At 47.4% G+C, this 103,607-nt stretch overlaps 1 protein-coding gene across 3 annotated transcripts; it reads right to left on the bottom strand.

Annotated features, from left to right (window-relative positions):
- Window positions 1–36,871: 36,871 nt before the first annotated feature.
- Window positions 36,872–91,377, bottom strand: Btbd16 (BTB domain containing 16). 3 transcript variants are annotated; one of them, XM_006976976.4, is made up of 16 exons: window positions 91,056–91,377; window positions 87,655–87,713; window positions 84,934–85,082; window positions 79,311–79,384; window positions 77,608–77,751; window positions 73,984–74,073; window positions 72,401–72,515; window positions 65,417–65,486; window positions 63,314–63,444; window positions 53,319–53,438; window positions 46,126–46,217; window positions 42,391–42,473; window positions 41,003–41,080; window positions 39,933–40,031; window positions 38,161–38,349; window positions 36,872–37,023 (listed from the first exon to the last, which is right to left on the bottom strand). In XM_006976976.4, exons 2-16 carry the CDS (start codon window positions 87,670–87,672, stop codon window positions 36,955–36,957), a joined length of 1,521 nt encoding a protein of 506 aa, XP_006977038.1. In that variant the 5' UTR covers window positions 87,673–87,713; window positions 91,056–91,377; the 3' UTR covers window positions 36,872–36,954. The 3 variants fall into 3 exon arrangements, with proteins under 3 accessions (XP_006977038.1, XP_015851320.1, XP_076409924.1); XM_015995834.3 differs by having other exon boundaries at window positions 84,934–85,085; window positions 91,056–91,291; XM_076553809.1 differs by lacking the exon at window positions 53,319–53,438 and having other exon boundaries at window positions 84,934–85,085; window positions 91,056–91,265.
- Between the last annotated feature and the right edge of the window lie 12,230 nt (window positions 91,378–103,607).

Here is a 103,607-nt window from a genome sequence, read left to right as displayed (position 1 = left end):
TCTGTGTTTCGTAAGGGGAGCTAGCCCTTTAAAAAGTACAATCCTTATAGATATTAATACGCGGGAGAGAAGAGTGGGGTGCAGAGACAGGGGAGTCAGGCTTCCTCAGAGCCTGACTCTCCAGCAAAGTTCTCTGAGGAAGAGGTATTTGAGCTGAAACCTGAAGAAGGAGAAATATTCAAACACGCAAAGATCTGGGAGAGAATTTGATGCGCCACCTTTCACAGTGAGTGGCACAGTCCAGAGACTCTGAAACGTTTGAGGGTTTTGTGTTCTTCGTATCCTCTCTCTACAGCTGTGCATCATGCCCTCTGCCTAGAAAATCTTTATCAACACTTCTCATGACACCCTTCCTCTGCCGTGTACATGAAACAACCCGTAGGTTATGCTCGTCCCAGAACTGTATGAGAGGGTGGAGGTGAAAACTCACTGGCAAACTGCCCTGTGCTGACTCTCTGGCTCCTCCTCGCCAGCTGCTTTACATCCAAGATGATCAGCATGTTGCCTTCTGAGAAGTCTCAGCTGCACAGCCTTGCTGAGGACCATCTGTCTTTTCTTAGGATCGGAGCAGCAGACTCATTTCATCTACATAACGGCTGGGAGAGTCTACAGCCAGAGCAGACACTTTTATTTGGTCCATGCACTCACTGGGCTTTTGTCGATGTAACTGAATATGTAGATGGCCTCTTAAAGAAGTTTTCACATAGAAATCCAGATGTCACCTGTATGATTTTTCCAGGTTTTGGAGCCCACCTCCCTCGCTTCTTGAAGATCTGAAAGAAATCTCTGGCTTTTCAGCCCTTGGAGCCCTAGAAGATTCCACTGGAAGTAATTAGGACATATTAAACAGAGTGCTTGTTTACATTTCTGTAACAAAACACCCCAGAAAAACAACTAAGTTAGGAAGGGCTTATTTGGGTTCCCAGCTTGAGGGTATGGTCCATCATGGCGGGGAAGGCATGGCAGTAGATGAATAAGATGGTTCATCACACTGCATCGGCAATCAGGAAGCTCAAAGAGATGAACGCTAGAGCTCAGCTCACTTTCTACTTTGTGTTCATTCTGGGACCTCAGTCCATGGACTGGTGTGGCCCATATCCAGGGTAGGTCTTCTCTCCTTAGTTACACTTCACTGGAAATTCCCTCACAGATATGCCCTAAGGTGCATTCTCTCTCTCTCTCTCTCTCTCTCTTCCATCAGGTTAGCAATTAAGATCAACCAACCCAATCTGAAAGTCAAATACAAGTTCAGTGTCTTGTTGTGAAAAACCAGACCACCGAAGCAGTGAACCTCTGACTCCCTCTGCCCCTCTGGTGTCCACCAGAGAGCCATTCCTCTCCTGATTGTCATTACCATTTGACTAAGTAGTGTGCAATTGCATAATGAACCCTAAAGCTCATTGGCTTTGAGAGCTAAATATATATACAATGACAGAAACCAGAAAAGTGACTCAATTTGCCCAATGACACACAGCAAAGTAATCCCAGGGCTACTTCAAGGTTGGGATCCAGCCAAAACTTGATAGCTCTTGATCTGCCTTTAAGTGCAGAGACTGAAGGCGGGTAGGTGTAGATAATAGAAGGTTCTCTGCTCTTCCACTGCCCCTCCTTTTTTTCAGTTCATTACATAACAGTACTTTCAGTGTTATTTAAAGAGAAAAAAAGGCATAAGCATGTGAAATATTCCTCTGCTGAGGTTAGAATCTGACAGCACACCAAATGGAAGTAGACCCAGTGAAAGAACCGAGGCGTGCTGAGGTACCTCCTGGAGCCAGTCTCGATCCAAGGCTCTGTGACTTACCTCTGAAGCATCTCCGTCCCATCCTCACCATGCTGCGAGTGGAGACCGTACTTGACTGGTTTACTCCAAACACTCCTTGGTTTCTTCCCATACACTTAGAGCATGACATTGGCCCCTCTGATAAAGCCAAGGAGATTGGAGTCGAGAAGTCAGGAGCCTGGTCCAAACGCAGATGGTGTTACTGGATGTCATTCTCCTCTCTGATAACCTTTGACTTCCTTTCCCCAGGAGCACTTCATCCCTCCCTTCTCTGCTTTTTACGTTCTCTCCTTCGCAGTGCTCATATATTATTGATACAAACCCGAGGAGACCATCACATACGCATCTCACTAATCTGATTTGCTTCCTTTCCCACTAGAATAGAAACCCTACCCTGACCATGTTTGATCTAATGTTTAATTCACTGCTGTTCTCTCAGTGTCTTGAACAGAAACGTGTGCTAAACAGTGTCACAAGCCTCCTTTCCTGCTGGAGCCAGTCAGAAGTCAAACCGCAGGAACAATTCCTGAAGTAAATCCCTGTCTAGCCAGAAGTCAGGGCCAAGGTGGGGCAAGGATTAAACATGAACAGAACACTCTCTGGGCCCAGCTCTGTTCTGTGTTTCCTCTGAAAGCTCGGAATCAGAGAGTTAAAAAAACAAAAACTGAAAATACAGCTCTTCCCTAATGTTTGCTGTAAATGTAGGAGAGCCAGGGGAGACTCGGGGCTTTGCCTCTGCAGCTGCAGAGTGGAGAAGCTGGCTCCTGGCTCGCTGCCACACCCACACACCTGGCAAGGAGCTGTGATAGGGAGGATGGTCCCAGGTAATTACCTGGGGCTGGTCGGGTTAAGGGACTTGCCTGGACTGCAAATGAGGTGGCTGGAGCCTCCTTCAGGAGGCACATCTTGCTCAGCACAACCCTGCTCCAGGAATGAATGTGAAGGACTGTCCTGGGTTGGTGTCTGCCCAGGTGCAAGACCAGTGAGATTTCCAAGTGGGTCAGCAACCAGCCAGAATCCCAGGCCCACAAAGAACAACGAAAGAGAGAGGGGGTGGGGGTGGGAGAGAGAGACAGAAAGACAGAGACTGAGAGCAGGAGACTAGCTCTAACACCTGGAGAAAGCAAAATTAAGTCTCCTGATTTCTGATCATCAAGCAACCAGGAAAGAGCATAGCCCTCCACATCTGGGTCAATGTGATAGAAAATCACCTAGTGCCACTAGAGTGCCCAAAGTCCCTGGCCACTCTGGGGTCTAGGAGCTTCTAGCCACATGAGACATCTGGTTATATCATAGTCTAATTCTTCTGACCACACATCTACGGTTCCAGATAAGCCCTAAAATTGAGCCGCTGAGATTGTTACATATTATCCAAGCATATGGCCTCCTGCTCCATTCAGCCTTGAAAAGCAAGGTTTTCTAAGTTCAAGCTCACCATACAGCTATGATTAGGTTGCTCATAAGGTAATGAACATTCTCGAAGGTGAAGGCTCTTTTCAGAGAAAACTGAGAGAGACTCTGGGCACTGGGAACAGCTGCATCTTGGCATCACACATCTTCAGCCTGTAGGAAATCCCTCTCAGATCACTACCACATGCCTGTCCCATTTCAGCCAGACTCCAGTTGCAGTCAAAGCGCATCGGCTTTTCCCATCCATCTCACCGTTTACCAGAAGTGATCATTAGCATCCAACAACAGGAATAAAGCCTGGAGGATCCCAGAGGGTTAAATGCAAGCCATGATCTGCTTCCCAATAAAGAGAACGTGGAAACTACAGCTTTTATCACGATCCCATGGCTGCCTTGTCCCATCCCAGAAAAGGACCACGAGGAACCTGGGTTCTACAGTCCATCTGCTTTTACCAGCTGGGTGACCTTGGCCATTACCTGTTAATATTGCTTCTTTGTAAATGGAGGGGATAATAGTTCTTCTTTTATGGTTTCCTAGGGAGTCTTAAATGAAATAACACATGTAAAGTCTGGCCCACAGACTGGCCCATCCCTGTGAGCCATTAAGTAGTTTACCCCCAGCTTCTTGGGCTGCTATAGACTCTACACTTACCAAGGAGACCGGCATGGGATTGGCAAGTTGGGCCTTGGGGAGTTGAGCATGTCTGGGGAGCAGGGCCAGGTAGATCCCGTGCTAGAGGAAGTGGAAGGATGCCAGAAACAAGTCTCATGTGGGGATTCTGGTTTGTCTTCTCACATGCACCCTGCTATCATGGCCACAAAAATAAGCACATATACCTAAGAGTGACTAAGGCTTGACTTTGATAGTTTCACTGTTATCATCCCCTGTGACTCCCTGAGAAACATTTTTAAACTTAAAAGACCCCCAAGTTGCCCCTCCTTGACAACTGGCCCGCCCCCAGCCAACAGCAAAGGCAACTCTAAATCCAGCATTCCTTTACAGACTCCCCCGCCCCGCCCCCCCCCTCCCCCGCCGCCACATGTAAACACATCTTTGTTCCCAGCTGGCATTTAATAACTGTACTTTATAGTGAAACAAAAGCTGCAATCAGCGTCCAACAATGGAAGCTGCAGTCAGTACTGAACAATACCTCCAATTCCCTTGGTGATCTCTCCCATCCGCAGCTGTGAGAACCAGAAGTTCAAGCGTGAATTCCATTCACCATTATTCACCCAGCCCCACTGGGGCTTGTTTGAATCACGGCTTTCCTGCCTCCTCAGCGGGGCTTTCGAGGGTCTGAAATGGCATGCCAAGCCTGGGCCAGGGCCAAGAGCAGGTGTGCCCGCAGGAGCTGGCTCTGAGAAGTCTACAGTGATCACAGGACAAAGCCAGAGGGCCCCAGCTGGAGTGGCCATCCCTGCGCCAGCACTTCATGCTAGACTTACTCCGGACGAAAGAGGATGATTTCCTGAGGACGCTATAGTCTCACATTCCAGAACATGTCCAGCGGCTGGCTGCTGTACCCAGGTCCAGCAACATTGGAGAAGAGAGGTCACTGAGACTGCTCCAGCCAGTGCCAAGGTCTCTGCCGCACCATAGAGTCACTGGGGCCCATTAACACAATTTGGTCTGAATCCCTGACCACTTTTTTGTTTGGTGTAGGTGAGGTTTCATGTAGCTGAGGCTGACTTCAATGTCCCGATGTAGCCAAGGATGATCCTGACTTTCTGATCCTCCTGTTTCTACTTCCTAGGTGCTGGGAGACAGGCCTGTGCCACCACACATGGCTTACATAGTGATGGAGATTGAACCCAGGACTTCACGCATGCTGGGCAAGCTGAGCAACATCTCGTATCTTTCCATCTTTCCTTGTAATTTGTTTGAGATAGAACTTAAAGCCTTGAATTATTAAATATAAAACTCAATAAACTGTATATACCACCCAAGATATACTTCCAATATTCTTCAAGACTTCTACAACAGCTGGAGACAGCCATTTTTCTGGCTTCTGTCACCTTAGAGTGTTTGGTTTTGCCTGTTCTTGAACCTCACAGAATGGTATTAGCACTTTATATTATGTAGTCTTTGGTGGTCTGAAATCTTTTGCTCAGCATTGTTTCTATGACACAAGGATGTCATTGTGTATTATAACATTGCTGTGTTATATTGCGCTTTGTGAACAGCGAACAATTGGTTCTTCTACTGTGGACATTTGAGGTTCCAGTTGGAGACGACGGTGAATAAAGCTGCCTCAAACCTTCTTACGCACCTCTTTTGTGCACATTTGTGCTCTTAGCCCCTGGGGGTTAAGTGGCTTTGGTAAGTCATCCAGTAATAGTACCTTTATCATCTTGAGAAATGTAAGAATCTGGTGTTAGAATCTAGCCCCTGCTTGCATCCGCTCTGCCCATCTCACAGATACCAGCAGGTACCTCTAGGGCTATTTTCTGTGACCCAGATCAGACTTGCCTGCCGGATACTACTGTTTCAACCTGGGAAGTGAGTCTATACCACAGGGGGCCACATTCTGTCTCGCAGCCCCTTCCCAGCTCCTGCCTGGGAATCTGAGAGCCTGGCTGCAGCCTCCTGCTGTGAACACTCTCCCCCACCCCCATCCTCAATCGGGATGAGGCTTACCCTCTGCCTGTGGGCTCTGAGTCTCTTGAGAGGCCTTGCCACACTGTTTCAAGCCAGGTGCTGGGTGCTAGGCCCTCCGAGCCCCAGTCATGCTTGCCCCTCTATGTGTCCATGGAGCTGATTAATAACTCTTCTATTGAGTTCTTTAGTTCTCCCAGTACTCTGTCTTAGTGTCCTCTTGAAGTCACTTCCAAAACCCAACAAGAAACAGCAATGCCGCTTGCTGAGAGCTTCCCCAGCTTCATTCCCACCAGCAATGCAGGGGCTGGAGAGTTGCTGTTGCGCCACAACCTCGCCAGCGCTTGCTGTTATCACTGACCTTTCTCTCTTAGCGCTTCTAGTGGGGACATCACAGACTCTTATCATGGCTTCATCCATTTAAAAATATCTCCACATGACCATATACAGCCTGGGCTCAAGGATCTTACCAGTCGTAGTTTGTAGATTAAAACAAACAACAACAAAAACAAAAACAAAAAAAACTGAAGATAAGAAAAAGAGCGAGCCCAAGACCAGCACGGGGCTCCCTGCTCCTGAGCATAGGTTTCTCCCTGTGACGTGTGTCAGCTTTCTGGTCAGGTCTGGCTGAGCAAAGCTGATATGATTTTGATGTGTCAGCGTCACAGGGGAAGGGGTGGGGGGAGCAGGAGGAAGTGGTGAAGTTCCTGGGCTGGCTCTGGGGGCTCCCACAGGGGTGTTTGTGAGTACCACAGCCAGAGGGCAGAGAGAGCTCTCAGGTGTTAGTACTCGGAGAAGCCAGGAAGGCAGCTGCTGGCACCGAGCGCTCTGCCCAGCAAAGCCAATCTCTTCATGCGTTCTCATTACTGTCCCAACATCCTTCGGTCAACAAACAGAAGTCTGGTCACCTCCTTTGGTTCCTACCCCTCCTGGCCATAGTCAGCTAGTACGGAGTATTGTCAGGGATGGCTTTTTTTTTTTTTTTAAGAATTTTACTTTTTTTTTTTTTTAATGTGTATGTGTTTGTCTGTGTGTGTGTGTGTACGTGTGCCATGTACGTGCCTGGTGCTCATGAAGGACAGAAGACAGTGTCAGGTCCCTGGAACTGCAGTTACGGGTGTTGTGAGCCACCACGTGGGTGCTGGGAATGGATCCCGGGTCCTTCCCGAAAGCAGCAAGTGTTCCTAGCCACTCAGCCATCTCTCCCAACTGGCTCTTAGCCATCAGGTAAATCTACCCACCCCCTCCATCTCACTGTTCCTCACCTGAGCTGGGCCCTGCCATCTGTGCCGGAACTCCATATCAGCCTCCTTCTAGAGCCAACTTTCTTGTACAAACTCTACAGATCTGTCCTACTTAAAAGTGTTCCGTGACTCCCAGGAGAAGCTCTAAGCCAGTGGTTCTCAGCATGTGGGCCGTGACCCCTTTGGAGGTCTCCTAAAACCATCAGAAAGCACAGATATTTACACTATGACTCATAACGGTAGCAAAATTACAGTTGTAAAGGAGCGATAAGAATACTGCAGTGGCGGGGGTCCCCGCACGTGGGGAGCTGTGTGGAGGGGCCGCAGCATCAGGAAGGCACTGCAAGCTCAGCACAACTGTCTTTTGCTGTCTGAGTCAGCATAGGCTCTGCTACAGTCTGACAGATGGTCCCCAGGCTTAGTAACTGCACAAGGCCCCTGTGTCGGAAGTCAGCTCTACCGAGGAGAGTCGATGCGCAGCAAACCACACACCTATAAAGACCAAATACAGCACAGTTCGTTCTAAAACCACACCTTTGGGGACATCACCACAACCGAAAGAGTGAGCACACTGACACCCCAAAGTGTAAAACTGCTCTTCTTCTACCCCTTTACCATTTCTCCTCCTGCTCCCCATCAGCTGCCACTGCCAGTACTGATGCCTTTTAAGTTTCTAGACCCGTCTATAGTGGAATCACACAGTAGGTAATCTTTTGTGTGTGGGTTCTTCTGCTCACCTATTTGAGATGTAACTGTATAACCTGCGTCAGTAGGTTTTTATTGCTGAATAGTATCTCAGGGTATGGATGTGCCACAGTCCGTTTATCCACTGCTGACAGACACTTGGGTTGTTTGCCCTCCTGAATCTATTTTTTATGTTGCTTCCTCTACCTAGAATGGCTTTTCCCTTCAGCCCTAACCTGGCCTACCACCTAACCTCAGACAAATAAAATCTCTTTGCCCTGAGGGGCGACTATTAAGATCTCTGTGAAAGTTCCACTCCTCAGAGGAGTCCTCCTGAGCTCTCTGGGGAAATGGCCGTCTCCCCTCTGCGTGCACCCCTCACCCCACATCCACTTTATACAGTAGTACTGACTTCAGCCTGTAGCCAGGAGACTGGTTTCCTCACTAGCAGGGCCTTTGTCTCAAGTGTCTTGCTAAGACTCTGCCCAAGAAAGCCAGGCATGGTGGCCCACACCTTTCATCCCAGCACTCAGGAGGCAGAGGTAGGCATCTCTGAGTTCAAGGCCAGCCTGGTCTACAGAGTGAGTTTCAGGACAGCCAGGGCTATACAGAGAAACACTGTCTCAGTGTGGGGGCGGAAGGGGGTAAAACTCTGCCCAAGTGCAGTGTCCCAGGTATTGGGAGGACAGAGGGCTGGCAGCTTGTTTCTGGGAGGCAGGTCTGCTACTAGGGTGTGTGTGGGCAAGTCTCGGGGCAGATCTGGCTTTGGAAGATGTGACTGGCAGTTGGAGACAAGCTCTAGGCCCAGAAGGGACTGGAGAACATAAAAGACAACATGACAAGACATTCATGGGACACACTGGAAGAAGCATTGGGCACTACTCAGGGTTCCCTTCTGGCAGCAGACCCAGGTGACTTCCAAACCTTCACCCCCAGCTTCAGACACTGAGCTCCATAGCCGCTGTGGATCCTGGGAGAACGGATCCTCTGGATGGATCAGGGAGCCCAGAAACAAAGGACCGCAGTCCTGTGTCCTGAACTCCATCTTGGGTAGTACCATGTGGTCCTCATCCTTCAATTACCACGGGTTCCCAGCAGAGCTTTGGACCTGTCCAAAAGACTCATCAGAGGATTCCATTTCAAATTTCATTGCAGAATTTCTTTTATTTCTCTCTTGTTCTTCATATGAGTCCATTAAGGCTGTCGTCGATACAGTTGTAAATCCAGAATAGCAACTCAGCAGCTAACTGAGAAAGCCTCATACCCAGGATCTCCCTCTAGTTAGGCTTTTTGTCCTACAGAGGAAATAAGTAGGGGCTGGGAAGGTGGCTCCATTGTTAAAAAGGCTGCCATGCAGGAAAATGACTTCAGTTCAGACCTCTAGCACCATGTAAAAGAAGCCAGGCATGGTCTCCTGTATCTGTAACCCAAGCGCAAGCTAGTGGACACAGAGCTCAGTGTCTAGCCAGTTTAGCCAACCAGTGAGCACCATATTCAGTGAGAGGCACTACCTCAAAAAATAAAGTGGAGAGCAGTAAAGGAAGACATGCAATGTCAACCTCTGAACTACACACACACACACACACACACACACACACACACACACACACACACACACACACTCTGGATAGTAAGTATTATTTAGGAAAACTGCTTTAACATTATGACAGTGACTGGCCTTTTACAAAAACCTAAATGAGCCAGGCAGTAGTGATGCACACCTTTAATCCCAGCACTCGGGAGGCAGAAGCAGGTGGATCTCTGTGAGTTCAAGACCAGCCTGGTCTATGGAGCAAGTTCCAGGACAGCCAAGGATACACAGAGCAACCCTGTCTCAAAAACAAAAAACAGAAAACGAAACAAAACCCTAGATGATTATATGTCTGTGATCTAAGTTTTTGACCCATGACACCAGGTTCAAGCCCACGGCTTGCTGGCTCTGTGGCTTTGAGCCAATCACTGAAATTTGGTTCTGGGATCAGTTTGTTTTCATGTTGAAAAGCCGATCTCTGCTACAGAAAGGCTGTGAAGATGGCGCTTGGCACACAGTAAGCGCTTTTATGATGATGTCCACTAGGCCACAGCAGGAGCCACGTGGACCTGTACGCAGCCTGCTTCCCGGCTTCATCATCTGCTTCCCAACAACAGTTGAGTCTGTTCCTCTGGAAGTTCTCCTGCTTATCCTGAGATGCCCTCTTGCACTCCATTCCACTGCCCACACGCTGCCCGCCAGACTGTTTGTTTTGGATGCAGGAGGCCAGCCAGGGAGTGGCAGGCCTGCCCATACGGTTCCTTGAAACAAAAGTTGATCCCTGAGTCATAGCTGAGAGAAACCAGCTCATCTAAGCACCCACAGACATGTCAGAGGCAGAAAGCCCCGGGGGCAGAGTGACAGAGTGTCAGGCAAGCCTGATAATGGGGGGAGATTTACCCTAGGGAAATGTAGAGGAATACACAATAAATAAATGTAGAGGAGTACGTCCTACGGGCTCTGAGAAGGCACTTGGGGAGCAAATGCTCCACCCCACCCCAGTCTAGCCTCCTCATCGCTTGTCTCTTGTTTCAGTTCCGGCTTTGAAGCGGACTTTGCACTCCGGCCTCATCTGCCAGGCTCTCTGCTGGCAGCAGCCCCCACTGTCCTTCAGGTCTAGCTTGCTGTACCCACTCCAGGAACCCTCTCCATCCCCCAGCACATGACTCTCACCCTTCACTATCAGAACCCATGGCTTTTTCCCACACACACACACACACCCAGTGGAGAGCACCACTTAAAAGTGCTGCCCTAGGCGAGGAATCCTCGGAGCACACAGTGCTGTCTGAAGAACACAGCCTTTGTAGTCAGAAGACCTGAGTTCAAGTCCGGAGTCTGCGTAGCACCTTCACGGTCTTCAGCATCTCCACAGCTTCTCCTCTCGGCCATACTTTTCTCCTTTGCCCGTAGGCCAACACAGGCGTCTGCAGGGGTTATGGTATCAAGGGAATGTTAAAGTCCTTGGTAAACACCCAGATTAAATAAAAGCTGGAGACGACATGGCTGAAGTGCCAGGGAGGCCTGGTGTGAAACCTTGGCTCACCCTCCTGCTCGTGACTCTCTTTAGACATGTCAGCCAATCTCTCTGGGATCACTTTCCTCCTTGGTGGGTGGAACGTTTAATAGCTGCCCTTGGAACTAAAGTGACAGTCTAGTGTGTTCAGAGGTCAGCACCATACCTGGCATATGGTAACCTGGCAACGGATGTTAGCGCCTCTCCTTCCTCACTGCTAAAGGAGCTTTGGACTTTGGAGTTTATATGTATCTGCTGGTTGCCTGGATGGTTCCGTTACTGGCTGACCAAATGAAATGATAGTTGAAAGGTGAGTAAGCAGGGTGACGGATGAGTGGAGAGGGGATGAATGGATCAGGGGATGGAAAGAGGGGAGGAGGGAGGGCGGAAGGGCTGGAGGGATAGGTATTGGATGAGTAAGTGTATCTGTGAACAAAAGACTATCTAACTGGATGAATAATAAATCAGCAATTGGATAACCAAACTGATAGCTCAATGAAATCCAGGAGAAAATGAAGCACCTAGATAAATGGCCAGTGAATAGAAAGAGCAAAGCCCTAGAGGAATGGCAGGGAGATTGGACAAGAAATGGCTGTCCCCTGTGACCCAGAGGCTCTCCTTCTGTCTGTCCTTTGCAGTACGAGTAGCATGCTTTTTACTACACAGGCCCTTCCTATGGATAGACAGATCTCACTGATGTGTACCCAAGGCACTAAAGTTCCTGAAGAAGCAAGGCATGATGACACATGCCAGTAATCCCAGAACTCACAAGATTGAGGCAGGAGAATTGTAAATTTAAAGCCTGCCTAGGATATTTAGTGATACCTTGTCTAGAAGCAAAAACAGTTTTGGAAAATAGAGTCTTTGAAGATGCCTCCCAGACTGTATTGACACAGAGGTCAGCCTTCTGGGACCATGTAAACAGAGCAAGAGCCCACTCTGAGCAGCCGTGGAGAGGGTCTACCTACTGCCCCAGGTACCCTCTACAGCCTATGAAAGAGGAGGCCTCGTTTACCTCTTTGAAGAAGATGTGCACATCAAGTTATAATCCCAGGAGGGGGGAATCTGGAGATGGGCGTGGGTCACAACTGTGAGGTCATAGGTCAGGAAATGGCTGTCAATCATTGTGTCACTCCCATGGCAATGAGCAAAGACCTATGTGTAAAGACCTCCTGACTGAGAAAGGGCTCACAAACACTGGTCTCTCTCAAAAGTCACCCTGGGAAGCAGCCAGACAGTGCCAACCCCCCTCCTACCCCTAAACAGACCCTTTGCCATAGTAAGGATGTCCTTTCCAAGACTCATATCAAAACTTAACACCCCAGTGCAGAGATTGTTGGTATTTGGAGGCTGGGTCTTTGGGAAGTAATTGGGGTTAGGCTGAGGTATCATGCTGGGGTCTCCACGGTGGGATCGGTGGTCTTACAAGAAGCAAAGAGGAAGCCAGGCATGGTGGTGCATGCCTTTAATCCCAGCAGTCAGGAGGCAGAGGCAGGTGGATCTCTGTGAGTTTGAAGCCAGCCTGGTCTACAGAGAGAGTTCCAGGACAGCCTGGTCTACACAGAGAAACCCTGTCTCAGAAAAACAAAACAATGACAACAACAACAACAACAAGCGCAGGGGAGACCTGAGCAGAGGCCCATCCAACCACATGTCACCCTCTGCATGCTGTGCTGCAGCAGGAAGGCCCTCCAGATGCTGGGCATCACGCTCTCAGACTCCTCAGACACCTCAGCTGAGAGTCAAATAAACTCCTATTCTGTTTAAGTTGCTGGTTTTGAGCATTTTACCATAGTAACACAAAACAAAGATAATCCCATATGGGGAAAGATTCTCCGCAGGCTTGAGATTGGTAGCAGAGCAAAAGCAAAACCCTCGGTTTGGGGCTGGGGAGATGGCTCAGTTGATGAAGTGTTTGCTGTCTAAGTACGAGGACCCGGGTTTGGATCTCAAGTACCCATCTGAAAGCCAGGCACAGCAGCCATGTCTGTAACCACAGTGGGGAAAGGGTGGGGTCAGCCAGCCTAGCCAACTGGCTGAGCTCTGGGTTCCATTCTCAAAAAATAAGGTGGAAAGGGACCAAAAATGATATGTAATGTTGACCTCTGACCTCCACATGCACAAACATGCATGTGAACCCACACACACATGCACATACATGCATGTGCACCCCCCCCCCACACACACACATAATACACCTATCTTAGGGTTTCTTTGTTTTTTGTTTTTCTTAGAACAGGGTTTTTCTGTGTATCCCTGGCTGTCCTGGAACTTGGTCTGTGACCAGACCAGGCTGGCCTTGAACTCAAGAGATCCTCCTGCCTCTGCCTCCCAAGTGCTGGCATCAAAGGCATGTGCCACCACCGCCCAACTTAGTTAGGCTTTCTATTGCTGTGACAAAATGCCCATGACCAAAAGCAACCTGGGGAGGAAAGGGTTTATTTCACCTTACGGTTTATAAGTCCATTTCTGAGGGTGCCAAAGCAGGAACTCAGGGCAGGAACCTGAAGGCAGGAACTGAAGCAGAGGTCATGGAAGAGTGCTGCTTACTGGCTTGCTTGCTCATGACTTACGTAGCTTGCTCTGTTACAGCACCCAGGACCACCTGCACAGGAGTGGAACCACCCATTATGGCTGGGTCCTCTCACATAAGTCACTAATTAAGAAAATGTACTGCAGACTTGCCTACAGGTCAATCACATGGAAGCATTTCCTCAATTTAAAGTCCCTCTTCCAAGATGACAATAGAGTGTGTCAAGTTGACATAAAAATAGTCAACACAACACCATACACCATAGAGAGAGAGAGAGAGAGAGAGAGAGAGAGAGAGAGAGAGAGAGAGAGAGACAGAGACAGAGACAGAGACAGAGACACAGAGAAAGACAGAGAGATGAAGAACCCAGTTCACTTTAATGTGATAATCCTACATGTACACAATCCCAACTAAAAAATAAAAATCAACCTTCACTCACCAAAACCAAGCATAACACAACTGAACTGGCGTGTTTTCATCTGTTTGCTGAAAAGGATGCTTCTAGGAAGCACTGGGTTGTGCTGTCACTGCTTAGCACATCGGGGCTCAAACAATTATGACTGATTGCTACTGCTGTTACTAATTAAGACAATTAATATCCACCAGCTCAAAAAAAATTCGAGAGGATCTCAGTTGTGAGTTCTCTATTTGGTCTTTAACTGAAATTTAAAGATGCTGGCCGAGTGAGGATGTGAAATGGACTGAGTCCCGAGGCACTCGCCCGGGCACACACACGGTGAAGAGGTGGAGGATAAGGTAGCGCTATCTGCTTCTGAACAAGGATCAGGAAAGCAACTGGTGCTACTGGACTCCCGCAGAGGCCGTAACCATTAGGAAAGAGTAAATATCCCTACCAGGGACAACCCCTCAGGTGTCAGGTCCACACAACCAGCCATAGTCCACACCACTCTTGCACGAAAGCTCAAGACAAATAGTGATCTTCTTTCCATACCCTTCCTTTTCCCAGCATGCATCAGGGATCTTAGCCATTTTAGATTTTAAGTTGAAAATAACCCAGACAGTACATAGAATATGAAGACAGTGAAAAGCATCCTCACATGCCAGCTCAAATCTGGCAAATATCTTTCCAGATACCTCTCTACGCAGACCCATTTAGCTAAAGATACGTGATTTCACAAAATATGATATTCTACATCATATTCTTCAAAAAAATGGTAACTCTGAAGTAACTAAACATGCAGGAAATTACAAAGAGGGTACAAAGAAGCACCCAGTATTCTTCACAATTTCCCCCAATAGTTAACAAGTATACAGTTACAGTATAATATCAAAACCAAGAAACTGGCATTGCTACAATTTGTGCAGATAGATAGCTTTATTCCATTTGTTACACTGTTTGTAACTGTGACAGTCAACATACAGATCCGCCCGTCACCACAAATATCTCTTGTGTTTGAGGTTGACTTTGGGGTCCATCCAAATCTTTGAGTTAACAGCTCATTCATTTTTTATTGATAATTTGTATTTCCATGATTTAAATATATTGCAGTGTGTTTGGTTCATTCACTTATTGGGAGATTTAAGAACTATATTTTGGTTACTTCTAATCTGGGGCTATTATAAGTAAATAGTAATTAGTTATAAGTAAATAAGTAAATAGTCATATGTATTGCCTTCATTTTTATGTGGTAAGTTTCCAAAAGTGAAGATTCTGGGTCATGTAAGTGTAGGTTTAGATTTTTTTTTTTTAACTAAAAATCACTATAAAGGGTTTTCCCTAGATTTTGTTCTGAGCAATACTCCATTGTGTCAGAATGACCATTCTGTCTGTATAGAGTTCACTGAGATGCAGGGTGTGGGATGGGCAGCTGCTTGAGTGCTTTTGGCAATCTAGCTGTATGATGTTATTTGTGAGTTCATTAAAATAAAGCAATTTCAATTCATTAAAAAATAGCTGGACCATTTCACTTGTATCAGCAATGTGTGGTGGACCCATGCTTCCCATTCTTGTCAGATTTGGTCTTACCACTTTTATATCAGCTATCCTAATAGGTAGCTTTAATCATTCTTTGTGTTTGGAGAACTACCTTCTGCTATTTCTTAGAGTCTGTCTCTAGGCAACAAGTGATCCTAGCTTCCCTTCAACTGAGAATTCTTGCTTGTTCTTCAATCTAGATATTTTCACTGGATATGGAATTATGAGTCAACAGTGGTTTTTTTTTTAAGAATATAAAAAAAAGTGCCTCTTCCTTTTGACCTCCAAATTTTCTAATGGAAAAATCTGATGCAACTCCAAATGTCTTATCGGTGTTATGTTTTTTTTATATTCAAAATATGTATTTGGTGATTCCAGGATGTTTTACTTGTTTTCAGCTTTTCGAAATTGTCTATAATGATTCTGAGCATGGATTACTCTGGTTTTTTCACAGTTATGATCCAACTGCTGTCTTGACTATGCAGCCTCACATCTTTACCAACCTAGAGACACTCATAGCCACTGTTTCCTTTTTCAACGCTTTTTGGCCCCGCCCTCTTTTCCTATCCTTCTGGAGGCTCTTGTGGTATAATTCTCTCTTATAGTTCCATGTATCCCTCGGGTGCTATTCATTTTATTCAGTTTATTTTCTCTCTTTTGTCTGGATTTGGTAGTTCCTGCCTTCAAAATTCTGCTTCTTTCCTTTCTTTTCATTCCATTATTACATCCACAAGGGGTGGCTCTTCTGTTGGCTTCTGCTTTGTGTTTTTGTTGTTGTGAATGTGTACAGTTAGTCTTCATCATCTGCTTGAGTAGATTTAGAGTCACCTGGGACACTGGAGAAGGCATTTCTAGAGAGATTAAACAATGAGGAAAACTCACATTGAATACAGCCAGCACCACCCCATGGGCTGGGAGCCTGGATGGAATAAAGGAGGGAAAGGAAAAATCCAGCAGAATGCCTCCTGCCCAACACCAGGTAGTAAATTTCCTGTGCCACATATGGGGCATGTCATGCCCACCGGGTTAGAATCATGGGCTGACTCTCAGAAGCCATGAGCTGGAATAAACCTGTCCTCCCTTATGTCTATGTCGGCTGTTTTGGTCACAGAAACTAAAAGTAATATTGTGCTTTCTCAGCTCCACAGTTTCTGTGGCTCTTCTTTGAACAGTCTATTTATTTACTGAAATTTCTATTTCTGTATTGACCATTTCACACACGAGTGTGTATGTGTATGTGCACATGTGTGAGAGTGTGCATACCTGTATGCATGAGGGAGCTGAACAATGAAGCCAGGTGACCTGCTCTGTCACCCTCTGCCTTCGTCATTGAGACAGAGTCTCCCACCGAGTCTTGAGCGAGGCTGGCAGCTAGCAAGCCCCAGCAATCCTCCTGTCTCTGTTCCCCACAATGTCGGGGCCACACATACCTGTGAGGCCACCCCTGGCTTCTTAGGTGGGTGCTGGGATCTGAACTCAGATCTTCATGCTTGCATAGCTCGTGCTCTTACCTACTGAGCCATTCATCTCTCCAGCCCTGGGCCAAGAATTTCTAGACTTGCTCCCTCATGGCACTTTTGCTGTTGATTTATTGGGGTATAGAACTGCTACTAAGTCTTTGTCAGGCAACTCCAGTCTGCGTCATTTCATGTCAGATTCTTTTTCCTTCTTCTCCTTCCTCATTCAAGTAAAGATCTTAAAACAATGAGTAAAATATTGTTTTGTTGAAATTTAGACATTTGGGCGCATACTCTGAGGCTCTCGATATTATTATCTCTGTGCTCCAGGCCTTCTGTAGTCTTCTGAAAAATCACACTGGCAGGGAGCTTAATACCCTGAGCTGGGCTAGGTAGTGATGGACTTCGAAGTTCTCTACTTGTCCTCCACTGCCACAGGAGGTGGGTAGGAGGTGTGGGGGAACGCCTCATTATTTCTGGGAAAATACAGATCTTCCCACTAGAGTCCAGCTGATACCACCTTGGCTTTGAAGGGCAGGGGTACTCATTTTGCACCCTAAGTAGCCTCCAATGGCATTGAGGTCTAGGGGTCATCTTGTTACTAATGATCAGTGGTGAAAAGTCCCAAGTTTCCATTAGCCCTTGTCTGACCACCCTAGCTAGGAAGGAGAGGGAAAAAACGTCTGGGCATCAGCAGTTCAGGCTTCCTGGACTATCTCCACTCCGACACTGTGTGGCTGAGAGGGCAGGGAACCTGTTGTGGCAAAGTTCCCGCTTGGCCTGCTCTCACAATAACACTGCAGTGTGTGGGGTGGGTGCTTGAGTGAGAACTGGATCACAGCTACATCACAGCGCAGGCCTATCCTGCACGCACAGCTTTATTGGCTTGAGTGTAGGTGGGGTCACTAAAGTCATGTTGAGGCTTGGTTCCCGATGCACTGGTGTCAGGGCATTTGTACTTGTGAGGGAATCTGCCCTCCTGAGTCTATTCCTTCTGCTCTTGAGGAAATGGAGTCGTTGTTGCCAGAGCTCGTGATTAGGAGGCTGTGTCAGCTCCTCTGTCCCCTCCCCTCTCTCCTGTAGGTGCCTACTTCCCATTCTGCTTTTTCACTGTGGATGGGCAGCATGGAGCCTCGCCGGAAGTCCAGAAGACGACAGTGGCTTCTCAGCCTCTAGGCCACGAACAGAAATGAACTTTTTAAAAAATGCCTTCACTGGTCTCAGACATTCTGTTATAATTAAGACTGGACTAAGAAAAAAAAATATGCAAAGTGTACTTTAAAATGTATAATTGCCTGTACCTCCAGAGAACGAAGTTTGTTATAGATAGCTATTTAAACATTCTTCCTTTGGTATGCTGTCCAGTGTTTATCAGCATTATCTGATGGAAAGACTTGATAAAGAGTTTGTTCCTCTCTTTGACTCAAAAGTGCTCTCCCTGCTCTTTAAACTCAGCAAAACCTTCTGGGGCTCCACTAGAAATGGTCGATTCTCAAAAGGGAAAAATCACAGGCTGAAGACAACCACTGTTGACAGGTACAGCCCACCTGTACCTGAAGCTCCTCCTTCTTTCTCCTTGAATGACAGATTTCAGATTCCAAACATTTGATTTCCTTTGCAAGACTCGGGGTCTTTTAACCAGAGCACAGCCCTGTGGGTATCCAATAACCCAGAGGGGCCTAGGGAAAATGAACCTGCCACATGACCCAGGAAGACCCTGCTGGATGGCCTCCGGTGTGATTTTTGATCTCACAGCAAAGCTACTCGGACCCTTTGAGTTCTGGTCCATCCTCCAGTCTTGTTTCAGGACCCCATCACCCCCTTCCCCTCTCATCACAACTCAGGAGCTGTCACCATGCATTAAGGAAGGGTGTCCACTTTCCCGCCTCAGTCACTCACTAGAAAAATGTCTGCCCTCGCTTTGGATCGAAGAGTTCAAATGTCTATGTGTGCGGGCTCTGAGGGCTCCTCCTCACTGCTCACCCACGCTGTGTGCCGCCGTGGACTGAGGTGGTAGCTGACAACACTCTCAAGCCATCTCTCCTGAGCCTCCAGCTATCCCGTCTGCAAGGTGACAGACAGCAACCAGAGGTTAGGGCTGCTGGGTGAGACCTCTGCCTGGGTAGCAAGGGAAGACTGAGGCCAGGTGCTCAGAAGAGAGTCAGCTAAAGGTAGAGGGTGGTGGCCTGTTCCTGCCTCCTCCTCCACACAAGCGTTTACCCTCCAGCCATCCCAGAAACATGGCTTTTAAATCGGACCTGATGTTTTGCCTGGATCACTCCTCAGCTGTGAACCCAGCGTCACTCTGTGCACAGTTCTCATCTTGATTGTGGCTTTGGGGTCCATTTCTTATCTCAGCCACCAGGTTGTGAGTGATAGAGAAGAAAACTCAGATTTCTACACTCTCCTCTCCCTCCCTCTCTCTCTCTCCTCTCTCACATACACGTCTATCACTGAAGTACAGATGCTAGCTAGGAAAAGAGCTTTGGGTGGTCCAAAGATGCACAGTCAAACAAGACAATTCTTGAGCAAGAAGAACTGAAAACTGAAGTTTCCAAAAGCAATAGTCTTTTAATTCAAAAGAATGGATTGCCAATGGTGCAATTGGTGGGATTCGGGCAGTGGAATAGAACAGGCATGGAGGAGACAGAAACTGTGGCCAAAGGCTTTTTTTAAGATCTGAGGGGCAGTTCTGACCTACTCAATCACACACAATTTTGTCGTGGCCATATCATTTTTCATTTTTCTTAGGACAAACACTTACCTTCATTTACTTAGAAGAGCAGAAAAAGAATCCATTAATTTACCATTAATTTAATGTGTGTGTGTGTGTGTGTGTGTGTATGTGTGTCTGTACAAATGTGTGAGTGTATGTCTCTCTGTGTGTGTCTCTGTGTGGGGTGTGTGTGTGTGTGTGTGCACATGAGCGCCGCCCCCCCCCCCCACGTGCACGTGTGAGTGTGCGTACAGGGGTGTGGAATCCAGAGTTGGATGCCAGGTGCTTTTCTCAGCCTCAGCCCCAGCCCTGCTGCCACACAGTTGTGCCATCCAGGGCTCCTCCCTGCTGTCAGGCTCCCTCTCGCGTGTACGATGAAGACACAGACAGAACATCACAAGGTTAAGCATTAAACCCGATGGTGTACATTTAAAGGCTGGCATCACAGGGCCCGCCACAGTAAATTCAAATAACTAATCTTTGAAAAGCCTTGGGCATTATTTCAGGAGTTCCAGAAGCCTGGCTGTCCTTGGTATTTGCCATCTGGCCATCGGGGCCAACTCTAGGTCACAGAAGCACCAGGTTTCATTAAGATGCCGAACTAAGGAATTTCCATCTTGCCTGCAGTTAAAGCTTTGGCAGGTCCAGCTGTAGGGCAATTCATTGCCCTGTATGAAAGTCTTCATGAGTGACACTGTCAGCCTTTTAAGGAGCGAATGAGAGACTGTTTATATTCTTGGCCCTTTATAGTCCCGTGAGAGGCCTGCATAATGAAGAGCAGAGACTGCAGAGTATGACATTGAACTCTTCCACCTGCCCCTCCCATGAGAATGTTGGTCCATCTCTCCGTAATTCCCACCCTGGCCAGCTCTGACCACAGATGGCCAGCATCCAGTGACAGGCACAAAACTGCTGTTTTGGTGTGAGGCAGTGGCTGACAGTTAACTCTTGTCAACCATGCTGGCTGTCCTAGCTCCAGTCCCCTTTGGTAAAGAGGTGACTGATAACACCTCCCATTGACTTGACAGTTACAGCTACCTGACAGTTACCAGTCAAGCTCATACGATCTCCGGTGTTCAATCCACTTTTGACTTCAGGCTCCATGACATGTTCCACGGGGCTCAGAAGGACCAGCTTTCTGAGGCAGACTCCAGTACCTGTAACTTCCCATGAGTTCTGTCCTGGGAGGTTGTGGGGAAAGTGACCTGCTTCAGTCCAAGTCAGTGCACCCTGGCTGACAGAGGCTTCCTGCTCTTTCCCAGTGTCCTCTGGTCTTGTCCCACTCATTGCCCTGTAGTCTATCTGGGATCTTTGTTCCCTCCTGTCCTTCCCTGGGTCACTCTGTTGTGATGAACTCCATCTCAAGTTCTAAGGTGAAGAATTTAATGTGGAGGGTCCCTTTAAAGCCCCACACCCAATGTTGGGTGCTCATACAGTCCTTAGACCTTCCCCATCTTATAGCAAAGCTATAACTAGGCCCCAGGTATACCGCAAAGGAGGCCAGGCTTCTTCCTGGCTCACGGTAAGATAAGGAAAGGTTGCCCACTTTTCTCTAAATCATCCGGGACAGCCAGCTACTCAACGTGTTTACTGAGTGATGGCCATGTTCCCAGGTACTTGGTACTTGGTGAAAAAACAAAACTTGGAGTCCTTCTGCTCCTTAGGTTCTGTCTGTATAGAGTACATAGGACTGGGGTGGGAGGAGCAGGTAAACTGAATAAATTATATGGCACTTTGAAGGTGAAAAAATTTAGTTGAGTAAAGAGGATATGGATGCTGAGGAGGGAAGGGTGTGGTCCAAGTGAGCTTCAAGAAGAAGGTCATGATTGTGCTCAAGATTATGGAAGGTTTTAATGTTTTAACTTTTAGGTGATGTGATGGCTGGCTTTAATTGTTAATTTGACACATTCTAGCATCATCTGGGCAAAGAGTTAATGAGGATTATTTAGGTTAGGTTGGCCTCAGGGCATGTCTGTGGGAAGGTTACCATGATTGTGCTCCTTGAGGCCGAAAGACCTTCCCACTGTGGGAAGCATTCACTATGCAGGGGTTCCTAAATTAGATAGGAATGAGGAAAGTCTTCACACTGCATGCCTGTGTCCCCACCCTCTCTGCTCCTGATGGGGGATGTAATTAGCTGCCACTTTGATCTTTCCCACAGTGATGAACCTAGACCTGTGAGCTAAAATATGCTTTCTCCCCCCCTAGGCTGCTATTTACATAGTATTTTATCACAGAAACAGAAATAAACCTAAGGCAGGTATAGAAAAGCCAAGGATTGTTCCTAGGAGACTTTGAAAACAATGAATACTAGAGAAACAAGTTTGTTTAATTCCAAAGTGAGAAAATGCTAATGCTACAATTAATAAAAATTTAAACCTCCACATATAACATATAATAAGTTCCTTAGCTGTTAACCCGAGGTAGAGTTTTGGGATGCTTAAATGAATAAAACAGATTTCTTTCACTTCACAAAAGTTCCAAGTCTACAGAGTGGTTAAGAAAGCATCATTGATTACACACTAAATATTATTACGGCAGCATAATTTCAAAACAAAGCTGTAAACATTCTTTCAAAACTGAAAACAAATTATCAAATCTAGGTCAGATTAGATGTGGAAGGCACCAGGTTTTCCTTTGTTTCCTGTATAGAGCCCTAAAGTGGGATCAGGTCAAAGATGGTCCTAAGGTAATATTAAATAGTCCCACCCATTGGGTCTCAAGTCTCAGTGTCGCATGAGATACAGAGGGACTTTACAAGCTATGAGAGTCAGCTGCCCAGCAGAACGTGGTGCTGCCCATTATGTGTAAAACTTTTTTCTTCTCAGTGCTCACAAAGGAACTGAAGGCCTCAGTCTGTTTCCTACCACTGAGCTGCATCGCAGCCCTCAGAATTGGCTTCTAATGTCTTTAGAACTGTCTACATGCACCAAGGAAGATCTGGGTTAGTTTCTTTGTTCTCTTGAGTGTTTCCCTGTGGAATCTCATCTTCCTGTGCCTCCCTTTCTTTCCCTGCGTCTCTAGCTGGGCATATCTCACTGCCTAAGGTACGGTGTCCAGGAAAGAAGGAAAATTTTTCCACCCACTAGACAGACCAGATTGCATAAATCCAAGACTCTTCGGATGACTATACAGCAGATGCCTGCCATGTGTCTGATGCTGGACAGGGTGCCTGACCAGAAGAAGAATTCTAGTACATCCTCTCTATTTTTTTCTTCTTTCAGTGCTAGTGTTTGAACCCTGAACTTTCATCATGCTAGGTGAGTTCTCTACCACTGAGCCACGTTCCTAATCGAGCACCTACTCTTGAGCTACTGTAACCCAAAGCTCATGTAACTATGCCGATTTGGAGCCTGGTCTTCTAGAACAAACTGTCAGCAAAAGGGGCCAGTGAGAAATCCCCTGAATGGACAGAAAACACACCATCAAGCTTCCCTCCTGCCCCGTCTGCCTCCCCAGAGAGCAACCCCACACTCAAGATCCCCATACATCCTTTCTACTTTATTCCAGGTTCTCAAAACATGGTCCGGAGACCAGCAGCCATGACCTGCAGTTTTGCTGAACGAAGTCTCCCATCACCCCCAGCTCCACCAAGCAGGAATTGCTGGGGTTGGAAGCTCACGAGTCTGCATTATAACAAGCCCTCTGCTGATTTCAATGTTGCAGCTGCTGCTCAAGCCTGAAAACCGTTGAACCAGATCAGTGGTTCTCAACCCGTGGGTTGCGACCCCCTGTGCTGAATGACTCTTTCACAGAGATTCCCTAAGATTATTGGGAGACACGGATATTTACACTACAACTCACAACAGTAGCAAAATTACAGTATGACGTAGCAATGAAAATAATTTTATGGTTGGAGGTCACCACAACATGAGGGACTGGGTTCAAGAGTCCCAGCCCTAGGAAGGTTGAGGACCACAGCTATAGATGATGTTCTCCATGTGTGTGAGTTCCTGCTCTCATAGTTCGATGCCATGGACTCTGGGAAGTCCTGTACTGTGGAAGCCTTCCTGAAGAGTCATAAAGAGCCCACTTCATGGACAGGGGAGAAGATGTGATGCCATAGATAACTGAATACCGAGGCCAGGGGGTCTGTGGACCTGTGTCGGAACGCACAGCCTCTGAGAGGCTTGATGTTTTTCCTGAGAAGTCCTGGAGTCAGTAAAGGAAACAACCCAAGAAGCAGTCCACCTTACAGCAAGCACTCAGCCTAAGTTCCAATACCATTTTGCAAATTAGAAATGTCACAACTCTGAAATCGTGGTCCAAATATTTGTCCTGGGCCTCAGAGCCCATGGGGCAGTGACAGTTCTTCCCAGCCGGGACAGGTGAAGCACAGGGTTTCGTCCATGTTCTCAGATCAACCCTGTCTCTGGTTTTCCCGTGGCTTCTTTCCTTTTGTGGCAGTCCTCAACAACCCAAGGCCACCTCTGCCCCCTGCCAAAGGTGGTGGCTCTTTTGGTGGCCCTGTAGCCAGATCAGTGGGTAGTGAGCCATACTGACCTCTTTTCTTTTGTCGGCCGAGAAACACTTGGGCTGTGGGTGGATTCAGGCACTGAAGAATACCAAACATTTTCAGAATTCTACTCTTGAACAGCAAGCAGTCTGTCCACCGCTCTATACCGTGCACTCAGAGGCTGCTCTGGGGCCTGGTATCAGGGCCCAGGCATTTCTTATACATTCTCTGTGGGGGATTGGTAGTCAGTGAGTGTTTAGAAACAGTCATAGTGTTTGGATGTCACAGTTTGCAAATGTGTGATCAGTGAGCGCAGACTGGGGAAGCCTTTGTTCTTCCAGCCACTTACATTTCACAGAGTCGTCATCATAAATGATCTCCATCGTTCCCACACAGGCTTCCCCTCTGAAGGCTATGAGAGCTCAGAAACCAAGAAACGTGGAGACTTGGAAGCCTGACTTACATAAACTCAAAAGGGTCCTCTGTCTTTTTCTCTGCCTCCTCTGGTCCCATCCTTCCCTGCCTTTGGTGCTACAACTTTCAAAAATCTAGAATGATCCAGAACATTTTTTTTTTTCCTGAGGAAGGCATCAAAGGAAAACCTATAGCAGTGCCAAGATGCATTTTGGACCTTTACCCAAGCACTGGGCCGCCAGGAGTGACTTTCCAAACATCTTACCTGTGCCTGGAGGAGCCCAGTGAGGAGGGACAAGATGCGGGAAGGGGCCAGCAGGGGAGATGCAGTATGGGATAATGCCTCAAGACCCAGAGGAGGACAGAGGAAAATACCAAAGGAGATCCTTGGTACCCCGAGGGAAGAGGGGACTGCCCTTTGGTGGGAACATCGCATGCACTCTTCCAGAGCTTTCCACTGACCCCCTCAAGCCACCACAGTGGAAAAATCCCTTTATCTCCTTCTGTGCCTCTTCCACTTGGCTGGTTTGGGAGATTTTCCAGCTCAGTGAGCCGTGGACTGAGAGATAGGCTGCATGTGGCTTTCAGATCCCAGACCTCCAGCCTCCGTCCACAGTCATTACGCTGGAGGAGTCAGCTAATTAATTAGGCGACCTTTGTGCGTGGTTGGGCACTGTGCTGGGTTCTGAGTGCAGGCGATCTGTAGGCATGACCCCTCTTCACAGAGCAGCAGTGCACAAGCCAGCGGTGAGCAAGCCAATCAGAGAGCAGCAAGCAAGGGGAAGACGTAAAGCCAGAACTAGCAGCCTGGTGGCAGGCAGCTCCTCACGGCTCTTTAGGCAGATTCATGTGATGTGACAGAAGAGTCTTCAGGACTGAAAGCATCCCTCCCCGAGACTCACACATGAGCGCCTGTGACTAAGCTATGCTTTGAAAGAGGCGTGGTCCTCACCTGTGCAGTGACCCGAGGGCAGCTGATCTGCTAAGAAACAGGTGTCTGCCCTGGAAAGAAAGGCCCACCAGCAGGCCCTGGGGAGGCCAGAGGGTGCCAAAACCTCACCAATGGGTGTATTAGGCCAAGGGCCAGGGTCATGGTTACTTTTCAGCGACGTATCCCATTAGCTCTTGGGGGAGCTTAGGAGAACTCTGTGAATTTGGCTCATGTCTCTTGGTGACTCTGCCTGCCTGCAAGGAAGCATTTCTCTGCAGCCATCTGGACAGGGATCCATGATGGGGTCTGCTAGATATCTTGAGATGTAGTCATCAACATGCCAGAATGCATCAGGTGATGTCTACGGCGCTACGCTGTGTGAAGGAGTGGGTACATGTCCTTTCATGCCCCATCATATTACCAGAGCCCACAAACAGTACAGCTTGTGTCTGAGAGACAGTCAGAGTCCACTGGAAGCACTCAGGGCCACTCCTCCTGAGCCCAGGCTCCAAGCTAGTGGCCACGCAGGGTTAGCTAGTAAATGTAGATCAGCTGCAAGCCACAGCCCTTCCTAGGAGCCTCCTAACCTCCTTTTGAGTGAGTCTGAGCAAACTGGCATGAATAAGCTGATGCTTCAATGGCTCGTGGATACTCACAGCTGTGGCGGCTGTCTATCATTTGCTTCAGCTCCACAGGAGAAGTTCCTTCCATTTCCGTAACTGTATACAGCAGCCTGCATTAGTTACCTGTGGCTGCTGTGACAAATGACCGCAAACTTGGAAGCTTAAACAACATACTCGGGTTGTCCAAATGGCTCAGCACTCTGGAAAGGAGCTTGCCACCAAGCCTGAAGACTTGAGTTAGATTTCTGGGATCCTCTTTGTAGGAGAGAAGCCACTCCTATATGCCTGATCTCTACATACACTGTGACACACGGACTACCAAATAAATAAATATTTTTTAAAAAATATCCTACACATAGCCGGGCGGTGGTGGCACATGCCTTTAATCCCAGCACTTGGGAGATAAAGGCAGGTGGATCTCTGTGAGTTCGAGGCCAGCCTGGTCTACAGAGTGAGTTCCAGGACAGCCAGGACTGTTATACAGAGAAACTCTGTCTCGAAAAAAAACAAAGCAAAACAAACAAACAAACAAAAAACCCTACACATTAATTATCTTGTAATTTTGGAGGTTAGAAGCCCAAAATCAGTTTCACTGAGCCAAAGTCAAGATGTCTGGGCTGGTCCCCTCTGGGCCCCTAGGTAGGAATCCAATCTTGCATCTTGAAATTCCCAGGGGTGGCTCACACTCTGTGGCTTGAGGCCACATTACTGCATCTCTGCCTCTGTTATCTTATCACCCTCTGCCTCTCAGCCCTCCCGCTTTCCTCTTAGAAAGCCCCCTGAATGAGGGCTGGATACATGGCTCAGTGGTTAAGAACATAGTTTCCTTGCAGAGGACCCTAGAGTTCAATTCCCAGCACCCCCATCAGGCAGCTCACAATTACTTATCTTGCCAGCTCCGGTGAATCTGACACCCCAAGATCTCATACACATACGCATATACACATAAATAGTAAAATGATTTTTTTAAAAAAAGCCCCGATGTGGGCCTTGGGAGAAGACTCAGGCCGTGAAGTACTTGCCTTGCTGGCACAAGGGTCTGCGTTTGCTCCTCAGAACCCACATAAAAAAAAGCTGGGCATGATGGTGTGTGCTTCTAATCCCAGCCTTGCAGAGACGGAGACGGGCCGATCCCTGGTGCTTGGTAGCCAGCCAATCCAGCCTCCTGTGTGAGTTACAAGTTCAGTGAAATTCTGTCTCAAACAAGAGAAGGTGCTGGTGCCTGAGGACCAGCATCCGAGGTTGCCCTTTGGCCTTGGAGTTGGGGGAGGGGGCGGAGAGTGAGAGCACTCAAGCTGTTTCTCATATAAGGCAACAGCTGCGGATTGCAGGAGCCGGGACACAGGTGTCTTTGGAGCCATTATTCTTCCTACCACCTCCCCCTGCCCCCATCCATCCTTCACTATCCTCACAGTGGCTCTGTGAGGAGCTGAGAGGTTAGGCAACTTGCCAAAAGTCACCCAGCCAGAAAGTGGTGAGGAAGCGAGGTGGGATGCAGAGTTGCATGGTGATTCTGACTTAACAAGAGTCCAACAGAGCCAGAGGAGGCCAAGGCCCTGGCACTCTGCAAAGACCCTCCCATTCACGCCTCCTCCAGCCCCAGAGCAGCCCCTTTGTTCTCCTAAGGGTTAGGAGCGGAGTATTGTCTGAGCACAAAGAGAACACCTGCAGACTGTCCTAGTTCAAGACGTGACCCACATTAGAAGAATAGAACCAAGCAGGCCACAGCTGGCTCCAATGCCCCCGCCCCGCCCCCCACCTTTATGACACTCCAAAGGTCGCTGGCCCAGTGTCTCACATGTGGCTTGGTCAATGATTTTCTTAATTAGCCCAGAAGTGCATAACCTTCGCATTACCTAGGGAGATGCTCGGTGTTCTGGGGACCCTCAGTCTTGATCCAACAGCAAGAGAAAAACAAACAAACAAACAAAAGAACAAAAAACGGTTTTGTCTCTTTGGCTTGGTGCCAGACCCCTCCCTCAAGGCTATTAAGTCAACATTGACTTGTTTTAAATAAGGCACTGTTAATTCAATATTTAAATGGCATTGGATGGGGCTGACAGGCATTATGCACTTTCTCAAGGACGTGTGGACAAGCAGTCGAACCTGCCAGGAATAAAGCACGCTCAGGCCACACTAAGATATCCAGTGACTCACAGAAGCTTGCTGGGCCAGCAGGCAGGCTGAGCTGTTCAGTAATTCGAGGATTAAAGAAAAGTTAATCACTGGGCAGGAGGCTCCCTCGTGACAAGCCTTGCCCCAGCTGCCATCGCATGCAGCCTCCTGGCCTGGCTTCTTGTGGTAGTTTCCACTTTTCTCCTGCCCAAGTGTGCCCTGGAACGAACCAGACACTATTGGTTGGGTGAGAAATAGGTCAGGGGAAAATGTGGGTCTGGGTGGGAAACCAGGAAATCTGTGAAGAGAAATCAAGCCGGAGGCCACATCTGCTTTACTGAGGGTCAGTTCCGCCAATGGCTGGATCGGCCTCTTTAAAAGCATCAGGTGAGGGGCCGACCCCAGGGGAGCAGGGCTTCCGGAGACAGTGAATCAGGAAGGCTCCTCGCTGCAGGTGGGAAAAGGAATGGTCACACTGGGTTAGAGACTGATTTCACATAGCAGGGTGAAGTGTTGCACACCTATGGACCTATCATCTCATATTAAAAGATTTAAGATATTCGTATTTTGGGAGTCACATTTACACAATTTAAAAGCTGTCCAATTCATAAATTTCAAAGGTTTTACCATGGGAAGGTTTTTTTTGTTTTGTTTTTTTTTTGTTTGTTTGTTTTTTTAGACAGGGTCTTACTGTGCACCCCTTCTTGTCCTTTAACTCACTCTGTAGTCCAGACTGGCCTCAAACTCATAGAAATCCGCCTACCTCTGCCTCCCAAGTGCTGGGGTTAAAGGTGTGTACCACTGTGCCCAGCCATAATAACTTGTGTATGTGTGTGTGTGTGTGTGTGTAAGAGAGAGGTGAGGGGGGGCATTCTCTGTGTAGCCCTGGCTGTCCTAGAACTCACTTTGTAGCCCAGGCTGTCCTCAAACTCACATAGATCTGCCCGTCTCTGCCTCCCGAGTGCTGGGTTTAAAGGCGTGGGCCACTATGCTCAACCCCCATATACATTCTTACGGTGGATTTACTTAATGACAAGAGTGTGTCTCTGCTAACTCTTGCTGGGCATACCTAGTAAAGCACCCTCCCAAACTTAGAGACTTACAACAATGACTTTTTATGACTCTGGGCTGTCAGCCTGAGAGATCCTCCACAGGGTCTCCCCTGGCATCTTCACCAGACTGCATCCCCCGGGACGGTGCCGCCTGGAAGGCTCTAGCAGGCAGGTTTGTGCTGGTGGTTGGGCTGAAGCACGTGCTTTTCCTTCCCATGGCTCTCAAGTGTCCAGAAGGCACTTTATGAACACAGGGTTTCCAGAGGACATGAACAGGGGCTGTGTGGCTCCTAGACTCTCAATTTTTCAATTCCTGTGCTGATGCTTTTGTTACATTCTGCTGGCCAAGTGGATCCCCAGGTGCAGGCCAGACTCAAGAGGGTGTAGAAATGGAATCTCTCCATCGATGGGTGGAGCTAGAGAATCAGGGTGGAGATCCAAGGTTGTATGACTCACTGAGACCATTATCACCATGATCTGTCACAGGACTGGACATCCTAAACCCTTTTCTTCCCTCTTTTTTTTCACCCCTTTTCTTCTCAAACAAGGTCTCATGTAGCCCAGGCTGGCCTCAAACTCACTGTGTAGCCATGGATGACTTTGAATTTCTGACCCTCTTGTCTCTACCTCCCCGGTGCTGGGATTACCGGCATTCATGACGGCGTGGGTTTATTTGACTCTGGAGATGGAATCTAGGGCTTCATGCCTGCTAGGCATGCACTCTACCAACTCAGCTCCAGGCCCTCATCCCTTTTCTGACATGTACATAGGCCCAAAAAAGGCAGTCAGCCACGGTCTTTCCAGAATATTTAACTTTATACGAGCCAGTAAATCACTTCTGGAACAGTCTGCACAATGTGATGGGGGATGATGTGGGGAGTGGTGTCTGTCCCCTGAGTGGCCACAGTGATGTGGCTGTGACCAAAGCAAGCTAAAGGGTTATACAGGGAAGTAGAGGGATCCTCCTCAGCTTTGGATAGAGCAAGTCCTGAGACCCCAGGACGTCATTCCTGCCCAAACTCTCCCCCTTTTCTAGGGTTGCCACAAAAACTCCTTGATGCTACTTGACCTTCACGATCCCTCCAGGACTTTTACTGAATGGCCATCCAGAAAGACAGTTCACTGCCGCAGCACATTAGAAAAGAATACACATGTCATCAGGGTAGACACACACTTAAAAGAGAAATCAAAATTCAATGCAGGTAACTGCCCTCCAGAATCCTTAAAGTCCCAACATCCACATCTCCACCTTCTTCCAGAATCCTTAAAGTTCATCATCCATATCTCTACCATCCTCCAGGATCCTTAAAGTCCCATCATCCATATCTCCACCATTAGGATTATTACAGTCCCATCACCCATCCTGCTGCTGGCTCTGACAGCCCTGGCCACCCAGAAAGAATCTGTGAGTTTGGAAGGTACCAGGCTTCCCTGCATGGGCTGTCATCTGGACTAGACTCTTCTGAGCTCCCAATTTCCTTCTCTTGGTTCTCGCTTCAACTTTATGTTGTAGGATTTGGACATGACGGGACTCACCCACTTGAGTGCAAAGACCAGTGGCGGTCAGCACACTCATAGAGCAGGGCAACTGTCATCACACTCGGTTGCAGAATACTTTCCTTACCTCAAACAGAAACCTGTATCCGTTGACTCTTGTTCCTAATCTCCCTCCCCTCCTCAGCCCTAAAAAAAACTCTAACTGGCTTTCTGTCGAGAGAAGTTCCACCTCTTAACATTTTCTTTTTGTTTGATTGGTTTCTTGTTGGTGGATTTTTGAGATAGGGTCCTACCTAGCTCAAGCTGGCCTCAAACTTGTTATATCGCTAAAGCTGGTCTTGAACTCCCGATCTCCCTGCCTCTCAAGAGCTGGGATTATGGGTGAGTACCACCACCATGCCCAGCTCTGGACATCTTTCTATGAACAAACTCACACAGGATGTGGGTTTGGTGACTGCTTCTTTTGCTCAGTATGCTATTTTCAGAGTTCATCCGTGTACTGGGCACAGGTCTTCCATGCCTTTATTTTTCCTAGGGATTAAGCCAGAGAGAGCCCTGAACATACTACGCACATGCTCTACCACTGAGTTATACCCCTGATCTGAATAACAGTTCATTATATGGCTTGCCCACATTTCATCTTTCTACTCACTTATGGATGGATATGTAGGCTTTCCCACCTTTGGGAACTTACAAACAATATTGCTACGAACACTCATGTGCAAGCTTCTCTGTGGACATGTGTTTTAGTTTCTCATGGGTGTGTACCTAGGTCCTTCTAGGAGGAACCATCACTTTGCATTTTATATCATATTTCTGCTTTATATATTTCCACTGGCAGTGCACAAGGATTTGAGTTCCCTACATCCTCCCATAAGCTTATTCTACTTCTCATTCCTATTTCTGACCTTGGGTTAAGCACCCCCTTCCTGGGGAAGGCCCTCCTTTGGACCCCCGCCCCCAGGGTCTAGGCCTGCTTTATAGTTTCAAAGGGCTGCCCTGTCATTGGTACACACAGCCATATCCTCAGTGCCATCACAACCTTCCCAACTGCTCTTTCCAGACACTGGCCTCCATAACGGCAGCAACTGTGGGGTGTTTTTGTTTGCCTTTTTTTTTTTTTTGAGACAGGGTTTCTCTGTGTAGTTTGGTGCCTGTCTTGCTCTGTAGACCAGGCTGGCCTTGAACTCACAGAGATCCACCTGGCTCTGACTCCGGAGTGCTGAGATTAAAGATGTGTGCTGCCACCACCATCAAGACCACCACCACCGCCACCTGGCTGAGGCTGTGTCTTTTGCTCACTTTTGCAAGCCTAACTCTTGGCCTGGCTGCAAGCTCATATATCTGGAGTCAAGGATCAGGAGCACAAAGGTTATGTGAGTCAGAATCATGAGAAGCATCAATGTTGCCTTCTCTCCTGTTCCTGCCCTGCCCCCAACTCGGCAGCCATTAGCGATGTGTGACTGGTTACTGAACATGACTGCTAAGCAACATCCCATCCTGTTTTATTTTGATGAATTTAAAATATACATACATGCAAATAGAAAGAGCAAGGTACCAGAGATATTGCAATCCAGATAGAGCTCTACTTCCCTGGCCTGGAGTATGGCTTCTCCTGGTTCCTGAGAGATGGCCTTCACCACACCACATAGTTCGGCTGAGGTTTTTGAGGGGGCCCAAACTGAGCCTGAGACATGGCTGGTTCCACTTGTACAGGGAAGCAGAGGGTCTTGAGCCCTGAAGAGTGTGGCATGAGGCACGCTGGTCCATGTTCCAGAGTGAGCACAGTGCTGTCGTTTCATTGACTTCCACCAATGGCTGACTAAACTTACAGCAGTAAGATGGCAGAAAAGTCAAAACCCAGTCTCTTTGTTGCACTAGCCATGCTCCAAGCACTCAGCGGCTGTGCGTAACTTGTGGCTACCGCATTGGGCAGGACAGACATACGGTATTTTCGTCCGCATAGGAAGCTCTGTTGGCTAGCCCTGCTTTGGGGCTTCCTTGGGGGCTGGGGGGTGGGGTGTTGTTGTTGTTGTTCTCTTTCCCTAGAAGCTCCTCCACTGTCAGCTGGCAGGACTCAGGTCCAAGCACCAAAATCTCACATCCTATATCCATTCTGCAGGAGAAGCGGGGCCAGTCCTGCCCTCCACAGTCCACTCGTCCTCTGAGAGCTCACATGCCTGGCACTTCCCGCCCCAACCTAGGTTTACAAGGGCTTCCTCTCTCCTCCTGGTACTGCAAGACACAGGGTCTGCAGGACACAAAACCTCTGAAAAGAGGAGAGAGAGTTAGGTGTGGCGGCGTAATCCTGTGGTACCTGTAATCCTGAGGCAAGAGGGTTGTGAGTTCCAGGCTAGCCTGGGCTACATAGTAAGATGCTCTCTCAAAGAGGAGGTAGGCAAGCCTGAGTGGTGGTGCACACCTTTAATTCTAGCCTAGCACTCAGGAGGCAGAGGCAGGTGGAGCTAAGTTTGAGGCCTGCCGGAGAAATCCTGCTTCTGTCTCCTTCTCTTCCTCCTCCTCCTTCTCCCCCCCCCCCCATGCATGTGTGTTCTCTACATTTATTTCTATTTGTTTGTTTGTTTGTTTGTTTAAGCATTTAGACAAGGTCTCAATATATATAGCTCTAGAATTCACTATGTAGACCAGGATGACCTCGATTTGAACTTGCAGAGATCTGAGATCTGCCTATTTCTACCTCCCAAGTTCTGGGATTAAAGGTATGTACCTCCCAGTTCTACGTTATTTTTCTGAGACAGCATCTTTCACTGATTGGCCAGTAAGCTTCAGGATGTCTTGCCTTGGCCTCCCCAGCAGTGATGGGGAGGCCACCACCACATTTGGCTTTGTATGTGGTTCTGAGGATTCAAACTCAAGTCCCATTCTTGTGTGGCAAGCGCCTTATCCACGGAGACATCTTCCTAACCCACAGTTCATTCTTGTTCTGACAAGTCCATGGTAAAGTAAGCCAGTGTACACTTCCCCATCTCCACCACTCCTGCTTCAACCCCTCCTCTGCTCTCTAAAATCACCATCTGTGACTGCCCCCTGGAAGATCCGAGGGAGCCACTGGTCCAACCATCTCCTTCTGCATCAGGCCCCAAGAAGGATGCACCCAAGCCTACACGGCATCCGGCTCAACCTTCAACAAGCACAAAATGACTGCAAGCAGCATGTGAGCCACAGGAATCAAGTTTATCAAGTGTTCACGACGTGTTTAGGGGCTTGATAAAGTCACTACGGTTGGTTTGTACCACCAGCGCCAGCATCAGATTCGATTCTGAGGCTGACAGTTTAGCTGACTTGCCTAAGGCCACACAGCTAGTTAGAGGCGGAGCTGGGACCCAAATCTAGGTCAGCTGGAACCTGAAAGTCGCTATGCGTCAAGTGAGTCTGAAACCAACTTCCGAGGATCAGTCTTTCCCTCTGTAGGGCCTGGGATGAGGTGAGTGATGAGAGAAGCGAGCAGAGAGTTGATTTCAAGAGCAGCACGTAGGATGCAACACTGCTCAGTGCCCATGCCCACTGTTTTGGGCATTGTAAGTAACCATGGGTCATAAAATCAGTGTCTATGAAGTTTCCCCTCGTAAGATGAGCTTGTGAGGGTCTCTTGAGGATTTTCTTGTCTCAAGACTTATACTTTCCAAGTTCAGAGACTGTATGGTTGGACCCCTTGCCTCTCACTCCAGATGCGCTAGTTTTCATTTCTAACCATGAAGCAAGGAGGACCCAGGGCTGCACGGTGCGGACTGTAGTTTAATTCTGCTGCTACCACCCAACGCAATCGTGCAGAGGAAAGGATGTGTTTGACTTACACTGCCGGGCACGTCACTGAGAGAAGTCAGGGCAGGAACTCCAGGGAGACCTTGAAACCAAACCTGTAGAGGGATGCTGCCTGCTGGCTCATTCACGAGCTCATGCTTAGCTAACTTCCTAAGACAACCCAGGACTGTCTGCCCAGGGAATGGTACGGCTCACAGTGAGTGGGTGGGCCCCTTCTACATCGACTAACAAGACGCAGCCCCACAGACACGCATGTTGCCCAATCTTATCTGGGCAATCCTCAACTGAGACTCCCTTCTCAGATGACTCTAGATTGTGTCAAGTTGACAGTTAATGTTAACTAGGACAATGAGTTTTTCTAGATTGCCAGTTTCAGCCACTGGAACTCCGGCTCCCAAGTTCGAGGTCAGCTGTGCCCTCTGGTGGACAGGAATGGATTCTCAGAATTAGAGCAAATGGTTCTTCCACGGGGGAATTTATGGAGCTAATTTATGGAGACTGTATTGATTTTGTATTAGATGACGATTTTTTTTCTTCTTTTCACCCAGGATGGTAAAACAGATTCCTACACCTGTTGTTTTGTGGGGCATGGGAGCACTGGGGAGGAAGACCAATGTGTGTGTGTGTGTGTGTGTGTGTGTGTGTGTGTGTGTCACAATGAGGATCCTCACGGAGGAATAGAAGCTTCTAGATTGCAAACCTTTCTAGCATCACCCACAGACCTCATGTGCCATGCATGCATGCACAACCCATTCTGAACGAAAAAAGAGGCAACCTCAAAGAGACCCGAAAACCACGCCAGAGGGTCTTCCTGTCAAGCTCCTCAGTGATGGTGGTCGCCTCCCTTCTGTGCTTTTCTCTCATTATTCTTCAGCAACCTGTTACTAAGCAACCCTGGTTTTCTAAAGAGTGAAACAACCATGCTTGTCTGTGCCTCTAGGCAACTGTGGTCAAATCTCTTAGACGTGCTGTTGGATGAAAGTGTGCGGCCCCAAAGGATGCCTGTGATGGTGACTGTGGGTGGTCACCCTGACAGGATCTGGAATCAACTATGAGACAGGTCTCTGGGTCTCTTCCACAAGTTTCTAGATTAGGTTAACTCAGGTGGAAAGACCCACCCTAACTGTGGGTATCATCATCCATGGGCCAGGGTCCCAGACTGCAGAGGAAGGAGAAAGTGACTGAACACCGGCGTCCGTCTGTTTCCTGACTGCAGAGGTGAGGCTGGCTGCCTCAAGCTCCCGATGTTGTGACTCGCCTGCACGATGGACTGCACCCTTGAACTGTGAGACCACACCGCCCCTTTTCATTGATGCCATTTCCTGTCAGGCATTTGAGTACAACAACAAGAAAAGTAGCTACTACAATGGTCAAGGCATGTTTGTAAACTAGTCAGACTCCGTGGCCAAACTGGTTGGTGGTGTTGGAAGTCTGGGTAGTGTTTGCTGGGGTGAGGGAGCCTAGAAGAGGCTGGCTGGGGCGTGCAAGACCTGACCATTATGGTTTTGTCGTTTTTTTTTTTATTTGTTTATTTATTTATTTATTTGAGGCGGGCTGTCCTAGAACTTGCTTGTAGACCAGGCTGGCCTTAATCGAATTCACAGAGTTGGGATTACAGGTGTGCACCACCACTGCCCTGCTCTATTGTTTTTTGATATGAACACTGGTCATATTCGTGTCAACCTCACAATGGTTCATCCATCTATATCCTAGTGGATTCTTTTTCCATTGGTTTTGAGTTTTCAAAACAGTGCATTAGAATGTCATTTGTCCAGGTTACTGAGCATTTACAGGGCTATGATACCCCATAGTCTTTGTGCCTGAGTGAGTGTCTCGCTGGTCCTCACCTTGATCTGAATTATGAAGGCCATGTTTTCCAGTATTCACCCTGCTGTGCCATACATATTTCCAACTCTATCAGACTCTTGCTGTGTAGCCTGGAGGTAATAGCTACCCCAGTTTCTCTCCTCTCTTGTCTCCCCAGCTCCCATTACTACGTCTCATGGACTGGACCTGAATGGGAACAACAGTGTAGAAGCACGGAAGCGTGGGACACAGGAGGGAGCGACAGACCTGGCAGTAGGCTCTCAAAGTCTGCCTCTTGACCTCTGATTCTTCCCCCAGCTCTACCTTCCACATTCCCACCACCCTTCCAGCCTCCTGAGACTTTCTGTTGGGAAGAAAACTCCCTCAACTGGGTGTCATCCCACAGCAGCCGTCAGAATGAATGTACCCCCTCATTCTTTGCACAATACCCTCAACTCTCCACATTCTCGAAGATGATAGGAAATGCAGAGAGGTGGACACACCTGAAGGTGACTCTTTATACAACTCTCTCTCTCTTAGGAAAGGGTTTAACTTCTAACCCAGAGGGGACAGGATGTCTCCCAGGACATTGTGTGAGACTATTAGTAGCTGCTGAGGCTCTTAGTCGTACAGCTGCAAGAAGATTAGTCTGTCGACAGCCCGAGTGAACTTGGACATGACTTTTCCCCAATCCTATCTTTGGATGAAAAGAGAACAGATTACCACTAACCTATGAGGTGAGAGCTTGAACAGAGGACGCGGTGGAGCTAAGCAGCAGACAGCTGAGCCCTGGGCTCCCCTCATTAATGTCCTTTTATTTCCTCTTATGTAGGCAGGTTGGTCAGGGCAGGGGATCCCACAGATTCCTCTGAAAACTGTCAAGATGCTGGGAAAACGAATGCAAAGCTGGCATAGATTGGGATGCCCACGGTTTGGATCTTCAAGGTCTGAGATAAGAAAGAAAAGAGAACAAATGAGACTTTCAGGACGGGGCTGCAGTGCCAAAGACAGCGGCGTAGGTTCCTGGTTCCCAGCGCTGGCTCCACAGAGAGTGTAAATACACAACGTTTTAGACATCGTTTGGACGCAGGGAGGTGTATAAATCTGTGAGAGTTGTCCCGGGGTCACACCTGTGCTGTCACCTGATCAAAGGGAAGCACGTTGCCAGCCTAGCCTCTCCCCACCCCCACCCCACCCCCCAGAGAGAATGATTGTGCTGACTCCAGCCCTCCCCAGGGTCAGGACTGAGAATGACTCTGGTTTGTGGAACAGCCCCATATCCAATAGAATGCCAGCATGAGCCCCAACCGCAAACCCACAACCCAAAGAACCCCCTTCTGGTTCTCTGGCTATTTGGGGACTGTAGTCACCAAAAGCCAGGTAGGTACTAAGTCTGCTTAGACGTTGGCGCCACCCTAGGGTTGACTGGGCTCTGTGCTCTTGGGTTAGCCTTCGGGAAGATTTCAGAGGAACTGATGAACTGTGGCACCTCACATCTATACGCAAATACCTAATGACATTTACAAGGTGGGTCTACTGTGCCCCTGATTTGATTTGTTAGAGTCAACCGCAACTACTGCTTTTTGTTTTAGAAGGTTTTCCCTTGGTATCATTTGGAACGTGATCATCCTTAGGAAACTTGTTGGAGCCCACTAGGTTTCCTAGTGGTTGTACCCAACAGGACTGCATAAGAGGTTGATTGGACTCCGGGCCTGGGTACCAGGTGTTTGTAAGGGTCTAACTAGCAAAGGGGGAGGTCTTTTGCTCTACCCCTTGGCCTTGTTATAAATAGCCCTTTGGAATAAAGTTCTGGGCCCATTTGGGTAAGGATCCAGGGTCACTTGAGTCTATCCTGTGTTTTCTCTCTTTCTTTATTCTCTATTACTAAGTCTCTTATCCCTCATTCCTCAAGAGTTCCTGGGGTAAATAAGCGTGGGGGCTGGTCTCCCACAGAAACTGAAAACGATCCCCTGATAGGTCGCTGGTGGCCTGAAGATGGGGATGCCCATAAAGGGGTGAGGGAGGGAAGGAGCATAAAGGAAAGAGAAGGGAGAGAGAAAAGCCAGACAAGGGGGGACGCTCACGTGGCTTTTGCAGCCTGGCTTGACGAACCCAAACTTCTGCGTGATCTGGTTTGTCCTGAACTCCTGCCATCTGCCACCCACCATCGTCTGGGCTCTGATCTCATACTTCACCAGGCGCTCGGTCCTCAGGCTGATGGCGCTGTGCTCGCAGATGGGGGAGGGGCACTCCAAGTCGGTATGTCTGATTCTCTGCAGAGAGAGTGGCCCATCCATGTGACCAGGTGACCAGAGCTAGCTAACAGTTCCTGACACCCAGCCTTCCTGTTTCATTCTATACAGATAGGATGAGGCCATTTCTCCAAACGGCCACCGCTGGAACCCTGTGACGTCTGAGACCTCTCCATATGCAAACCGCTTTCAATGGACTAGGGCTTGGCCGTCAAGTCAAGCTTCCTCATTGCTGCGCTGGGACAAAGCTCCAACCATGTATACACAAAGGCCAAGGATGCTGTTACATAATTCATCCCTTCCATTCAGTTAGGAAGATGCCTGAGGGCCTGGTGGCCAAGGTTGGAGGGAGGGCCCAGGCAGAGAAGAGACTTGCTCTCAGGACACATTAGAAGGTGGTGGCCACACTGGGACTAAAACTCAGATTCCATCATTTGGCCATTCATTCATTCATCTATCCTCTTATTCACTCAAAGTTTCTAGGTTGGAGACTGACAGCAAAAAATAGAAAGCCAAGTGAGAGCTTGACATTTAGAGAAGAGCGATTTCTAAGCAAATCCTAAATGGAATACAGCAGTCCTTCACCACGGTACCCATCGTTGTCATTACCCTCTCTGCTGGACTAGGAGCACAGTTCAACTGTACAGCATGTGCTTAGAAGGCACAAGTGTAGTCAAAAGTTTCTTGGGTCCCACGCCTGCCACTGCCCCCTCCCATTCCCCAGCCACTTCTAAAATAATCACTCAGAGGCTTAATACTAATTATCAACTGTGTGGCCTATGGCAGGCTTCTTGCTAGCTAACTCTTATAACTTAACCCATTTCTATTAATCTGTAAGTTGCCATGTAGCTATGGCTTACTAGTACTTCCACATCTTGCTTCTCCTGGCGGTGGCTGGTGTCTCTCTCCAGACTCCACTTTTCTCTTTCCTGTCTCCCTCCTTGGATTTCCCACCTGCCTCAAAGCTGCCTTGCCATAGGCCAAAGCAGCTTATTGGTTAACCAATGGGAACAACATAGATTCACAATGTACAGAAAGACATCCCCCAGTACACAAGGCCTTGAGTTCCATCCCTAACTACCAATCTCAGATAAAACATATACAATGCTTTCTATGCCCAATCTGTTGCAAGCCCTTTGCACAATTAACACATTAATACTTTGAGGTCGGTCCTGTCCTTGTCTTCTTCAGATGCCCTGCTGTGTCACGCTAGACAGACTCATCCCCTCTCCTACTTGTGGGCACTACCTGTCACTTCTTCCAAGTATGACCGTGGGCAAAAAGAAAACATCAGCTATTATGTACAAACTGACAATGATTTGACTCCCAGGACAGACAAGCTGAACCCTGACTTTGTCAAGAGGCCACATGACATGAAAGGGAAGTCAGAGTTGACAGCCTCATCTGCTACCAGTACTGACCTCCCCAGCTGCTTGTGAAAATCACATGGCGTCATATCCATGAGTGTGAACAGTGCTTTTGGACACGGCCTGTGTGAAGGATGAACTAACGATTCCTCAATTCCATTTAATCCCGTATGAACGGGCTGGCCCTGAGTGGCTGCTGCTTCAGAGGTGTGCCTTCCCTGTGCTCCTGCTTCTTACCTGCATAGAAAAACTGTAAGAGGTCGCATCATGTCTGATTCCCTTTATCTCAAAGAAGTATCCATATATAGAAATCCTTTCCGAGTAAGTGGTATATTCCTACATCGGGAAAGAGAAGCGGCAAAGTGAGAGGGGGAAATACCATCCGTATTCCAACGCAAGAGGATGCAGGAAAACCAGAGGGACGCACTCAGAATCTGCCACTGCTCAGAAACAGCTACCAACTTCTTCCAATATTCCTAATCATTACTTTGCATGATTCTTTCGGGGAGAAATAACAAGTTCGGTATGGTCTGAAACGACCCAGGGGGCTGCAGTGACTCTTGTTCCAATGTGATGGGCCTGTGAGACATGCCATACTATTCTGCAAAAAGATCTACTTTGGTGGGTCGCTGCAGCCAGGTACTGAATCCATCTCTCAGATGATAGATTTAGATCCCAAGTCCCTGAAACATGAGTTCTTTTAAGATCTGTGCTAATTACCTTAAATAAGTCATACACCAGCATTAAATATATATGTATTTAATTAAAATATAATAAATATATATAGCAACAAGCCCAAGACAGAGCACAGCCACCCACCCCAGATCCTGTCCTGTGACTGAGCACTGAGATGCCTCACACTGGAGCTCCATGGCCACCCATGGTTTGATTGGAATCCACTGAAACAGCTCCGTGAACGAGGCAGGTCTTGACATTTGGACTGGAGACTTCCTGAGTCTTTGGTAGCTGTCAGCCCTTGTGTTTGTGTGTGTGGTGGTGGGGGGGGGGTTGTGATTAGCCCATGATTTCCCCAGATGTTTCCTGCTTTTAGGAAGAAAACTCTCAACTCCCAGGAAATCTCTTCCATCCTGGGAAAAGCAGGGACCATTGGTCACCCTAGTGGGAAATTTGGGCCACATGCATCAGATTGCTGACTGGTTTGTTCCTGCCCTCTGTTTTATCGATTTCCTAGGACTTTGATGGCTCTACTACCAGAGGTCAGAGTGGTCATGGGTGGCCCCATAGAGCTCCTTCGCTCGGCATAGAAGGGATAGCTCTCCCCCTTGGCTGGGTCAAGTTTTCAGTACCTGCCTAAAGAGCAGCCCAAACCTCAGGGCTTGTGTAGAAAGATCTTTCAGGTGGATCATGTTGCCCCCGTTCTCCAGCTGAAAGGGAAATGCACACAGCTTACCTGATGCATGGTAATGCACCCCTTATCATTTCCCATCCACCCACTCCTGGGTCTCCAGGCCCCACGGTTTTGTCCAGACATTTACTGAAAACCTACTATATCCAAGCACTGTTCCCTGTGTTTCCAGAGCGTGCAGAGGAGAGAGGAAAATGGCTAAGCAGTGTGATCAGGGGAATAAAAGATGCCCATCAATAGCATCATCATGGGAATGATCATGGTCACAAATTCAAGAGTGGGCAGGACCCTTGTGTGACATTCTACAGAGAAGACTGGAGAGTGGGGTATGGATCTCAGGAGCCCGAGCTTACAGCCAAGGGGTAAAAGGAAGGATTGGACTGGGTCAGGGGGTGGGAAGATGGAGCTGGGAACTTTCTCGATGTCAGTCTCTCTGGCCACCTTGAGAGAGGAGTTTGAATTCTATCCTAGAGAAGCAAGAGCTCTCTGTGGAGCGGCCCTCTAACGCACAGGGAGAAGGGCACTTGGAGGGCTGGTTCCAACATCACAATAAGTACTTGTGGAGCTGGCTGAATTTTAACTCGTGACTCATGCATCTTCAGAACTCAAACACTGCCCCGCTTCATCTCTGAAAATGTTCCATTGGAAATGCACAAGAAGCAGGGCAGTTTGTATGGACAATCCACAAAGCAGACACGTGGAAAAATACTCGTGTTTGCCAGTCATAAAAGAAATGCATATTTAAAGATGAAATGCCATTGTTCCCTCCTCAATTAACAAAAGTGGTCTGAAATTTAAATGCCCTATACTGCCAAGTATGGGGACAGCGGGGGTGAGTTCATGTCTTTGGTGGGGGCAGTCATTTGGTCCCAACATTTATTAATATACACCAGGAACAAAACTGTACATATGCTATAGTGCTAGCATTTCTACTGTGGAAAATCTCCTACAAGCAAATAATTCAAAGTACAGAAAAATAAATTATTATGTGAAAATGTGATCCCTATATAAAGGCAGTAAAGACAATGCAATATTGACTGTGGCTGTTGTCTTTGGGTGATGGTCTGAGGGGATTTCTTTTCTCTGTAGTTTGAACAGCTTTAATAATAAGCACATTCATATTTGTGTCTACTAGGGCCTGGGTTTGGAGGGAGGTGTGACCAAAACTCTTCAGCCCTGGCTAAATTTCCAGATCACAGGCCATGTGGGACCTCGCCCTCTTCTCTTCCCCTGGAGGAGGCTCCAGATAGGCCTCAGAGACCCAGAGATTTCAAATGAGGAACATATCTCCAGAAAAGGCAAAGCTGCTTCCTTGAGAAGCCGACTCACTGCGTGATAATGGTTGGCTGTAACCCGGACCAGCCAGGACTCAGGGAAGAAATTAATGTGCCTTAACTCCTCCAGATCCTTGCCTTAGAGAGACACAAGGGGAAGTGGTTACAGGCTTGTTCAGAACACAATTTCAAACGTCTGACTTACAGAAGGAAAAGGAGAGCCATCAGGCAAGCAAAAGGGCTAGTTTCCCTTGAATATTTGTTGATAAATAGGAGGCCAGTACCTAAGAACCACTATGGCTGTATGCGTACTCCAAATTTATCCCTTTTTGAGGGGAGGGGGTTCGAGACAGGGTTTCTCGAGCCAGGTGTAACAGTCCTGGCTGTTCTGGAACTCACTCTGTAGACCAGGCTGGCCTCAAACTCACAGAGATCCGCCTGCCTCTGCCTCCCAAGTGCTGGGATTAAAGGCGTGTGTCACTACCACTTCCCCATCCCAAATTTATTCTTAAAAGAAAAAAAAAAACTTACAGTACCAAGGAGATAGCCCAGTGGGCAGAGTGCTTGCCACGCAGGTGTAAGGATGGGAGTTCTGGGTGGACACCTGCAGACCCAGAGCTGGGGAGGTAGACACGAGAGGCCTGGAGCAGGCTGGCTAGCTAAGCCAGCCCAATTGGTGAGAGACTCTGCCTCAATATATAAGATGGAGAATGATGAGGAAGACACTGGATGTCAAATTCTACATGAACATACAAATGTATACAATTGCATGCTTACACATATATGAACATGGACACACACACACACACACACACACACACACAGACTTATACAAAGACACTTCAAAAGGAATAAAATAATCACTCCAAACTGGAGAGCAATTTCAAATTAATAAGAAATGTCTTGTACTATATACTGTTTATTAAAGTTTCAGTTAGCCAGATGTGGTGGCTCATGCCCTTAAGGCCAGCACTTGGGAAGCAGAGGCAGGAGGATCTCTGTGAGTTTGAGGCTAACCTGGTATACACAGTGAGCTCCAGGCCAGCCAGGGCTACATAGTGAGACCCTGTATCAAACAAACAAACACACAGCCAAATAATTCTAGCATTTAAGTTATATTAGTTTTAAAGAAACAGTCTCAACAACCCTGCCAGAACACACCACTGCCAAATGAGCCTTCATCGGTTCTCAGGAAACTCGTGAACAGAGAAAGTTGACATCAAAGCCCCTGAGTCCGGCCAGGCAGGGCCTTTCCCTTTGAACAGTTTGCCAAGGTTTTCCCACCCTCTTGACATTACTCTCAACAGACATCACAGAGAAGAAGGGAAGCAGCTGCTTAGGCTGTGCACTGGTCCTACTCAAATCTGCTTCTGGCAGGGCTGGAGAGATGGCCCAGTGGTTTAGTGCTCCTGCTGCTCTCGTAGAGGACCTGAGTTCAGTCCCAGCACCTACAACAGGTAGCTCATGACCACTGTAGCTCTAGCTCCAGGGGACTCTTTTGGCTTCTGAAGGCAATTTCACCCTCTATCCCATACAATCAAAAATAATAAATCTTTTTTTTTTTTTTTTAAATCTGCTCTGACCAGACATGGTGGCACACACCTGTAATCCCAGCACTTGTAAGGTGGAAACAAAAGAACCAGAAGTTTGAGGCCAGTCATAACAGGTTCAAAGCCATCCTGGGTGACATGAGACTCTGTCTCAGAAAACAAAAAACAACAGTCAGTGAGATGACTCAGAGGAAAGGGTGCTTGCTGACAAGCCTGATGGCCTGAGTTCAAATCCTCGGGATTCGTAAGATAGAGAGCGTCGACTCCTGTGAGCTGTCCTCTGATCTGTTTCTGTTTTTATTTTCCCCAGAGTCCCTAACATGTCCATAAATTACAGAACGCATCACCCCCCAGTTCAAGCATTCCAGCTTCCTGGCTGCAGTCCCGCCTGGCCGGGGGCTGGGGTTACAATGATGTTATCAGTGTCACAAGGGCATCTAGAAGCAGCTTGCCCTGAGTTCCCTGACTCCATCAGCCACTCCCAAGTTTTCAGCTATTACCACACCCCACAGATCTGGGAATGGCTTTGAACTAGTTCTCAAAAGTTCTTCCAGATGCGGCTATCTCACAGAGTGGCCCTCCTGAGCTGCCCGGAACATATAGACAATATTTTCCTCCTCTTTCCACATCATGTCACCTTTCCTCCACCCAGAGCATGAGGAACAGGCAACAAAAGAAGTCCCAGCTGAGGACGTAGACCTGGCATTTTAGGGTTCATTGGACAATGCCTCTCAAATGTATTCAGATGAAAAAAATGGGCCCCTGGTGCATGCAGTGAAGGAAACATCGAGTTCGTTTGTGGGAAACTGTCCCGGTGTGTGTCATGAGGGGGAATTGAAAGCATTACCCCAAGCCTCTTGTACCACATCAGGTCAGCCAATTAGAAAGGCAATAAACGGCAGTGAACTCTTCTGGTCTCATCTCTGCTCCGTATTCACCGCAGGAGGGGACAGGAAATGAAGCTGAGGTTAATATGCTTAGCCTGAGCATGTTAGGAACCAGAGACGAAGTGGCTCACAGATGGCTGGAGAGGAGAGAGCCAGGCCGGGCTACACTTTGCAACAAAGTTGGAGCAGAAGTGACTGAGGACTTCTAAAGAGCTGCAGTCTAGCTGATGAAGAAGGGGAGCCACACTGCAGACTCGGGGAAGCCCGCCCGCATTTCCTTCCCTAGAGAAGACCACAAAGCATTTCACCTGCTGGGACAAATGGTTCCAGCAGGTGAAATGCTCAAGAGAGAGCCAGATTCTCTCCCAAACTGCCAAACAAGTGAAGTGACCTAGAAGCTGATCCCATGCAGCAGCAGCAGGCGATTCAATTAGATGCTAAGAGAACAGCCTCGGGCTATGGGGATATTATCCAGCTCAGGTGGTAGAGGGGCTTGCCTAGCTTGCGTAACCGGACAGGGTCAGATCCCCAGCACCACATAAATGGAGTGTAGGGAAACATAATCCTAGCACTTGGGAGGTGGACACAGGTGGATCACAAGTTCAAAGTCATCCTCAACGACATACTGAGTTTGAGGCTAGCCTGGGTATATGATACTCTGTCTCAAGAAAAAGGAAAGAGTTGGGGGGGGGGCTTTGGGTGGTGACACAGGCCTGTAATCCCAGAACTCAGGAGGCTAAGGCAGGAATCATCACAAGTGGGAGGCCAGCCTTGGCTGTCAACTTGAGACACTTGGGAAAAGGGACCCTCAGCTGAAGACTTGCCTCCATCAGATCGATATGTGGGTATGTCTGTGGGGGCATTTTCTTGATTGCTAATTGATTTGGTGGGGGCTCGGCCCACTGTGGTTGGTGCCATCCCTAGGCAGGTGGACCTGAGCCGCATCAGAAAGCTAGTAGAACGTGAACCTGGGCGTAAGCAGGTAAGCGACTTTCCCCAATGGTTCCCTTCTCCCCCTCTGCCCTGACTTCTCTCACTGATAGACCTGGAAGCGGAAGCCAAATATACCTTCCCTTCCTAATTTGCTTTTGGTCGTGATGTTTATCACAACAAAAGGCAAACAATGATAGCGCTTTCTGCCCACCATGTTATTCATGGAACTTCCTGTTAGCCCCCATTTTACAGCTGGGGTTCCTGAGGCGGAAGTCATACATCTTGGAAGTGACAACCCCAGGGAGCATTCCTGTTGCAGCATCTGCTGGGGCTTCTGGGGAGTGTCTGAGACAACATCTGCTGGGGGTTCATCCCCAACAGCCTTCCCATGCATGCAGCCACATGGGTGGCGACACTTACCACTGGTGATGCCATGCAGACGCAGACAAAGGAAGAGCGGCGTCCAGCTCTGCCCGGTGTCCTGTTCCAGAAAGCAGCACTTCTTGGGAAAGCTTGGAAGAGAAGAACAGAAAGCCTTCAGAAAACTCCTCTCTGGAATGAGTGAGCTGCTGCAAGCCATGACCTAGAGACCCAGCAGGGCTAGACAAGGCAGAAATACGAATGCAGGGACCACTTAGATAATAAGAAGAGATGAGTGGTTACATTCCCCTCTACCTTTGAGCCACAGGCTCAGAGGCTCGCAGGCTACTTGAGAGGCTGAGGCAGGAGGATGGCAAACCATACATGGACTATACAGTGAATTCAGGTATGTATGCCTAGAACATACATATTAAATGAATGACAGCATCCTATGTCATTCACAGGGGATTTCTCTACATTTCTTCTTTGAGTTTTACAAATCTGTGGAACAGACAGGTTAAGTTCTGTCAGCTCCATCTTACAGAAAGCTTACACTTGGCTAGGCCTTAAACCTCAGAACTGAACATCTGACTCCTTAACAGATGCTGCCCTTGCACTAAAAACCAAAAAGGCTCTGGTAGTAGCCATTGCTGGTAGAATTAGGAAGAACCTGAGAGTCAACTCTGGATCCCTGGTTTCACTACCAGTTCTGTGACGGCCAGTGTCAATGCTAATGCTGATTAACTGCAACACAGGCTGAAGGTCAGAAATGGGTAGAGAAGGTCAGATTCCCAGGGGAAAGATGTTCTCATGGAGGCTCACACCTACCACCCTTGACACAGGGTAATCAGTGAGCTGCCGCTTAAATACAGTCAGATGCAACCACACAGCAGGGAAAGGCCAGGCCTAGGGGAAGCGTGTCTTCCTCAAACTCAGAAGCCATGAGGTTCCCATTTTGCTACACCACTTGGAGTGGGAAGGCTACTGGAGGAGACCCAGGGCCGTGACCCTCCCTTTGGGAAGCACTTGGGCAGAAGGACTATCAGCCAGGCCCTCTCTGGACAACCATCCTGTCTCAGAGAAATGGGGAAGAGCTTTGAGACAAGCACTCGAACTCCATAACCCTGGGAAAGTGGTGAGGACACAGACGGTTAGGGCTAGTCTGAGAGGTTATGGTCAGCTCAACAACCAACCCATCTGGGGGCCCGGAGTCAGGCACACCATAGTCCACTCCTGGCCTGGACACCCATCTGTTATGTGACTGAGCCTGTCTGAGCTTAATTCTCCTCTGTGGAGACAAGAGCCACGTGTGTCTCCTATGGTGGATGGAAGAAGCCGAGATGACAGTGCTTGGGAAGTACCAGGCACAGTTGCTGGAACGCAGTCAAGTCTTCTGTGCCTCCTAAGTCCTCCCAGGGCCCAGGCATGTTGGGAACATGGAGCTGCGCCTGGCGACATTCATCATCATTGTTGTCCAAACTCACAGAGATCCACCTACCTGGTGGCCTCTGATTTTCTAAATTCTCCGAGGGCCTGAGGGGGTGTGACCCACACTCTGGAACCAATCCACCTCACTCTTCTCCTATGGCTTGGTGACATCCTCTGACTATGCCACCACACAGGTCTAGCCCAGCACCTTTCTACCTGTCTTGATGGTGACAGCAAACTTCCATCTGATGTCACACAACAGGAGCAGGTGGGCTGCCTGGCTGGGGACCTCCGGCCTGGCTGTGCTGATGGATTCCAGGGCTTGTCCAACTTGTCTGCCCAGCCACTGTGCTCTGTCTGTGCATGGACCTCATGGATGGCTCCGCACTTTTCAGGAGCAAACTGTATAAAGTTCCTCAACCCTCAAAGATTGGACCCCTCAGGGAAGACAGTTCCTGGAAACTCAAACACAAACTGGTCACCTATAGGTCCTGCTTTCAAGGTGTACTCTCCCCAGACCTCCTGAAAGATGGTGCTGGAGGCAAACCCCCTTCTGAGGTCACAGACTGCGATTTTAAAGACCTTTCCAGCCACACTTTTCTCATTTCCTTCTTCCCACCATCTGCTGGGGGCAGTGTCCCCTTCCTGATGGTAAGTGTGAGGCTCACAGCTCTACTGGCCCTGCATTTCACACCCGAGCCACTGTGCGGTGGAGGAATCTGATGTTATACCTGGGCGGTGGAGGAATCTGATGTTATACCTGGGCGGTGGAGGGATCTGATGTTATACCTGGGCGGTGGAGGAATCTGATGTTATACCTGGGCGTATTGGTTACTTGTTTGTTTGTTGCCTGATTGAAGCATCTGAAGGGAGAAAAGGTGGTTTTTTGATTTATTTTGATTGTTTTTTCCCTCACAGCTTCAGAGGGATTTCGGTCCCTCATAGGAGAGAAGGCATGGTGGAATCTGGTAGAGGTGTCTCACATCCTGGTAGGCCAGGAAGCCAAGAACTCAGGTTGGAACCAGGGTCAGGCAAAAAAACAAGCCAGAGTCACAGGCCTGTAACTCAGGCTACCTGAGGCTGAGGCAGGAGAATGACAAACCATACAAGGACTACAGAGTGAGTTCAGACCAATCTGAGTAACTTAATGAGACATTATCTCCAAATTAAAAGTTAAAAAAAGGACTGGGATTACAGCACAGTGTTCTGGTGCACGCCAAGCACAAGCATACATGTGATACTATGTCCCATGTGCATGTGCATGTACACACACACACACACACACACACACACACACACACACACACACACACACACACGGGCCACACACTGGGGACCAGGTATTAAAAACATAAGCCTGTGAGGGCATTTCAGATCCAAACTATAGCACCACAGACACAAAGAACTACAATTTCTGCTCCTTCAGGAACCAGATCAGTCAAGTCTATAGAGAATGGAGGCGAGGAAGGAGAGGGGTTAGGCTAATGAACATAAAGTTTCAGTTTGCCAAGGCAACAAAGTTCTGAAGATGGTTCATGATGCCACTAAAGTGTAGACAGAAGAAAGTTGAAAACAGCAAATTGTATGGTGAGTACATTTGACCACAATTTAAAAAAGAAAAAGATTTAAGGTTTCAGAATTATTTTGCTTATTTGAGAAATATCTGAAACCCCCATACACATAAATAAATAAATAAATAAATAAATAAATAAATAAATAAATAAATAAATAAATAAATAAATAAAATACATATTTAGGGTTTTTTTTTCTAGACTGGGTTTCTCTGGGTAGCCCTGGCTATCCTGGAACTCACTATGTAGACTAGGCTGCCTCTGCCTCCCAAGTGGTTAGATTAAAGGTGTGAACCACCACCACCACCCAGCAATAAATAATATTTCAAATGGACTTTGAAGTTTCCTGCCTTGTTCATGATCAAGTATACGGGTTTTACCAGCTGTTTGCTTAGTTCTTGTCAACTTGACACAAATTAGACTTGCCAAGGAAGAGAGAACTTCAGTAGAGGAATCGCCTCCATCAGATTGGCCTGTAGGCACATCTGTGGGACATTTTCTTGATTAAGACAGTTGATGTGAGAGCACCCAGGACACTGTGGGCAGTGCCACCCCTGGGTAAGTGGTCCTGGGTGGTGTAAGAAAGCAATCCAGACAAGCCAAGCTAGTAAGCAGAGTTCCATCATGGTCTGTGCAATGGCTTCATTCCCTGACGGCCTATACCTGGAAGCTAACATCAGCCCTTCTCTCTTCCGGTTTCTTTGGGTCTGGGTTTTATCACAGCAACAGGAAAGCAAAGGAAGGTAGCAGCTTTCCTGAATTCTTTAGTAAGTGAGATGGAATGGAGCATTAGCTTTGTTTACATATTCTTTTCTTTTTTTTATTTTATAATTTAATTTAATTTTACATATCAGCCACGGATTTCCTTGTCCTCCCTACATATTCTTTTCTATAAGGAGATGTTAAGATTCATTCTGGACAGCTTGTCTGCTTTTCCAAAATAATTACTTGGAAGAAACAGCCTGTAAGGTGCCAAGGTATGTGTGTCTGTCTGTCTGAGTGCTCATGTAAGGGTGTATAAAATTATGTGTGCACATGTGAATGCAGGTGCGTGTGTTGCATGTGTGTGCATGTGTGTGTTCACAAGTGTGCTCATGTGGGAGCACAGGCTCCCTTCCTACACCGTTGTATGTAGCAATAAAAGCACCTGGCTGAATCGAGAGACCGTCCATCAATGTACCAGGCACACAGTACACATTGAGAAGTATTTGATGAGTGAATGAAACATTTTGTAAAGGTCCACGAGGGGAAGAAAATGGAACAGAAATGGCTCAGACATAAATATCTACATTTGCTTCTAGCCTTTCTTCAGATGGGGCTGGAACAGGTGAGAAGGGAGCTATGTGCCTGTGGTAGTTGGTTATTATTCTTAACCTCCTTCAGGATGCCTAGCCAGCCAGACTGCTCCTGCAGCTATAGCTGGGCCTCCTGGTAGGCTGCACATCCTTGCTCTCTAGTATTCATGCAGCTTGTCTCACTGTGGCCACATTCAGACAATCTCACATAGGAGGTCCCCATAATGTGTAGTCCTCAGTGTCCACTCCATTTCTTCTCAAGAAGAAGGCTTAAGATCACGATCATTCAAATGATTTCACCAATATGTTCACTGTCCCAGTAGAAGATGCTCTATCCTCACTGCTAAGATTGGGCCAGTGAGATGACTTCAATACAGGCGAATAGCAGTCCCAAGGAAAATTGAAGGAGCTAGGGTTTTTTTTTTTTTGGGGGGGGGGCAATGTTGGGTGGCTAGAAGTTTGAGGTTCCTGATCAAATGTGAGTCAGTATGCTGAGAAGTGTCTATGTGCACTACACACTGGGAAGAAGGCCCATGGGCCAGCTCCATGAAGCCCATCCTTGGTGGAGGGGCCCACACTTAAACTCCCTTCTAGCACATTTTCCTCACACCTTAACCACAGCTCCAATGAGTCACCACATGATAGCTCACTCCCTATCTCCCTGTGCAAAGACAAGAGCTGACCTGCAGCCAAGTGGTAATTTTCCCTGGTGGGCATGACTCATTGGAAAGAGTGTCTCTGGGATATTAAAAGAGGGGGGAGGTGGGACTAAAACATTTGGGTTCCAAGCAAATTATATAGAAACAGAGCACAGCACACACAATTTTGCCACGAATAATGCTTTCCCCAAATAACAAGACAAGAAAAGAGCAGGCTTTGCAGTTAGCACGGTGCCCAGATGTTCCAGGAATGGATGAGATGTTTCAGAACAATCCAGATGAAACTTGGCTCAAACAGGTCAATTTGCTCATTAATATGTGAAGACATACTTATCTGCTAAGTTCCCATGTGCAAAGAACATGCCTCATCGTGCCAAGAGGCCCCAATTCCTGTTCCTACAGGAACATGGACCAGAGAAGAAAGCAAGGTTGCCCATGGCTTCCTTTCTGGAACAGACTCTTTACAGCTAGTTGGGATAGTCTTTGGCTACAGGGTCACCACACTCACCCACCATCTTGGATGATATGGATGTGATTTCACATTTAATATAGAAGTGTTATAATTTGCTGTTAAATACACCCCCTGCGCTCATGTGGTAGACTTGGTCACTAGGGATGGAGAAGCCTTCAGGTTTGGGCCTCGTGGGAAGAAATGAGACTTCCTGTGCTGCTCTAGGTGGGATATTACGACCCTAGTCCTTCCTTTCTTTTTGCTTCCTGGTCACCATGAAGTGAGCAGCTTTGCACACCCCATCATGTTCTGTGTCAACACAAGTCCAAAGGTCACAGACCCACTCGACCATGCATTGAAACCCTTGCCCCTGAGCCAGAAGAGACCTTAACTTGGGAAAATGGCTCAGTGGGTAAAGCGCAGGCATGAAGACCTGAGTTTGGATTCTGAGAACCCATGAGAAGCCAGGCAGAATAGCACGTGTGCCTGTAGCCCAGGGCTCCTGTGGTGAGGTAGGAGACAGGGACAGGAGAATCCCCAGAAGTCCGATGGCCAGCTAACCCATTGCAGCTAACAATAAACAAGAGACTGTGTCTCAAACTGGGTGGAAAGTGAAGACCAACACCCAAGGCTGGCCTTGACGTGTGTTCTGTGGCACACACATCTCTGCACTCACACATAAATCTGTGTGCACACACATATCCTCCACACACACCACACCCATGTGTGCTTATGCATGTCTGTACACACACATACCACACATACATATGAGAGAGAGGGAGAGAGAGAGAAAGAGAGAGAGAGAGAGAGAGAGAGAGAGAGAGAGAGAGAGAGAGAGAGAGAGAGAGATTAAAACAAACAAGAGCCCTTCAGTATTGTGCAGATAAACAGGCAATGAATAGAAAGTTTTCTTGGGAGTGCCCAGTAAGACACTCTCAAAGGGCACTCAGTATTATCATTCTAATTATTAGTTTTTACTTGAATGTTGGGATACACTAATTTTTAGATCATTTAAGTTTAGAGACCATAAAAAACTAGATTCATGCTAGGAAACTTCTGCACATTCAAATGCTTTTCATTTTTCCAGAAAACTCAGAATTTTATATGCTATCTTAAAAAATATAAATGAGGCCAGGCGGTGGCACACACCTTTAATCCCAGAACTCGGGAGGCAGAGCCAGGCGGATCTCTGTGAGCTCGAGGCCAGCCTGGTCTACAGAGCTAGTTCCAGGAAAGGCACAAAGCTACACAGAGAAACCCTGTCTCAAAAAACAAATATATATATATATATATATATATATATATATATATATATATATATATATATATATATATATATATATAAATGAAAACATCTGGCCTGATGTTTTAAGGTCAGTGTAGTATGGTCATTTTCCTGAACTATTACCTTCTGCATCATGGTTGTTACTGGGCACACCAGTTCCCCAAGCATGTGGTATCTCATAGCAAAACAACTGTGTGTGATCGTCTCTTCTAAGTGGTTTGAAGCATCCTGTCACCACAGGCTTCACCCTATGCTCTCCAGATGATGATAATGAAAAATATATTACTGATATTTTTTTCCCTCACAATATTTTAAGCAGAATAGATAGCTATAGGGATAGCTCAGTGAGTAAAAGTGCTTGCCACCAAGCCTGACAATAACCTGAGCTTGGGTTCCAGGGATTCACACAGTGGAAGGAGAGAACTGACTTCTACACGTCGTCCTCTGACCTCCCTGTGCATTTGGTGGCATGCACACCCATACCATAAATAAGTAAATTCAATTAATTAAAATGCTTTAAACCAAGATACATACAATTTATTGATCAACGTTAAGGTGCATTACCTGCTAAAAAATGCCAGCATGGTCTCGTGGATTGGAATCATCTGGACCTTGCCGTTCAGCTGCAGGTAAACCCACATGAGTAAGGTTTTCAGGAGATGGAACTCACTAAAGGTGAACAAGCTGGTCAAAATGACAGATGGAGAAGAAATGTTAGGACTAGGAGGAAAAAGCCACTTGTAAGAAAAAGAAAAGGTAAAAATAAGCCTGGGGGTGGGACACAGCCAGCCGGAGTCTGTAAGTGGCCTCAGACAATGAGATGCTGAGTAACTTGTTTGGGGTGACTCAGCTCAGCTGAGGGAGAACTAGGAACCGGAGGCTGGGCCCTGAGCTCTCAGCCACCTGCCATGCCGTTACTGACGTGATGATCTCATTTGGTGAGCTCTCACTAAATGCTGTGTTTTCAAGTCATTATAGGTTCTACTGTAATCCCATAGCACAAGCCTATGAAACTGAGATAGGCGTGCCTGGCTTTGATAGCTGTTGAAGTTGGTCCTAGCCTTGTGTTTATTTAGCATTTCAATTTGTGTTCATTGTAGCTCTCTGCATTTATTTTAATTTTGATACATTGCACACAGATACTTGATAAGTTAGGTTATTCAATCAGCCATTATCCCTTCTTGCCTGCTAGATTTTGCAGCCAAAGTGAGTGTCTCATTGGCCTCACTGGACCTTGGTCTTGCTCGAGGCTGAAATGAATAACTTATCTCAGGTCACACTGTTCTGGGCTCAGACCCAGGCATGGGTCTGGAACCTCTGGGATAGGGCTATGATCCCTCAGCTGTGAAAGGGCAATCCTAGCCACTTCTCAGAATGGCAGTGGTGAAGACCAGAGGAGAGGACTCACTGTGTAAGTGTCCAGCTGTTGCTGTAACTGTCACAGGGCAGCTTAAGAGGACACACATTCATCATGGTTCTCTGGAGGTCAGAAGTACAAAATGGAGCTCACTGGGCTCTGATCACGGTGTGAACAGGATCAGTTAGTCCTTCCTGGAGGCTCTAGGGAGAATCTTTCCCCTGCCTGTCTTGGCACCTGGAAAGCTCTGTCATCCCCTGGCTTTGGCCCCTTCTTTGGCTGAGTCAGCAACGCAGCGTCTTCTGATGGCCTCTGCCTCCGACTCTTCCCTTTCACACATGGTTAAAAGCCTTCCTGTGACACGTTGGGCTGACCCCCAGGGTAGCCTTGATTTTTGAAGTCAGCCAGTTAGCAACCTTCATTCTACCTGCAACCCCAAATCACCTTTGTCGTGGTACTCTAACAGAGTCAGAGGTTCTAGGGATTATGTGGGCATTACTGTGCTGACCACACACAGATAAAGTACTTAGGACAGTGCCCGGCACAGGACAATGTGCTCAGCCATGGCAGGTCTTACTCAAAGTGGCAGCAATGGCTGCTGGCTCCAGAGCCCATGCCATGGCCACAGCAGCAAGAATCCACAATGTCACTTGGTGTGGTGGAGCATCATCTCAGCACTTGAGAGGAAGAGGCAGGTGGATCTCTGTGAGTTTGAGGCCAGCCTGGGTTACACAGCGAGTTCCAGGACAGCCAAGGCTACACAGCGAAAGCCCACTATATCCAAAGCCACTCTGTAAGGCCTCAGGCTTCTGCTGGCTCCACTAGCAAAGGAACTGTTTCAGCACTTCTTAACCCCACTGATATTTCTGGTGTCAGACCCTGGGCACAGCTCCTGGCTGTAAAACATGTCATAGCCTCTTCATTCCTCACCTCAAGGGGTCATCGTAGGTGGAAACCGGGCCAAATCGTGTCTCTAAAGAGCAACGCAAATGCAACCCTCCCACCTCCCACTCTATTTCTGGACACCGTATAATTGCTTCGTTCCTTGTGTTTGTCTCCAGGCCACCTACAGGCGCACTGTCTTGAGTCTGGCCAGACAGAACCAAGTTGGTCACTGTCTGGGCCACAGCAGCAAGACAGGAAAGGGATGTGCTTCTTAGAGGCAGATGCCACGTCCCCATAGAGAATTTAGGCAGCTGGGTCGGGGGGCTGACTGTGTGGCTTCTAGAGGAGATGCTACACATGTGGCCTTCAAGTCTAGAAAGTTTCTTGAGACCTTTCCACGTCAGAAATAACAAGAGGGATGATCTGATTCCATCACTTGGGTCCTGGCTTTTATTACGACATTTGCTGAAGTTGAGGTCTCTGCATTTAGGACAACATCAGTCTCTAAAAGCATTTCTAGGCATATCCAAGCTGCAGCCCTGCATGCCACGTGCACCCCAGGAGAGTGATAGATACATCTTAATATAAAATCATAAATTTATTGAAAGCATTGTGAGATTTTTTTGTCTTTTTTTTTTTTTGTAACTTCATTGCACGTTCCTTGAACATTGTAGATGACAATGCTGTCTCAATGTCAGCTGCATGTGACATGGCAGCATTAACCCCTGCAGGAAGTAACCACAAGGAGAACATTGGCACACACTTTGAACTAATCCAAGAGCTTTGGAGACTTTAGTGCAGATGGAACTCAGTCTTCTGCCCGGCACTATGCATTTTCTCTGGTATTTGCTTGCAGTCACCTCGATGTAACCGATACTTGTTCTTTAGGAGAAAATCGTCATCATGCACAAGACACTATCTTCTTATTCTGTTTTTCAAGGAAATTGCTGTGCATAAACAATAAACCTCCTTTCTGAACACTGACCGTGGAGAAAGCCACGCCCACGTGAACAGGCTATGAACAAGGACATCCATTACTGCTCTGTGTGTCATAGCAAAAAGACTAAATAAAATAAAAGGCCTTTAGAAGAGGAATAAAAAGAGATGGTTGTGGATTTGTTCCATAGAACCCTGCACAGAACTCAGAATTAGAAAATCTGATTGAATACATCAGCATGGGTTGGGAAGGAGCACAGAGCCTGGCCTCAGTGAGTAGGTCATGGTACTGCCCTACCGCCACAAGGATGCTGATTTGCAAGACAATATAATCTGTTTTTCTGGATGTACAAGTATGCAGATAGAGTTCACACACATGACTGGGGGTTCCTACAAGCACCTACCAGCCATTCCCTTGTTTTTAGGAATGGTCTAGCACTGGAGGGAAGAGGTGAATTGCTTTGTTGGTAACATTCTGTTGTTACACTTTGTTTGTTTGTTTGTTTGTTTGTTTGTTTGTTTGTTTGTTTGTTTGAGACAAGGTCTCACTACATAGTTTTGGCTGTCCTGGAGCTTACTATGTAGACAAGACGAGCTTCAAACTCATAGAGATCTGCCTGTCTCTGCTCCTGAGTGCTGGGATTAAAGGTGTATGTGTCACCACTCCTGGCCTGATATTTTCTTGCTTGCTTGCTTTTCTTACTTTTGTTTTTCTGTGTAGCCTTGGCTGTCCTAGAACTCACTCAGTAGACCAGTCTGGCCTTGAATTCAGAGATCCACCTGCCTCTGTCTCCCAAGTGCTGGTATTAAAGGTGTGCACCACCACTGCTCAGCAATTTATTTCTTAATTTATGATAAAATGTTACTATTTATTCATTTAAAGCAGTGAATGTATTGTTTTCTGTATAAAAATTTGTCCAGTAAAATGGGCCAGAGAGATGTCTGAGTAGGTAAAGGTGTGACAAGTCACCAAGCCTGATGACCTAAATTCAATCAATGGGACTCATGGTAAAAGAAGAAAACTGATTCCCACAGGTTGTCCTCTGACTTCCACACATGCATCAGGACATGTGCATGCACACACTCATGCATGAGCGCTGTGAATGTGTTGCTCTGATAGGTTGATAAATAAAATGCTGATTGGCCAGTAGCCAGGCAGGAAGTATAGGTGGGATAAGCAGACAAGGAGAATTCTGGGAAGAGGAAGGCTGAGTCAGGGATCACCAGCCAGACACAGGAAGCAAGATGACAAGGCAGAACTGAGAAAATATACCAAGCCACATGGCTAAATATAGATAAGAATTATGGGTTAATTTAAGTGTAAGAGCTAGTCAGTAATAAGCCTGAGCAAATAGCCAAGCAGTTATAATTAATATACTGTGTTTACTTGGGGGACACAAGTGGGAAAGATTTGTCTCAACCGCCGACTGGCTGGGACACAGGATAACTTCTAGCTACAAAACATAATACAAAAATTTTGTTTGTTTGTTTTGTTTGTTTGTTTTTTGTTTTTCGAGACAGGGTTTCTCTTGTGTAGCTTTGCGCCTTTCCTGGAACTCACTTAGTAGCCCAGGCTGGCCTTGAACTCACAGAGATCCGCCTGCCTCTGCCTCCCGAGTGCTGGGATTAAAGGCGTGCGCCACCACCGCCCGGCCTACAAAACTGGTTTCATAGGTATATTATAGTCTGGGGACAGCCATGGCTCGAAGGGAGTTTTAACCTGGGTTCAAATCCAGCTCACCTGCTGTGTGGGGTGGTGGAGGGGAAACACAGCTTTGACTAATCCTTCATTTCCCATGCTCTCTGTCTCACAGGTGAAAACTGTAGAAGAAAGGACGCAGCACATGGGGTTGCTGTGGGGAGGAGCCTTCTGGACACCCACTCAGAGTGTTCTGTGTTTGGCAAGTACTCAATAATTGGTAGGCATTGTTCTTGTTTGCCAGAGAAGGACCAGCTTCAGAAATCCCATGTGGGACTGCTCAGCATCACGCACCCTGTCAAGAGTGTGGGACGGGTGTGACAAGGATGACAGGTGTCTTTTTTTTTCTTTAAACAATATTGTGTGTGTGTGTGTGTGTGTGTGCATTCCATTGGGTAGGTGAGTATAAGTGCACATGTGTTCTGATCTATGTGAAGCCAGAGAACAGGTGTGGGTGCTCAGCTCTCACCTTCCACCTTGTTGAGGCAATAGCTCCCTTGTTTCTGCTGCAGCCCGTACCCCAGGCTAGCCCTTGAGCTTTTAGGCCTCCGCCACCCATCTCATAGTTGGAGTGCTGGGATTACAGATGTGCACCACCACATCCAGCTTTTTACTTGGGTTCTGGGGATGGAACCCAGGTCATCAGGCTTACACAGCAAACACTTTTTACCTGCTAGGTCACCTCACTGTGTCTTTTGTTTAGGGAATTCCCAGGATTCTGAGCTTCCCTGGGCCACAGATAGGAAGCAGGGCATCTTGGAAGGCGGCTAGGCTCACCACTATACCACCAACAAAGAGGAAACAGAGGAAGCGGGCCTCCTGTTGTAGGGTACCCTTTTGTGTAGATGGGAACTGGAATGTCCTTGGGGCTTCCAGGAACACAGAACTTGGAATGAGGTTTTCATAAATTAGGGTTCGTAGAACAAGGCTCACCTGGTGGTGACCTCTACAAGGAAAATGAACTGAGAACCACATTCTAGGCAAACAAATTAAGCCCAGAGGCCCAGGAGGTCAGGAAAACAGTGTATATTTGTATATAGTTTGCAAAATGGAAAGTAAAACCAAAAAAAGATGAGGTCAAGGGACTTTTAGAGAGGAAATGCTGGACAGTCCAGAGGTAGAGGCTTCTGCTGAGAAAGGCTATTGATTCTTGTGCTTTTCTCACAGGCTGGGGTAAAGTGGCAGTGGGTAGCCAGCAGGTCAGCTGAGTGGGGCCCGGAAATGCTCTACGGGGCCCGGAAATGCTCTACGCCTGTGTGTGTGTGTGTGTGTGTGTGTGTGTGTGTGTGTGTGTGTGTGTGTGCATTCCATGCTTCCTGCTCTGGATTCACACAACCTCTCAGGACACATAGCCCCAGGCCTGGTTTACCTCTTTCTGAGAGGCCTCACTTCCATGATGACTAGGAGAGGGTGTCATGTTGGAGGCAGGATGTGGGCCCAGGCGCCCGCAGAGGCCCTGCCCAGCTCTCCACTAGCTGTCTGCTCTAAGAGGTGGTGACTTCTGTCGTGCCAGGCTGGGGGTGCTGAAAGGGCGAACATGCAGTACAGCACTTGGTGAGGGCTCCGTTACTGGAGGGGGTGTTCCCTCTTGATTAGAGGTGGACAGTGGTGGTGCCAACCCTTCTCAATGAATGCCCCGACAAGAGAGCCTCTGGCCTGGTTACATTCCTTTCTTATTTCCTTTATACGTATATGCATGTGTGTGTAGAGGCCAGAAATTGATATTAACTGTTTTCCTCAATCACTCTCTGCCTCATTTTCTGAGAGGGCCTCTCCCTGACTGAACAAGGCTGGATGACCGCTGGGCTCCTGGGATCTGTCTGACTCTACCTTCCCAGCGAGGGACTGCAGACCGGAGCTGCTGTGAACCCAGTGGCCACTCAAGATCGAGTTCCGCTTAAGAGGAAGTGAGGCGCCTGGGCTGCCTGAGTCTTTGTCCACTGTGTGAGCTGAGGACGTAGGCCCTTAGGCAGGAAACCCTGGCCTAACTGCACAGGTGCCTCCTGCACAGAGCCAGGACAGGACCCAGTTTCCACCTCATGTCTGCCAGGCTGGCGAGTCTAGACATTTGACACGTAATGCTCTGGAACTATTTTCCTGCCTGGTGAGCATGCTGTCAGGCCTGGATCATCACCGATGTTCTGGCTGTGGTCAGATGTTTTTTCCCCCTCTTTTTCAGTGAAATGTTACCACTGTAGGACAGCTCAGCCTTTCCAAGGGAGGGATGGGTGGTGTTATGTAATGTCTAAGGACGCCATGTTTACGTGTTCTTCACTTTCCTGACCTTTGCTCTGTTGGAGGGTGGAGTGGAGGGTGGTGGGTACAAGAGTAAGAAAAACATAGGGAACCAGAGCAGAGTGTCTGGGGCCCACCAGAGCCCTGCGGCTCTGGAACTGGCTTCCGGGATCTTCCTAGATAATGGTGTCCCTCACTACCAGGACTCTGCCTTGCTGACCTCCCTCCTCTGTTCATGTGAGGGCATTGGGTGTCATTTAGTAAATCTAAATTGCAAAACAGGTTAATAATCCAGCATGGAGCAACACACACACACACACACACACACACACACACACACACACACACACACAGGCCAACTGAGGGAATCAGGTGTCCTCTTCTTCTATTGCTGTCTGCCTTATCCCTTTGAGGCAGAGTCTCTCCCTGACCCTGAAGCTCACATTTTTCTTCTAGCCTGGAGGCCAGCAAGCCCTAGCAATCCCCCCATCTCTACCACTCCCCAACACTGGGGTTATGGGCATGTATGGGATCATGCTCAGTTTGTTATGAGGTGCTGGGATCTGAACTCAAGTCCTCATGCTTGTACAAACGGCATTTTTACGCATGGCACCATCTCTGTGGCTCTTTTATACAGAATTTCTAAAAATCAAGATACTTTCTACCACCTGAGCACAACAAGCATTTGTGGTTTTTAATTTTACTACTAATATTTCTTTAAAGTAGAATATGATTCCCACCTTTGAAAGTCACCCAAAGGGAACATGTCTTTAGAAAATGTCCGTGAGTACCAAGATCCATCTAAAAAGAGACTTGTTCTAGGTGCCTTCCTGATGCTGTGATATAACACTGTGACCAAAAACAACTCAGGAAAGGGAAGGGCTTATTTCAGTTGGCACTTCTAGGGCACAGTCCATCCGCAAGGCAAGTGAGGACAGGAACTCAAGCATGAACTGAAGCAGAAACCATGGAGGAACACTGCTTATTCTCTCTCTCATTTTCTCCCTCTCCCTCTCCCTCTCCCTCTCCCTCACTCTGGTTCATGCTCAGCTAGCTTTCTTATACAGCCCAGGTCCATTTGCCTAGGGATGGTACCACAGGGGCTGGGCTCTCTCACATCAATCAAGACATTTGCCACAGACATGGCCATAGGCCAGTCTTTCCTGTGCAGTTCCTCAGTTGAGGGAGGTTCCCTGTTCCCAGGTGACTCTAGGTCATGTCAAGTTGGCAATAAAAATTAACCAGCACACTTTACAACTGAGTATAATATGTGGTCTTAAACTAAACTTTGAATCAGAGGGAGAAGAAATAATGATACCGGGTCAGTGATATCCAAGTATCATGTCAATGGCAAGCTTCCTGAAGATAATTGCCTTGTCATCATATTTTTTTAAAAATTCCCTTTCTTGAGGCTGGGGGGATGGCTCACAGGTTAAGAGCACTGGCTGCTCTTCCAGAGGTCCTGAGTTCAATTCCCAGCAACCACATGGTGGCTCACAACCATCTATAACTGTAGTCCCATGGGTCCGATGCCCTCTTCTGGTGTGCAAATGTACATGCAGACAAAAATACCTCTATTTATAAAATACATAAATAGAGAAATATTTAAAAAAAATCTCTTTCTTAGGAAACCATCTCTGATGGCATTTGGGGTATAGGAGCACTTGTACATAGCTTACTCCAGTTCAGAGGTGTGTGTGTGTGTGTGTGTGTGTGTGTGTGTGTGTGTGTGTGTGTATTTACATATATGCAAATAATGAGGCAAACGGAACAGGGACAGAACACTAAGGTGGGTAACTCAGGGCAAAGGGTGTACCTGGGAGTGACAGTGGTTTGATTGAGTTTTTCTGCTCTATGATAATGTAAAAAACACCCATATTCAGTAGAAAGCAAGGTTCAAATCTTGATCTTTTCCTCAAAGAGTGATAAGTGTGATGTGGTCCTTTCTCACGATGTTGAGTGACCATCCTGGTACGGCAGCCCTATCAGCCAAGAGATCACAACAGTGAACACTGGACACCCTATGGTGGCCATATGGCTGGGCTGTGAGGTCAGGGAAATTAGAGGCATCCCAATGCATCTTCAGCGTGGGTTGTGCTTAGATGAAGATGGCTGTAGTCAGAGGTAAACCATTGCAAACTGAGGAGCCAATGTTCTTTCCACTATTCTTGTTTTTCCTGAAGTTTGAAATTTTCGAATAAAATATGTTTAAAAGAGGAATTATAGCCGGGCGGTGGTGGCGCACGCCTTTAATCCCAGCACTTGGGAGGCAGAGGCAGGCGGATCTCTGTGAGTTTGAGGCCAGCCTGGGCTACCAAGTGAGTCCCAGGAAAGGCGCAAAGCTACACAGAGGAACCCTGTCTCAAAAAAAAAAAAGAGAAATTAAAAACAGTCTTTTCATCTTGGCAATTTCATTTCTAGAGGTATAACATAAGGAGATAATCTGAGATGAAGAAAAATACACACTGAAGGCCAGTTACTAAGATGCAAATGTTGGTAAAACATCAGGAATTGGGTAAACGCCAAGAACTGGCCATGGCTCCATCAACAGCTGGAGAAAGCAGGAGACATAGCTTGACAGGACAGGACAGGGATTTCCAGCAGGAGGAAGCATGCACAGCTTGGCTACCCCTCTGCAGAGAGTCCGAGGAAGGTCCCTGTGTGGCTGTGACAGACCAGGAGATAGTAGAACCAGATTTGCTTTGTAGAGATCAAAGCCAGAGCAAGATCCACATCAGAGGTGTCTCATTAGAGGGCCTTGCCACGGGCCATGATGATGGAGGCCTGGCCTTGGGGTGGCACTGGCATCTTGGAGTGCTCAGTTTGGAAACAGAATTGGCCTCCTGGTCAAGGTGAGGTCGAAGTGGTGTCCAGAGGACTGCCAAGGTTCTACTGTGTTCTGAGGACACTGAGCCTGGAGAGGGGTGTGCAGCAAGAGCTGGGGACTCTGAAAGTTGGGGTATTTGCCTTTGACAGAGAGGCCAAACAGGCAGTGGATATCCAGGTTTAGAAATAGTCAGTAAAGGAGTAAGGACTAGAGATAAAATCTTGTCTGGGGTGAGAGATTTTTCTTCTCTTTTTCTGCCTTTCCTTGTTTTCCGTAATTAATGTAAAAGAATATTGTCAAACTTTCTTTTCTTTTCTTTTAAATAATGACCTAAGCAATAGTTCCTTGCTTTTCTGGCCTCGGCAGGTAAGGAGACAGCTGACAGCAGCACATCTCACCTAGAAGGAGCATAAAGGACCTGACCCCACATGTGATACCCCGAGCTTCAGCTCCCATCCAAGGCCTAATTGTCCAGGAGAGTGGAGAATTGGGAACTACAGTCCACAGCGACCTGTAGGTGTGTCCACCACTGGCATATCTCCTTCCCGCCCCTAAACCCCACCCCCAACAGCCCCTGTTTCTTCCCACACCCTCCCTGGAGGCAGCACACCAGCTCTGACCTGGGGGACTTCAGCACCTTGTGAAGCAGATGCTGAGGGATGTGCCGGAGGTGGATCTGTGTCCCGACTAGAGGTACCAAGTTCATTGCCAGCCACTTCTCGCAGGAGACAATGAGCTGCTCTTCCATGTACTGAGGAGGCAAAAGAGAAAGGGATTGGATAAAGCATGGCTGGTTCCTCAGCCCCCTCTGCTGGCTAGCGGTGACATTGCGTACAGATGTGTCCCATTTTCATACAAACTACACTGGGGTCAGCACAGGGGGCGGGGCGGGGAGTAGGGTCGGGGAAGGTGGGGAGTGTGAAGGGGTGGAGGGGTGGAGGGGTGGAGGGTATTCACAGAGCATTGAACTTCGCTGATTTAAACCACCCCTATGAGATCGGCTCCCAATTATCTCTATGTCACCAGTGGAGAAACTGAGGTTCCACAGTGCCTTCTCTTTCTGTAATCATAGAGTAACTGGCCCAGCTACTATTCAGGCTGCCTGAGCAGAGGCTGGCATGCTGAAGGCCCTGGGCTGCCTTCGATGACCCACTGCAAGTCTGGGGAAGAATAAGCCACGTGGAGCTCAGAGGCTGCTCCAACATACCTTTTAGAAGAAAGAATTAAAAGACAGGACCTGCAGGGGAGGTGGGCACACAGTCCCACCCAGGAAGCTATTGGCCATTGATAGCTGCTGGAGAGAGTGTTTTTAAATCCGTGGCCCCTAGCAAGTCAACCAGGCTCCGAGAGCATAAAGCCAGCACAACAGTACTCAGTAGGTTGTAAGCAAACTCACGGACAGAGGACGCACATTGTGGTGCTTAGGGAAAAGGAAAGGCTGTGGGAGGACATGGGGGAGGGGTTGAATATGATTCAAATACACTCTACAAAATCATCAAAGATCTAATAAAAAACAAGAGGGGGAATGTGAAAAACGACTACTAGAATCAGGGAGATCTCGAAAGGATCTTGGTTGACCTTGTGTGTCCTAAAGGACCTTGCATGTCCTGAGGACATAGGTTGAGAGGGTCTTGGCAGACCTTGCATATCCTGAGGACATGTGTTGAGAGGGTCTTGGTAGACCTTGCATATCCTGAGGACATGGGTTGAGAGGGTCTTGGTAGACCTTGCATGTCCTGAGGACATGGTTGAGAGGGTCTGGGCAGACCTTGCATGTCCTGAGGACATGTGTTGAGAGGGTCTGGGCAGATCTTGCATGTCCTGAGGACATGGGTTGAGAGGGTCTGGGTAGACCTTGCATATCCTGAGGACATGGGTTGAGAGGGTCTTGGTAGACCTTGCATGTCCTGAGGACATGGTTGAGAGGGTCTGGGCAGACCTTGCATGTCCTGAGGACATGGGTTGAGAGGGTCTTGGTAGACCTTGCATGTCCTGAGGACATGGGTTGAGAGGGTCTGGGCAGACCTTGCATGTCCTGAGGACATGAGTTTTTCTGGACTAATGACTTGCTGAGAAATGGTAACCAGAATGCAAGGGTGTCTACTAAGAGCGACACTTTCTAGTCCCATGGAGTGACTCTGGGAACCAGATGGTTCTTTGACAAACACTGAGGGTCTTTCTTAGGTAAGTATCATGACATGCTGGCTATGTGGGAACTCTTGCCCTGAAGAGTGTGCCACTAGTCAGTGAGTGGGAACTTCAGGGCAGGGGTTAGAATTAGGAGGTAAGGCTTGGGAATCAGCACCGGCCTTCAGCAATTAGTACCCTGAGTAGTTTGCATCCCTCCTCATGTCCATTGTCCTCTGATAACAAGAGCTGCATTGTATTACTGTTCCCAACACTGACACACTGATTGGACCCAGGTGGGACGAGAGCTCATGGTCCCGTCTATGTTCCAGAAGGTATTTGCTGCCTTGCTGAGAAAAGTCATGCTAGAAACTGTTCTCAAATCCCAAGATTAAGGTTTTTCAAGCTATTTTTTTCTTGTTCATGCATCTTTAAAAAAATTTTTTTTAACACTTTAAAGTTAAGTATTTCTACTTTTGAGTAGGTGCTTTTGAGTAGACATATTGGAGTTAGGCCCAGTGGATGACATCCGGGAGCTGGGTGCTTTTGAAACCCTGGCACCCCAGGGCCCACATACTCCACCCAGCTGGTCTCACCTTGCAGCCAGCCAGATAGAAGTTCTTGACGGTGCACGGTGTGAGTCTGGACAACATCATGTTGACACACCTGTGGAGAGAGGGCTGCTAATACTGATGACTCCCACATGCCGTCAGAGAAGGTGGGAGCAGAGACTTTTGTTCAGCGCTAGGGCGGCAGCAGAGACCTCTCACTGGGAAGGGAGCCCTTATTTTAGGAATTTGAACAAAACCAGCAGGCCTGTTATAAGAGCTCTGGGCTAAGGGAGAGGGGTGAGGCCGGAAGGAGCTCAGGCTCTTCAGAGGGCAACTGAGGAGCCTCTTCAGCAGAGAGTGGCACCATGGCCTAGAGCCAGAGAAGTTTACCAAGATGGCCTCTGGGTGCCCTCCTGCCCAAGGCATTTTCTTCCTGACACACTGCTAGGTGGCTTCAAATGCTATTCCTTTCTGTCCACTAACGAATTCCAACAGTAACTTTCTGATGAACATCTCAGTTCTTTCTCATAACTAGGTCTGGTTCCCACTTAACAATTCCTCACCAAAATTCTGTTTACTGATCACATACCATGTGCCTGACACAGGCCCAGGACTTTGATGTGCAAGGAACAAAGCTAACGGCCAATGGGAAGACACACACTGCTAAGTACACACTTGAACAGATTACCATGCTGTTACAATTGGTTAGGGGGGTTAGGACAGACACACCCAAACTGCAGCCCAACACATTTGCAGATGACGTCATGTCTCAATGTCAAAAGGTTGGACACCCTTGGGCTAAAAGGCTAGAGCATAAGGTACCATGGGAATGCAGAAAAGAAGGAATCTGATTGTGCTTAAATCTGAAAAGCAATCAGAAACCCAAAGAGTAGAATTTCAGACCTGAAACAGCAGGACAAGGAAGTGGCTGGGGTAGGGATTGAGAGGCCAGTACCCCGAGAGAAGGCCAGCGGCAGGAATGTGTGCAGACGGTGGAGGAAAAACGAGGATGACAGAGATGACATGCAGAGAGACGGAAGGACGACCGCAGTGAGCTGGAGGTCGGGAGCCGTAGAAGGGTGGCGTGCCACATAGAAGGTGGCATCTCAGAAGCATCTGTCACTTAACCTTCTTATCTGATGTTAGGTCATAGGTCACTTTCAGGCATGAGGCATGCTCACCTTACCAAAGAGGGCACAGAAAGCAAGCTGACACAGACCTCTCAGGGCATCATGTGGGCTCATTATCACCCTGTGGTCATGGTAAAATCAGTTGAGATTCACTTCAAGGCTAAGTGGTGACTTATTAATTACATTTATGTGCATGTGTGTATATATGTGCGTGTGTGTGTATATCTGTATGTCTGTGTAGGTGTGTGTATATGTGTGCATGTGTGTGTGTATATCTGTATGTCTGTGTAGGTGTGTGTGTGGGGGGGGCGGGTGTATAGGTATGTGAAGGCCAAGGCATGCATGTAGGATTCAGAGGACAACTTACAGGAATCAGTTCCTGGATCCTTGGGGGTTCCTAGGGATCAAACTCAGGTTCTTGGGTTTGGTGGCATGTGTCTTTCTGCTCCGAGCCATCTCGTTGGCCCCACATATTCTGAACATATCCATCACTGAAGCCAGAGTGGCCAGTGAGCAGGGGGCTCCCCAACCCCCACACCCCTAGAGAACTGCTTTTACTGACTTCTATTTTGCTGTGGCACCTTTGCCAATGTGAAAAAGAACAGAGACTCACTGTCTGTTTCCTCTTTGGCTATCTATCACTGAGGACACTGAAGATACCCACAACTGCTGTGAATCTCCCAAGTGATTTGTTTCTCTACATTTTTTAGGTAATTTTAATTTCCATCTCATGTAACCCATCAAGTTTCCCCTAGTCTTAGCTGCTAAAACATTCAGAACTGAATATGTGGTGTACCTATGTTATGGTAGACAAGTCTTTGTTTTTCTTTCTCCCTAAAAAAAAAAGTAAAAATAAATTAAGGTGTCCAGTTGCTTTTATTTTATGTATTGATTTTAAAGCCTGTGCTAGAATAAGGTAAGAAATAACCAGTGAATGAATAAATAACCTGGCCATGACCAAGTTACCCTCTACCCTTGTGTTCTAGGATGGCCTTGTTGCTGCCAGGAGACTTGCCCCAGCAGGGCTAGGCTTGAGGACAGGAGAACCCTGTGCTGAGCTGATTCTAGGCCTACAGTAATCTTGTTATCAAACTTATGAGTCACAGCCTGAGTCCCAAGCCAGGTGCAGCCACCCAGCCTCAATAAGCCATTTAAAAGAGCCAAATTAAAAGTAGAAAGCAGAAAAAAAAAGGAGATTTATTCTTGCTAATAAGTTCTGCTAATAAATAAATTTGTATTTATTTATGTGGGCACATTGGCAAAGAGAGATGAGATTCAATAGCTGTACCACCTCACCTCTGCCTTTGGGGCTCTGGTGTGAGATTAAAGTTTAACTAGAAGACTCTGCCCACCATGCACCCATCACTGTCTGGCCTTCAGTCTCATCCTGTACGGTTGTTTAACAAGTAGTCAGAACTGTGTGGAATCTTTTTCTGGGCCACAAGTTCTCCCTCTGGCTGGCACCTTTTCCTTTTCTCAGCAAGAGATTCCTGGGGAAATTTTCATTTCTTTGTGGTCCATTGTTTCAGTAGTCTGACAGATCAAGAGAGACAAACGTCTTTTTAGAATATATTCATTTCTGCCAGGGCCTATCAGGATTCCCCACTTTCTGTTTTAACACTGCTGGTTCGTAAGATTGCAAAGCCCATTAGTTCTCATCTTCATGTCTCTTGGGTCTCTTTTCTCCCCGAACCTAGCTCAGATCCTCTCTGCCTCCTAGCTCTTCCTTAGTGCCAGCCTCCCACAGTGCCCAAAGAACTATGCCCACACCACAGAGGGGTTCCTGCTTAACCATTCTTCATGTTTCAGGTCCCCCCCTCTGATGACTGTAAACCAAGTAGAGGAAGTTGCTGATGTGACCTCTGAGGTCCTATCTGACCTGGGTTCATCCTAAACTCCTGATTCACCTTTCGCTTCCTCTTCTGCTCCAGCCAACCTGAGTCATGCTGTCACGGCACTGATCTCATCTGTGATCCCAGCCTCGGTACCAATGCAAACATCAATGAGAGGACCTAGGCAACATCACCAAGTGACACATGTGTGCACAGGTTCCATCTGTGAAAGACCTCCAGGATGTGTGATTCAGACTCAAGTAGCTGTCAGGGTTGATTTCTCATAAACCAGGATCTCAGCTGAGATACTCCTCAGGGTCTCATCTGATGCCTGAAGTTACAGTGTGGTAAGAGTGACCCAGGGGCCCTGTGGTCCTACTATACGAGCATATATGCATGCGCACACACTCATGCACACCACACTCATGACCAGCACATCCCTATCAATTGTACCACCGGCGTCTCAAACACAGGCTCAATTGTGTGGCAGGCCTGCCTGGCCTCTGACCTAGAATACGAAGCCCACTGTTATCATCTGAAGAATCTGGGGCAGGCCCCATGTGCCCAGGGTCATGAGCAGGTCAAGAGGCTTGGCTTGTTATGACCATCGTTCTTCCTGTTCTGGTACTCAAAATAAAACAAGGGAGGAGGCAGGGGAATAGAGACCTGCTCTTCTTGGCTTCCATAGATGAACATGATGCTAAGAGTCATAAAGGGCTTCCAGTATCAGAGGAACGTGATGCTAACAGTCATATAGGGCTTCCAGAATCAGAGGAACGTGATGCTAACAGTCATACAGGGATTCCAGTATTAGAGAAACGTGATGCTAAACAGTCATACAGAGCTTCCAGTATCAGAGGTGGTGGGCGGAGACTGAAGGTGGCTAGAAGCCCACTTCAAGAGGAAAGCCACCCTCTCAATATGTGGGCCCAGGAAAAAGCTGCTCAGAAATGATGTGAGTGGCAAGCTGTCCTTCCGTAGGTATTACGATAACCAGCTGAGCCATCAGTTCTCAACCTGTGGGTCGTGACCCCTCGGCATCACATCTCAGATATCCTGAATATTAGATATTTACATTATGATTCATAACTGTGGCAAAATTACAGTTATGAAGTAGCAATGAGATAATTTTACAGTCAGGGGTCACCACAACATGAGACACTGTATTAAAGGGTCACAGCATTAGGAAGGTTGAGAACCACCGGACTGGGCTGAGCTGAAGTGGGTGTCAGCTACAACATAAGGAAGATGGGAAGTCTCAGGCAAAGTCCGACTCGCCCATCCATCATCGCCTACATAGTCGAGGCCAGCTTCCTTAGACAACCGCAAGACACCACACAAACTGACTCGGACTTCAGCTACTCATCTCCCATCATGAGCAGCTACGCAGCTCTGCAAGTCTGGCCACACGGACATGCTGGAAGTCTTTCTCAGACCCCAGACCCCTCTCAATGTGTCCCCTCAAGACTAGTCTGGACCTCTGCACACCTGAAGAGTCCTTGGCTTGTGGGGTATCTGTATCCCCAATTGGCCTCTGAGAAGCTCCAGGGGGAGTACCTGACCTGACACACCCTCAAGGACCCCAGGGAATGGGCTGATAGCTCAGAAACATGTAGCATTGAATCTGAATGTGTAGCCTCTAAAATTAATGAGTGAGATCCTTCCAGATTCCCCAGGAGAAAGTCATCTCTTCCCTCTCCAGAAGACCTGGCGTCTTCTGTTGGCTTGAGCGGGATATTCATTCACTTATACAAACTGAGGCTTGCCAAGGAGCTGTGGTAGATCCTTGTAATCCAAGCACTCAGGAGGTTGAGTCTGGAGGATTGCTAGTTCAAGGCCAGCCTAGGCTATACAGTATGGCCTTGTCAGCTACAACCCAAACTAAAACCTCCCTGAGGTCCGAGGAGGTTAAATGAGCCAGGCAGACCATCTAAGTCTTTGCACGGAATTGCATCACAATTGCATAGGAAATCAGACCATCACGTAACTTCACTCCATGCCTGTCTTCAGGACCAAACGGATTCAGTGGGTATACATCCCTGCAACTTGGAGAAGGAACAGGAGAGTCTAGAAAGACAAATCCCACAAAGGGATTTCCATGTGGCACACATACCCTTTCAGAAGCGCCAGCACAAAGGCACTTCAAGAGATGCTAAGAGGAGGATTTCAGAGAAGTGTCTTTGCTTATCACAGACACAAATTGTGCTTGAAGTGAATCCTACCCAGCCCGAAGGAAGGCAACCTTCAGGAGTTGTTGACTTCACTCCACCCTGCCTGACTCATTTCCTGTGTTGTGGGGACTTTTGAGCCATAGGCTTGCAAGCCCAGCCGCTTGCCCATCTGTCCCTCTGCATCCCAGAGAAGCCCAAGAAACAGTTCTGGAAGGAGCAGAGGAGTGAATGAGGGCTGAATAAGCAAAACCTCCCCTGACCAGCACCCTAGAAGGGGTTAGGACCTCACAGAAGCAAGTGACAACATGGCTACCTCACCCAAGCCAAATGGGACAGTGTGGTGAATAATTGTAGGTTTGGGGTCCTGGCCGCTCTACTTGGAAGCAAGTTTTGTGTCTCTCAGGCCCCAGCCTCCTCACTAGTAGAGCTGGATCAGGAACACTGCCAGCTCTCAGGGCTGCTTGTGGGGAGGACAGTGGTAGGGAGAAGGAGCTAGGCCCTGCAGAAAGCTGAGAACCATGTCTGACCATGGCCAACATGCCATCTCCAGGCTTTGGGGCCCATGTTCCCTAGGGAAATCCCAGGCAGTGGTTAGGGGATGATGATGAGCCACAGTTTATGACACAAACCACTGTGGCATGTGGTGAATGGGTAACTTACTACAGAACTAAACAGGGCCTTCACCTCTCACTCATACAGTTGCTTTGAAGTCTGAAAAAAAAAAAGCCCTTTTGGTAAGTGGGGGGCTGGTGACCAAGCCCCATTAGTCTACATCACTGAAGGCTGAGATGTATCCTCGGGTTCTCATGATATACAAGCTCCAGGGCCCAGGTGACTTCAGAATGCAGAAGCTTTAACATTGGACTTAATTAATTCTCCTGGTCTTCCTCAAGCTCCATGAGCCCACCTGCTGGGCAGCCAGACCAATCAGCAGCCCAGCCACGAAGGCCACACCCCAAAGCAGACACTGGGATCATGGCCACATCTGATCTTTGCATTTATAAAAACGAATTTTAGATTACATCAATCAACTTTGTGGGTGAGAGAGGAATTCACAGGCCACTGGGCACATGTGGAGGTCAGAGGACATCTTGAGGGAGTTAGTTCTCTACTTCCACCATGTGCGTCGTGGTGATCAAATTCAGGTCACCAGGCTGTGGCAAGTGTCTCTAGCACCTGGGCTGCTCCCTGGCCTGATCTTTGCATTTTTCCCTTTCCAAAAGATTTACCGTGACTATATGCAACATTCTCAACAATTAAAAAAAATTTTCAAAAATAACACAAAGCTTTATCTGAAGTGAGAGGTCGGAGGACAGGCAGAAGTGAGGAAGCCAGCTGAGGTGTGTGTGTGCTTTATGGAGAAGGTTTTTTATTCCCAAATGAACTCAGGTAAAATCGATAGGAGAGCCAGGTCTGAGGGAAGTCACTTTGCATACCTGCATAAACTCTCCCCATGGTAGGGTCCCCCCACTTGTAATTTATTCCTGTGAATCAAGAACTACTTGGCTGATACGCACAAAAATAATGGGGGCTGTCATAAACACTTAGTGCATCAGGGTGAGTTTCATGATGTCCTTTTCTGGGTTCTAAGTCATGCTTGGTACAAAGGGAACTCCGAGGAAGAGGAATGTATCATGAAATGAGCTTCGAAGAATACTCCCAGTTGGGCTGGAGAGATGGCTCAGAGATTAAGATCACTGGCTGTTCTTCCAGGGGTCCTGAGTTCAATTCCCAGCAACCACATGGTGGCTCACAACCATCTATAATGAGATCTGGATACAGGTGCACATGCAGACAGAATACTGTATACATAATAAATAAATACATCATTTAAAAAAATTAAAAAAGACTACTCCAAGTTTGCACAGGCTGGTTTATCCCTCCCGTCATCCTTACTTTTGAAACAGGCGGTTGAACTGGAGGATGTGAGCAGAGGCCAGCACGCCCAGCACATTGTCCACATTCATCTCTACCTCGTCCATGTAGAGGTTCTTCAGGGCCAGGGCGAAGGCTGGGGGAGCGGCAGCAGAGGGGAAGCCATTAGTGTGGGATTTGTGTGCCCACCCAGGGGTCTCACTACTCCTGTAGCCGGGCATGGGTGTAGATGCTTGGAGGAAAGGTGAGCGCTGACTTGGGTGCAGACTACCTGGGCAGATGTCCACCTGGACCCGCAGCTTCCTATGGAAGCTGAGGATGAAGGTGAGGACAGCTGATCTCCACTATAAGGATCCTCCTTTGAGCCTGTCTTTGGAGTCTGTGTGTCAGATAACCACGGGGCCGACATGTCCCCCAGCATATCTCCCCTAACCTGGGGTCCACGCCCCCACCCCCACCCCAGGAATGTGTCTTCTTGAATCTGTGGAGAATGTTACCTACAGGCTGGTGCACTTTTTCTCTAGGTCCATGCCATGGAGCTTAATGATGGGTCTCCCCTGGAATCTGAGAACTTCAGAAGAGGCCAGGCACTTCCGGGAAGAAATCAGGATAATTCAGTGATTTAGAGACCAGACTGTCTGGCTAGAGGTCGGATGGACTTGGCCTCCTGGGAATGCAACATGTGCCAGGACGGTAGGGCTATGCTGTTGCAGTGTACTGTGAGGACCATGAGCTGTCTGTACCAGTGGCCCAGGGCATCATCTGCGGTGCTCCTGACCTACCTCCCTACAGACCTGTGTCATCACAGCATTGTCGTGCAAGCTGTGTTCACACAGATGACTGCCTGGGAAAGCTGAGGAAAGGTTGAAAACTCCGCAGGAACCTGCTACTGCTGCTGGAAGCCAGTCAGTGGGGACCAGTGTGGTGGGGGCCAGGCCAAACACTGTTTGGGAAGAAGGGTAAGCCTGTGGTGTCCCTGTACTCTACGGGTGTGAGCTCAGTAGGGTGGTTTCCCCCAGGTCTGAGAAGCCTGAACATCCTTCCAGTCCTGTATCTTGTCCCCTGACCAGTGGCCACATTGATCCTTAGGAGTGATCTGCTTTCCTATATGTGTCCCAGCCTTCTTGATCCTTCTTTCTGTGGACTGTTCATTTCCCACCCCCACTGTGTGTGTGTGTGTGTGTGTGTGTGTGTGTGTGTGTGTGTGTGTGTGTGTGTGTGTGTGTGTGAAGGCCAGGGGTTGATGTCAGATGTCTTGTCAATCACTCTCCACCCTTTTGTTTGTGAGGCTGGGTCTCTCACTGAACCTAGATCTCATCACTTTGGCTCAGCTGGCTGGCCACTGATTAAGGCCTGCCCATGTCTGCCTCCCTGACCCCATCCAGCACTTTGGTTACAGATGTGCATGCATCTGGCTTTTCCTTATGTGCAAAGATCTGAACGTGGATCCTGGTGCTTACGCAGCAGGCTCGGTACTGACTTAGTAGTTTCGAGGAAGAGCATGTATCTCTTGATTGCTGTCTTTTGCTGTTCAGTTTTGTCTCTGGGAGGACTGACTGACTGTTCAGTGGCCTTCTCAGAATATGAAAGACGGGTTACATTACCGACTCTGGTGACTGCCGGGTCATTGACCTTCAAGGTAATGATGATCTTCTTCACAGGGGACTTTTCTTTGATCTTCTTAGGTGCCTGAGCTAGTGAAGAGAATGCAGTGTGAAGATGGAGAATGAGGCCCACCCACCCTGCACAGAGCCTGGGTCTTGGCCCATGTCATTTGTATTGTTAGTTTGATTGTTGGGTGGATGTATTTTAGCCGCGACAACTTATTTTGAAATAGTTTGAGACTCACGAGAGGCTGCAAAGTGGCACAGGAGTCCCTGGGCCACTCTCTTCCTGCTTCCCCCAGTGATCTTAGCATTGCCAAGATGGTGACTGAAACCTGCATTGCCTTGCTGGACTTGCTTCCTGTGTCCTGCTCTCTGCCCCTCTCTCTGCCCTTCTTCCATTCCCCCCATCCAGGCAGTCTGAGGGCAAAGCAGGCCTCAGCCACTGGTTTTGGTGCCTGGGCTGCCCGGGCAGAGCAAGTAGCAAGTGGGAACACAACCGGCTACCTGCTGCAGGAGGAGCAGATGACTGTGGCATCACATGGTGGCTCTCTTCTTTTTAAAAGCATTATTACGCCGGGCGGTGGTGGCGCACACCTTTAATCTCAGTACTTGGGAGGCAGAGGCAGGCAGCTCTGTGAGTTCAAGGCCAGCCTGGTCTACAGAGTGAGTTCCGGGATAGTCAGGACTGTTTATACAGAGAAACCTTGTCTCAAAAACAAACAAACAAATGTTATTACGTCCATATATCCATGGCACATGTGTAGGTCGGTTCTCTTCTTCCACCATGTGGGTCCCAGAGACCAAAATCAAACTTTTGGACAAAGGCAAGCACCTTTGCCTGCTGAGCTGTCTCACAAGTCCCATACGGTGGCTCTCTGATGCTTTGCCCCATGGGTTTTCAGATTGAGAACCCCTGCCACCGAAGAGTTCTGGGTGAAGGGATGGGGCAGGCCAATTCATTGTTAGCTAGCCCAGGTACTTAGAGTTGTTCTAAACTGAGACTCTCAGAGGGTGTTTCCAAGTTTCCAAGAGCATCCTTTCTCCTTGGCACAGAGGCCAGAGCTTCGCCTATGATCTCAGGAGCTTCCTGGCCTCTAACCTCTCCCTAGGTTCTAAACTTACCAGTCTGGGTTTGCTTCCCTGAATAGTGTGGTACTCTCTCCCTGCCTTTCTCCTTCTCTAAGGGCCTACACATGGGTCCCCTTCTCAGAGAGGCCTTCCCTGGCTCACCCCATATGGAAGACAACACCGTTACCCCAACTACATGGCCTGTTTCTTCTCCAAAGACCAACTTACCACAACCTGCTATTATACCACCGATCTGCTGTTACTGGGCAGGCACATTGATGGTTCACTAGCCACACCATCCCCAGGATGTGCCATGGTCTTTCACACACTGGCTCTAAGTCAATATTAGCTGAACCGACAAAATGAATAGGTTCTAGCATCACAGAGCTCAAGACTGCATGAGATGGTTCCAAAGAGGAAGTCGTGCTTCAGAAAAATGAGCCAACAAAAGTTCCTTTTCCTCAGCATCCCCTTACAACCCTCTGACATTTATCTGTATTCAGACTTAACATTCAGCAGATATTTATGAAGTACCCACTAAATGCCATGCTTGCCTTCCTCTGTACCAAGTGCCAGGTTTTACCAAGCTCTGGATCACTTTGCTCTTGGCCTGATTGCATGGTCTCCTGAATGCATGTTCTTGCCAGTTACTCACCCCATTGCAGAAAGCGAAAGACACTACACACAAATGCCTTGCACACAGTATACACACAGGAGGGGTGGCTAGTATTATAATGGATCATGCTGCTTACCATATTTTATCATTTTTTGAGGTGTTTTAATATCCCCCTAGATACCTAGCACAATGCCTGGTAAAGCAGAACAGCCTATAGTTTTGAAGGAAAAGATAATATGAGCTAGGACGGAGAGACAGACACACAGGCCCAACCTTCCCTCCAGGTTAGGTCACCAATACCCAGACAGATAGGAAGCTAACCATGCTCCTGAGGTCTGTGGAAATCAAGGCAGTCGGAGTGTGCTTAGTAAAAGAGGTCATCTCCTTTGGATATCATCCTAGACAATAAACACTAGCTCCTAGTTCAGTTGCCCATCAATGTTAGGTAGAAAAAGGATGAGCAGCCATGGGAGGCCTCAGGAACATACAGCTCTCCAGCACTTTTCCAGAAGCCTCATCCATGCCAACTCCAGGACAGTGCACAGACATTCCCAGGGAGACCCAAGCAATGATTGTGAGATCAGTGTGCAGCCTTGGGCTGGAGGCTCTGTTTAATTCTAAAGGCACAGAGAAGGTGGTGATGGTTGCATGAGACACCCTGGGAATGTATGCCCTGGCACTTGTCAGTGTGTGTGGTTATGAGGAGGGCAGTGACAGTCATGGACATGGAGTTCTCATTACTATATCTTTTCTGGTATCTGCAGCTAGACTGTCACCAGCAGGGATCTTGGGTTAGAGGGGCAGGACCTAGTCTTTAGGGACACTCTTCTGGACCCATGAAAGATACCATGAGCACTGCCCCCTTTTCCACCACTGGCTCTCTTCCTTTCCAGTGTACTCCCTCTCTAAGTCATCAGAGCCTCCATTGATGACTCAGTAGGTGGTCTAACCTGAGCTCTGGGAAGATGGAGGAGTATAGCCTGTTCTAGAGGACATGAGGCAAATGCTTAGGAACAGAAAAGACATCACAGGAAGGGGCTCAGGTCTCCATGCTCCTGTGGGGAGTCACAAGTGGCTCACCTATCTGACTCCATGCCAGTTCGGATGCTGTTAGGCCAGGTGGATGCTAGCAGGTAGGAGAGTGCACTCCAGGCTCAGGGAGGGGTCCTGACTGGGGACTCTGGCTGCCTGGCTGGCTGTAGAACAACAAAGCATGGCTTCCACGACCTGAAAATACAATCTCACTTTGACCAGCATGCTGGCTAGCTTTGGGGACCATGAATTTTCCATTTCACCTCCTTATGAGTCAATCTTGAGTATACTCAGGCTGTTGCCCAAAGAAATTGGTCTTGTAACTGCTGAAGACATGTGGACTAGGAAAGAGGAGGGCCAAGGTGGTTAGGGTGCAAAGAGGAGGGAATAAAAGAAGTGAGCTAAATTCTTTTTGGAAGGAGATAAGTTGAGAAAAAGAAAATAAAAGTAGAACAGCAGGGAAGAGAACAGAAGGAAAAACACATCTTAACCTCTAACCAGCATGAACAGGGCAAACAAGTCAGATTTCGGAGCTATGCTTTCCTTCCAGAAAGTTCTTCAGGTGATTCAACAGAACTCATCTTGTCTACTCTAAATAGTAGGTAGGCTCTGTGTGTTCAGTGGCTGGATAAGACTTGTTTGTTATAAAGGCAATAATGGGGATTTACTGAGCACTTGCTATTGTTCTAGAATCCCACACCCATTACCTCCTCTAGGCTTCAAAGTCATGCATCAAAAACTACCATCCCACTTCACGACTGAGGAAGCAGGTTCAACTCATGGTGAGCTCACATTGTAGAGCATGATTTATCACTAATGAAGATGACCATATGCCAATCAATGACCATGTTCTTCCAATCCTGAGGGTACCTGCAGCTCTAGTCCCAGGTCCCCTGGGAGATTACCTTTCAGAATCCTGTTCAGCTCCCTTGAGGGGGTTTTTATGTTCTGCATCAGGGCTGTCAAATAAAGCTTGGCCAAGGTCTCAGACTGAAAAATCTGAGGGTGATGGAGTTCCCACTTGAAGCCGAGGCATTCTAGAATCACGTCTGAGGAGAGAAAGTGATGCTGAGTCACACTTGGGAACACTGCTACCTGAAGATAAATAATAGGCTCCTCCCAATGGCCACAGTTACTCAGTAGATAGCAGAGACAAGTGGCTTCCCAGGCCTTTGGGTAGTGTGGGACCAAGCGCTTGCTGGCTTTGAGAGGGACCAAGTGACAATGTTATGGCGATCCGTGCTCTGAGGGTTGCTGACGAAGTTGTAGATTTCCAAGGCATGTAAGCTTCTCTCTAACTCAGGGGCTTGAAAACAGCTCAGAAGGACCTTTAGGGACCCTCTTGAGTGGACTCTCTTAGGGGGCTTCATATTGAAGTAAAATGGCACTATAAAGAAAGCCTTTTACAAACCATGGAATGCTTTATGTGGGGCTGTCTGACCTGTGTCTCTCATAGATGATTTAGAAGAGACCTTAATCAGAGGGCAGGTGAATGATGCCAAGTGAGGCATGATGGGGGTGGGTAAAGCATAAGGTGACTTAACTCTTACTGTTAGTGCAGAGGTGGGGGAGAGGCTGGTGAAAGGGACCATTGTTCTAAACCAGACATGACCTAGAAGGCCACTTGCTGTTTCTTGGCTTTGCCATTATTTTGACTGTGTGACTTGGGGCACCTGTCTCTCCTTCTTGACATTGTCATTCACCAACTTAAGATATTGTTTCATGTTGGAGTTCAGAAACTGAGTTTATGTCTCAAATCTTGGATGACCTCAGGTAGTTTGGTTATGCTGGGTTAGGGGGAAAAAGTCCCATATATGTAGGTTGATTATAGGAAGGAACAGAATTATAGATCCAGCATGCTCCTTCTCTGGTTATCAGTCTCAACTTCTAAGATGGCCACTACACAGCAGATATCACTAATCCGTCCTGGTGCTCTCTCTCCTCACCTGAGAAGGTCTCAGATTGCTTCTCTAGATCCATTAGAGTTGGAGGATGAGAAGGAATTATTAGCTTTCCCTTGGAAAAGAGGCTGCCTCTGACCTCAGACAACTGTTCTGTGAAGTTTAACCCCAAACAGCTCCTTCGAGAGGCTGGCTTTGGAGTAGGGGTGCGGCTCAGGGATAGAGTGCATGCCTGGCACAGATGAGGGCCTAGGTTCAGTCTCCAGCATAACAAAAGACAGAAAAAAAAAACCACTACAGTTATCTTTCTACTTTTCTTACCTGGATCAATGGACCTTTTTCCTATTCTGATTTATGCTCCTATCACAGAAAAGTCCTTTGGGACAAGTGTCAAGCTGGGTGTTAATCATGACTCTTTAAATCCCAAAGGGGCGAAAATCCAGCTGCCTATTCCTGAATGCTATGTGTAGACTCTTCTAAAGGCTACTTATTGTTATCAGCATGTTTGTCTTTATTGTGTCACATGTATACATGCGTGAGGAGCATGGATCCACTCCTCACAATAGAAGAGTGTTTACAGGCACCTGTTTCCTGTTAGACTCTGTGGTGCATGAGAAGTGTGGTTCGTGCTGGTTCTGTTCCACAGGGACCATAGTAGGGCCATGAAGTCAGCATAGTTCTGGTTGAATCCACTGGTGACCACTCACCTGCTTCCCCGCTTTGGGTGCCACTGTTTGCAATATTCTCAGAGAGAAGCTTTTGGAATTTTGAAATGAGTAATCTTGAGAGAAAACACAAACAGAAGATCCAGAGGTTAATAATAAATCAAATTTTTGCTAACTATAACACTTATGAGAGGTGTGGGAGACAGGCTCTATATGTCTTAACTCATAAGAGCCAAGAGTTGGAGAAAGAAGGGCAACATTCCCAAACCTTAAATGTCTGTACCAGATAGGACCCAAAGGGCCATGTAGCTCCATCTAGCTACTTTTGGCTTTGCCATTACCTTGGCTGTGTGACCTGGGTTTCCCGTCTCTTCTTCCTGATATGATTATTGCTATTCAACTTTATGATAATGTTTCATGGCAAGGTTCAGAAACTGGGCCACAACCCATCCTACTGTATACTAAAACATCAGTCCTTATATTGTCCATCTCCATAGCAGCCATCCCTACATCATCTATCCTTACAACATACATCATTCCAGTATCCCTACATTATCTATCCTTACAGCATCCATCCCTACAACATACATCATCCTTGTATCCCTACATCATCTATCTTTACAGAATCTATCCCTAAATCAGCACCTTATCACATGTCTCTCTTTGTGAGTGTTTTCTCAACTCTTGACATGACTGATCCCAAATACTGATCCCTGTTCCTGCTAGTGAGCATGACCTACCAAGAAGATATTCAAGACTACCCTGCCTGTGGAATGACTTCCTTTGGAAAGTCTCTAGAACTTTAAACTCTAAAACGGCATACAGTAGGTACTCAATAAATATCTGATGGAGAGGAGCATAGTTTTCTTTTTCTTTTCTTTTCTTTTCTTTCTTTCTTTCCTTTTTTTTGGGGGGGGGGGTTTTCAAGACAGAGTTTCTCTGTGTAGCTTTACACCTTTCCTGGAACTCACTCTGTAGCCCAGGCTGGCGTCGAACTCAGAGATCCACCTGGCTCTGCCTCCCGAGTGCTGGGATTAAAGGTGTGCACCACCACTGCCAAGCTGAGTATTCTTTTCTATTCTTTTCTAGGACATTAACTGCCAATCTCAGGACAGCTGAAAATTAATATTACAGTCTACCCCAAACCCTACCCTGTTCCTCTACCCTGGTTCCTGTCTCAGGACATGGACCCCCAGGTACCCAAGCCAGCCAACTGGGCATCGTCACCGTATCTGTCTCCATGTGATGAAATGCTCTCTTCTACCTGTTCACGTGCCCTTGCCTTCATCGCTCGACCGTTGCCCAGGCTACTTCTCGTCTGCCCAGTCATTGCCAGTGTCCCGGCCTCTATCAAATCCTTTCTTTTTCTTTCTTTCTTTCTTTCTTTCTTTCTTTCTTTCTTTCTTTCTTTCTTTCTTTCTTTCTTTCTTTCTTTCTTTCTTTCTTTCTCTCTCTCTCCCCCCCCCCTCTCTCTCTCTCTCTTTCTTTCTTTTTTAAAGATTTATTTATTTTTTATGTATACACTGTTCTGTCTGCACGTATCTCTGCAGGCCAGAAGAGGGCACCAGATCTCACTACAGATGATTGTGAGCCACCATGTGGTTGCTGGGAATTGAACTCAGTACCTTTGGAAGAGCAAGCAGTGTTCTTAACCTCTGAGCCACCTCTCCAGCCCGAATCCTTTCTTATCTCACCCCACACAACATACAGAGCTGGTCTTGTCTCTCCTATTTGGGATCCACCCTTGTGTCCCCACAGACCACTGGCAAAGCTACAAGCTCCTGCCTCACTATAACCTTGTGCCTCCCGCTCTGGCCACAGCCTTTTCTGGCTTCCTGAATGCAGCCCCCACACACACTCACAGCCCCTCTTCCTGTGCCGTGGGATTTCTGACTTCTCTCCAGGGGCTCTTACTAATTCTCTAGGAAAATCTTCATTGTTGCTTTCTCTGGGCCAGCACCCCCAGCCCCATAGATCCTCAAGACTGCTCCACTAAAACTTCTGCAATGTCTTCTGGTTGCCTGTCTACTCCTGAGTCCTTTACACAACACCAGGGTGTCTGTTTACTGCTGAGGCCCTGGCGCAAGTGTCCATACCAGTGTTGGGTCAGTGTCCGCTCAGTCTATGAGTATAAATAGCCACAGGGATAATGCTTTTCACAGACACTGTGTACTCTACATGCAGAGTGTGGAAATAAACTAAAACGAGTCACATATTCAGTTAAAAGATGATCGTCCCAAGAAAGCCAATCATCCAAGGGACACTTGTAGACCACATCTGGTCTGTGTATCCCAGAGTCCACTTGGGAATGCTGTTTTCCAGTGATTCAGAAGCCGTCAGAGCCAGGTGCATGGAGGCGGTTTGGGCAGGAGCCTGTTTCCAGAATAATAGTGACAGCATGCCACCCTTTTCAGGACAGAGATGACTGCAAGTGACTCAAGCCCAGGAAGGCATGGGAGCCTGAGCTGTTTACTCAGCGTGAGTGATGGACTGGACCCTCATATCCTCCCTCAGTCACTTAAGTGACATGTCTGAGAAGAGCCGGGCAGGGTTAAGAGTTCAGACCATCACCTTAAATGGGACTGGTGGGTTTTGGAAACTCCAGGGCACTGTCCATGAGCTCAACCTGCCTCACAAACATCCCCATTGCCAGCTGAGCCAGGAGATGCCAGATGACAAAGTGGCTACACTGCCTCTCCTTGGGTGTGACCACTGTTTACTATATAGGCTTTGGAGACCTCAAGAGCAGGCTCATTTGAGGATCACTTGTAGAATCTATGGTATAAACATCTCTTTACTCACCAGGAGGAAAAATGCCCTGTGAAGATGTGCCAGGGGGCAGTGGCAATGTATTCATAGGCTGGCCCTTGTTCTTTTAAGTTGTGGCCCATGATGAGGAAAGAGAAAAGGGAATTCGAGAAGTTTCTCAGACAAGTATAGGTCTCCTGCAACAAGCCACACATGGAATGCTGGCTTGATACTTAGATACTGGGGACTCCAATCTGACTAACTGGGAAGAATTACACAGACCTGGGTCCCAGTCCCTCCATTTTCTTCCACATGACCTTGGGACCTGCCTCTTGGTCTCAGAGCTTTCCTCTATAAAACGAAGATGGCTGGGCAGGGTAGAAGGCTGGATGTCTGAGGGGTCTACCACTAAGTCTACACTTGGCTGATGTTTGTTCTTTGGTTTTCTCTATAACTCACGTCCTATGTCCCTAATCTCTCTCTCCCTGAACTGTACTGTGATAAAATAGCCAGGGGTCTCCTGTTGACATCCTCACCTCTTTGCATGACCTTCCCGTCCTTGATACGGACTTGGCGCTGTGGACAGGATGAAAGGGCAACACCAACCAGAGTTGCCAGCCAGGGATCAGGAAGGGCTCTAGGCTCATTGCCCAGCATGTCTGGATCTGTAGTTGGTGGGCCCTTCCTTTAAGTCTTGGGGGGGCAGCACCTCCCGTATGCTGCCTCTTTGGGTAAGTGACAGTGTGCATGCACATATGCCAGAACCCCCCAAGACAGCTTGAATTGTTTTTGAGTGTGTCTGTTCAAAGTTTTCCATGAATAATGTCATATAAGAGAACAGATTCAATTTGTATATAAGAATTTAGGGCTTGCCGGGCGGTGGTGGCGCACGCCTTTAATCCCAGCACTCGGGAGGCAGAGCCAGGCGGATCTCTGTGAGTTCGAGGCCAGCCTGGGCTACAGAGTGAGTCCCAGGAAAGGTGCAAAGCTACACAGAGAAACCCTGTCTCAAAAAAACAAACAAACAAACAAACAAACAAAAGAATTTAGGGCTGTACAAAAGGAGTCAATACTCCGGTGTCTCTCAGCCCTGACCCCATTCTGTACTCCAGGCAAAGCCATCCACAGAGCTCTGCACAGCATGCAGAAGTGAGTAGCCTCAGAGTCCCCCACACCCTGGGAACCCACAGACACAACAAGCAGAGGTGGCCAGCTGGATGGCACCCAGGGCACTGACCAGTCCTAGGCACAGCTACAGATCCAAAATAAACGGGGGCTGGGAGCCGAGTGGCCCTTGATGCAATATGTTTACTACAGTCTGATCTGGCTCCTGTCAAAGTTGACAGTGACCCCAAGTGGGAGAAGCCACAATTACAACACAAGAGGCAGGGCCAGGACTTTACTGATGGGGGAGGAGCTGTGTGTGCTTTGGGAGACACATGGGTGCTACACAATACAATTCCAGACACTCACATGCACAGTGGCCTTGGAATGTGACAGCAGAAAGTCTCCTGGTATCTAAAGGTGCACATTATTAGGAATACTTCCTTTATTACCTAAATTAAATGTTGTCTATCAACATGAAAAATAAGTAAACAGCCGGGCGGTGGTGGTGCACGCCTTTAATCCCAGCACTCGGGAGGCAGAGCCAGGCGGATCTCTGTGAGTTCAAGGCCAGCCTGGGCTATCAAGTGAGTCCCAGGAAAGGCGCAAAGCTACACAGAGAAACCCTGTCTCGAAAAAAAAAAAAAAAAAAAAAAGAAGAAGAAGAAAAAAGAAAAAGAAAAAGAAGTAAACAGAAAAACAAATAGAACCTTTAAGGCACTTTCCAAGAGTTTTTCACTACAGATTCCCACTACAAAGACAGAATTCCAATCCCCATGTTTGTGAAAGAAAATCTATCCCATCCCCCCACCCCATCATGGCAGACTACACCAAGAAAATCGTACAATTTTTTCAGAGTCTACTATTTGTAAGAATAATACTCCACTGGGCAGTGGTGGCACACACCTTTAATTCCAGCACTCCGGAGGCAGAGGCAGGTGGATCTCTGTGAGTTCAAGGCTAGCCTGGGCTACAGAGTGAGTTCTAGGAAAGGCTCCATAGCCACACAGAGAAACCCTGTCTCAAAAAACCAAAATAATAATAATAATAATAATAAATATTTCGAATACATAGCCTGTTGTAGTGCACCAGATTTAACCATCTATTCGAGTTTTCAAAGGATTTTCCATCAGGACCATTTCACAGATGAGGAAAGTGAGGCTCAGTGAGGTTTAGCCACAACCTAAAGGTCATATTTAACCAGTCACTCAGCAAACATGGAACCAGCAGATCTTTCATGCCAGGTACTGTGCCGGGGCAGCCTTTGCTTAGACAGTCTTAACCATGAGCACGAGACAGGACTTCTGGTTCAGAGATTAGTGGCATCAAGCCAGGGCAAAAGCACCCAGAAGTGAAGGGTCCTTCCGCAATAAGTTCCTTTGCTGTGTCCTCGGGACAGGCAGAACTCACAATCTGTAGAAGTGATGGTCTAGCCTGATGCTAACACTGCTTACTAAGAGAGGGAAGGGGAAGGGTGGCTGGGTAGAAATGGGAATTCATGAGAATTCACGTCAAAACACTTAGCCATGGTGTTTTTTCAAGAGATCATTTGCCCCTGGATGATGAACTTAGAATCTGCTGAGGGTCCAAAGCTCATATATAAAGGGAAAGCTGCTCTTTTATCACCATCAACAGACCTTGTCAGAGCAAGAAGTCACTTCAGACCCTGTGCATGCCTATCTATGTATGATCCTCTAGTGAAGCTTCCTTATAGACAAACCTGAGCCAGCCAGCCAGCGTGGTCTAGTCATCCAGTACCTCCCCTCCCTTTCTGGGCTGCCATTCCCTGCCGTGGGCCTTCGGTCCTCCCTACCTGTCTGGGTTCTTCAGAGCGTCGTCAAGGTCTATGTTCAAAACATTGCACATCTGGGAGAGTGCCAGCAGGTCTCCACAGAAGTGCTCCTGGGGAAAACGCCACCGGTTGGTTCCACCAACGATCCGGCGCTCCAGCCGAATCCTGCGCTGCTTGATCAAAGAGAGAAGGGCCTTTAACTTTACACAAATGCCATCTTTCCCAGACTGTGTAGCACAAAGAAAATCAACGCAAACTTTAAACTGCTGCTGAACTCTCAGACCTGGGTAGCATCCGTCACGGGGCACCTAGTTAAGATCAGGGTGCTGTGTTCTGTGTTTCAAACTATGAAGTACTTTAGAATTTGGGGTCTGGAACAAGAGCTTCCCAGGACAAAAAGGCCAATTGTTTTTTATAGGTAGCTAAGAATCCACAAGTAATCATATTACTGTACTTCAAGTACTTAGCCTAACATCAATCAGAGAGATACTATGGATAGAGAGTTTTCTTTTTGGTAAAATACGCAACACAAAATTAAAAAAAAAATTTATTTATTTATAGTGTACAGTTCAGTGGCATTTAGTATGTTTATAATCTTGTGCAACCATCACCCTTATCTAGCTCCAGAACATCTTCATCACTCACCAAAGGACCCTGTATCCATCAGGTTCTCCATCCATCACCGTCTCCCCATGGCAGGTGACCACTAAGCTGTTTTCTGACCATAGTTTTGCTCACTCTGGATAGTGCAAGTGTAGAATCTCACAGTGTCTGCCTCCTTTCAGTGGCCAGGTTTCCAAGGTTCATCCACGTTATCAGCACTTCCTTCCTTTTCGAGGCTCCATGACATTGCATTGTGTGACTCTACCACAATCTGTGCATCGGTCCATCAGCTGACGACCTTTGAATTGTCCCTGACTCTAGCTGTTAGGAATCGTGCAGCTAAGAACGTTCATGCAGTTTCCAACTCTCAGACTCATGACCCAGAGACACTTAGCAAGAAATTCTCACCATGAGGGATCCATGGGAATGGAAGCTGTCAATCCTAAGTCACCCAGGCACCAAGGGAATAGTGAAAATGTGGGATGTGGGATCTGAGTCTAATTCCGGCTATTGCCACTTACTGATGGACAGCTTCGGGCAAGTCACCTTACCTTTTGAGCCCCTCAGACATCGTTTAAATTGGGGATTAGCTTAAATGGGAATGGAGACAAAGGTGATGATAGTGGTGATAATTGTGATAATGATGGCAATAGTGGTGGTGGTATGTGTGGTGTTGGTGATGTCATTATGGTGATGATGGTGACGGTACTGATGGCAGTTATGGTGGTGAAAGAGATGATGGTGATGATGATTGAAGTGGTATGTTAATAGTTATGGTACTGATGGCAATGTCAGGGATGGTAGTGATTTGGGTAGTTATGGTGATATTGATTGCAGTAATGCTAGTGGTGAGGTGTTGGTGCTGGTGATATTGGTATGATATTCGTAATGGTGGTGGTGGCAGTGACAATAACGGTGACAAAGATGGCGATCATGATGATACCACCTTAGTTTGGGAGTTACTGAGAGGATAAAATGAAACCGATTGGGAAATGTGTCTTCTTAGCACAGTGCCCAGCGAGGTGACTGTACGCTGTGGACTGAGTTTAGCTGTGGTCCTGCTGCAGTGGGGCACTAGCATGGATGGGCTCAGCCGTGGGGCTGCTCTCGAGTTTCTGGACAGTGCTCCCTGGACTCGCCCTTCCCTGGAGTCAGCCAGTCAAGCTTGAGGCCTTCAGTGGTGCAGGCCCTGGCCCTTATGGGAACATAGGAATCTCACTCTAACCCTGTGCTGCTTGTCTTCCCATGCTGTGTGTGAGTGTGTGAGCATCAGTGCACATGTGTGGTGCCTGTGAGCATGAGCATGTGTGCATAGTCAGAGGCTGACAGTGGATATTTTCTTCATCACCCTTTGCTTTAGTTTCTGAATGAAGAGTCTCTGAATCCAGAGCTCATCAGTTCAGTGAGAACAACTTTCTAGCAAGTCCCAGGATTCTCTCGTCTTTTCCCACCCCCAGCACTGGGGGTGCTCAACTCATACTCAGGTTTTCTAAGGGTTCTGGGGGATCAAACTCAAGTCACCAGTCTCACACGGCATTGCTCGACTGAGCAATGTGAATGAAAGTTTCCCTAGAAAGAAACTATGCCTGATGTTGAAATTTCTATGAGGTTGATTCATTGATGACGACCTCAATAACTATGGAGAGGTTGGAATGATGCAGGTCCAGAGCCTAATTACAATGGAACGTGGGCTAGCTTCAGTGCCCTTACTAGCCATTCCTTGCCTGCTTCTGTGTCTGACACACCCCTGTGACTATCGGGTGACACATTTTGCAATGTATTAACAGCCTAAAATCTCAAAATGTCATCACTTAACACACACACACACACACACACACACACCAGTAGCAGATTTCCCCAGGTTGCTGTGACCCTACCTACCTGGTGGCAGCGTACTTGACAATGTATTGATTTATAATTTTCTGTGTTCTGTTAATATCAAATGTCATGAAGCTGTTACCATGTCAGAAAACGGACTTCAGAGTAACCTAAATCTGTTTCCTGAGCCAAGATCATCTCCATTTGGCTCCAGAATAAACTATCCCTTATCCCCGTTGTGGGGAGGATTGCGGTTTTTGCATCAACAGCCATCTCCCCAGCCCTACCATTACCTGCCTTCTGGTGAAAGGATCCACTTACCGGATTCAACATTTTCATGAATGATAGTGGAGATGACACGGAAGGAAAGAGATGAGCACCTGGAAGACGAAAGAGCTAAAGCTGAACATTTCAACACGCTCCTGAAGCAGCTCATCAGACTATTGTAGTGGAGACTGAGCTAAAGAATCTCTATTTACCACACACACACACAAAAATAGCGACAAAGCCTCAAGGGTGGGTCATGTATCAAAGCAAGACGGCATCTAGGCTTTCTGTTGTTAGCTCGCTCTGTGTTGGACGTGGGGCCTCATACTACCCAAGAGCTCCAGCCTGGAGCTACACCCCCATGCCTGGGTTCTAAAGGGCACATCTGTGGATAGATCTATGCTGTCATGTTGGAAAAGCCGCTCAGATGGGGTGGCAGAGATGATGACGTCTCACATTGTCAAGAGGATGAAGATCAATGGATGGACAGCTGCAGGCAGAGTGAGCATGGAATTCTTTGTTTGGATCAGGAGACAAAGGGGGAACTTTACCAATTAGTCCCCAACAACAGGTAGAACCTGGTCTGTGCTAGAGCCCAGTGGATTTATGATTACCTTGGCTTAAAGGCCATGAAAGAGGACTGGCGGAACATCAATTCTTCTGTGGTTCTGAATGCAATTAGGGTAATTTGGTTACAAGCAACAGAAACCTATCTGATTAATGGGATGCCAAAAAAAATAATAATAATTGTAGGAACAGGAGGGTAGGATTGCCTGAAAGATGCTCATGGGAGGAGGACACTCACAGACTCCCAGAAGGACCGGGAACTTCTACAGGGACTGAGGTACAAGCACCAAGCCTGTTTTTGTCAGAGGTTCCCACGGGGATGAATCAGTTCCCCACACCCTGTCTCTACAAGGTTCTGAACAAATTCTTTTTTTAAGATACATTTTAACTTTTATATTTTATTTTATGTGCATTGATGTGAGGTTGTTGGATCCTCTGGAACTGGAGTTACAGACAGCTGTGAGCTGTCCTATGGGTGCTGGGAATTGAACCTGGGTCCTCTGGAAGAGCAGTCATCTGGAGCCATCTCTCTGGCCCCTCTATTTTTTTAAATGTATACAGTTATTTTATGTGCGGCAGATCTCCTGGATCCAGAGTTACAGGCAGTTGTAAGCCCCCATGTGGATGTTGGGGATCAAACCCGGCCTTCCACAAGAGCAGAAAGCATTCTCAACAGCTGAGTCATCTCTCCAGCCCCTCAAGGTCAAATTCTTGACAAGTTGGTCCCACTGACCTAACTTAAACACCCAAGGAATTCTTCCAACTAGACTTCATGTAATGGGGGGCACAGCAGTTCCCCAGAGCAAAACTGAGGAGAAGGGGAAGTGATGGACAGGCGAAGACATTAAAGTCTGTGGCCCTTGTGAACCAAGACCCTCAGCTACCCCCTGCTTTCCGAGTAGCATTGACCCCAATTGCAGCCGAGGCAGCGGAGTGGCTCACTCATGCATTCATTCTACAGGTGCCTTCTGTGTGGGGGCCCAGGGAGGGTTGCTTGTTTCTGAGATATGGCAGAGAGCAAGATGGGCATGAGCTCTGCCTCATGGATTCCCCTTCCATGTGAGCAGACAGAATTGTCTTTACCTTTACAATAAAGTATATTAAAAATAAACAAACAAAAACACTGTAAAAGGTAACAGCCGGATCAATACAAAAACAGCAGGCAAAGAAAAGTGTGACAGGGGCTAGAGAGATGGCTCGGAGGTTAAGAGCACTGGGTTACATTTCCAGAGGTCCTGAGTTCAATTCCCAGCAACCTCATGGTGGCTCACAACTATCTGTAATGAGATCTGGTGCCCTCTTCTGGCCTGCAGGCATACATGCAGGCAGAGCACTGTATACATAATAAATAATTCTGAAAAAAAGAAAGAAAAACTTGACAAGGGTTACATGGTATTTCATACAATGGATGCCTCACTCTTCATTGAAATCGTCCACTATCCCTAGTCATCGCAGCTGTTTCCTGTCTTCTAGTCCCAGAAACAGCAAGAGCAACACATACCACACACACTTTATTCAGGTTGGTAGTTTATATTACTATATGTATGTATGTTACCAACATAGGTACCCAAACATGCATATATTTAAATATATATCTTTGTATGCTGCTGCATTTATTTCTACAAACCAGACCTTATAATGGAATTATGAATTACACTTGTTTATAAATTATAGTAGAGAAATGCCAATTCACCTTCCCCAAAGTTGCCACAGTTGGCACCCCCAGCACCAGTTTTTAAGTACTAGGCTTATCGGTGTATGACTTTTTGCTAATCTGGTGACAGATGGCTTCGGGCTGTTCTCATTTGAACTTCCCTGGCCACCAGTGAGCATGGGTGTCCTTTTACACGTTATTCTACCGTTTACTTCTTTGTTCCTGGACTTTACTCTCCTCCTGGGCTGCTGAGGTTCCTGAGCGTTGTCCGGGTGCTTTCTATGCACAGTGATGGGAGCACAAAGCTTTGTGCTTTATGTGTCTGCCCCGTGTGCTTGACAGGTGTGTGGCGTTCTCAGCATACCATTTGGTTTTGCTTTGTTTATATTTTCCAAATTATTGAACTGGGAATCATGTATGGGAAGCATGTTATGTGTGTCTCTGCTTTCTTTGACTGTCTCTCATTTAAAAGCTTGTCTATCAAAGCAACCCCGGATGGGAATGCTTCTGAGTGATAGAGCAGCAAGTGCATTGCCCTAGATTGAATCCTCAGCAACATGTGTGTGTGTGTGTGTATACATATGTGTTTGTGCGCGCGCGCACACACACACAGACATGCATGCACACACACACATGGTTTTTCTTTTTTTCATGGCTGGGTTTCTATATCTCTGCCCCCACAACCTGGGAAATACATAGCTGCTTCTCTGACCCGTTTTTTACACAGAAGTCAGAATGGCTTCTGCCTCCCTAGCCTAAAAACCTTGCCTACTTTCCACTGTCCTAGATAAGAGCTCTGAGTCATCAGTGTGGCCCAGAGGCATCTAAGGAGAGAGGAGGGGCTTCATGTGGACCTCATGCAGAGCTGGTCAGCACATGAACAACTGCTCCTGCCAGGACCCTCCCTACAGAAGGCTCTTTTAGCTTAGAGGCTGCTGTCCAACTTCTGCTTCCTTTTCTCAAGTGTCTTAGTAGCTGGCCTTGAGCCCCAGGGCGTTCCGACGGCATTAAAATGTACTGTGATTTTGATGGCTCACTGGGAGCTGTGCTCTTGGTGAGCTTTAACTGTGGCTTCCTCCGTCCTCTGGTGAGGAAGCCGTCTGTGACCCTCCTTCAGCTCCCAGCCAGGAACCCCTGACGTGCCTTCCTGCTCTGGCGGAGCTACATGCAAGCAGCTCTCATCACTGGGTGAGCCCTCGGGCTCTGCTGTGTGTGAGGTACCAGATCCACTTACAGTTCTGAAGTCCTGTTCCCCACGAGGGGTGATGCGGGAGGACGGTCACAGAGGTTGCGTGTGGGGTGGAGGAAGGGTCGTTGCACTGGACTCCAAATTACGGCAGAGCTGGAGGCTGGGCACTTTCTGAGCCTGAATCTTGAAAGCTCTCATGACACCTGGGGCTCACCCCTTTCTCCTATGGGCCGTGATGCTTAGCTGGGGGAGCCTGCCTTTGGTTTCCTGGGGGTGGTTGTGGGTACCATGGTAACAGCAATCAGATTCCAAGGACTTCCTGTTCCGAGTTCTGGTGCTAGCTCAGCTGGAGGCTTCAGGTTGTCTGCTGAGGAGAGACAAGGCTGTCATTGAACAGACTGTGAGTGACAGCTCCCCACCCAGACCACTGGGTGCCGTGAGCGTCCTCCAGCCCCCTCTGGAGACAATGGTGCTATACTAGTTCCGGGGAACATATCAGTGTCCTTACAGTACCTGAGCCACCTGAAGGATCCATCCTCCGATCTTTAATTCCTTCCACTGGAAAAACTTGAGGTTCTACCCAGTTCTGGAATTTGGGGTACTCAGTTTCTAGCTTTCTGGATCCAGCAATGTTTTGACAAAACAATATTTCAATAAAAATCACAGTTTACATTATTGAAACTACCCCCAAAGAGTTACTTTGTTAAGGGGTGATTTTTTTTTTCTTCTGCTTTCCCTAAGAATTGCCTTTAAGTCAAGGATGAGACCAAGACTTTTCTTATTAGGTATCAGGGTAGAAGGTAAAAGTCCCCTCGGTCATGTCCCCTGGGAACTTTGGTCTGGGTCTAGTCCGTCACACCAGAAACCACAGGGAACCCTAGTCATAGCACAGGAAACTGGAGTCAGTTAGGCAGCGTGTGAGGCCGAAGACTGACTCTCGTGAGCTTCATTCGCAGCCTCTCCTGAGGAACCAGGTAAATTATAAAGGAGAGCAAGAAGGCATGATCTTCTACCTATAATTATGTTGTAGAAAATATACAACACAGAGTGCACTGGCGGCATCTCTGGATTGGCCTGCCTGCTCAGCTCCCACCCTCTGGATTCTGCCTGCATCCTCTTTGCTGAGCAGTTGGTTGTATGGAGGATTCTGAGTGGCTTTACCCATCCCAAGAGCCTGACAACCAAACATGGCCTTTAGAAAGTGCTAAAAAACGAAGTCCCTAGAATGGGTGAATTGGATATACAACTCTGCTTTTACATTCAAATGAGCATTGCATGTGAGCCCATGCCTTCTCATGCATGTGCACATGCAGGTATGTATATATGTCTGTGTGGTCATGGACCTGGTGTTTGTACCTAGCTGCTGTGTACATGATTAGAATTGTGTTCGCATTTGCATGTCAGGGGGCATCTTTAGTAGCCTGAGTAGCTCCTGGGTGTGCATTTTTTTCCCTTCTGGGGTGTTCCTTGGATTGGGAGACTGGGAGTGCAGTAAAGAGGGTTCATGGCAGCTCACAACTGACCCTGTCGGCTGTCACTCAACCTGGGAGGAGCTGATGCTCAGTGCTTTGTGCTTTATGGGTGGGTAAAGCCGCTCACAGAGGCCTCCACACAAGCACTCTGTAAAGAGAAAGTAGGCAGAATCCAAAGGGTGGAGGTCGAGGAGGCAGGCAAATTCGGAGACACCTCCGGTGTGCTCAGAGGCATAGAACTAGAAGAAGCACGGATTTGGGGTGTAGTCCAAAAACCTTCTGCCGCTTTTTGTCATCCCAGCATGCCAGGAGAGGTCAGGAAGGGGTGCTCAGTGGCAGGACGTGGTGACAGAGAACGCAGGCTGAGAGCACTGACTTTGTTTTATGGGCAGGGGTTAGGAGCCCAGCTCAGGGTCTGCCCATACTCCTAGAGTATAGCTAGGTGGAAGCAGGTTTCAAGTGGATGCACAGGACTCACAGGGGCCAGATGAGAGCCTGTGCTCCTGGCTAGGATGTGGGCCTTCTCTACCCTCTGGAAGCAAAGCATTATTGGAATAACTTTTCTTTTATAAATCCAACACACAGAGGAGACAGATTCAGAGGCAGGAAAACCTGGAGGGAAAGGCACCGAGACAAGAGCTCACTATAGAGCCCAAGACAGCCTCATGCCCCCCGCCTTGCTCAGCTAGGCCGAGTCTCGCATCAACACCCCAGCTCCTACCCCTCAAGTGTGGGGATGGATTACAGCTTTGTACCACCATGCCTGGCTGCCAAGATATTTTGAAGATCAAACTAATTTGAATGTCATGGCCAAAATTAACCTTCATTAATACTATATCAATATTTGTGCATGCATGTATACACCCCCACCCCCATGCCTGTGTATTATTGAGAATGGCGACACAGTGTTTCCTGATGTGGGGGAAAGCGATGAATAGTGTAACCAGGCACTCTGACGGACATTAGTGTCTACACACACTGTCTACACACACTCTTCTGGAGCCTTACCACCCATCAGTGTACACACAGTCTGCTCTCTGATCTTGAGTCTGTCTGCTGCGTCCCTCCTAGCCCAATGCCAAGACCACGCTGTGATAGGATGATGTGTGTCTGAGGAGGTCCCTCAGCAAAAGCACTGCAGGACAGATCTGCCCTCTTTATATCGCTTCTTCCCCTTTACCCCAAACTTTCCCCCATGTACGTTTTTCTCCAGAATGGCTTTATAAATTATCTTAATTAAGATATTTGAAATACAAGAACCTGAACCCTTCTGACATTCCACCTCTCCTCTGAGGACCACTCCTGGCAGGGCAACTGGCTAAGAGAAAAATCCCTGAACACCTCCTAGTGGCCACAGTGGGGAAGTGTCCCGTGACACAATGCACACCACCCCGAGCCCGACCTTTGGCCTTGGCTGTGTTGACCACAGCCTTCAGCTCACCCCTAGAGTCCATGGATTTCTCAGGAGCTGAGCTGTAAGCCAAAGCCAAAAACAAACGCACATAAATGGAAAGAGCTCCAGCTCCCTACCCTGGAAATTGCTGTGGGACATCCTGTATGCTGTGACTATATGTTGCTATGATTGATGGATAAATAAAATGCTGATTGGCCAGTAGCCAGGCAAGAAGTAGAGGCGGTACAAAGAGAGAATTCTGGAAAGTAAAAGGCTAAGGCAGAGAGACGCTGCCAGCCGCCACGATGAGAAGCATATGTTAAGATACTGGTAAGCCATGAGCCACGTGGCAACTTATAGATTAATAGAAATGGGTTAATTTAAGACAGAAGAACAGATAGCAAGAAGCCTGCCACAGCCATACAGTTTATTAGTAATATAAGTCTCTGTGTGTTTAATTGGATCTGAGTGGCTACAGGAGCCGGGTGGACACAGTTACAGGAAATTCTACTTGGTGGCATCCACTTGCTGGGGATGGCAATGACCCACCCCAAAAACTAAATGTGGAGAGGGAAGCATAGCCTGGTCAAAACAGTAAGTGAACCTCCAACCAGACCATGAAGATAGATGCATTGTCTCACAAGAAATTAAAAATAATCCTTTTCGAGCAGGTATGTCGGGTGCTGGCCTGTACTCCCAACACTGGGACGTAGAGGCAGGAGTTCAAGGTCATCTTTGATTATATGGGAGTTTGAGGCCAGACTATCATAAACAAATAAGGAGGAAGAGACTCTGACAGAAGCCCAAATATACCTCCAGACAGCACAGATAGCTGGGCTCACGGAACAGCCTGTTACATATGAAGACATGCTGAGGCTGGAGGATTATAAGTTCCCGGTAGGGACTGGAGAAGGAAGACGGTGACGGCCATCTTTGCCCCATCTTCCCCTGTGGAGGTCTACTTCAGTCTCAGACCTCTGTGTGGTCCTGACGCGGTCCTTCAGCATTTCAAAGGAGAAGGCAGGTGACTGGAAACACATCGCTCTGTCCCTCAGTGAGGCACAGCTGTTTCCTGCAGCCCCTCACTGAGAGCACACTATCCCAGCAAGCGACACCAGTGAAGAGAGGTAGGTGACCAAGTGCAAAATAGGCCAAGGCAGCTGAACAGCACAGAGCCGTCCATATGCCCCATAGGGTGTATATATACACTGAAGGCCAGGGAGCAGTTATACGTGGGTACTGTCCTAGTTAGGGTTTCTATCGCTCTGATGAAATACTATGAGCAAAGCAAACTGAAAAGGAAAGCCTTACTCTCTCATAGTCTTTCATGGAAGTCAAAACAGGAGCTCAAACAGGACAGGAACCCAGAAGCAGGAGCTGATGCAGAGACCATGGAGGAGTGCTGATTACTGGCTTGCTTCTCATGGCTTGCTCAACCTGCTTTCTTATAGAACCCAGTGTTGCATGAATCTTAAAAGTTCTTATTAATAAAATCGAACCTGAGGCCAGGTATTGGGGTGAATACTGGAAGATTAGAGAGACAGAACAAGCCACAGCCACCTCACCTCACCAGTTCCTCAGCTGGTCCTGTTTCCTCAGACTGGAAGCCTCTGAGTCCTCATCCAGAATGAATCTCAGCTGAACTGCTGCTCGAAAGCCTGAAAGCTTAACCAGCCAAACGCTTCTAGTTTCTGGTCTTCGCGCCTTATATATCTTTCTCTTTCTTCCATCACTCCCTGGGATTAAAGGTTCACTTTCTGGGATTAAAGGCATGAGTCACTATGCTTGGCTGTATCCTTGAAGAGATGAATTTCTGCCTCTGGAATGCTAGGATTAAAGGCGTGTGCTACCACTGCCTATCCTCTATGTTTAATATTGTGGCTGTTCTGTCTCTGAACCCAGATAAGTTTATTAGGGTGCACAATATTTCGGGGAACACAATACCACCACAACCCAGGACCACCAGCCCAGGGATGGCACCACCCACAATGGGCTGGGTCTTCGTCCATCGATCACTAATTAAGAAAATGTCCTACAGGCTTGCCTGCAGCTGGATCTTATAGAGACATTTTCTTAATTGAGGTTCCTGCCTCACAGATGACTCTAGCTTGTGTCAAGTTGACATGCTACTATCCAATACAGGTACCAACTCAGGAAGGATTCTAAGCAATGAGCTTCCTAAACTTTAAAAAGCATAGTCCTGAGTTCAGTCTCCAATACTACATAGAACAGGGCACTGTGGCACAGGTAACCCAGCCTTTGGAAGGTAGATGCTGAAAGATCAGAAGTTCAAGGTCATCTCTGACTACATAATGAATTTGAGGCTAACCTGAGCTATGTAAGACTGTCTCAAAAAAGAAGGGGAAAAAAAAGGAATAAGAAAAAAAAAAAAAAGACATCTCAACCTGGCTTCTTGGCTTGACAGGCAACAGGACAGCCCCAGAGCTGACCTGGACCTCACAAGTGGGTCTTGGCCATAAACACTGTCACAGGACATTAGCATTTGACAGGCCACCTGGAATGTGATGGGTCAAGAAGAACTGAGACCACTCTGTAAGCATCTCTAACACAGACAAACTTAAACCTGATTTGAACCACGGCAAGGATCAAATATCTGTTAGTCCTGGCTTTTAATAGTAGTTCTGCCTTCCCTTCTGAGAATCTCTTCTAAGATGCCTTGCAGCTCCCCCTGGTGGAATTCCTGCTTCACTGCAACCACAATCAATCCCACTCTATGTTCCTAGTGGTTGGCTGGAACGGGGGCTTCTCACTACCCAGCCCTGTGTATATGGGCATATAAATGGCATGCAAATCAGACATTTGCCAGTAATAAATCATGAAGAAGTCTATTTTGAAACAATTGTTTGGTAGACATAGTTTACCATGTATTAAAGATGAAAGCAAATTTGCACACCAATGAGAAGGTATGCCTATTTATTTTCACATAAAAAATGAGATCTTAGTTGAATACTTGATACTGCAGAATACAGAGTATCTCCAGTGTTTTTCAGAGTTGGTCAATATTAGATTTTATAATCATCAATGCTAAGAACATACCTTCACATGAATACACAGTACAAAATGACAAAAGGTACAATGGCCATGGAAGAAATTGCTGGAAATTCTGTCCTAATCCCATGCCAAGGTCTATTTAGTGGAATTTCAAGAAGCCTAAATTAACAACTCAGTTTTCATTTAAAATCAAGCATCCCAATAACACACCCTCCCAAATACTAACTGGATGCGTGGATTCTGAAAAGTGACGGTAAGGAAACATTTTAAGCCATCGTTTTCCATAATGAAACCATCAGAGTAGAAAACTTTGCATTTGCAGTAAAAACACTGCCACTTATCATATACAGCAGCCTCAGATGGAAGCCAGGGTGTTTCAGGCAGAGCTGCTGGCATTGTGTGGTGTGACGGCCTGCACGGTACCATCGGCTCATGTTGTATGTTCAGAACCCAGGCTGCAGTGAAGTTGTAAAATGCAACAAGACAGCCAGAAATGCCTTGGACTTATCATGCATTTGAGTTTTAATTTTTTTGAGCATTGCAGATTCAGAAATCTTTTACTATTGCCAATTTTTTCTCACTCCCCACATTCAGTTATACAAACCATATGAGATCATGACCCAATTGAAGAAGCTGGGGTCTGGAGCACAGTGGCATCTTCAGCCCAGGTAAGCCACTCTGCAGAATTCAGCTTAGGGGCAGGAGAGCTGGCTCAGCAATTAAGAGCACTTGCTGTTATTGCAGAGGACCAACGTTTGGTTTCCAGTACCCACAGGTTGTGAACCACCACAACCATTTGTAACTCTAGTTACAAGGCATCTGATGCCCTCTTTTGGCCTTCCATAGATACCAGGCATGCACATGGTGCACTTACATATATGCAGGCAATACAATCATGCAATACAAAATAAAAGCAAAAAAAATAATAATAATTAAGAGCTGGATGTGGATCCCATCACTCAGGAGGCAGAGGTGGGCAGATCTGTGAGTTTGAGGCCAGCTTGGTCTACATAGTGAATTCCAGGCCAGCCAGGGACACAGTAAGACTCTGCCTCAAAAACAATCACCAAAAATTATTCAGCTTAAAGGAGTATGTTCTCACAGGTACATAAGGACTCTCAGGTAGCTCAGAACAATAGCAAAACTGAACACAATGTAAGTGCCCACCATTCCCAGGATGATCGTTTGCTTGGTACTCTGGAATGCTATGTGGCCACCCAAGGAAACAAATTGCTATATTTACTGATATATAATTTACCACAGATTGTAGCTCACTGAGCTCCACGGAGAGTGCTCGAGCCAGTGAGTGGATGGGCACAGAGTCTCCAAGGAAAAGAAACTGAACGTGAGCAAGAGATCCTTAGACAGAATGAGATTCTTAGAAAACAGGCATTCTCAGGTGAATTCTCATTGCTGTCAGATCAAAACATCTGGCAAAGGACAAAGGACTCATTGTGGCTCACGTTTGCAGAGATTCAGTCCATCACGTGCAGCTCCGTTCTCCTGGGCCTGGGATGAGGAAAGAACATTACCGTGGGGGAAGCATGTGGCAAAGGCTGCCTAAACTCATGGTAGACAGGAAACAAAGAAAGTGAGTGGGGACCTGGGACCAGGTGTAACCTTCAAAGGGACACTCCCAGTGACCTGCAGTAAGGCCCCACCTCCTAGACACATTTCCAGAACCTCTTAATAAAATATAACCACCCGCTGGGGACCAACCATTTATCACATGACACTGTGGCAGGTGTTTGGTATTGAAGTCACCTGCCTTAGTGTTTCTATTACCATGAAGAGACACCATGGCCACAGCAACCCTTATCAAGGAAAACATTTAACTGGAGCTGGCTTATTGTTTGGAGGTTTAGTCCATTGTCATCATGGTGGGAAGCCTGGTGGCACCCAGGCCGACTGGTGCTAGAGAGATGACTGAGAGTTCTACATCCAGACCAGCAGGCAGCAGGAAGAGAATGGCACACTGGGCCTGGCTTGAGCATCTGAAACCTCAAAGCCCACCCTCAGTGACACACTTCCTCTGACAAGACCACACCTACTCCAACAAGGCCACACCTCCTAATAGTGCCACTCACTATGGGCCTACAGTGGCGCGGGGGGGGGGGGGGGGGAGGATTTACATTCAAACCACCACATTCTACTTCCTCCCCCCATAGGCTTGTAACAATATCATAATGCAAACTGCATTTAGTATAACTTCAGAAGTCCCCATAGTCTGTCGCAGGCTCAACAATGTTTAGAAGTTCACAGTCTCTTCTGAGATTCACGCAATTTCTTAACTGTAATCCCCTATAAAATCAAAATGAATTACAAACTTCTAACATACAATGGCTCAGGATATACATTACCATTCCAACATGCAGGGAAGAGATCCAAGTGAGGAAATACTAAACCAAAGCAAGAATGAAAACCAGCTGGGCAAACTCCAAACACTGTATCTCCATGTCTGATGTCAAAACACTTATCAGATCTCCAACTCCTTTCAGCTTTGTTGACTGAAACACACTTCTTTCTCTTGGTCTGGTTCCACTCCCTGTTAGCAGCTTTCTTCAGCAGGTATCCCATGACTCTGGCATCTCCAATATCTTGGGGTCTCCAAGGCAATCCAGGCTTCAACTTTACAGCTTCACACAGTGGCCTCTCTAGACCTCCATTCAGAGACACCTCGACACATGCTTGGCTTTAGCAGCTTTCCTTAGTTGCAGAGGGAGATTCCACTTCTATTTCTTCTATCCTTAACTCTAAAGCCAGAACCATGTAGCCAAAGCTGCCAAGTTTTGCTGCTTGCTGGGGCTGGGACATGGCCCCCTTGTTCAAACACATTTTCACCTGCTTTCTGTTTTCAATGGTTTCTTTCACTGCCTAAGCTTGTCTGTGCTGGAACGTGCTCTGTAGACTAGGCTAGCCTTGAACTTTGAAATCTGACATGCAGCAGTTATAACCCTACGCTTTTCCTTAATTCCTTTTCACAAGTTGGAAGCTTAGCTGGATGGGGTCTTGCTCTGAGGTCACCACTCCCTTTATTCCACTTAACATCAGGCTTTTCTTTAACCTGTCTATATTTCCTTGTGCCCCTGTTCTCCTCAAACTGTACATTTTATATTTTTCCTTGCTCAGCTTTCTTCTTTTCATTATAAATCTGCATAAGCATAACTGTGGGCGGCCAGCTCCCACTTTTTCAAGGGTTCCTATGAGAAGGAGAGAGGGATAAGAAAATATTAGATAGAAAGATAGCGAAGAAGAAAAAGACAGAAACACAAGATAGCTTCAGGAGGACCTGGGTCAATACTCAAGGGCCTTTTCTGTTTATTCAAAAGGGCTTTTTATAAGAATATCAAGGAGCGGGACAAAAGACCTCCCCTTTGCTAGATCAAAGCACACTACACAGCCAAGTTGTAGACCCTTCCAAATACCTGGTAATCACTCCTGTGGCCAAATCATCCCCTTATGCAGCCCTGCTGGGTAAAGCAAGCTCAGATTCTTGAACCCTGAGTAATTTGGGTCTCCACACATAATCAATAATAATTAAGCAACACAGTCAATACCAGGCTGTCGGGAAATTTCCTCTGCCAAAGCTTTTAATCCATAACTCTTCAGTTTAGCCTCAGGCAGATTTTTTTGGACAAGGGCAGAAAGCCATCACATTCTTTGCCAAATTATCACAAGAACAGTCTCTAGGCAACATACTAAAATTCTTCTCCTTTGAAACCTCTTGAACTGAACCCTCATGGTTCAAATCACCCTCAGCACCATCGTCTTCCACGCTTCATTAAACCCCACTTACAGTGTTCAACTGCTTTTGTAATCCAAAGTCCCAAAGTAGACAGTCCTCCAAATAAAATCATGGTCAGGCCTATCATCACAACAAGGCCTATCATAGCAAGTCCCTGGGTACCAACTTCTGTCTAAGGGTTTCATTACTGTGAAGAGACACCATGACCACAGGAACTCTCATAAAAGAAAACATCTAACCGGGGCTGGTTTATAGTTCAGAGGTTTAGTCCATTGTCACCATGGCAGGAAATATGATGGCATGCAGGCAGACATGGTCCTGGAGAGGTAGCTGAGAGCTCTACATCCAGATCAGCAGGCAGCTGGAAGAGAGTGCCACACTGGACCTGGTGTGAGCTTTTGAGACCTCTAAGCCCGCCCTCAGTGACACACTTCCTCCAACAAGACCACACCTGCTCCAACAAAGCCATACCTCCTAATAGTGCCACTCCCTGTGGGCCTACAGTGGCCATTTTCATTCAGACAACCACACTACCATAGACTTTCTGTGAAAGATTGTCTGGAGTGTCCCCCATCAGCTTCCAGAGTTTCAAAGCAGCACTCAAAAGTAGAGCAGGTCTACGAAAAAGAAAAGGAAATAAAATACACTTAAGAAGCTAGGCACAGGCATGATGGCACACACCTATGATTCCAACACTCAGGAGGTTAAGGTCAAGGAGTTCAAGGTCATGTTAATCTACATGGCAAGTGGGAAGCTAGCCAGACCCTGTATCAGTAATAAGATGTGTGGCAAAGCAAATAAAGCCCTTCTGGAAAAATGAACACACAGATCCCATCTACAGGGAAAACAAAAGGCAAGTTCAAAATAAACCCTTTTTTCCTGTTCCAGGTATCATTCCAAAGCAAAGGAGATCATGGTCTGTTAGTTGATGATATTCCAAGGGCCGTGGGAGAGATCAGGACCAACCCTACCTCGGTGTCAAGCTACCCTAGGAAAAGAAGGATGCTGAGTTAAAGGAAAACACAAGACAGATATGCTGCCCACAAGCTACAGAGAAACCTGGTGTGGCTGAGACTTGCCTAACGGAGTCACGGACAGAACAAGGAAGATGAACAGGCAGAAGAGGAAGTTGATTTTGGCGACATGTTTTTATTTTCTGTAAAATACGGACTCTCCTTGTATATAATGTATCCCTTTTGGAGAAAAAAAAAATGTAAGGCTGTCAGGAACACATGTATTAGTAGCTTTTCTGTTGCTGTGGTAAAACCCCATGACCAAAGGCAACTTAAGAGAGTTTATCCCAGCTTACTATTCCAGAGAGGTAAGAGTCCATCATGGTGGGGACATGGCTGCAAGCAGCAGGCCAGGAGGCAGGAGCAGGGAGCTGAGAGGTCACATCTTTAACCACCAGCACAAAGCAGAGTGAAACTGAAGCCGGGTAAGGTTTACTCACAGCTCACCCCCAGGGAGGAATTTCCTTCAGGAGGGCTGCATCTTCCCATAACCTCTCCAATCACCACCACCACCAACTGGGGACGAAGTATTCAAATGCCTGAGCCTATGGGGGACATTTCTCATTCAAAACACACCAATGAATGTGTCTTTCCATACTCGGTCCTGATAGTCCAGTCAACAGCCGCCAACTTCGATGTCCAGTGTAGGGACAGAAACCTGTTGCACAAACCCTAATTGATCTCCAAGGTGACCTTGAACTCACAGAGATCCGTCTGCCTCTGCCTCCCAAGTGCTGGGATTAAAGGTGTGTGCCACCACTGCCTGGCCTCTAATGATTGGCTTAGCTCTGCACTCTGATCATCAGGCAGGCTTTATTTGTTAGATCACAAACAAAATATCAGCACATAAACCTCATGAAGTTTCCAGCAGGCTCCTGTCCATGCACAGCAGTGTCACCATCAATCATCTCTGACAAAGCTTCCATGGAGTAATCATTCTGCGACTTGAACAACACCTTGTAATCATCCAAAATAAAAGTGGCAACTGGGGCTGGAGAGATGGTTCAGAGGTTAAGAACACTGGCTGCTCTTCCAGAGTGCCCTCTTCTGGCCTGCAGGCATACATGCAGGAGAAACACTGTATACATAATAAACAAACAAACAAACAAATAAAGTCTTTTAAAAAAAAAAGTGGCAACTGTTTTGATGACATTCTAAACCACTGGTTCTCAACTTGTGGGTCACAACCCCTTTGGGGATTAGGTGACCCTTTCATGGGGGTTGCTTAAGACTACTGGAAAAAACAGATATTTACATTATGATTCATAACAGAAACAAAATTAGTTATGAAGTAGCAATGAAAATAATTTAATGTTTGGGGTCACCACAATGTGAAAAACTGTATTAAAGGGTAACAGCATTAAGAAGGTTGAGAACCAATGTTCTAGACAGCTTGGCATTTTTTTTTTTTTTTTTTTTTTTTGGTTTTTCGAGACAGGGTTTCTCTGTGTAGCTTTGCGCTTTTTCCTGGAGCTCACTTGGTAGCCCAGGCTGGCCTCGAACTCACGGAGATCCGCCTGGCTCTGCCTCCCAAGTGCTGGGATTAAAGGCGTGCGCCACCACCGCCCGGCGACAGCTTGGCATTTTATGTATATATTTTAATTATTTTACTAAGAAAAGAAAGAGTTTATATGACAGTCACTGTTAGGATCCTGCCCTCACTCTGGCATGTACACAGCTTGGGGTCTTGCGTCTTACATCATCAGCGGGTGCTGGCAGCTATGTACATGCCTTAAAAAGCCGGACACAGACCCCAACCCTCTCTCTGTGCTCTTTCTGTTCCCTCTCTGCTCTGCTCCCTCCCCCTAGGCCTGGCTCCCCTCATTCTCCCCTCCACTTTTCCCTCCTAATAAAGCTCTAAAACTAGCATTAGGTTCTGTCATGACCGTGACCTTTCCATGCAGTAACCATTGCTGCCACCAGTGCCGTTTATCAGAACCACCGGTCACATGGGGAGAAAAG

This window comes from Peromyscus maniculatus, chromosome 1 (assembly GCF_049852395.1).
Source record: "Peromyscus maniculatus bairdii isolate BWxNUB_F1_BW_parent chromosome 1, HU_Pman_BW_mat_3.1, whole genome shotgun sequence".
Lineage (NCBI taxonomy): Eukaryota > Metazoa > Chordata > Mammalia > Rodentia > Cricetidae > Peromyscus > Peromyscus maniculatus.
Note: the sequence above shows the minus strand (reverse complement) of the source record. Positions and strands in the feature narration are given on the sequence as shown.

What these genes read in the sequence shown, in the direction of transcription:
- Btbd16 (XM_015995834.3), bottom strand. An exon ending in GCTGAACAGGATTCTGAAAG is followed by an intron (nt 74,074 to 77,607) that starts GTAATCTCCCAG and finishes TCTCTTCACTAG; the next exon opens with CTCAGGCACCTAAGAAGATC. An exon ending in ATGCTGGCATTTTTTAGCAG is followed by an intron (nt 46,218 to 53,318) that starts GTAATGCACCTT and finishes TTCTCTTCCAAG; the next exon opens with CTTTCCCAAGAAGTGCTGCT.